General features: G+C 41.5%; 1 protein-coding gene across 3 annotated transcripts; it reads left to right on the top strand.

Annotated features, from left to right (window-relative positions):
• Positions 1-23,930: 23,930 nt before the first annotated feature.
• Positions 23,931-142,277, top strand: coro2ba (coronin, actin binding protein, 2Ba). Of its 3 annotated transcripts, none has more exons than XM_060911965.1 (12): positions 23,931-24,126; positions 88,477-88,677; positions 117,842-117,958; positions 119,398-119,547; positions 119,992-120,156; positions 123,192-123,308; positions 124,132-124,236; positions 124,452-124,548; positions 124,702-124,814; positions 131,231-131,321; positions 135,172-135,311; positions 138,613-142,277. In XM_060911965.1, exons 1-12 carry the CDS (start codon positions 24,112-24,114, stop codon positions 138,781-138,783), a joined length of 1,482 nt encoding a protein of 493 aa, XP_060767948.1. In that variant the 5' UTR covers positions 23,931-24,111; the 3' UTR covers positions 138,784-142,277. The 3 variants fall into 3 exon arrangements, with proteins under 3 accessions (XP_060767948.1, XP_060767947.1, XP_060767949.1); XM_060911964.1 differs by having other exon boundaries at positions 123,189-123,308; XM_060911966.1 differs by lacking the exon at positions 23,931-24,126 and adding an exon at positions 84,292-84,389 and having other exon boundaries at positions 123,189-123,308.
• The last annotated feature ends 1,902 nt before the right edge of the window (positions 142,278-144,179 follow it).

Here is a 144,179-nt window from a genome sequence, read left to right as displayed (position 1 = left end):
GTCTATCGTGCTTGTATGATAAAAACTCGCAAAGATATTTATCTAAATCCATGACCTACTCATTCTAAACCTGCCGAGCTTCACCGGCGAAGCTCTTGACCCCAGAGGGTTAAAATAGCTATGATGGAAAAAAAAAACACTTTATCAGGGTCCAAAACCTGTAGTAGTCTATTTTCTTTTAATGTTTGTGGGATACCTGCCCAACTGATAACAGCATCGTGTGGTGTCAGGCCAGAATACACTCCCACTCGCTGATGAGAGGCGACTTGTCATTCATTGAGAGCATCTGTGATCAGCCAATCACAGGCTGTTTTACAACATAATGAATTCGCCCAGTGTTCTGTGCAAGACACACATGACAGAAAGAGGTGGCGTATACTGACCAGGGATGGGTTTTCTAAAAGCATCGTAGCACAAAAAGCATCGTTAAATGGTAGTGCGAGCATCATAATGAACATTCTCTCTCCTAGTTAAGATGCTCTTAGTGTTAAGAGGCTTTTGGGAAACCCACCCAGAGTGGTTGACCCCTCATGAGAACCAACAGCCTGAAGGAGAGGATGTTGATGGGCAGCCATTGAGAGACTGTCTAACCCCTGTATCAAGGGGAAAATGACATTAAACGATGATGATGGTGATGTATTCGCCCAGTGTAACATTTGGAAGAAAATTAAAAGTAGTTTAGACCCATATCTTTACAATTTTGTCATGGGTCATCCAGTTTGATGCTTTTGAAATACACATGGACAAATGCAAAAATTATTGGTTAATGTCCGCCAGTCCAGCCTTATTTCCCACAGTTATTATGCTGATGCACGAAGTTCCTGCGCACTGTTAAAATCCAACAGGATTCACCCAGCTCGCTTTTCACTGCATTCATGTCACGAGTGAGAAAACCTAAGCTAGGACCTACTATTAAATATAAATTTATACCATAAACTCTTCAGCTCAGTCCCACATAACAATTTATCTCATCTCATTATCTCTAGCCGCTTTATCCTGTTCTACAGTGTTGCAGGCAAGCTGGAGCCTATCCCAGCTGACTACGGGCGAAAGGCAGGGTACACCCTGGACCAGGGCTTTGAACCGGTTCAAGGAACGAAAACGAAAACCGGGAACTTTTTCTATTTCACATGGAACAGAAACGAAACCAGAAAGTTTATTATTTTTTATGTTCCGGAACAGGAACGCTTATTAAAAATAATGGTAACCGGTTAATACCGGTTTTTATTTCGTTCCTCAAAGTTTCCGTAGCCTACAAATAAAAAAGTCATTCTTCTCCTGCGCAAGTTTCTATGACCCGCTGGGGTTCACTTCCTGTGTGACGTTCGCTGACTGAATGGAGAGAGCGGGAAGGTGGACTACTATCACGTCTCCACGTGATAATAAGTGAGTAAGTGCATTACTCAGTAAGTGCATTACTGAGTGTCTGAGCAAAGAAGAGCCTGAACGTTGCAACCTCCCTATTGGCTGTTTGTAAAAATGTATCAATTGTTGCCCTTCCCACGGGAATCATCGCGGGCTCGAGAGACGAGACCTGACGAGTTAGTTCGTTGGTAGCAGGACAAAATGTCTGGACACAAATCGGGTTTTCAGAAAAGGAAAGAAAATAAACGGAGGGTCAAAAATACAAAAAAGGAGGCAGAAAATGCAAAATGAGTTTTAAGGTAGGACAAATGGTTACTTTTCTGAGGCAGCCTGCCGTGGCTGCAGGCTTTCAGTTGTGTCATTGAATGGTTACTTTTCTGAGGCAGCCCGCCGTGGCTGCCTGCAGGCTTATTTATTATAGCCCATTTAGTTAAAATAGTTGATATAAAATGTTTATAGTTATACAGTAGTTATGTGATGGTTGTCCTGATTTAGACTGTTTTTTTTTTTTGGGGGGGGGGGGGGGGGGGGTTGCGCGATGTTGCACCTGGGTCCAGATTAGGGCAGAACTGGCCCTGGCTACATTTCAGGTGTAGTTTGTTTTATGTATGTATGTACTTGCATAGACGTGTACTTGGTCTTCCAATATGGCGCCTAACAAAATCTCGCGGCGCGGTGACGTCATGCGGTAGCCCTCTATAGGGCCTGACTAGCCTTTGGTAACACACTAAATGAATTATCTTTCATTTTTGGCACTTTTTCTGTTTGCGTAGATGGGAAGACATACTGAGAATCCAAATCGCCAACATTTGAAATAATAATTGTTTTGAATTATTTCTTGTCTTATTTAATGAAGGTTGTAATAGAATTAGTCTACATTTGGCTTAAGCTGGATGAGACAGAGACATAATTTTATAGCCATTTGTTAAACAGCTGACAGGGAACGTAATTAACCGTTCCGGGAACGAAATTTTTTTGTTCTAACCGGTTCGGGAACGTCTATTTAATGGTGGAACCCAAAACCGGAAACGTTAAAATTCCGTTTCTGTTCGGAACGAACCAATAGGAAAAAAATTCTGGTTCAAAGCCCTGCCCTGGACAAGTCGCCAGGTCATCACAGGGCTGACACATAGACACAGACAACCATTCACACTCACATTCACACCTACGGTCAATTTAGAGTCACCAGTTAACCTAACCTGCATGTCTTTGGACTGTGGGGAAAACCGGAGCACCCAGAGAAAACCCACACAGACACGGGGAGAACATGCAAACTCCGCACAGAAAGGCCTCGCTGGCCACGGGGCTCGAACCCGGACCTTCTTGCTGTGAGGCAACAGCGCTAACCACTACACCACCGTGCTGCCCTTTTTTAAACTTTATTAATTAAATTAAAAAACAGCGGGCATATCTCAGTATCTGCAATACTAAAACTTTTTTTGGGATGGGGAGGCGCTGGGTACGCTCCCCCTTAAATCCACGCCAGAGGAATACGATTCTTTCAAACTGCCAAACGCACACTTTGAGATGCACACTTTTACACTCGCATTCTTCTGTTTTCATGGATTTACAAGTGAAATCCACCTCATTCACTGTAATCTGTGGCTGGTTAATAGAAAGCTTTGTGTAAGCCTGGTTCAAAGCTTTCAAAACAGAGGCAGCAGCAGTGGACTTGCAGTCTGAACCCTGGCAAGCATCGAGCAGGCCACACACACTCTTCCTTAGAATACACTAATGTACTCTGTTATTTTTTGTGATGCAGGATAAACACAGATGAAAGGCCTGGTCACTGGGATAACCCTCGCAGCACAGAGATGGACTGATGGTTCAAAGCCAAGCAAGAATACAGTATATGTGATGCTTTTGGCTTTAAAGGGAAAATCTACACTGAATGACTTGCATATTAAACTTCATAATGAACATCTGACCTTCCGTGGTGTCCAAGATTCATTTTGTAATGAAATGCTAGGCTCACTTTTTTTTTAAACTTCTTTCATGGTTAATGGTTCCAAGATTACCCACAATACTGTTTGACTACAATAGGGATAGTGGCACCAGTGGGACAAATGCTCCATTCAACTTGAGGTAGTAACTCATAATTAATGACCTCTGATCAGGAAAAAACAAAGAAATCTTGTTCTCAGCTGGGAATTCAAACTCAGAAACTCCAAGTGCCTCCTCCAAACTGAGTTGCTCCGAGTTCAGCAACTGATGTCAGATAAGTTATAAAGTGTTGTATATACAAGTATTTACTTGAGATCAATCAACATACCGACATATTAGCTTGTTAAATCTATAACACTGACTCTACAGTTTGCTGTTTTGAGGAGGAAATTATACATCACTCATCACAGTTAGCTGGCTAGCTTGGTTATTATATTTCCCAGTTTGTAGCTTGAATGCATGGAGGTAAAAAAAAAAAACCTCTTTCCGAGCTGCAACTTCCCACTTTTGAGGTAAATCAGATGAAGCATTAGCTTTCACTTCATCTCCAAATAAAGAAAACAATGCAGCAGTGCTTTAGTCTTTTAGACTGTCCAGCTGTGTCACTTTTTGCTCAAACAGATCAGCTTCAGGTTCAAAACTTGATCTTTCCCGCTCATACTGCCACCATCATACTTGTCATCTTATAAACTACTAATACCACTTTTTGACCGACAGGGAACAGGTTCTTAAACCAGTTCCATTCGGTATTCTTCGAACCTTGGTGCCAGCTAACAAACCAGCCTGCGTTTTCACCAGTTTTGATCGGAAATCAAGGATGCGTCATGAACGGAGGGTGTTGCACAATTCACAATGGAAGTAAACAGTAGTAGCAACATGGTGGTGTGCATTGATTCCCTGCGAGTTTTCATTCTGTTATTGTAGATATTTGTTTTCTTTCCATTTTGTATGTACTTTTCCACTGCATTCTGCCTCCTGTCCAAACTAATGACACACCCACTAATGTCATCATGGTTTGTGCTGGAAAAACTAGCTATATTTTGGTTCCAGTTTGGTTGGGAACCAAATTTTAAAGTTCTGAACCATGTTATTTTTGGTCAAAATGCTGTGAACAGTTCAAAATTGGTGCATGAACCAGAAAGGAACCCATTCCCTGTTGGTAGAAAAGAGTTAAGCTAGTTATACCACAGTCGCTACATGCCCCAATACACAATCCTCCTTGGTCTTCTTTTCCTACAAGTTATGACATGGAAAAATCTCCATAGCTGGGGGTACCTGTGTTAGAAGTCATCCATCCACCCATCCATCATCTGTAACCGCTTATTCTGTACAGGGTCATGGGCAGGCGGGAGCCTATCCCAGCTGACTATGGGTGAGAGGCGGGGTACACCATGGACAAGTCGCCAGGCCATTGCAGGGCTGACACATAGAGACAACCATTCACACCTACAGTCAATTTAGACCCTCCAATTAGCCTAACCTGCATGTCTTTGGACTGTGGGGGAAACCCATGCACACATGGGGAGAACATGCAAATTCCACACAGACAGGCCCCCATCAGCCACTGGGCTCGAACCCAGAACCTTCTTGCTGTGAGGCAACAGTGCCAACCATTACAGCACCATGCCCTCCTGTTAGAAGTCATGTATTTCGTAAACTGCTAGCTACACGGCCAGTCTACCAACCTTATTTTGATCATGAATCAATAAAGATTACTTGGCCTGATGTTATTCAATTCAAGTCGATAATATTGATCCAAACTGTCTATTTTTTTTTTCAGAAAACTAAGAAGAAAACTTCAAGTCTATTCTGTTGGCGCTGCCATTTTGGAAATCACATGATGCATTGCTGCATGCTGATTGGTTGAAAGGTGAGTGATGTTGAATTTGTCTGCAAGAAACCACACACCGGTGGCATGGTGGCATAGTGGTTAGCGCTGTTGCCTCACAGCAAGAAGGTCCGGGTTCGAGCCCCATGGCCGGCGAGGGCCTTTCTCTGCGGAGTTTGCATGTTCTCCCCGTGTCTGAGTGGGTTTCCTCCGGGTGCTCCGGTTTCCCCCACAGTCCAAAGACATGCAGGTTAGGTTAACTGGTGACTCTAAATTGACTGTAGGTGTGAATGGTTGTCTGCGTCTATGTGTCGGCCCTGTGATGACCTGGCGACTTGTCCAGGGTGTACCCTGCCTTTTGCCCGTAGTCAGCTGGGATAGGCTCCAGCTTGCCTGCGACCCTGTAGAACAGGATAAAGCGGCTAGAGATAATGAGATGAGATGAGATGAGAAACCACACACCACTGTTTTGAATGTGAACTGTCAAAATGAGTAACAAAAACAGGACTGAAGGCTCACAGCAACACAGCGTGTCATGGTGTGTATGGAAGGGTTGGAAATTAAACAAGTAGTACACAAAGTCGATAGGTAAAACAGCACGGTGCGTAAGGTTCACGAACACTGTTCAAGCTTTGGCCAGTCAACACACAGGAATGCAATCACGTGATTTTCAATCATGGCGGCACCAGCAGAGTACATGAACTTTTTGGCTCGGTTCAGAAAATCGGCAGCAGGGGATACTAATATTGATTTGAAGTTGCTGATTTGAGAAACCTTTATTGTTTTGTGATCAACTGGAGACTAACAGATTGTATGTGGAGTGGACCGTTCATGAATTACAGCTTTGGGGATTTTTCCATGTCATAACTTCTTGGAAAAGAAGACCGAGGAGGATTTTGTATTGGTGCATGTAGTGAGTGTGGTATAACTAGCCATGACGGATGTCTGCTATACCTCAGTGCAACAGTGCTGTATAGCTGTATTGCATTCAGGAACTCTGAGTTCAACATTTTTTTTTAATCTCTGCTTATTTTGTAAAGGATTTTTCATTAATGACACTACAGTGGTGCTTGAAAATTTGTGAACCCTTTATAATTTTCTATATTTCTGCATAAATACGACCTAAAACATCATCAGATTTTCACACAAGTCCTAAAAGTAGATAAAGAGAACCCAGTTAAACAAATGAGACAAAAATATTATACTTGGTCATTTATTTATTGAGGAAAATGATCCAATATTACATATCTGTGAGTGGCAAAAGTATGTGAACCTCTAGGATTAGCAGTTAATTTGAAGATGACATTAGAGTCAGGTGTTTTCAATCAATGGGATGACAATCAGGTGTGAGTGGGCACCCTGTTTTATTTAAAGAACAGGGATCTATCAAAGTCTGATCTTCACAACACATGTTTGTGGAAGTGTATCATGGCACAAACAAAGGAGATTTCTGAGGACCTCAGAAAAAGCGCTGTTGATGCTCATCAGGCTGGAAAAGGTTACAAAACCATCTCTAAAGAGTTTGGACTCCACCAATCCACAGTCAGACAGATTGTGTACAAATGGAGGAAATTCAAGACCATTGTTACCCTCCCCAGGAGTGGTTGACCAACAAAGATCACTCCAAGAGCAAGATGTGTAATAGTCAGCGAGGTCACAAAGGACCCCAGGGTAACTTCTAAGCAACTGAAGGCCTCTCTCACATTGGCTAATGTTCATGAATCCACCATCAGGAGAACGCTGAACAACAATGGTGTGCATGGCAGAGTTGCAAGGAGAAAACCACTGCTCTCCAAAAAGAACATTGCTGCTCATCTGCAGTTTGCTAAAGATCATGTGGACAAGCCAGAAGTCTATTGGAAAAATGTTTTGTGGATGGATGAGACCAAAATAGAACTTTTTGGTTTAAATGAGAAGTGTTATGTTTGGAGAAAGGAAAACACTGCATTCCAGCATAAGAACCTTATCCCATCTGTGAAATATAGTGGTGGTAGTATCATGGTTTGGGCCTGTTTTGCTGCATCTGGGCCAAGACGGCTTGCCATCATTGATGGAACAATGGATTCTGAATTATACCAGCAAATTTTAAAGGAAAATGTCAGGACATCTGTCCATGAACTGAATCTCAAAAGAAGGTGGGTCATGCAGCAAGACAATGACCCTAAGCACACAAGTCGTTCTACCAAAGAATGGTTAAAGAAGAATAAAGTTAATGTTTTGGAATGGCCAAGTCAAAGTCCTGACCTTAATCCATGGAAATGTTGTGGAAGGACCTGAAGCGAGCAGTTCATGTGAGGAAACCCACCAACATCCCAGAGTTGAAGCTGTTCTATACCGAGGAACGGGCTAAAATTCCTCCAAGACGGTGTGCAGGACTGATCAACAGTTACCGGAAACGTTTAGTTGCAGTTATTGCTGCACAAGGGGGTCACACCAGATACTGAATGCAAAGGTTCACACACTTTTGCCACTCACAGATATGTAATATTGGATCATTTTCCTCAATAAATAAATGACCAAGTATAATATTTTTGTCTCATTTGTTGAACTGGGTTCTCTTTATCTACTTTTAGGACTTGTGTGAAAATCTGATGATGTTTTAGGTCATATTTATGCAGAAATATAGGAAATTCTAAAGGGTTCACAAATTTTCAAGCACCATTGTATATCCTATTGAACACTATTATGAAAGTGTTATCAATTTCATGAGAGTGACACACAACTGATAACATCTCATGCATCAACGAGCAAATTATCACCTAAGCATATCACAAATATTTCACTCTGCACATACAGTGGTGCTTGAAAGTTTGTGAACCCTTTAGAATTTTCTATATTTCTCCATAAATATGACATAAAACAACATCAGATTTTCACACAAGTACTAAAAGTAGATAAAGAGAACCCAGTTAAACAAATGAGACAAAAATATTATACTTGGTCATTTATTTATTGAGGAAAATGATCCAATATTACATATTTGTTAGTGGCAAAAGTATGTGAACCTTTGCTTTCAGTATCTGGTGTGACCCCCTTGTGGAGCAATAACTGCAACTAAACGTTTCCGGTAACTGTTGATCAGTCCTGCACACTGGCTTGGAGGAATTTTAGCCCATTCCTCTGTACAGAACAGCTTCAACTCTGGGATGTTGGTGGGTTTCCTCACATGAACTGCTCGCTTCAGGTCCTTCCACAACATTTCCATTGGATTAAGGTCAGGACTTTGATTTGGCCATTCCAGAACATTAACTTTATTCTTCTTTAACCATTCTTTGGTAGAACGACTTGTGTGCTTAGGGTCATTGTCTTGCTGCATGACCCACCTTCTCTTGAGATTCAGTTCATGGACAGATGTCCTGACATTTTCCTTTAGAATTCGCTGGTATAATTCAGAATTCATTGTTCCATCAATGATGGCAAGCCGTCCTGGCCCAGATGCAGCAAAACAGGCCCAAACCATGATACTACCATCACCATGTTTCACAGATGGGATAAGGTTCTTACGCTGGAATGCAGTGTTTTCCTTTCTCCAAATATAACACTTCTCATTTAAACCAAAAAGTTCTATTTTGGTTTGATCCATCAACAAAACATTTTTCCAATAGCCTTCTGGCTTGTCCATGTGATCTTTAAAAACTGCAGATGAGCAGCAATGTTCATTTTGGAGAGCAGTGGCTTTCTCCTTGCGACCCTGCCATGCACACCATTGTTGTTCAGTGTTCTCCTGATGGTGGACTCATGAACATTAACATTAGCCAATGTGAGAGAGGCCTTCAATTGCTTAGAAGTTACCCTGGGGTGCTTTGTGACCTCGCCAACTATTACACGGCTTGCTCTTGGAGTGACCTTTGTTAGTCAACCACTCCTGGGGAGGGTAACAATGGTCTTAAATTTCCTCCCTTTGTACACAATCTGTCTGACTGTGGATTGTTGGAGTCCAAAGTCTTTAGAGATGGTTTTGTAACTTTTCCAGCATGATGAGCTTCAACAACACTTTTTTGAGGCCCTCAGAAATCTCCTTTGTTCGTGCCATGATGCACTTCCACAAACGTGTTGTGAAGATCAGACTTTGATAGAACCCAGTTCTTTAAATAAAACAGGGTGCCCACTCTCACCTGATTGTCATCCCATTGATTGAAAACACCTGATTCTAAATTCACCTTCAAATTAACTGCTAATCCTAGAGGTTCACATACTTTTGCCACTAACAAATATGTAATATTGGATCATTTCTCTCAATAAATAAATGACCAAGTATAATATTTTTGTCTCATTTATTTAACTGGGTTGTCTTTATCTACTTTTAGGACTTGTGTGAAAATCTGATGATGTTTTAGGTCGTATTTATGCAGAAATATAGAAAATTCTAAAGGGTTCACAAACTTTCAAGCACCACTGTAGTTGATGTGTTTAGGGTGGAGTTAAAGCCTTCACGCCTGTTTAAATGGTGGACATGACCAACTTGCTCTTGTGATAGCTCAGTGAAAGCAGTCAGAATGGATTTTAACTGAATGTTTTGTTCTTCAATAATGCGTCATCCAGCTGTTATAATCTGTTATGTCATTTCCCCCCATTTTCCCCATGGGATGTTACATGAACTCCGTAAAACAGATGATTTAACCCCCTTCAGCCAAATATTTCAGAATTTATACTCAACAAATAATAGCAGCTTCCCCTCTATGGACTCAAACCACAACCAGGCATGGCTCATGTGTGATGTACTGTACAGACTATGAACAGTGGCATTACTCCATAAAAGGATTTCAATACATCAAAGCAGTGACATTTTATAGTACACAACTTTAATAATGTCCATAGGGACCTGGAGTGTTTAATTTAGCTTGATGTAACTGCTTACTGCGGTTAATGTAATAATTCAGCTAAAACGAGTCTTTCTAAGCTGTGTAATTAATATACACTAAATCCTTTTGACAAAAGGCTTTTGTCATTTTAAATATTGTATTATAAAAGCTCGTAACTGCTTCCACATGTGTATTTAAACAAACATTCATTTAATCTGAGAATTCCCTCACTGTACAAGCAACAGACAATATGCGCAATCAATTTTCATTTTTAAAATAATATATTTAGTCTCCTTTAAAAGTAGCACTGTGTTGATGTAACCAGCTCTTCCTGGCTCTCCTCCGTCATCTGGCTGTAACAACTCATCGGAACGTCCCATGCAGACGTGCTGGGGTTTAAAGGTTAATCATTTTCTTCCAGTAACAGTTTTATGTGAGGAATTCTACTTTCACGTCTTGCTCCGAAGAGAGCAAGAAGAGAAAATGAGCAGAAGAAGGTGTGATAAATACATATGGCTCTTTCCTACACATTCTGACATAAATCAGTCCAATTGCAGGTGTAATAATAAAACTGTAACAGAGTATGTCCCAGCAGAGGAAACCTGGAAACAAGAGCTACTTGTTGGGACTCGTACAGTCAAGTGCATAAGTTTGTACCCCTCATGGTTTTTGAATGGAAGAAAGGAAAGTGTACCTCTACATGATACAATTTACAACCCTGATTCCAAAAAAGTTGGGACAAAGTTCAAATTGTAAATAAAAACGGAATGCAATAATTTACAAAATCTCAAAAACTGATATTGTATTCACAGTAGAACGTAGACAACATATCAAATGTCGAAAGTAAGACATTTTGAAATTTCATGCCAAATATTGGCTCATTTGAAATTTCATGACAGCAACACATCTCAAAAAAGTTGGGACGGGGCAATAAGAGGCTGGAAAAGTTAAAGGTACAAAAAAGGAAAAGCTGGAGGACCAAATTGTAACTCATTAGGTCAGTTGGCAATAGGTCATTAACATGACTGGGTATAAAAAGAGCATCTTGGAGTGGCAGCAGCTCTCAGAAGTAAAGATGGGAAGAGGATCACCAATCCCCCTAATTCTGCGCCGACAAATAGTGGCGCAATATCAGAAAGGAGTTCGACAGTGTAAAATTGCAAAGAGTTTGAAGATATCATCATCTACAGTGCATAATATCATCAAAAGATTCAGAGAATCTGAAAGAATCTCTGTGCGTAAGGGTCAAGGCCGGAAAACCATACTGGGTGCCCGTGATCTTCAGGCCCTTAGACGGCACTGCATCACATACAGGCATGCTTCTGTATTGGAAATCACAAAATGGGCTCAGGAATATTTCCAGAGAACATTATCTGTGAACACAATTCACCGTGCCATCCGCCGTTGCCAGCTAAAACTCTATAGTTCAAAGAAGAAGCCGTATCTAAACATGATCCAGAAGCGCAGACATCTTCTCTGGGCCAAGGCTCATTTAAAATGGACTGTGGCAAAGTGGAAAACTGTTCTGTGGTCAGACGAATCAAAATTTGAAGTTCTTTATGGAAATCAGGGACGCTGTGTCATTCGGACTAAAGAAGAGAAGGACGACCCAAGTTGTTATCAGCGCTCAGTTCAGAAGCCTGCATCTCTGATGGTATGGGGTTTCATTAGTGCGTGTGGCATGGGCAGCTTAGACATCTGGAAAGACACCATCAATGCTGAAAGGTATATCCAGGTTCTAGAGCAACATATGCTCCCATCCAGACGACGTCTCTTTCAGGGAAGACCTTGCATTTTCCAACATGACAATGCCAAACCACATACTGCATCAATTACAGCATCATGGCTGCGTAGAAGAAGGGTCCGGGTACTGAACTGGCCAGCCTGCAGTCCAGATCTTTCACCCATAGAAAACATTTGGCGCATCATAAAACGGAAGATACGACAAAAAAGACCTACGACAGTTGAGCAACTAGAATCCTACATTAGACAAGAATGGGTTAACATTCCTATCCCTAAACTTGAGCAACTTGTCTCCTCAGTCCCCAGACGTTTACAGACTGTTGTAAAGAGAAAAGGGGATGTCTCACAGTGGGAAACATGGCCTTGTCCCAACTTTTTTGAGATGTGGTGTTGTCATGAAATTTAAAATCACCTAAATTTTCTCTTTAAATGATAGATTTTCTCAGTTTAAACATTTGATATGTCATCTATGTTCTATTCTGAATAAAATATGGAATTTTGAAACTTCCACATCATTGCATTCCGTTTTTATTTACAATTTGTACTTTGTCCCAACTTTTTTGGAATTGGGGTTGTACTCGTTAGGGCTTAAATACTCCATATCATCATTATTAATTGCAATCATGCAAATTTGGGTAGAAGCTATATGCACCCCAGGCAGACCTACCTTCCTGCCAAAAAGAATAAAAATCAGTGTAGAACTGAGAGAGAAAAAGCGATTTTCGTGAAATGTGGATGACGCCAGACGGACAATGGACAACACGTGATGGCATAAACTCATTGGCCCGTCGGCCGGATTAGATAATAATAATAATAATAATAATAATAATAATAATATGAAAACTAACTGAAAAAAGATTAGATATTTAGATCCCACATCCACTCTGAATGAATCATTCATTTTCGACTCCACGCTACCACTCTGTCTTTCTCTCCATCATACACCTCACCTCATCTATTCCTCTCTTCTATGCCAAACCCCCCAACAACTCCCTCTTTTCCCCCGGCTGCTGAAGGAAGTGGTTTGTGTGCAGACAGTGCTTGGCAGGGACAGTGTCTTGCACGCAGAAAACCAGAGAGCAGCACATTAAAAGTTCCACCAGAGTAACGCTTTCCGTGAAGAGGGATTTAGTGGTCGGATGGTGCATGAATAGGAGGATTGCAGTGTGTATTGATGGAAGATGCTGACGGAAAGAGGTACAGGGTACATACAATGTGTTCTAGTCCTAATCATGTTCCAACAGCCAGAGATTACGATACTGACCCCTATTGGTGGAGGTCTGTCAGTAGAGGTGCTACCTGGGCTGACCTTTAATGTTCCTTGACGCTTGTATCTGAATCTCCAAAATGACCTCAAGTAATTTTTGATACGCATTGCTAATGTGTTTTAAAGCTTTACCCAGACACGGCTGTTTAAATGAGACCTGGATAACTGAGCTGATAAAATGCCCAATGCAGAACGGATTACTATCTGTAATTATTTCTAAAAAAGCTTGAACACTGAAATAACTACACATAATTCATTGAAATAGTTCAAGTTCATATAAGATCAGGCAACAATTCTTCAAATGCTGTGTGCAGGAGGCAGTTAGGCACCAAAAATCAGAACAAGAATTCGTATCTTATAAATAATTTAATGATTCATCTCATCTCATTATCTCTAGCCGCTTATCCTGTTCTACAGGGTCGCAGGCAAGCTGGAGCCTATCCCAGCTGACTACGGGCAAAAGGCGGGGTACACCCTGGACAAGTCGCCAGGTCATCACAGGGCTGACACATAGACACAGGCAACCATTCACACTCACATTCACACCTACGGTCAATTTAGAGTCACCAGTTAACCTAACCTGCATGTCTTTGGACTGTGGGGGAAACCGGAGCACCCGGAGGAAACCCACTCAGACACGGGGAGAACATGCAAACTCCACACAGAAAGGCCCTCGTCAGCCATGGGGCTCAAACCCGGACCTTCTTGCTGTGAGGCGACAGCGCTAACCACTACGCCACCGTGCCGCCCTTAAAGGAACAGTCCACCGTACTTCCATCATGAAATATGCTCTTATCTGAATTGAGACGAGCTGCTCCGTACCTCTCCGAGCTTTGCGCGACCTCCCAGTCAGTCAGACGCAGTCAGATGCGCTGTCACTCCTGTTAGCAATGTAGCTAGGCTCAGTATGGCCAATGGTATTTTTTGGGGCTGTAGTTAGATGCGACCAAACTCTTCCATGTTTTTCCTGTTTACATAGGTTTATATGACCAGTGATATGAAACAAGTTCAGTTACACAAATTGAAACGTGGCGATTTTCTATGCTATGGAAAGTCCACACTATAATGACAGGCGTACTAACACCTTCTGCGCGCTTCGGCAGCGCATTGATACAGAGCTCAGATATCAATGCGCTGCCGAAGCGCGCAGAAGGTGTTAGTACGCCTGTCATTATAGTGTGGACTTTCCATAGCATAGAAAATCGCCACGTTTCAATTTGTGTAACTGAACTTGTTTCATATCACTGGTCATATAAACCTATGTAAACAGGAAAAACGTGGAAGAGTTTGGTCGCATCTAACTACAGTCCCAAAAAATACCATTGGCCATACTGAGCCTAGCTACATTGCTAACAGGAGTGACAGCGCGTCTGACTGCGTCTGACTGACTGGGAGGTCGCGCAAAGCTCGGAGAGGTACGGAGCAGCTCGTCTTAACTCAGATAAGAGCATATTTCATTATGGAAGTACGGTGGACTGTTCCTTTAATGATTCATAATATCTTAAATTACTTTTATTTTATACCCTGTTTCAAACTCTCAGTTCCACTTTCTGCCAGTCACACAGACCTGTAATGATTTCTAAGGTTTGGGTAACGTATTGATTGATAAATCTCATCTCATCTCATTATCTCTAGCCGCTTTATCCTTCTACAGGGTCGCAGGCAAGCTGGAGCCTATCCCAGCTGACTACGGGCGAAAGGCGGGGTACACCCTGGACAAGTCGCCAGGTTGATTGATAAATGATATTCATTATTCTATCCACATTCACTGGATATGAGCAATCGCGCGCTCTGATTGGCTACTCTACTACTAGGATATCAGCTTATATACCAAGAGTAGAATAAAACAAAATGGCGGCGCGTGTTGCTGAATCAACCGAGGATGAAATAAAAACCCTACTTGAAAACAAAACCCAACAAAAATACAAAAAAATCAACAAAATATGGAATAAAAGCATTTGATGGTAAGAACGTATCTTTTTTAAAAATTATTTTTCAAGAATTATTATTATCGCATTTTTCACAAATTGGTACTGTCATTTCGTTGATTTGTTTGCATTCTAAGCAGAAATTATTTTGTATAAAGTTTTTATTTATCAAATTTGCAAAAAATAAAAATAAAAATGCTCTGTTTCTCAAAATCTGCGCTACGCGCCTCATCAGCTATCAGCTCATGTATGACTCGATTTCGTGGGATAACTGTTAAATATCGTGACTCCAGATTTCTAAACATGAATGGTTGTGTGTGTGCAGTAGATCTTTTCTTATGGCTGATCCAATCACATGCATTTATTTCAGCAAACCAGCATGGCGGTTTGTGCACAAAGCACAAAGCGAGCTCCAGAAAACATGGTTTGACAAGGTTGGACTGGAAGACCTTGAGTGTCCTGCACAGAGTCCTGATCTCAACCCCACTGAAAACCATTGAGATGAACTGGAACATGCCAAAAAATCTAGTGGAAAGCCTTCAGAGAATCATGAAGATTATTATAACAGCAAAGGGGGACTAAATCTGGGATGGTTCAATAAGAGCATATGGGTGTGATGGTGTCCTCAGGTGTCCACAAAACTTTCACCATATAGTGTATGGATGTTATTGTCTCTATAGTACAGTACACAGATACTTGTATGAACAACGCTCCACGTAAATGGATTAAATATATGTATAATTGGAGGCGGCACAGTGGTGTAGTGGTTAGCACCGTCGCCTCACAGCAAGAAGGTCCTGGGTTCGAGCTCAGCGGCCGGTGAGGGCCTTTCTGTGTGGAGTTTGCATGTTCTCCTCATGTCTGCGTGGGTTTCCTCCACAGTCCAAAGACATGCAGGTTAGGTTAACTGTTGGCTCTAAATTGACTGTAGGTGTGAATGTGAGTGTGAATGGTTGTCTGTGTCTATGTCTCAGCCCTGCGATGACCTGGTGACTTGTCCAGGGTGTACCCCATCTCTAGCCCATAGTCAGCTGGGATAGGCTCCAGCTTGCCTGCGACCCTGTAGGACAGGATAAGCGGCTACAGATAATGGATGGATGGATGTGTAATTGGGGATAGAATTAAAATTTTCTGTCAGGAGACATTTAGCATTTTTGGAAGAAATCTCCAGTACCAGTGCTTCGTAACTCTCATAGGTAAATAAGTACGTTTTTAGTCACAGGACACATGACAAAACTCTGCCATTAATTAATTTTGTGACCTTGTTGTGTTTTATTTCTTCTAAAAATTATGAGATTATCATGTTTCAATACAAAAATATAGGCAGTATTACCCCTGGATGAAAGGGGTGGGCTGTGTGTAGGTTTGGGGGTATATCCAGTTTGGATATTTAATAACTCTGGTTTTTGTGATGAAAAAAAGTGTAGGCACTTCTGTTTCAAATCAAGCAATTTCTAATTCAACATAATAAACACAGCTTTTGAAATATATCTGCCTTTAAGCTTGCTTTATCGTAATTACTAAAGTACTAAAGATGATCACTAGAGGGCGATGTATACTCATGTATCTTTTCAGCACTACCATCAGCTGTCTGGCAACTCCATCCATCCATCCATTATCTGTAGCCACTTATCCTGTACAGGGTCGCAGGCAAGCTGGAGCCTATCCCAGCTGACTATGGGTGAGAGGCAGGGTACACCCTGGACAAGTCGCCAGGTCATCACAGGGCTGACACATAGAGACAAACAACTATTCACACTCACACTTACTGTCAATTTGGAGCCACCACTTAGCCTAACCTGCATGCCTTTGGACAGTGGGGGAAACCAGAGCACCCGAAGTAAACCCATGCAGACATGGGGAAACCACGCAAACTCCACACAGAAAGGCCCTTGCCAGCCGCTGGGCTCGAACCCAGGACCTTCTTGCTGTGTGGCGACAGTGCGAACCACTACACCACCATGCCGGTCTGGCAATTCACTATATGCAATAGAAAACAATCTACATAGCATAACTTATTGTATCCACATTCACTGGATATAAGCAATCGCGCACTGTGATTGGCTACTCTACTACTAGGATATCAGCTCATATACCATGAGTAGAGAAAAAAAATGGCAGAGCATTTTGCTGAACCAACCAAGGATGAAATAAAAACTCTTATTTGAAAACAAAATCCCCCAAAATGCAAAATAAGCAACAAAATATGGAATGAAAGTATTTGATGGTAAGAACATATCTTTTTCTTAATTATTTTTCAAGAATTATTATTATAGTATTTTTCACAAATTCTTACTGTCATTTCGAAGGTTTGTTTACATTCTAGGCGGAAATTATTTTGTCGGACGTTTTGTATAAAGTTTTTATTTATCAAATTTGCAAAAAACAAAAATAAAAATGCTCTATTTCTTAAAATCCAGTGAATGTGGCTAGAATAAAACAGTTATTCCACTCAATCTCGTCGTACATGGCTTATAGCCAACATGGAGCTACGCGCCTCATCGGCTATCAGCTCATGTACGACTAGATTTTGTGGAATAACTGTTAAATATATGGTAACATAAATATATTAAATATGGTCATGGGAAAAGTAATGTATTTGTGGCAATATAAAGATTGCAAAAGCTTCAAAACTCTCATTACTTTACAGTCTAAAGTCATCAAAAACTTATATGCTGGATACTCAACACAAACATTTAAAATGTGAACCATTATTAATATGATGCAATGTTTTCTGTGAGAAGAAGTTTATTTCACATTTATGGAGGGATCAGAAATGTTATGTTATATTTAACAGTTATTCCATGAAATCTTGTCATACATGGCTTATAGCCAAGTCGGTGCTACGCGTCTCATCGACTGTCAGCTCATGTACGACTCGATTTCATGGAATAATTATTAAATATAACATAACGTTCTTCTATCTTGAAGACGTTCCTTGGTCAGACTGTTACCAAGCACTGACACTGGAGACTCCTTCCATAAATGTGAAATAAACTTCTTCTCAGAGAAAACATTGCATCATATTAATGATGGTTCACATTTTAAATGTGTTTGCATTGAGTATCCAGCATATAAGTTTTTGTATAGGTTATTTCTGTTCTACAATGCAGTGTATTATATTATAATAAGAGAAATAATATCAACCTATGATTTGCAGCTGCTTGAATACTAGAGCTGCTGTTTGACAAAATTAACCAGTCCGGTGCAGTGGTATCAAAACAAAACAAAGATGGTTCCTTCAACATTTACTGCTCGCGTCTAGCTCATGTATCTCTGTGGAATTATGGTGAAATGCTCACTTGAGTCCAGCTGCCTGACCACTGCTCAATCTTGATTAAAAACCACATCTCAAGCAAGATATGATCTAAAGAGTACAGCTTGTTCACTTTTGGATGAAAATTGAAAGGCTGCAAAGCATTAGATTCGCTTGGTTGCATTGAGGGAATCTTTGGCATGGATTTCAAACACTCTGAACACCTTCAAGAAGCATTTTGTACTTTGTAGTTACTTCTGCTGCCTGCTAGGTGATTTGTGAGTGCGTTGAAAAGGTGGCTATGTTGAATAATTAATCAGAGCTCAATCGGAATAGAAAGTGTTCATGTCAACACTGATCGAGGCCAATCTGAATGAAATCTCTATCTGAATGAATGAATTACAGTACTGGGCAAAAGTCTTAGGCACATGTCAAGAAATGCTGTCAACCAAAAATGGCTTAAAAAAATAATAAAATGAAATGTTTCAGTCTTAAAAAAATACCATAAGCAGTCAGCAGTAAGCCATAATAAATGAAACAAAGTCAATTTGGTGTGAGATGACCCTTTGCTTTAAAAAAAAAATAGTAGTCTGAGGTACAGTGAGTTCAGTTTTATAAGGAAATGAGCTGTAGGTTTTACTGATCATCTTACAGAACCAGCTACGGTTCTTCTGGACACTTTGACTGTCAGATTTGCTTTTTAATTTTGCACCAAAACCCAGCAGCCTTCATTATGTTTTCGTTTTTAATCCGAAAAGTGCTCTCTTTTGTAATATGCTGCTCAGATACAAACACGATTTTCTGTAACATTTAATTTTGTGCTGGAAAACGAATGCTTGAACTCTAAAATGTTTCTGTACTGACTCGATAATGCAGAAGTCATAAAATAGAAATCAGTAACAAAGTTTGGATAAAAAACAAACAAACAAACAAACAAACAAACAAACAAACAAACAAACAAAGGGTGCCAAAGGGCCTCTGCATGCTCTTGAGACAAGGCTTTCGCAGATAGCTTTTCGCAGACAGTTGTAATTTATCGTTGAGCGGGGAGTAATAGGCGTGCATGATGTTATTCACCGCCACAACGCAAGGGGGCACGAAGCCGCGAAATCGATAGGAGTAGTTGGTGGGTGTGGTTAGTGGAGTGTTTATCCTCCGGTTACTTATAATGACTAGAACTGGAGTCGTATAGATGTACGTACTTCCTCACTTCCTCGATCAACCGCTCTTCGTGCTGCTCCATCTTCGCTCGTGTTTTTAAAAATGGCGGTCGTGAAACCAAACCAAACCGGGAAAGTAGGGGAGCGGAAGTGCATGTACAGCAGATGTAGAGTGGACCAATCAGAGCCCTCTTGTCTGCGACGCTGTCTGCGAGGCTTCTGCGGTGGTCACAATTTTTGGGAGGTGCACGCAGAGCGTCTGCGAAGGTGGGGGGGGGGGGCTACGCAGACGCTATCTGCGACGCCATCTGCGAGGACTGGGTTGTCAGCATAAATTGGCCTTAAGACAGTACTGTCGGTAATCCTTTTAACAATTCAAGAATAATAGCCATGTCAACGTTTGTGTCTGATTACTTTCACAACCAGAATGAGCATGTGTGTTCTGCACATGTATGTTTGAGTCAGGATATGCTCCTTGTGAAATAAAAGTCCTGTAAGAAAACACAGCTTTCCATGTATTTAAAAACGAGCCCGTCAGTGGTGGCGTAGCTCACTCTGGTCCTGTCTAGTCCAGAAGGAACGATCTAAAGTGGGCCACCTTGCGCAATAAATGTTGCAAGCTATAGACACTATATACAAACTATATATAGAAGCGATATCCACCCTAGGAATACCAACCTATTTGCCAGAAAGAATCCAAAATGGTGAGGAATTGACTGAGAAGAAGCGATTTTTGTTGAACTGCTCATTAAGGCTTAATTAGTCCATAACTTCATTAATAATTGTAATGAAGCAAATCTGGGTAGAAGTTATATGCACCCTAGGTACCCCTAACTTCATGCCAGAAAGAATCAAAATCGGTGAAGAATTGAGGGAGAAGAAGCAATGTGTGTGGAAACTGCTCGTCAGGGCTTAATTACTCCATATCTTCATTAATAATTGGGTAGAAGCTATCTGCACCCCAGGCAGACCTACCTTCCTGCCAAAAAGAATAAAAATCAGTGAAGACTTGAGAAAGAAGAAGTGATTTTCGTGAAATGTGGATGACGCCGGACGAATGATGGACAACACATGATGATGACAACACATGATGATGACCCTTTTGACCAGATGAGCTAATAACTGTTAGGTGAATGGACACCAAACTAAATGCTTTATCCAGATTGGCCTCTGTAAAGTTCAGTGTTTTGGTTTTGCCAGGAATATTCAACACAGACATGATAGATAGATAGATAGATAGATAGATAGATAGATAGATAGATAGATAGATAGATAGATAGATAGATAGATAGATAGATAGATAGATAGATAGATAGATAGATTGATTGCTTGTATTCTGATATCAAACAAGTGTTGCCAGGCAAAACAAACCTCGCCTAGCAGCACTTATTTTATACCTATATGTTGATAATGTTAATACTTCTCAATCATCAGCTGTCAGGTTATAGTCCTATGAAAATCCGTGACCTTGAGTTTGGCATTTCAAAGTCATTCAAGGTCAAAAGTCATGGTGCCAAATGAAAGTCCATATGGCATTTCCTATAAGTTGATAATGGTAAACATCTGCCTCTCATCAACTGTTTTCAAGTCGCAGCCCTCTGAAAATCCGTGACCTTGAGTTTGACCTTTCAAGGTCACTCAAAGTCAAAGCTCATGGTGCCAAATGAAAGGCCATATGGGAGTTCCTATATGCTCATAATAGTAAACGTTTGTCTATCGGCAACGTTTTTGAGTTATAATGGAAAATATGTTATTTTGACCAAAAGGTTGACCTTTCCGGTGACCTTGACTTTCAACTTGACCAGATTACCCCCAAAATTTAATCAGGTAATCTACAGACAATTGCCCACCTACCCTGAAAATTTGAAGTTAATTGGTGCAACTGTCTAGACTCTAGAATGTTAAAAGACAGACACAAACAAACAAACAAACAAACAAACAAACAAACAAACAAACAAACAAACCACACTGATTATAATACCTCACCCCGCTTACCATCGCAGGTGAGGTAAAGAAAGAAAGAAAGAAAGAAAGAAAGAAAGAAAGAAAGAAAGAAAGAAAGAAAGAAAGAAAGAAAGAAAGAAAGTGCAACTTTATTCATCACACACTTGTGAAATTCCTCTCTGCATTTAACCCATCACATGCGAGCAGTGAGCACACACACATACCCAGAGCAGTGGGTAGCCATACTAACAGCGCCCGGGGAGCAGTTGGGAGTTAGGTGCCTCGCTCAAGGGCACCTCAGCCCAAGGCCGTCCCATATTAACCTAACCGCATGTCTTTGGACTGTGGGGGAAACCGGAGCACCCGGAGGAAACCCACGCAGACAACATGCAAACTCCACACAGAAAGGCCCCCACCAGCTGCTGGTCGTGAACCCAGAACCTTCTTGCTGTGAGGCAACCATACTAACCACTTACACCATACATTTAAAGACATGATACCAGTAGATAAAGTGTGCTTTTTCATTTTCAATATGAAAGAGGATTGTCCAGACTGCCCAGTTAAGGATCCGTATAAACAGTTCATTCAGAATCTGCAATCAGACTGAAATCATGAAATTGATGAAAATATTTGCATGTATGCTACAGCCACTAATAAACTTTTAGCTCCTCCAAACCAACCCCACCTTCAGTATTGAAACTATTGCTGCATTTGAGTCAGCTCAGAAGTAGGAAGTTAGAACTTGGAATTACGTCATGAACTCTTCAGTGACACACACAAAAAAACCATGGATTCCTCATATTTTGTTATCATCAGTCTAACCAGTTAACTGTGATGAGTGATGGATATTTATCTCCTCGAAACAACTATTTGTGTCGTCCGTGTTAGAGATTTAACAAACTAATGTCTGTGTGTTGAATAATCCAAAGCAAATACTAGTAAAGTAAAGTAAAGTAAAGTAAAGAAGTGCTGCTTTGTTTATAGTTTATGCTGAGAAGCCATGTTGATCTGACATCACATGATGAACATGAGGCTGAGGAGACTGTCCCGTGTTTAGAAGAAAAAGCTTTTATTTGTCACATGTACGCTCAAGCACAGTGAAATTCCTCCTCTGCATTTAACACACAAGTGAGCAATAAGCACATACGCACATACCCAGAGCAGTGGGCAGCTATGCTACAGCACCCGGGGAGCAGTTGGGGGTTCGGTGCCTTGCTCAAGGGCACTTCAGCCATGATACAGAGGGAGGAGAAAGTGCTGTTCATTCACTCATCTCCCCTCACGTTTTTCCTACCGGTCTCAGGATTCAAACCAGCGACCCTCTGGGCCCAAGGCTGCTTCGATAACCTGAAGCCATGGCTGTTTCTGAGTTGAACAGGCCTTTAGTTTGAAGTCTGCAATTCTGAGTTACGAGTTTTATTTGGGGCGGCACGGTGGTGTAGTGGTTAGCGCTATCGCCTCACAGCAAGAAGGTCCGGGTTCGAGCCCCGTGGCCGGCGAGGGCCTTTCTGTGCAGAGTTTGCATGTTCTCCCCGTGTCCGCGTGGGTTTCCTCCGGGTGCTCCGGTTTCCCCCACAGTCCAAAGACATGCAGGTTAGGTTAACTGGTGACTCTAAATTGACCGTAGGTGTGAATGTGAGTGTGAATGGTTGTCTGTGTCTATGTGTCAGCCCTGTGATGACCTGGCGACTTGTCCAGGGTGTACCCCGCCTTTCACCCGTAGTCAGCTGGGATAGGCTCCAGCTTGCCTGTGACCCTGTAGAAGGATAAAACGGCTAGAGATAATGAGATGAGATGAGTTTTATTTGAATGCAGCATATTTCTGCCTCATGGAGGAAAACAGCTCTGTTCCACCTAAACCCAAGCTAATGCTGCATTCGACTAGAGGTCGTAACTCATAATTCCTGATGTCTGACCAGTAAAAAACAAAAAAAGTTTCCTGACCTCAGAATTCAGGATGGTCACCTTAACTCCTCCAAGTTCGTACGAGTTTAGCAAGTCATTCAAGTAATTCAACGTTGTAAAGACAAAGAAACTAAACAGAGCCTTTGCATGACAATGTTGAAGATATTCTTTAAATTATATTATTATTATAGGTGCTACATTACAATAATGGCATTGATCAGACGCTCTTATCCAGAGCAATGTACAACATACCCAGAGCAGCCTGGGGAGCAGTTGGGGGTTAGGTGCCATGCTCAAGGGCACTTCAGCTATTCTTGCTGGTCCAGGGAATCAACCCAGCGACCTTTTCCTTCCAAAGCTGCTTCTCTAACCATTAGGCTTCCCCTTTTGGCCTTGAGAGTAGGAAAACTGGGTATGTCTAGTCACTTTTGGTTAACATTAAACATACAGTAGATATAATTGACCTATTATTATTATTTGTGTGTGTGTGTGTGTGTGTGTGTGTGTGTGTGTGTGTGTGAGAGAGTGAGAGAGAGAGAGAGAGAGAGAGAGAGAGAGAGAGAGTCTGGGTTTATCTCTCAGCCATCGCCGACTCATCAGTAAGCTTTACTACAGAGCCTACTAATCAGGCGGTACTGTGCAGGGGTGAAGAGACAAGTCAGGAGAGAGAGAGAGAGAGAGAGAGCGCGGGTGAGAGAGTGAGAGACAGTGGGAGGAGGAGGAGGACAGGAGGAGGAGGATGTTTTTCAGTAGTAGGAAGCAGGAAGGCTGAACGTACTTCACTGCAGTGCCCTACAGAAGCAGCGGCACTGCTTCATCCTGCTCTCGCTGTCAGTCTGCTGCTGCTGTTCACTCGGCTGTAGAGTGCGCACACACACACACACACATACACACACACACACACACACACACACACACACACACTGGTCTTCCTGGGATAGACACCGGCTACTCTCACCCTCTCTCTGCATGACTGTCACAAAGGTAAGAGTGGTGCAGAGGGGCGGGGAGCATTTTCAGACTGTACTGCAGTGGGGTGATACTGTCAGTGCGCTAATCTCTCTGTCTGTCTGTGTGTGTGTGTGTGTGTGTGTGTGTGTGTGTGTGTGTGTGTGTGTGTTGGGATAGAAAGAGGCAGAGTGTAGAACTGTATTTTGTGCACCATTTGAGTTGTCATAGGTGGAGCTGCTGATACAGAGGTTGTGTGTCTGTGTATAGGAGCAGGTGTGTGTATTACTTGTGTGAATATCTTACCTGCAGTCTGGGGTAATGTTTGTACCATCAGTGTATAGTCGGATTGCCCATCTGTGATCTTAACACATGCTGATTATGACAGTAACACTTAATCCAATGTGTGTGTGTGTGTGTGTGTGTGTGTGTGTGCTCAAAATAAAGGAAAGGAATTGACAGGATGCGGGACACATCACTGTACATGTGGCACGTTCTGAGACCAGATGGAGAGTTTCCCTAGATCAAACTCAATTGTGCAGTAATGTGTGTGTGTAACTTATGTGATAAAGCTCACTTAATCCATGGATAAAATTAATCTAATAGTGCTGTGTGACCAGAACTAAAATAATCCTTATTAAAGTCACAGCAGTTTAGCCAATAAGATATTTTTATTGCAAGTAATGACTTTAACGTCTTAAATCAAAATAAAACCGTTGTTTCTGTCAGTTTATATTGTTAGTTCATATCCCTTCACATGTAGAGGTCCCATAATTAATTAATGTTAATCTTATAAATACAGAAGGCAAACATGATTAAAGTCCAAGTACACAGTTAAATCCATATTCCACTGTTCTCACAATATACGGTCAATATACAGTTAAACTCTAGGAGTTTGGGAGTTAATGTACGATATAACAAATATATAAAATATAAATTAGCTAGCTCATTAAACTATGCTCACCTGTATTACATGTACGTATGTTTAATTAATTAAGGCATAAATCATGATCATGATTAAAAGGTGATTAATTGTCTGGCTGGACTCATGTTTTCACCACTTCTCACTCTCTGATCCTTAACTTACACATCATAACACACACATCTCCATAAAACATCCTCATCATAACTTACGCATCATAACACACACATTATAACACACGCATCTCCATAAAACATCCTCATCATACCGTAACTTACGCATCATAACACACACATTATAACACACGCATCTCCATAAAATATCCTCATCATAACTTACGCATCATAACACACACATTATAACACACGCATCTCCATAAAACATCCTCATCATAACTTACACATCATAACACACACATTATAACACGCACATCTCTATAAAACATCCTCATCATAACTTACGCATCATAACACACACATTATAACACGCACATCTCCATAAAACATCCTCATCATAACTTACGCATCATAACACACACATTATAACACGCGCATCTCCATAAAACATCCTCATCATAACTTACGCATCATAACACACACATTATAACACACACATCTCCATAAAACATCCACATCATACCTTATGCATCATAGCACACACATCTGCACATAACATACACATCGTAACATGCACAGCTGCAAAAAACATACACATCATAACATACACATAATAACATATACATCTGCACATAACATACACATCACAATATAACATACTGTACACATCTGAACATAGCATATACATCATAACATACACATCTGCAAGAGACATCTACATCATTACATCCATATCATAACATACACATCTGCAAAAAACATCTACATCATAACATACACATAGTAACATACACATCTGCACATACACATCTGCATAAAACATCCACATCATAACATACACAGCTGCACATACACATCTGCAAAAAACATCCACATAATAACATACACATAATGACATACATATCTGCACATAACATACACATCTGCACATACACATCTGCATAAAACATCCACATCATAACATACACAGCTGCACATACACATCTGCAAAAAACATCCACACAATAACATACACATCTGCACATAACATACACATCTGCACATAGCATATACATCATAACATACACATCTGCAAAAAAACATCCACATCATAACATACACATCTGCAAAAAACATCCACAAGGTGCCCTTGAGCAAGGTACCGAACCCCTGACTGCTCCCCGGGCGCTCTAGTGTGGCTGCCCACTGCTCTGGGTGTGTGTGTGTATTCACTGCTTCAGATGGGTTAAATGCAGAGGATGAACTTCACTGTGCTTGAAGTGTGCATGTGACAAATAAAGGTTTCTTCTTTCATCTTCTTCTACACATCTGCATAAAACACCCACATTATAACATACACATCTGCACATTATATACACATCATAACGTACATATCTGCAAAAAAAAAACATACACATCATAATATACACATAATGACATACTGGTATATCTGCATAAAACATCCACATTATAACATACACATGTGCACATTAGATACACATCATAACGTACATATCTGCATAAAACATCCACATAATAACATCCACATCTGGACATAACATACACATCTGGACATAACATCCACATCATAACACACATCTGCACATAGCATACACATCATAACAAACATTTGCACATAGCATACACATCATAATATACATATCTGCATAAAACATTCACATAATAACATACACATCTGGGCATAACATGCACATCAGAACATACAAATCTGTACATACCATTCACATCATAAGATACACATCTGGACATAATATACATATCAGAACATGCACATCTGTACAAAATATACACGTTGTAACATACGCATCATGATATACACATCTACATATAACAAACATCATGACATACACATCTGCACATACCATACACATCTACTTGCATCTGTAATGAGTGGTACAATAAAGAATTAACTTTCCAGTTACCTTGTTTTATAACCAGGTAGGTGTGTGTGTGTGTGTGTGTGTGTGTGTGTGTGTGTGTGTGTGTGTGTGTGTGTGTGTGTGTGTGTGTGTACTCTTCTGCAGTGGATGTAGGGGACAGTATAATTGTGGGTGGTGCCACTAAATGAATGGGCACTGAGAAACACTATGACCTTGAAAAGTGTGTGTGTGTGTGTGTGTGTGTGTGTGTGTGTGTTGCTGGTTGCTGACAGGGTGGAAACGCAGTGGGAGGCAGACTGAGATTGCATAGTAATGAGCAATAACTGGCTTACTGTCTATCTGCAGACAGACAGACACACACACACACACACACACACACACACACACACACACACGTGCCAGAGTGCATTTCTATCCTGGTATATCCCAGTGCTTTTCTTGCTTGCTGTGGCAGACACACACAATAAATGATCCTTGGAAAATTTCTACCATTATTATTTCTGTTTATTGTTGTTAACAACTGTTCTATTTCCTGTGATGTTTTGCCAAAACTGTAACCATATACGGTCATGCTAATAAGGCTCATTAACTTGATTTGTATTGTACTGAATCGAATTGAATTGAACTGAACAGACAGGATATCCACTCTGACTCTGGGGCAGAAACAGTGTGTGGTCCAGATGGCTGTATGTGGCACAGGCTCCATCTCTCAGCCTCTCAGTATACAGTTTATAACTCTCCAGCTTCCTATCGCAGACAGCAAGGCTTGGGCCTACAGCCTCTTTAGCAGTTAAGTTAAAGGGACACTCCGGCCAAAATATAAAATTTAACCATCACTGTTACAGCTGTTGTAAACATGCCTATTTGTGTCTTACAGTGATGATGCAGTGTTCCCTGTAGTGAGATTTCCTTGTTTGAATAGGGAAGAAACCGCCTCCTGATTATGTATCTTGGAGTCAGATGAAAAATTTGAAAACCTATAATGGTTCTGGTGTATATTTGAGTGGAAGAGGTATGGACAGAGATGGGGAAATGAGGGCCAGTACTCACTAGATAGTGGTGGCTCAATGGTTAAGGCACTGTGTTACTGATCTGAAGGTCATGGGGTCAAGCCACAGCACTGATGAGCTGCCACTGTTGGGCCCTTGAGCAAGGCCCTTAACCCTGTCTGCTCCAAGAGCACTGTACCCTCTTGTTGTACATCGCTCTGGATGAGAGTGTCTGCTAAATGCCTGTATTATAATGCAAACAAGTGTTGCCAGGCAAAACAAACCTCCAGAATTTAATCAGGTAATCTACGGACCATTGCCCACCTACCCTGAAAAATTTAAGTCAATCGGTGCAACTGTCTAGACGCTAGATTGTTAACAGACAGACACACAAACAAACCGCACTGATTACAATATCTTGCCCCGCTTACTCCATCGCGGGTGAGGTAATAATGGTATGTTCAGCAAAATGAGATATCTAGCTGGCTCCTGCTAATAAGCAATTACTTTGCTTTGTAGGTAAATTATTGCGATGCAGCGAATGAATTCCTTAAGCAACATAGTTACTGTTACACAATGATATCTAACCATACATGCTCAAGCCAGAATATACAGAAGATGAACTGCACCAGTGAGAAAAGCAAAAGGAGGGAAGCAGAGAGTAACTGTATGTCTTTTAAAATGACAGCCAAATCATTGAAATTAACAACAACAACAATGCAAGTAGCTACCATACTGTTAGCTAGCAATGTTACATGACCTTTTTGTTAACAAACTTACTAGCCATCTTACTAGTTACATGAGTGAAGACAAGCATTAGCTAGCAGAGATTAGCCAGTTCTTCTACCTCACTTTGGCTTCTTTTGTTCTGGGCATGGAGCGTCTCTGCTCTCTTTTTTCTAATAGAATCACCATTTTCTTTTGCATCTTTTTCACGGGAAGACCCAGTGGGTCTGCTTTCAAATCTCTTTCATAGTCCACCAGTTTGAATCACCTCCTGCATGGCCGTGCAATGACTGGACATATGTACAAATCCCATAGAATCTCAGAGTATTTATACTAGAGAGAAATGAACAAAAGCTGCTTGATGCTTCCAACGTTGTTGTTTTGGAACATTACATTTTGTTTTATGATCACAACATCAGGGGCATTGTTTCACTGAAAACTGAAATATTGCCATACATTTGTTTGTAAGCTGAACAAATTTAGATAGCTAAATGTCCATTATTGAGGTATTTCACCTGACGTCACAGGGTCACGTGACGCCCCGGTGTCCGCCATTTTGGACGGCAAGCTAGCTAATGTCAACAACAGTAGCTGGTATGTTACTGTAGCAATGTTTATGTTCAGTCATTTGGATGACTGTTAAAACCTTTCAGTCTCAAGTTTTTCCTTTACTGGATTTACTAGTTTACTGAGATAGTGCGTGCTGGCAGGCCGGCTAGCGTGTGCTAGCTCCCGGCCGGCAGGCCGGCTAGCGCGCGTTAGCTCCCAGCCGGCAGGCTGGCTAGCGCGCGCTAGCTCCCGGCCGGCAGGCTGGCTAGCATGCGCTAGCTCCCGGCTTGCCCGAGCGCGCTAGCTCAGTAAACTAGTAAATCCAGTAAAGGAAAAACTTGAGACTGAAAGGTTTTAACAGTCATCCAAATGACTGAACGTAAACATTGCTACAGTAACATACCAGCTATGATGTTGTTGACATTAGCTAGTGCTAACAGCTAGTTGCTAATACACTGCTACAACTACACTGACCCTAATAATACAGTTCTTGGTCATTGCCTGGTAACAGCAAATTTATAACGGGCCATGTCTCAACAGACTAAGAAGTTATTTCACTGACATTTAATAACATTTTGTTTATCCTGAGGACCGAAAGTAAATGAAAATGTGAACAAACCTTAGCTGTAATAAGATGGCGACCACCGGCTCCAGAGACGACCCGCTGATGTAGGCATGTTACCCAGCCTGACACAAAATATTTGTAGGTATCCAAACTCGTATACGCTTTCAGATCAATACCTGTGTATGGCGATGGGTTTTTAATGACATAGGTATACAGATCATGTGGGCTGAAGTCAGGTAAAAACGAGGGCTTCGTGTACTTCCATACGTCAGTGAACAATCCTGGTGGAAGCAGGTAAACGTCGTTCTCTAAGCCTGCTAACCTCAATTTTTGCAAATACCTCTCCCTCTGCTCGCCCTGTAAATGCCCTACGTCGCTGGATAGTGAAGGTGTTTTCTGCATCTCGCTCCTTTTTCTTTTATGTTTTTCGTTTTTTGCCTTCCTCGCATTCAAACTGATTCGAGCCGTGACGTCCAAAATGGCAGCATCACATGACTTGGTCACGTGAGTGAAATACCTCAATAGGCAACTCTTCAGTATGAACATACATACAGTAGGTTTATTGAAGGAATTGATGCTAGGCAGTTAGTTAACTAGCAAGCTAAGACTGTTAAATTCTTAGTTCAAAGTCCTTCCCATGCCACAAGGCGCATTGGGCAGCGCTGATCTCCGTTTCTATAGCTCTCAACCTCTCGCCTATTACATAGCTAGAGTTACAGTGGAGGGCTAGTCCTCTGGCAACCACGAGAGTTTGACTCCCTACTCACATCTGTATTGCGGCGTGCCTTGCCAGATGGCAGTAGGTACCATTTTTATGATGGTCTTTAGTATGACCTGACCATGAACAGAACTCACAATCTCCCGGTCGAGAGGAGAATATGTTAACTACTAGGCCAACTTGCGGTTCAATTCTTAGTTAGCATGCCAGTTTTACTGATAGTTAGCTACTTATCTGAGATAAAATTGGCGCTACAAAGACAGAGCAGAATTATCCCTAGAAATTGCTCGTTAAAACAGCCATCTTTTGTTGGCTCAGAAAGGTGTCTGCTTCAATAGTATGCACAATGTGATATTTTAGAAAACAAAATTCTTGAAATTGTACAACCCCGATTCCAAAAAAGTTGGGACAAAGTACAAATTATAAATAAAAACGGAATGCAATGATGTGGAAGTTTCAAAATTCCATATTTTATTCAGAACAGAACATAGATGACATATCAAATGTTTAAACTGAGAAAATGTATCATTTAAAGAGAAAAATTAGGTGATTTTAAATTTCATGACAACAACACATCTCAAAAAAGTTGGGACAAGGCCATGTTTCCCACTGTGAGACATCCCCTTTTCTCTTTACAACAGTCTGTAAACGTCTGGGGACTGAGGAGACAAGTTGCTCAAGTTTAGGGAGAGGAATGTTAACCCATTCTTGTCTAATGTAGGATTCTAGTTGCTCAACTGTCTTAGGTCTTTTTTGTCGTATCTTCCGTTTTATGATGCGCCAAATGTTTTCTATGGGTGAAAGATCTTGACTGCAGGCTGGCCAGTTCAGTACCCGGACCCTTCTTCTACGCAGCCATGATGCTGTAATTGATGCAGTATGTGGTTTGGCATTGTCATGTTGGAAAATGCAAGGTCTTCCCTGAAAGAGACGTCGTCTGGATGGGAGCATATGTTGCTCTAGAACCTGGATATACCTTTCAGCATTGACGGTGTCTTTCCAGATGTGTAAGCTGCCCATGCCACACGTACTAATGCAACCCCATACCATCAGAGATGCAGGCTTCTGAACTGAGCGCCGATAACAACTCGGGTCGTCCTTCTCCTCTTTAGTCCGAATGACATGGCGTCCCTGATTTCCATAAAGAACTTCAAATTTTGATTCGTCTGACCACAGAACAGTTTTCCACTTTGCCACAGTCCATTTTAAATGAGCCTTGGCCCAGAGAAGACGTCTGCGCTCCTGGATCGTGTTTAGATACGGCTTCTTCTTTGAACTATAGAGTTTTAGCTGGCAACGGCGGATGGCACGGTGAATTGTGTTCACAGATAATGTTCTCTGGAAATATTCCTGAGCCCATTTTGTGATTTCCAATACAGAAGCATGCCTGTATGTGATGCAGTGCCGTCTAAGGGCCCGAAGATCACGGGCACCCAGTATGGTTTTCCGGCCTTGACCCTTACGCACAGAGATTCTTCCAGATTCTCTGAATCTTTTGATGATATTATGCACTGTAGATGATGATATGTTCAAACTCTTTGCAATTTTACACTGTCGAACTCCTTTCTGATATTGCTCCACTATTTGTCGGCGCAGAATTAGGGGGATTGGTGATCCTCTTCCCAGCTTTACTTCTGAGAGCCGCTGCCACTCCAAGATGCTCTTTTTATACCCAGTCATATTAATGACCTATTGCCAATTGACCTAATGAGTTGCAATTTGGTCCTCCAGCTGTTCCTTTTTTGTACCTTTAACTTTTCCAGCCTCTTATTGCCCCTGTCCCAACTTTTTTGAGATGTGTTGCTGTCATGAAATTTCAAATGAGCCAATATTTGGCATGAAATTTCAGAATGTCTCACTTTCGACATTTGATATGCCGTCTATGTTCTGTTGTGAATACAATATCAGTTTTTGAGATTTGTAAATTATTGCATTCCGTTTTTATTTACAATTTGTACTTTGTCCCAACTTTTTTGGAATCGGGGTTGTATGATACTCTTATGAAAATGAAAGAGAGAGAGAGAGAGAGATGTTTAAAGAGTACTTGTTTACCTTTGACACAAGGTCAACTTTTCCCCTTATGCTCCTATTAATAGATTGGGTCAATAAAATAAAATGGAAACACACACAATCATGACATGCAACTACAACTAGTCATGACATCATCATCATCATCCAAGCCATGTGACACATACATGAATGAGTGAAATAGGATGTGTTTTGTGTGCATGTTTATTGCACTGGATGTTGAGTTAAGCTTTGTTAAACTGATTCACACAATTCTACGGAAATAGAGAGGCTCTATGATCAAGGGTTATGCTTCAATCTGACCTCAATCTATCACATCTGTGCAGATGTGTATACGTGGTTACGATGAACAAGAATTGTGATGTACGGTAAAGTAATAAGAACAAAAAAATATATAAATAGAGTTAAATATGGCAGGTGTTGGGCCAGTAAACATTTCTGAGATACATAGATTTTTGTAGAAAGCTTTGATGAGTCAGTGGTATCTCTATAACTCTTAATCTGTATAACTCCTAGGGGTGTAAGAGTCTCCAAGTTAAGATCAATTGGGAGAAAGAATGCTCAGAGTGTTGCTCATGTGACCATTTAACTTATCTTGGTACTGCGATGTTTGTGGGAACCTCAACCTGAACGATTTGTTTTGATGAATTGATTTAAAAGGCAATGCTTGAAATGAATCAAGTCATAAATCTATTATTATCAATTATAACTTGATTGTTATTGAAAAAGGATAGATAAGTGGTGTGTAAAAAAAGTAATCATTTTAAAACTAATGTTACATAGGGGGCGGCACGGTGGTGTAGTGGTTAGAGCAAGCAAGAAGGTCCTGGGTTCAAGCCCCGGGGCCGGCAAGGGCCTTTCTGTGCGGAGTTTGCATGTTCTCCCCGTGTCCGCGTGGGTTTCCTCCGGGTGCTCCGGTTTCCCCCACAGTCCAAAGACATGCAGGTTAGGTTAACTGGTGACTCTAAATTGACCGTAGGTGTGAATGTGAGTGTGAATGGTTGTCTGTGTCTATGTGTCAGCCCTGGCGACTTGTCCAGGGTGTACCCCGCCTTTCGCCCGTAGTCAGCTGGGATAGGCTCCAGCTTGCCTGCGACCCTGTAGAAGGATAAAGCGGCTAGAGATAATGAGATGAGAATGAGATGTTACATAGGCTAATAAAGTGATTTGCCTTGAAGGAAATAGTCCTTCTCCAAGTCATCATTGTAACTTATTGGTGGTAGGCTTCCTCATATTCTGAACAAAGTGTTGACAATGCATTTATTGGAGGCTACTAAATCAAATAGTATTACATCAAAGAAGATTCAGTGATATCGTCAAATATTGAATCGTTACCTTATGAATCAAAATCGTATCATGTCATAGCTAATTCAGTGGTATCAAATATTAAATTGTTGCTTTATGAATTGAAATAGGATTGTGTCATAGCAGATACAGTACTATCATCAAATATAGCAAACCACAAATCTTTCAGGAAAGTGAAAATACTTTTTACTTTATTATACAGTATTTGAACTTTGGATAAAACTCCATTAAAAGATTTTTGGTACAAAGTTATCATTAAAGAGTAATGACCAGAGTTCTGGATGTTGTTAAACTTGATTAACAACTTGATTAAGGAGTTTGGAGGCAGATGCTAGAAAAGGCAGTTTTTGAAAAAGCATACACAAACGAAACAAACTACTGTAAATCAAAACAAGAATCATATGCAAGAGCTTGGAAACCATGGCATGAAACCCACAAAAATGCAAAATGGGCTTGCTTTGGGAAGCAGCTTCATTGGCCATGGGCTTGAGGTTGACTTTGGAGGCTGTCTTGTCAGCCTCTAGCATGAGTGTGGCTTGGGAGGCTGCCTAGTAGGCGTTGGGCATGGGCTTGGCTGGACAAGCCACTTTGTTGGACTAAAGCTTGAGCATAGCATTGGAAGCTGTCTCTTCTGCCTCTGGCTTGATCTTGACTGAAGAGACTGCCCCATGGCCGCTGGCAAGGGCTTTAGCCGAAGACTTTCATTTCCCCTTTATCTCCGGTTCTCCTGTCAGTGCAGCAGCCCATGTTAGTCCAGCTGGTTTTGGCTATACCCTTGATGACCCCTCCCCAAAAAAAAAAAAAAAAAAAGATTTTTAAAGGAGGATAAGGCCTGGGCAGTAGGAACACTTGTCTCAGGAGGATGGAGAACTCAGATCTGTTTACCAGGCTTGTGTGTCATAGGGCAGCTAGGTTTCAGCCCATCGACACCCTCTGCCTGTAAGCATAAACTTCACCCACTAACTCTCAACAGGCTTAGGGTCCAGCAGGCTTTTAGAAATAAAATTCACACTGCAGCATGAATCTGTCCAGGGAGAATTCATTGCCCTCATAGGGAGTTGGAATACAAATCTGCATTACTTGGGGACATTCCATAAAATCAAAAGCTGGCAATGTGAGAGGCAGAGAGCTCAGCTGACCAGACCCCTGTTCAGCGGCACAAGAGCTCCTTTGCGTTGTGCATGCTGAGTAGCTATGTCAATCTTAGGCAAATTCTTTACCACCATCAACTCCTGGTAAAATTTCAGGAAACCTGCTGCATCCATGTTTTGGTTAAGCTTTGTGTCAGATAAGGGGTTTGGAGGCAGATGGTTTATTAAAGCATTCAGAAATGAAACAGATTAAAGCAAAGCAAGAATCATAAGCAAGAGCTAGGAAACTGTGGCATGAAACACACTAAAATAGTACACAAGATAACAAGCTAAACATGACAAAAGCTTGACAAAGAAATACACAGCCAGAACCTGACTAGTGATACCATTTAGGGAAACACAAGACAGGTCAGGGTAATCAGTGAGGCAGGTCATGTGACCTGTGGGGCTGCTGGAATACATCGTATTCAGTCGTTTGACTTTTGCTTGCGAGTTTACTTCCGGTGAATGAAGTGGTGGTCAGGCAAACCGACTTGGCTGCCGTTATGCAAAGAGCTAGTGAACCCGTCTCTGACTACTTTTGCAGTTTAGAGGCCAATGCACAGTCAAGATACCTTCAGAAAATTGCTCTTTGCAATGGGATAGATCCTTACATGTTAGCAAAGAGGAATATTTCCTACAAGTTGAAAAATTATCCATCTGTTGAGTTCCCCGACATGTCAAACTACCTGGTGCTGCAGACATTGTAATCTACACGGACAAACAAATGAAAACCTGGAAGGGCATAGAGGCGTACAACTTTTTATATGGGGCTGGGTTAAAGATCTGGGGATCAAGACACTACAAACAAGATACCGTAAATCCCAGATCATTTTCCCCAGGTAAGTAGGAATTTTGGGGCTTTTTGTGCATGTCTTTGCAATGGTTGCTAGGATGATACAAGACTTAGCATCAGGTGTAAACAAACCACAGCTGCTTGAGTCTCAATCCTCCCTGCACTTCTCTTCCAAGTAAATCATTCACAAAGAGCCACAGAAACACCAAAACATCACAAAATAACAGAAAAAGGCAAGAGACGAAATAAATCAGAGGAATTTACAAACCTTTCACGAAGTGGTCACTGCAAACTTGAGTGTTCTTTGACTCCACTCCCTTCAGTCGCATCGAAAGTTTCAAGAGCCATCATTCTTGTCATCTTTTGGTAAAATCCTTTGCTCTTTCACCCTCTTTTATCACTTCATGGGGATCCCGGTAGAAATTTTTCAGTTTTGCGGTTTGTTTGATTCGAACAGCCCAAAACAACGCAAGCGTAGGGCATTTTAACGACTAGCAAGGCACCGCAGTGATATTAATGCTTTGTGAACAATGAGCTGAGCTGACCACCACTTCATGTCTTGCATATCTAATGTGGCGGATGTGATGTAACGTGCAGCCCAGCAATATTGGAGTCAGCCATTTTGTGGACAAAACCAGCGCTGACATGACAAAAGTGTAGAGTTAATACTTTTAAACATGCACTGGGAGAATCTCATCTCATCTCATTATCTCTAGCCGCTTTATCCTTCTACAGGGTCGCAGGCAAGCTGGAGCCTATCCCAGCTGACTACGGGCGAAAGGCGGGGTACACCCTGGACAAGTCGCCAGGTCATCACAGGGCTGACACATAGACACAGACAACCATTCACACTCACATTCACACCTACGGTCAATTTAGAGTCACCAGTTAACCTAACCTGCATGTCTTTGGACTGTGGGGGAAACCGGAGCACCCGGAGGAAACCCATGCGGACACGGGGAGAACATGCAAACTCCACACAGAAAGGCCCTCGCCGGCCACGGGGCTCGAACCTGGACCTTCTTGCTGTGAGGCGACAGCGCTAACCACTACACCACCGTGCCGCCCCACTGGGAGAATTTGTTTTATATTTTCATTATAAGTGAGTTTTGAAGAAGCAGATTTTCCAGATTTTCATTCTTTTCTCAGTACAAGGTTTAAACTTTATCTGTGGTAATCACACATACAGTACAGATGCAGTAGATAGGGATTAAGTTGAGAAACACTGGAGTATTCCTTTAACTGAGATCCTACTCTTATTGAGTTACTCTCTGTCTAAGAAAAACATGAGCTAGAGTGGATCAGAACTTCATTCTCATCAGGGTCTTGATGTGTGTGTGTGTGTGTGTGTGTACGCACTGACTCCTGATCTTGCCTCCAGCTTTCAGCTGCTCCCATCTAAACATCTTTGATGTTTAGTCAGGCAAGAGGTTAAAACTGTTTCTCCATAGCCAGGGAGATAATATCAGCTTTGTTTTATTGTGCCGGAGGCTGAATACCTCCTCCTGGTACAACACAACACGCAGAATAACACACAGATTGACAACACACTAAAATCATTTGCATCAGAACTGTAGACATTCAGGCTTCAGCGTTTGGTCTGATCCTAATCATACGTACATGTGCTGCTAACAACCACTGCCCACAAGTTACCTCAGATTATACTCACTCGATTCAGTTTAGAAAGAAAGAAAGAGAGAAAGACAGAAAACATAGTGAGAGCATGTAAGAAAAATCTCCACTATTTAACTGAGGTTGTTTTTGTTTGCCAGTGCTTTGCAAAAGTCAAAATCGCCAGCATTTAAAAAAAAAATCCAGTTATTGAAATGTCAGTCAAAGAGCTTAACTGTTATTCCTTGTCAAACTGTAACTCCTGAAAAATTGAATATTTTTGTGTACGCTCAGCTTCGAAAGGTTAAACCTCAAACGTTGATTAAAATCATATGAAAAGTACTTTGAGACTTTGGTCTCAAAATGAAAAGTACTTTATAAATAAAACTTATAATTATTATTTCCGGGGGCGGCACGGTGGTGTAGTGGTTAGCGCTGTCGCCTCACAGCAAGAAGGTCCGGGTTCGAGCCCCGTGGCCGGCGAAGGCCTTTCTGTGCGGAGTTTGCATGTTCTCCCCGTGTCCGCGTGGGTTTCCTCCGGGTGCTCCGGTTTCCCCCACAGTCCAAAGACATGCAGGTTAGGTTAACTGGTGACTCTAAATTGACTGTAGGTGTGAATATGAGTGTGAATGGTTGTCTGTGTCTATGTGTCAGCCCTGTGATGACCTGGCGACTTGTCCAGGGTGTACCCCGCCTTTCGCCCGTAGTCAGCTGGGATAGGCTCCAGCTTGCCTGTGACCCTGTAGAAGGATAAAGCGGCTAGAGATAATGAGATGAGATTAAATTATTATTTCCGGGTGGCACGGTGGTGTAGTGGTTAGCGCTGTCGCCTCACAGCAAGAAGGTCCGGGTTCGAGCCCCGTGGCCGGCGAAGGCCTTTCTGTGTGGAGTTTGCATGTTCTCCCCGTGTCCGCGTGGGTTTCCTCCGGGTGCTCCGGTTTCCCCCACAGTCCAAAGACATGCAGGTTAGGTTAACTGGTGACTCTAAATTGACCGTAGGTGTGAATGTGAGTGTGAATGGTTGTCTGTGTCTATGTGTCAGCCCTGTGATGACCTGGCGACTTGTCCAGGGTGTACCCCGCCTTTCGCCCGTAGTCAGCTGGGATAGGCTCCAGCTTGCCTGTGACCCTGTAGAAGGATAAAGCGGCTAGAGATAATGAGATGAGATTAAATTATTATTTCCGGGTGGCACGGTGGTGTAGTGGTTAGCGCTGTCGCCTCACAGCAAGAAGGTCCGGGTTCGAGCCCCGTGGCTGGCGAGGGCCTTTCTGTGCGGAGTTTGCATGTTCTCCCCGTGTCCGCGTGGGTTTCCTCCGGGTGCTCCGGTTTCCCCCACAGTCCAAAGACATGCAGGTTAGGTTAACTGGTGACTCTAAATTGACCGTAGGTGTGAATGTGAGTGTGAATGGTTGTCTGTGTCTATGTGTCAGCCCTGTGATGACCTGGTGACTTGTCCAGGGTGTACCCCGCCTTTCACCCGTAGTCAGCTGGGATAGGCTCCAGCTTGCCTGCAACCCTGTAGAACAGGATAAAGTGGCTAGAGATAATGAGATGAGATGAGATTATTATTTCCATTACAGACGATGGCTTTCCAAATTGTTCCTGAACCCATGCAGTGATTTCCACTACAGAATTGGTGTCTGTTTTTAACAGGGTTGCACCGAATCCAAGATTCGGTTTCGAATTCGGCCGAATCTTGGCCTTTTTAAAGGGGTTCGGTTTCGGCCGAACCCTAGAGCGCCGACCAAACCGAATCCTACGTGCGGCGCACGTGCATGCGATTACGTCGTCAATGTTTAGAAGATAGCCTCTATTGTGCTTGCAGTCGAAATCGAAAATGGAAGCAGTGAGCTGAAAGAGTGTTGTGTGGCAGTACTTTCAAGTGAAAGAGGGAGATTCAAGTCGCGCAACATGCACACTTTGCAGTACAGAGTTGTCTCGTGGTGGGAAAGATGCTAAACAGTACACAACATCTCCGCTGTTAAAACATCTTCGCTCAAAGCATCAGATGGAGTACGAGTTGTGCATGGCCGAATCTAACGTCAGTGAGGCTTCAGGTACCGCAACCACACAGTCACAGATAAAAAGTGGTACTCAGACCACCATTACCAACGCTAGCTATAGAACTAGGTTGTTAATAAAATAGCCTACGTGGAGACATGTTCGAGTTTTTTGTGCTATACTTTGTTTAATGTATCTAATTAAGCCTACAGTTGTAAGTGCTTGAAATTGAAGTGAAATAGCCTATAATTTATGTTCCATGAGTGTAAGCATTAAACATGAGCAAGATCCCCAGTAAGTTTTTTTTTTTCTGAGGAAAACAGATTCAGCATTAAATATCACCTTTTTGTTTGAAAATTAAGTAGGCTTACATGTATGCAAGAGTTAAAATGTAAATGTGCTATGTTTTGCTGCATTCTATCTGCAGAGATTCTTTTTTTTTTTACTTTTTTTTTTTGTTCAACAAAAAGCACTTTAGCAATGTCTCACTGTTACTGACAGGCCTTATTCTTTTAGCAATAATGTCACTTTTTGCTATTTTTCATTGTTCTTTATAATGGACAGTATACTAAAGCCTGTACACTGAATGACTTTAAGCTGAAAATTTCAGTGGTGTCCTCTAAGTGTGATTATTCAAATACAAAATAGTGGCAGAAGTTATTGCCTATGTTTTTACAGTTTAAAATAAAATAATAAAATATTCCTTCTGGATAAAGTATCTCTATCTTACTATTAAGAAAAGGAAATGTGCAATGTTTTTCACTTCATTATAATGTACTAGCTAATGTTCGGAGTAGGATTCGGTATTCGGTTTCGGATTCGGCTGAATCTTAAGCAGTGGATTCGGTATTCGGCAGAACCTTAAAAATCAGGATTCGGTAGATCCCTAGTTTTTAATGCAGTGTTGCCTGAGGGCCTGAAGATCACAGGCATCCAGTGTTGGTTTGCATCCTTGTCTCTTGCATACAGAGATTTCTCCAGATTCTCTGAATCTTTTAATGATATTATGTACCATAGATGATGTGATCCCCAAATTCCCTGCAATTTTTCATTGAGGAACATTATTCTTAAATTGTTGCACTGTTTGCCCACACAGTCTTTCACAGAGCAGTGAACCCCTCGCCATCTTTACTTCTGAGAGACTCCGCCTCTCTGAGATGCTCTTTTTATACCCAATCATCTGACTGACCTGTTGCCAATTAGCCTAATTAGGGTTGTTGTTTTTTTTAAAACATTACACAACTTTTCCAGTCTTTTGTTGCCCCATCCCAACATTTTTGAAAGATGTTGCAGGCACTAAATTTAAAATTAGCATATTTAAAAAAAAAAAAAACATTTCCCAGTTTCAAGATTTGATATGTTGTCTTTGTACTATTTTCAATGAAATATAGGGTTTCCATGATTTGCAAGTCATGGCATTCTGTTTTTATTTATGCTTTACACAGTGTCCCAACATTTTTGGAGTTGTATAGGAATCGGAGTAGTAATAGTATTGGCAGTAGTAGTAGTAGTAAAAGTGAAAACAGTGATAGTGATGGTGTGGTCTTTCCTTTGGAATGGAGATTGAAATGAGATAAAGAAAACACTGCAGCTTTATTCGTACTAAAAAGAAGACATTCAGTTTCCGTGAGCTCACAGCTTTGTGTGCTTGTGTGTGTGTGTGTGTGTGTGTGTGTGTGTGTGTGTACCGGTATAAGAAAGGGAGCAAGAGCATTTCCTACGTTGTATTCCAATCTACATGGATGTTTCTGAGGGATGGAACATAAAAAAGGAAAGGAGAGTGTGTCATTTATAAATATCCTCCTAATACGGATCAGAGAATCAGAATGTGAGGCTTTTATACCTAACCTCCTGTACAGGCTCTACAGGCATTTATTAAAGATATTGAGAGAAGTTATGACATTGAGGACAGTTCTAAAGAGATGAGAGACTGAGAGAGGAGAGGATGTGCTTCCTGTTGGTAAGGCTTGTGCTGGTGAATGAATACAGTGAGCTGTGAAACAATCAGCCTGTGTGTGTGTGTGTGTGTGTGTGTGTGTGTGTGTGTGTGTGTGTGTGTGTGTGTGTGTAGTAACACAAGGGTCAGCATACTGTATATCACGCTAATAGTGATACTTGTGTACACTTAACAAAAATTACATTTCTGCAATTGTAAGTCAATTTCACAGAACCACAACACATACAGTATTTAATATCCACATGTATGATTAAAAATCTTATTCATTGGTAAATTAAAATAAAAGTCAAAAGGAGCTGGATAGAATGCTTTACGTATCCAATAAAACTACCAATATGAGTAATGTGTCACAGCAGAGACCACCAAACAATTAAAAAAAAGAAAAAATCACTCAAGAACGTATGAAATAGTGACACACTCACAGCAGGGCCTCATTACCATATATTTTAGTGCAGTAGGACAACGTTAATAAAAACATAGCCTCAAGCAAAAATAAGTTGAGAGACTATAACACATAACTTACAGTGGTGCTTGAAAGTTTGTGAACCCTTTTGAATTTTCTACATTTCTGCATACAGTAAATATGACCTAAAACATCATCAGATTTTTACACAAGTCCTAAAAGTAGATAAAGAGAACCTAATTAAACAAATGAGACAAAAATATTATACTTGGTCATTTATTTATTGAGGAAAATGATCCAATATTACATATCTGTGAGTGGCAAAAGTATGTGAACCTCTAGGATTAGCAGTTAATTTGAAGGTGAAATTAGAGTCAGGTGTTTTCAATCAATGGGATGACAATCAGGTGTGAGTGGGCACCCTGTTTTATTTAAAGAACAGGGATCTATCAAAGTCTGATCTTCATAACACGTGTTTGTGGAAGTGTATCATGGCACGAACAAAGGAGATTTCTGAGGACCTCAGAAAAAGTGTTGTTGATGCTCATCAGGCTGGAAAAGGTTACAAAACCATCTCTAAAGAGTTTGGACTCCACCAATCCAAGTCAGACAGATTGTGTACAAATGGAGAAAATTCAAGACCATTGTTACCCTCCCCAGGAGTGGTCGACCAATAAAGATCACTCCAAGAGCAAGGCGTGTAATAGTCAGCGAGGTCACAAAGGACCCCAGGGTAACTTCTAAGTAACTGAAGGCCTCTCTCACATTGGCTAATGTTAATGTTCATGAGTCCACCATCAGGAGAACACTAAACAACAATGGTGTGCATGGCAGGGTTGCAAGAAGAAAGCCACTGCTCTCCAAAAAGAGCATTGCTGCTCGTCTGCAGTTTACTAAAGATCATGTGGACAAGCCAGAAGTCTATTGGAAAAATGTTTTGTGGACGGATGAGACCAAAATAGAACTTTTTGGTTTAAATGAGAAGTGTTATGTTTGGAGAAAGGAAAACACTGCATTCTAGCATAAGAACCTTATCCCATCTGTGAAACATGGTGGTGGTAGTATCATGGTTTGGGCCTGTTTTGCTGCATCTGGGCCAGGACGGCTTGCCATCATTGATAGAACAATGAATTCTGAATTATACCAGCGAATTCTAAAGGAAAATGTCAGGACATCTGTCCATGAACTGAATCTCAAGAGAAGGTGGGTAATGCAGCAAGACAACGACCCTAAGCACACAAGTCGTTCTACCAAAGAATGGTTAAAGAAGAATAAAGTTAATGTTTTGGAATGGCCAAGTCAAAGTCCTGACCTTTTAATCCAATGGAAATGTTGTGGAAGGACCTGAAGCGAGCAGTTCATGTGAGGAAACCCACCAATATCCCAGAGATGAAGCTGTTCTGTATGGAGGAATGGGCTAAAATTCCTCCAAGCCGGTGTGCAGGACTGATCAACAGTTCCTGGAAATGTTTAGTTGCAGTTATTGCTGCACAAGGGGGTCACACCAGATACTGAAAGCAAAGGTTCACATACTTTTGCCACTCACAGATATGTAATATTGGATCATTTTCCTCAGTAAATAAATGACCAAGTATAATATTTTTGTCTCATTTGTTTAACTGGGTTCTCTTCATTTACTTTTAGGACTTGAGTGAAAATCTGATGATGTTTTAGGTCATATTTATGCAGAAATATAGAAAATTATAAAGGGCTCACAAACTTTCAAGCACCACTGTATGCTATAGTCTATTATCTATTGAATTTTTAGAGTAACCCTATAATAGGACGTTGAAATTTCACAACAGAAAGTCAACCAAAATACAGTCTAGCAGCTTGTTTTGACCAGTTTTACAACCCTGATTCCAAAAAAGTTGGGACAAAGTACAAATTGTAAATAAAAACGGAATGCAATAATTTACAAATCTCAAAAACTGATATTGTATTCACAATAGAACATAGACAACTTATCAAATGTTGAAAGTGAGACATTTTGAAATTTCATGCCAAATATTGGCTCATTTGAAATTTCATGACAGCAACACATCTCAAAAAAGTTGGGACAGGGGCAATAAGAGGCTGGAAAAGTTAAAGGTACAAAAAAGGAACAGCTGGAGGACCAAATTGCACCTCATCTCATCTCATTATCTCTAGCCACTTTATCCTGTTCTCCAGGGTCGCAGGCAAGCTGGAGCCTATCCCAGCTGACTACGGGCGAAAGGCGGGGTACACCCTGGACAAGTCGCCAGGTCATCACAGGGCTGACACATAGACACAGACAACCATTCACACTCACATTCACACCTACGGTCAATTTAGAGTCACCAGTTAACCTAACCTGCATGTCTTTGGACTGTGGGGGAAACCGGAGCACCCGGAGGAAACCCACGTGGACACGGGGAGAACATGCAAACTCCGCACAGAAAGGCCCTCACAGGCCACGGGGCTCAAACCCGGACCTTCTTGCTGTGAGGCGACAGCACTAACCACTACACCACCGTGCCACCCCAAATTGCAACTCATTAGGTCAATTGGCAATAGGTCATTAACATTACTGGGTATAAAAAGAGCATCTTGGAGTGGCAGCGGCTCTCAGAAGTAAAGCTGGGAAGAGGATCACCAATCCCCCTAATTCTGCGCTGACAAATAGTGGAGCAATATCAGAAAGGAGTTCGACAGTGTAAAATTGCAAACAGTTTGAACATATTATCATCTACAGTGCATAATATCATCAAAAGATTCAGAGAATCTGGAAGAATCTCTGTGCGTAAGGGTCAAGGCCGGAAAACCATACTGGGTGCCCGTGATCTTTGGGCCCTTAGACGGCACTGCATCACATACAGGCATGCTTCTGTATTGGAAATCACAAAATGGGCTCAGGAATATTTCCAGAGAACATTATCTGTGAACGCAATTCACCGTGCCATCCGCCGTTGCCAGCTAAAACTCTATAGTTCAAAGAAGAAGCCGTATCTAAACATGATCCAGAAGCGCAGACGTCTTCTCTGGGCCAAGGCTCATTTAAAATGGACTGTGGCAAAGTGGAAAACTGTTCTGTGGTCAGACGAATCAAAATTTGAAGTTCTTTATGGAAATCAGGGACGCCGTGTCATTCGGACTAAAGAAGAGAAGGACGACCCAAGTTGTTATCAGCGCTCAGTTCAGAAGCCTGCATCTCTGATGGTATGGGGTTGCATTAGTGCGTGTGGCATGGGCAGCTTACACATCTGGAAAGACACCATCAATGCTGAAAGGTATATCCAGATTCTAGAGCAACATATGCTCCCATCCAGACGATGTCTCTTTCAGGGAAGACCTTGTGTTTTCCAACATGACAATGCCAAACCACATACTGCATCAGTTACAGTATCATGGCTGCATAGAAGAAGGGTCCGGGTACTAAACTGGCCAGCCTGCAGTCCAGATCTTTCACCCATAGAAAACATTTAGCGCATCATAAAACGGAAGATACGACAAAAAAGACCTAAGACAGTTGAGCAACTAGAATCCTACATTAGACAAGAATGGGTTAACATTCCTATCCCTAAACTTGAGCAACTTGTCTCCTCAGTCCCCAGACGTTTACAGACTGTTGTAAAGAGAAAAGGGGATGTCTCACAGTGGTAAACATGGCCTTGTCCCAACTTTTTTGAGATGTGTTGTCATGAAATTTAAAATCACCTAATTTTTTCTCTTTAAATGATGCATTTCCTCAGTTTAAACATTTGATATGTCTTCTAGGGCGGCACGGTGGTGTAGTGGTTAGCGCTGTCGCCTCACAGCAAGAAGGTCCTGGGTTCGAGCCCCGGGGCCGGCGAGGGCCTTTCTGTGTGGAGTTTGCATGTTCTCCCCGTGTCCGCGTGGGTTTCCTCCGGGTGCTCCGGTTTCCCCCACAGTCCAAAGACATGCAGGTTAGGTTAACTGGTGACTCTAAATTGACCGTAGGTGTGAATGTGAGTGTGAATGGTTGTCTGTGTCTATGTGTCAGCCCTGTGATGACCTGGCGACTTGTCCAGGGTGTACCCCGCCTTTCGCCCGTAGTCAGCTGGGATAGGCTCCAGCTTGCCTGCGACCCTGTAGAAGGATAAAGCGGCTAGAGATAATGAGATGAGATGATATGTCTTCTATGTTCTATTCTGAATAAAATATGGAATTTTGAAACATCGTTGCATTCCTTTTTTATTTACAATTTGTACTTTGTCCCAACTTTTTTGGAATCAGGGTTGTCGATGTTTGATCAGGTTTCAGCAAAAATTCCAGCCAAACTACATCTTAATCCACATAAAAGACTTGAAACCAGCCCAAGAAAAAAATCAGCTGTTGGAGAATTCTCTTTTTTTTCTTTCTTTCTTTTGATGACTAAAAGAGGGCTGTCTGTCTCTCTGCCTGTTCACGTATGCAAATCGACATGGCTGGATACACATACTTCTTACTTTGCACATGGACTGGTGACACCCCAGACGGCCCCAAGACAACATTTTGGATTTTCCAAAACATGGGATGAGTGCTAATCCTACACACTTTTAATTTCCCATAGGCTACATGCTCACGCTAACACACTGCGTGCAGCCTCGGCTTACAGGGTGCTACATGTAAATTGCTACATGGTATTAAGATACATCATCCAGTTGAAAGCAGTCTATTATGTTACCTCCTTAATTGTTTATAAATGTGCTAATATGGCAGCAGAAAGTTGATGATAAATCCATCATATAAACTCCCCTCCCTGCACATAAAGCTTCAGTTACTATTAGGTAAACTGTCTCTGTGAATCAATTGTTTACACTCAGATGTGCAAACGTAATAGTAATGGCTAATGTTACATTTGACCCCTAACTCCTCGGGTAGACTGCCCAATTCCAAGCAGCTGTATGACCAAACCAACTGTATGACCAACACAGCCCCCGTGAAGAGCACCATTCTGAGATAATCAGGTTCATGGGCAATAACTACTAGTAATAACTATTTGAAAGCGAAGGAAGGCAAGCGAATCAACACAACACTGGTTTCTAGCTGACAAATTGAGTTGTGTATGAAGACTATAAATATTAACATTTGTTGAACAATGTATATGCTGCCATTAACTGGTCCTGATTAAACACTATCGTGCATATTAATAACAGGGTTCAAACAATTGATTTACTTTGTAACGTATGATGCCATCATTGGGATCCATCCATTATCTATAGCACTTACCCATCAGGGTCATGGGGGGAAACTGAAGCCAATCCCAGCTGATTTCAGATGAGAGGTGGATTACACCCTGGGTAGGTCACCAATCTATCACAGAGACAGATAACCATTCATACTCACGTACTGTGGGAGGAAACCAGAGCACATGCAAACTCCACACAGAAAGGCCCCAGTCGACTACCAGGTTTGAACCCAGAACCTTCTTGCGCTGAGACAACAGTGCTAATCACTGCACCACCATGCTACTGCTGATTTAGTCAGATTAAAATTTTTTTGTGTATCATCGAATTAACTGAAGGACTTGACTTCTGCATACTGTAATATAATAGTGTTAATAATAATAATAATTTTTATTGCTTATATAGCAGATTTTACATGCATACAGTACATGATCAAATGTGCTTAAAATATTGTACATAAATAAATTAAAAGAATACAAATATAAATTAAATATTTTCCTAAAGGGGCGGCACGGTGGTGTAGTGGTTAGCACTGTCGCCTCACAGCAAGAAGGTCCGGGTTTGAGCCCCGTGGCTGGCGAGGGCCTTTCTGTGCGAAGTTTGCATGTTCTCCCCGTGTCCGCGTGGGTTTCCTCCGGGTGCTCCAGTTTCCCCCACAGTCCAAAGACATGCAGGTTAGGTTAACTGGTGACTCTAAATTGACCGTAGATGTGAATGTGAGTGTGAATGGTTGTCTGTGTCTATGTGTCAGCCCTGTGATGACCTGGCGACTTGTCCAGGGTGTACCCCGCCTTTCGCCCGTAGTCAGCTGGGATAGGCTCCAGCTTTCCTGCGACCCTGTAGAACAGGATAAAGCGGCTACAGATAATGAGATGAAATGAGATTTTCCTAAAGGGGCGGCACGGTGGTGTAGTGGTTAGCACTGTCACCTCACAGCAAGAAGGTCCTGTGTTCGAGCCCAGTGGCTGGCAAAGGCCTTTCTGTGTGGAGTTTGCATGTTCTCCCCGTGTCCGCGTGGGTTTCCTCCGGGTGCTCCGGTTTCCCCCACAGTCCAAAGACATGCAGGTTAGGTTAACTGGTGACTCTAAATTGACCGTAGGTGTGAATGTGAGTATGAATGGTTGTTTGTCTCTATGTGTCAGCCCTGCGATAACCTGGCGGCTTGTCCAGGGTGTACCCCGCCTCTCACCCGTAGTCAGCTGGGATAGGCTCCAGCTTACCTGTGACCCTGTAGAACAGGATAAAGCGGCTACAGATAATGGATGGATGGATAATTTCCTAAAGATAATATAAAAACCATATCTGCTGTTACTATAGGATTTTTGTTGTTGTTGTTGTTGTTGTTGTTTTTAGGTTTGATGTTATGATTCTTTGTAAGTTTTATTTCAGATATCTTAGTTAGTTGTTATATATTTTAGTCTCAGTTTTGGTTTTAGCAAGTTTATCTGGGGGACTGTTTTTGTGTCTCAGCTTTAGACACATAAATATTGCACATTGTGTAACATCCTAATGGATTAAACATATTTAAGCTATCATTGATGGCTTGATAAAAAAAAAAAACATTAAGCACTTCAGCACAGAATATTTAAGGAGGTTCTTGAGGTTTTTTTAATACAGTATATTAAAATCAGAAATGAGTTCAAATTTGCTAACATTGTTAAATTCAGAGATAACGTCTCTGTAGTGTCTTAGTTGTCGATTTTCATTTAATTGTTGAATATTATTATATAACTTTAACTCTTTACCCCTTAAAGCAGTTGCTACAACCACCATATGTATATACTGTTCACCCTTAGAACATATTTACAAGAAAAAAAGTCTAGCTTTGTTCATATCAGTTAAGAAGAAACCTTTATTTGTCACATGCACACTTCAAGCACAGTGAAATTCATCCTCTGCATTTAACCCATCTGAAGCAGTGAACACACGCCCAGAGCAGCAGGCAGCCACACTAGAGCGCCCAGGGGGCAGTCAGGGGTTAGGTACCTTGCTCAAGGGCACTTCAGCCCAAGGCCGCCCCACGTTAACCTAACTGCATGTCTTTGGACTGTGGGGGAAACCAGAGCACCCAGAGGAAACCCACATGGACACAGGGAGAACATGCAAACTCCACACAGAAAGGCCCTCGCCGGCCACTGGGTTCAAACCCAGAACCTTCTTGCTGTTAGGCAACAGTGCTAACCACTACACCACCAGGTTTCTCCTTCATTATGTTGAAACAATCATGACATATCATACATTTTTGAAAAGACGGCATGATACAGAATACAAAAATCACTCATAAAGTTATGTTTCAACATTCACCAACTCACAGTTAGTGTCTGAAAGGTGAGTAATACCAACCAATCTTCACATTTTACATGAAGAATTCATGTCAAATGGTGTACAATAAATGATTGCTGCAACTTTACAAAGATGCTTTATATAACGTTGTTCAATTATCTTTTCAAAATTCATAAATTTTATCATAAATATTCACCTGGGATGCCTGTAAAGGGTAAAATACGTATATAGACGCAAATTCAGAGTCGTCAAATGTCGTCATTATGGTGCATACACGCTGGCGTCATATGTCGTCATTATGGGATATACACGGGGTCATCATACTGTACTGTATGTCGTCATTAAGGGGTAAAGAGTTAACTAACCCTGTAATACCTCTCACAGGCAGACGCAATTCCTTATACAGCTTTCTGTACAGCAAAATAAATCACACTTTACCTTCTTTAGCCATGGATACAGCACACTCACACAAAGCAAACCTCATTTCTACTTTTCTGAATCTGCCAATTGCTGACTAGCACTGGAAAAATCGTCAGAACTTTAACTGAGCTCTGTAGAGATTATCTTCTATCTTAAGGCAACTGTGAACCTGACTCACTTTTCTCTGTGTGGAATTTGATATGAGCCTGTTGGGACTTTACCAGTTCTGGGGTCACGATGGATTTCTCAAGGTGCAGATCATCGCAGTCCTTGATGTGGCTCAATGGAAAAATAGAGTTGTCATATTCTGTGAAGCAGCCAGAACAGGAAAGAGGGAGGAACATCCAGAGGCACGCTTAATGAGAGAGAGGAGATGAAATGCACAGAAGAGATCTGAGATTTAAGCATGAAAAAGATGTGGAGAGATGGAGAACACAGTCATTGATAAGCAGGAAAAAATGGGTTTCTATGTCTGCTTGATATGTTAAAGTCATTAAAGTCTGTATTTATAGATAACAGTGGATCTGTTAGATGCTGGATGCACATGTAGGTCATTGCTCCAGTACAGGACAACAGGGGTTGGAAAGGATTTTGAAAAGAATTATGGTGTGTGACGCTGACAGGAAAGAAAAGCTTATTTTACAGGATTATAGGTCTACAGTGTTTGTGTGTTGTTCATAGTGGCATACATCATCAGGAGAGGAAGCATTTCCACCTACACTGCACTTCACAGAGACAGAGAGGAGAACGAGGAAATGTGGGAGAGTGATAACCGAGTCACTCGTTACAGTATGTAGAGAGTTTTTACTCTCTACAGAAAATATCTAACGCCCAGTGTCTGGCTTAAAAGAATGTGACAGATGATTTTGACGTACTTTTGCCAATTATTATTTGCACATAAAAAAAAAATTGGCACAGATTTACAGTCAGGGTTGGACAGCATACTCAGAGGAAGCCATGGCCTACTGGTTAGAGAAGCAGCTTTGGTACCAAAAGGTTGCCGGTTCATTTCCCTGGACCAGCAGGAATAGCTGAAGTGCCCTTGAGCAAGGCACCTAACCCCCAACTGCTCTCCAGGCTGCTCTAGGTATGTTGTATGTTGCTGTGGATAAGAGCATTTGCTAAATGCCTCTAAAGAAATGGAAAGTATTAATATAAAATGTTGTTCAACCTAAAAAGACACAGGGAGAAACAATGGTGATTACAGTTTTACTATCAACACTGTTCCTTTCTTAATAAATATAATTATTACTCTATAGATGACTTGCAACCACGTGATCAAAATGTGCTACATCATGAGCGTCCGCCATGATGGTAGATATACAAGCAACTAGGATGGCAGCTGCTGAAAGCGTGTCTGTAAACAGTGCTGAATTTTCCCAGTATTACCACAATTTGAACAGTCGAGCGAAGATTTGATACAAAGAGAAGATAGATATGTGAGGTTTTTATTTTTTTTTAAGATTTTTTTGGGCTTTTTTCACCTTTATTGGATAGGACAGTGTAGAGACAGGACAGGAAATGAGTGGGAGAGAGAGACGGGGAGGGATCAGGAAATGACCCCGGATCGGAATCGAACCCGGGTCCCCGGATTTATGGTATGTCGCCTTAGCCACCTGAGCTGCAATGCCCCCAGATATGTGAGGTTTTAACCCATATTATTGAAAAAAGTCAGACTTTTCTGAAGATAAGACACTTCTACCGACCATCGAGTACCCAGATATCGCGTTCTATCTGGTTTAATTGCCGAAAAATCAAGTCCGACCTTGGACGAAACATAGCCCATTTTCTGACTGGGTACCCAGTCTGGATTGTTTCTATCATATAATTTTGCAGGCGCTCCTAGAAGCGAAATGGTAATACACGTGTTAAAATTATAACAACGACTGAGTGAACCACAACAAGAGAAAGCTCATTTTATAGCAAGATTCTAGCAACATGAAATAAAATTCTTCCATGATATCATCAAGAAAGCTTTAGAATCTCACCTGAGATAAAATGATTACTACAAACACGAGCTGTTTTTGGTTTTAGCCTCTGTTAGATCAGCCCTGCCGATGTTGTTCAGCCGTGCTCGTCTCCTCTCCGCACTAAGCCTCAGAGTTTCCTCGCCCTCTTTCCGAATCACGGACGGAATTCTAAAAAATCGAAATGTGCCACAGTCACGAGTACTGTTGTGACCACAACCATATACAGCACAAAGGTATGGCAGAGCTAAAAGAATGCTTAAAGCAGTGGAAAAACAAAGAGAGTTGCGCACACGTGGCTATGTTTTGTATGAAATGTCGCTTGACCTCGCATGTGTATATCCACCAACATGGCCAACATCCGGGTTTCTATTTTGCTTTGACGTCACTTACAAGTCAAGGATTTGGGATTATTCAGGAAAGTTGGCCTACTAGCCTGTCAGCTTTTTCCCCACTTCTATGTTGGCTTGATGTGAATAGTTTGAGCTGTGTATATTCTCAACAGCGGTAACTTGGCCGTGCTGGGGCTCAACCCTCCGATCAGTAAAACAGAGCTTTAACCCACTTAACATCTACTGCCCCTTGAGTGCAGACATTCACTGATAAGACATTATCGAACACTCATGGCAGTGACCTGATGTTAACCTGAACTAACCAAGTGCAACTTTACTCACTTCCACAAAAATTAAGCTCTTAATATCTCATAATTACACTCACCGGCCACTTTAATAGGAACTTGTTCTTGATTCTGAGATTCCTGTTCTTGGCTGCAGGAGTGGAACCCAATGTGTTCTTCTGCTGTTACATGCTGAGACGCTTTTCTGCTCACCACGGTTGTAAAGAGTTGCTATATCCTTCCTGGCCATTTTCCTCTGACCTCTCTTTTCAACAAGACGTTTATTTCCACCCACAGAACTGTTGCTCATTCAATGCTTTTTTGTTTTTCGTACCATTCTGTGTAAACTCTAGAGACTGCTATGTGTGTGAAAACCCCAGGAGATCAGCAGTTTCTGAAATACTTAAACCAGTCCATCTGGCTCAAACCAACACCCATGCCACAGTGAAAGTCACACTCTGGGATCACAATTTTTCCCATTCTGATATTTGAAATGAAGATTAACTGAAGATCTTGATTTCTATCTGCATGATTTTATGCATTGTGCTGCTGTCAAGGGATCGGCTGATTAGAGAACTGCTTAAAACAGCAGGTGGATGGGTGTTCCTAAAGTGGCCAGTGAGTGTATGTCCCAGCATTAGAGAACAGAATTGATTACTTTCACATACTCATAATGCTTTGCGCCTTGGGGGTTACCAGGTGCTATATTCATTTACAAAGTCAGACAACCACAGTCATTTCTTCAAATTCACATAGGAATAAATTACTTTTCCTGGTTTCAAGTTTTATATAATACCTAAAGAGGCCACACGTCGAAAAGTGTGGTTAGACAGAATTTGCCGTCAAAATTTTACACCGACAGACAACACGTGATTGTTAGATTGTTAGATTAAACACGTGGTTTAATAAGTAAGGAATAAAACACTTGAGGGTTTGCTGTTACATGAAAATAATCAATTCTCTACTTTCACATACCCATAATGCTTTGCGCCTTGGGGGGTACCCAGGCGCCATATTTGTTTACTAAGTCAGATAACCTCAGTCATTTCTTCAGCTCCACATGGAGATAATGACTTTTGCTGTGCACCAACTTGCTCAAATAACCGTAAAAGGAATTCTGATTTAAAATTTGATAGAATGCCTAAAGAGGCTTAGCGTCGAAAAGCGCGGTTAGACAGAAATCACCGTCAAAATTTTGCACTGACAGACAACTGTGTTCTGCACACATCAGTGGTGGAGTAAAGTCTGATGATCCAAGTCATGAAGCCTACAACCCCTCTGTCTTTGTGTTTAGTGATAAAAAGTGTGAAAACCGAAAAACAAGGACAAGTCAAAGAACTGAAAAGGACAATTTTATTGAAGGACCAACTCGCAAAACAGAGCGCAAATGATGCAGTGTAAATAAGCTTGCATGTCCTTCCCCTTTCACTGTTTCTGTAGGTAGATCGAATGCAGTATTTGACCCTGTAGTCCGAACAGCTTCCTCTAACAGCCCAAAAATTGTTGTAATCTGTTTGCATATGAGCTCGAGGAAAATCAGAGTGAAGGAAATCAAAATCAACTTAAACTTAAAAAAGAAATATGACAGTTCTACTGTGTTTACAGGACTTACTTGACTGAACTCCTTGCTTGTGTTCCCATGCACGAAGCGTTTTGTATTTTCTGACGGCTTTCTCGTCGTAACCAGCACCCAGCAAAAACGATTTCACTGTGGATTCTTCTATGATCAGTGTCGAGCTTTCTCAGCTCTTCTGCCAATCTTTTACCTTCTGCAGGTCAGTAATTGTTGGAACACCCGTGTTGACAGATGAAGAAGGCTGCTGACTCACTGTCACCTGAAGTCGAGATGTTCAAATCGTTTGATATGATATTTACAAGCGTTTTTTTTTTTCTGATTGACTTCTCGAAGTCCACAGAAAAGCCTTTGCAGATTTCTTTAAGCTTTGGCTTAGTTATTTTGACACGTCTTTGAAGGTTTTAGGGAGATTTAATTTCGAAAGATTACTGTCAGGGCGGCACGGTGGTGTAGTGGTTAGCGCTGTCGCCTCACAGCAAGAAGGTCCTGGGTTCGAGCCCCGGGGCCGGCGAGGGCCTTTCTGTGTGGAGTTTGCATGTTCTCCCCGTGTCCGCGTGGGTTTCCTCCGGGTGCTCCGGTTTCCCCCACAGTCCAAAGACATGCAGGTTAGGTTAACTGGTGACTCTAAATTGACCGTAGGTGTGAATGGTTGTCTGTGTCTATGTGTCAGCCCTGTGATGACCTGGCGACTTGTCCAGGGTGTACCCCGCCTTTCGCCCATAGTCAGCTGGGATAGGCTCCAGCTTGCCTGCGACCCTGTAGAAGGATAAAGCGGCTAGAGATAATGAGATGAGATTACTGTCAGTGTGTGACGCTGTGTTGTTTTAGTTTGTTTATATTTTGGCTCCCCCCCAAGCCACAAAGCATTCTGGTTAATGTGAAAGTAGTCAGTAGGGTTAGATTTATTAACCTTGACTCAGTTAGCATTTAGCTCCTTAACTGGAATGTCAGCAAGGTTGTGTAACTGAGTTAAGTTCAAACCTAACCAAGTGATTTACTTCACGGTATTTCATTCAGCTGGCGGTTGAATCCTTCAGTGCAGAATGTTTTCCCATTTCTAGATTGATCATTAGAAAAACACATGCAACCATGGATACACACTCAGTGCATTTCAGCTGTAACTGAAATAAAAACCACTGAAAGCTGATGAGTTTACTTCCTCACAAAAAGTTGGTATAAGTAAGTTTAAATAAACCTCGCCAAACTGAGTTAACTGCATTCGTTATTCAGTGGCATTGAGCTGGAGGTGAAAACAAAGACAAATCACAGCATAACAGAATTCATTATTTTAACAGAATTGAACTTGCTTGACTATAATGTAGAAGAAAATGGTAATTAGAGTACATTACAGGCATTTAGCAGATGCTCTTATCCAGAGCGACGTACAACAAGCACACACATAGGGCCTGGGGAGCAGTTGGGGGTTTGGTGCCTTGCTCATGGGCACTTCAGTCATGGATTTTCCTCCTGGTCCAGGGAATTGAACCAGCAACCCTTTGGCCCCAAAGCTGCTTCGCTAAACTTTAAGCCATGGCTGCTCCCACTTGTCAATTCCACTAGCCACTGGATTTCACAAATGGGCCCCATTATCTATCAATATCACGCACTAGTCCTAGGTATGATTTTGAACTGCAACTGGTGGTGAGTCTCAGGTCCAGGAGGACTTGAGTATCGGGGAAAGTGGAGTTACCCCTTAATCACCATTGCTCCCAGGTCCACTCTGACCCGGAGTGGTAGCACCTGCCTGGGTTCCAGCTATGGGTTAAATAGTACATCACCAATAAGGCGCTGGCAGCAGGGTGTTTTTTGGTGCAATGCGTCAGAAGAACCCAACTAGGTCAATGGCACACCACCTGATTGCAGTGCAGAAGAGCCAATCAAATGGCCAACATATGGCAGCACTCAGCAAGTCAGTTGTCACTACGAGGCAACTTCCATACCCATCAGGTCTGTGGCACTTTTGTGGACCACTTGGCATAAGGTCTGGAGGTCCAGAGAGACAACATGATGGGGGCACAACATCATTTGTCTTACCTTACTGTGCAAGACACTTCATTAGGAAAGGAGAATAAGTCTGGTGCGGGTCTTGCGGCCCATCTGCATTTCTGTGCATCCTAATGAAGCCGTCATCATTGCTAGCGATGGACAGCCACCGCCGATCACTCACTGTTTCCTCATCTTAACCACAGTAAAACAGAGCTGATCTGGTTGTCATTACCATGAGCATTATCATTATCTATCTCGTTATGATCAGCGAAGCACATAAACAGACAACCTGGTCACATGACTAGAATGAAATATTGTAGATTACCAAGGCGCTTCTACAGCACAACTCATGATTATAATTCAGTTCTCGATTTTGAATGTGCCAGGGACAGCCACGGCTGATGAACCAACAATGAGGCCATGTGGAAGTACTGCAGTGCAGCCAGACTCGTTTTGTTGTGCCACTTATGTGAGCACCATCCTCACTGTCATCACTGTAAAGCTTTTGTTTCACTTGGTTCATGGTTCAGTTCCTCTATTCGCATTGAGATCCATCTATTGAGTCATTTGAGTGTCTTCTGTTGAATTTGGTCATCAGGATTCCCTTCATAGTTCCTATGGAAACCCAGTGGGGATGTTGGTTAGCCTAAAAATAATTAAAAAAATCCAGCAACCCTCAGACACAAAGAGCTCTGTATTTAACTGAAGATCTTTCCAAAAGAAAGTTCATTAGAATGCACTGCACTGATGGCTACGTGAAGTGACCGGCTTTGTCCATGCGTGTTATACTGTATATGTGGTGTACATACTGTATTCTCAAATCAATTACAAATGTCAGATGACTGTCCAATGACATGGTGATTACAGGAATGACAGGAAATTATTATAGAAATAAATGATTATTTAGGGGCGGCACAGTGGTGTAGTGGTTAGCACTGCCGCCTCACAGCAAGAAGGTCTGGGTTCGAGCCCCGTGGCCGGCGAGGGCCTTTCTGTGCGGAGTTTGCATGTTCTCCCCGTGTCCGTGTGGGTTTCCTCCGGGTGCTCCGGTTTCCCCCACAGTCCAAAGACATGCAGGTTAGGTTAACTGGTGACTCTAAATTGACTGTGAGTGTGAATGGTTGTCTGTGTCTGTGTCAGCCCTGTGATGACCTGGCGACTTGTCCAGGGTGTACCCTGCCTTTCGCCCGTAGTCAGCTGGGACAGGCTCCAGCGACCCTGTAGAACAGGATAAAGTGGCTAAAGATAATGAGATGATTATTTAATTTTCTTGACTCTAGAATATTTTTTCTTTCCTCATAATGCTGAAATAAATAATAAATACAATATCTGACCCGGGGCGGCACGGTGGTGTAGTGGTTAGCACTGTCGCCTCACAGCAAGAAGGTCTGGGTTCGAGCCCCGTGGCTGGCGAGGGCCTTTCTGTGCGGAGTTTGCATGTTCTCCCCGTGTCCGTGTGGGTTTCCTCCGGGTGCTCCGGTTTCCCCCACAGTCCAAAGACATGCAGGTTAGGTTAACTGGTGACTCTAAATTGACTGTAGGTGTGAGTGTGAATGGTTGTCTGTGTCTATGTGTCAGCCCTGTGATGACCTGGCGACTTGTCCAGGGTGTACCCCGCCTTTTGCCCGTAGTCAGCTGGGATAGGCTCCAGCTTGCCTGCGACCCTGTAGAACAGGATAAAGAGGCTACAGATAATGAGATGAATATCTGAAGCAAACAAATGCTGACCTTTTTCATTCGTCACAGTGAAATCAGTATGTTTTTTTAATTACAGTTTCGATCAGGAGGTCAAACAAAGGAGAGTTATCAAATTAATCAATTGGCAGTTCAATGTCTTGTGAAAATGAAGCTTTTTAAGATATCAGGGAGTAAAAGTGTGGTCTTTCAGCTCGTCCTTGGAGGTATGTTGTGCTTTCCTGGCTGTGGTGTATAGTCACATGGGTGGTACAGGAGAGCACCTTAATTCCCTCATCATCTCTGAATTGAAATCACATTTTTAAGAGAAATTCATGTGGTTATAACGAAACATATCTGCCTCATGCTGATATACCCTCACCAGCCACTTTAACAAGATTCCTGTTCTTGGCTGGCAGGAGTGGGACCTAATGTGCTCTTCTGCTGTTGCATGCTGAGATGCTTTTCTGCTCACCATGGTTGTAAAGACTGGCTATGAGTTATTATATCCTTCCTGGCAGCTCGAACCAGTCTGGCCATTTTCCTCTGACCTCTCTTATCAACAAGACGTTTGTTTCCATTCACAGAACTGTAGCTCACTCAGTGTTTTTTGTTTTTCGCACCTCAAGAAACTGTTGTGTGTGAAAACCCCAGGAGATCAGCAGTTTCTGAAATACTCAAACCAGTCCATCTGGCTCAAACCAGCACCCATGCTACAGTGAAAGAAAGTCACGCTTTGAGATCACAATTTTTCCCATTCTGATGTTTGAAGTGGGGCAGCACGATGGTGTAGTGGTTAGGACTGTCGCCTCACAGCAAGAAGGTCCTGGGTTCGAGCCCAGCAGCCGGCAAGGGCCTTTCTGTGTGGAGTTTGCATGTTCTCCTTGTGCTCTGCAGTCCAAAGACATGTAGGTTAATTGGTGGCTCTAAATTGACCGTAGGTGTGAATGGTTGTTTGTCTCTGTACGTCAGCCCTGCAATTACCTGGCGACTTGTCCAGGGTGTACCCCGCCTCTCGCCCATTATCAGCTGGGATAGGCTCCAGCTTGCCCGTGACCCTGTAGAACAGGATAAGCGGCTACAGATAATGGATGGATGGATGTTTGAAGTGAACATTAACTGAAGCTCTTGATTTGTATCTGCATGATTTGATGCTGTCAAGGGATCGGCTGATTAGATCAAAAAAGTCAAAGTCCTTCCCACGCCTTACAGTACCTGGTATTCCTAGGCAGTCTCCCACTCAAGTACTAACCAGGCCCAACCTGTATGTGGCGCATCGGGCGGCGCTGATCTCCGTTTCCATAGCCCTCGGGCTCTCGCCTATTACATAGCTAGGGTTACAGTGGGGTCTAGTCCTCTGGTAACCACGAGAGTTTAACTCCCCATGCACATCTGTATTGCAGCGTGCCTTGCCAGATGGCGGTAGGTACCATTTTTATGATGGTCTTTGGTATGACCCGACCGTGAATAGAACTCATGATCTCCCGATTGAGAGGCGGACACGCTACCACTAGGCCACTAGTCGGTCCCGGCTGATTAGATACCTGCACAAAACAGCAGGTGTATGGGTGTTCCTAATAAAGTGGCCGGTGAGTGTAAATGATCATAAGAGAATGGGTTCTCTTCTGGGTCCTCACAAGTTTTCTTCCAAAGAATGGTTTGCTCAGTAGGGACCTACTTTTGCATCTGGCTTTCTGTAAAACTGCTTTATAAATTACTTCAGTATTTGAAACTAGAGCAACGATGAAACCAATACGATAATGTAATTATGTGTGCATTGTATTTTTGCAAGGAGCAAATCAGATACTCTGAACATAGAGAATGCAGAATCCAGTGCTGTCACCCATTAGTGCGTTCTTGCCCTTCCTTCTCACCCCATGCCGCTGTTCCACTGTAGGTGGTATTTGCAGTGATTTACTGGTTTAAGGCCAGGCATGCAGGACGATTATTCATAATAAATCTAAATAAATCAATCAAACTCATTAGCGTTTCTGTAAATTAGACATGAGATCATGTTGGCATCATATGTATTCTGTGTGTGTGTGTGTGTGTGTGTGTGTGTGTGTGTGTGTGTGTGTGTAAGAGTGGACGAGTAAAAAGAAAGCAATAAGAGTTTAAGAGTTCACATTCCTCTCTAACATTCTCTGGCTCTCAGTGCTGTTTTTGAAGCATCCTGCACCTCGTCCCTGCGCCAAGCTGTTTCTTTTCTCAGAGAATGCATTGGTGAGAAAGACAGGGAAAAGCAAGAAGTGTGTGTTTGTGAGTGTGTGAAAAAAGTGCAAAAAGGAAAGCAATGTTAGAAAGTCTACAGAGCTTTCAATGTGAGAAAAAACACATTCCTACATTCTTCACATTCAACAGAGTTGGGGTTTCATAGACTACTTATACACTCACAGCCTCTGCTGTGTATAGCACATTATTTTTCTCATCTCATCTTATTATCTCTAGCCGCTTTATCCTGTTCTACAGGGTCGCAGGCAAGCTGGAGCCTATCCCAGCTGACTACGAGCGAAAGGCGGGGTATACCCTGGACAAGTCGCCAGGTCATCACAGGGCTGACACATAGACACAGACAACCATTCACACTCACATTCACACCTACGGTCAATTTAGAGTCACCAGTTAACCTAACCTGCATGTCTTTGGACTGTGGGGGAAACCAGAGCACCCGGAGGAAACCCACACAGACACGAGGAGAACATGCAAACTCCGCACAGAAAGGCCCTCGCCAGCCACGGGGCTCGAAACCGGACCTTCTTGCTGTGAGGCGACAGCGCTAACCACTACACCACCGTGCCGCCCCACATTATTTTTATCTACTTTATTTTGCTTTTATAGAACATTGACACTTTATGTATGAATTGTAAATTCATGAATTGTGTGTGTGTGTGTGTGTGTGTGTGTGTGTGTGTGTGTGTGTGTGTGTGTGTGTGTGTGAGAGAACTGTGTTTAATTCACCTCCTGTCCTAGCCTGGCTAACGCTACTTCAAAGCTCTCCGAGCATTTGGTCTGGCCAAGATATTAAGCCCAACCGTTTCCCAGAGCGCGTGGTTAACCCGCCTCCCTGAAATGCCTCAGTTTGCTACTGGTCGAAGCCAGAAAAGGCTGTGACGAAGCTTAAGCCAATCACATCACTCTTTCCTCTGACGTATGTGACGCGACGGGGCTAACTGGTAGATTAAACTCTTACTGAAGCCGGTCAGGAGCAAGGCGAAAACATCCTTCCTTTCAATAAATACCTCCAGGGCTGCTCTTTGCTCCATTTTCAATGAGAACTTCCCGTTGAATGCTTTCAATACAGCATCTACCGCTGTGTTAAAGGCTTGCCGCTGCTCCATGTTCATGATGTGAATGAAGCGCTTCCGGCATAGATTCTGTAAACAATCTATGGCTTCCAGTCGCAGTTCTACTACGTCACTGCCTTGAACACACCTCTATCCAGGGCCGTTGGAGATGCTCAAAGTTGATTGGTTCCCGATTTTTCGGGAGCTTGGAAATGCTGTAGATAGCCTGCCTGGCCAGACTAAGCTCGGAACAGGCCCTCGTGTTGCGTCACGATTAGGATGGGCGGGCCCAGGCTACTCCTGTCCACTCCTGAAGGAATTCCTGCTTCAGCTATTTTCATAGTATGTTAAAGCTAAATAAACTTAAAATAATAACCTTATGCTGTTTCATAGTAAATTGTGTATGAAAGAGTGCATTCAGCACCAGGAGTTCACATCACTATCCAAGCCCACGCATGGTATCTGACAGATGATCCAGACTCGTTTACTAGGAGTCAAAAACCTCTGAGCCACAGCAGCAGGCACAACGTCCTCGATCCAAAGAAGGCCGCTCTCTGAGCTATAATGAGGGCTCTGCTGATGGGCATGAGCTTCAATGATGCACATTCTCAGTTTCAGAGTCTACAATTTATCTACATGAGTGCATTTTAAGAATGCGTACATCCTTAAATAATGTATGATATATGATGCAGACTTATCATTACGCAATTTTATTGCACAGATTTACTTCTTTATTTATTTTCTTCTGCAAAATAAATAACGGACCCTAAAAAGCAAGGAAACTGCTTGTTTCTTTTGAATTGCTGGTTGAGCTTTACTGTAGACAAAATGCAACAAGACCGTCAATGACGGCGTAGCTCACTCTGGTCCCGTCTAGTCCAGAAGGAACGATCTAAAGTGGGTCACCTTGCACAATAAACGTTGCAAGCTATATACACTATACAAGCTATACAGTGCCTTGAAAAAGTATTCATACCCCTTGAACTTTTTCACATTTTTCCACCTTACAACCATGAACTTAAAAGTTTTTTATTGAGATTTTATGTGATAGACCAGGGGTCACCAAACTTTTTTCTCTGGGGGCCACATTGTCGTTCCTGACTGTGATGGGGGCCGGGGTCGGGTCAGCTATATCACATAGAATTGTATGACCCAGACAAATATGACCACCAGCAGGCCTCATTGTGTAGTAGAGATTACTAGCCTGGCACGGCCATCCCCACTACTATATCCCCACTACTATATCAACACTTGATTCCTGGCACATATTTGTTTAAATTTACTAGTGGTTTGCAAAAGTAGTAATCAAGTCTTCACACTTTGTTTTAATTTGAAATACCACAGATATTCCATTTATTTATTTTCTAATAAAAATAATATCAAAGCTGTCAAGGTAAGAAACATCTGCCTATTTGAGGTGATTGACACTGGCAAAGGTGAGTGGAAAATTATAAATTGTAGGTAGGCCTGTTGATATTAATAATATAAATAATAATTGTATGCAGCACTTAATAAAGGTCAAATAAATAGGCCTATAAAATAAATACATTTTAAAAAACAGTGAAATTATAATAATATGAGCAAGAGATCAATAGATCACAGCAGTTGTGCTGTGTCCTGCACGTCATTGCTCTCATCCATGGCCAAAGCAAAAAACTCGAATTCTGACGCTTTCTCATTCAGCTGGTTGTACACGTTGTCCCCCAAATCTTCGGTTCGCCTGGTCATAGTAGGTGCGGAGAGACTCACCGCGTTGAGCGCATCCTTCTTGTCGGGACACACCTGCTCGGCCACAGCAAGCATGCATACTTTAACAAAGTCTCCATCAGTAAATGGCTTTCCATGGGTAGCTAGTAGGTGAGCTACCTTATAGCTAGCTCAGACAGCAGCCTGGTTGATCTGGGTTTGGCGAAGGAATGCATTCTGTTGTGCAGCCAGTCGCATTTCATCCTCCGAATCCTGTCTTCTCTTGTTTGCCCTCGCAAACTAGCATACTCTTTGTGGCGGGTTTCATAGTGACGACGCAGATTATATTCTTTGAAAACCGGCACACTTTCTTTACATACAAGATAAACTGCACGGTCCTTACACTGAACGAAAAAATAATCGGTGGTCCACTGTTCTTTAAAAACTCTGCACTCTCTGTCAGCTTTTCGCTGACCGCTAGCCATTTTGCTGTCCTGAACACTGACAGTTCTCTGCGCATGCGCTGCCTGTCACTGCTTGATCGCGAGCATATGACGAAAATTCGGAAAATATGAATAGTTCATTTTATAACTAAATATCAATTTTAATTGATAAATTCAACAAAATACAAGATGCAGACATGTTATTATTTGCCAAAAAGCAATTTAAAAAAATAGGCCATGACCACTTTTGGGGATTGCCTCATAGGGCCGGTTCAAGTGATGGGGGGCAGAGGGGCTGGGGGGCCGGTCAAAGGGGGGTGGCGGGCCGGATCTGGCCCGCGGGCCGTAGTTTGGTGACCCCTGTGATAGACCAACACAGAGTAGCACATAATTGTGAAGTGAAACAAAAATGATAAATGGTCTTCAAAATTTTAAACAAATAAAAATCTGAAAAATGTGGTGTGCATTAGTATTCAGTCAGACGAGCGGGGCTTAGTAGCCATACAAAACCATGCTACAATAGAGCCCAGGCGAGAGAGAGACGGCAGCTTATCCAGGGTGAGATCCGGGCAGAGGTGGAGGAGGAACGCCGTAGCAGAGCAGTGACCATGCGCCAGCAAGGAGCTTGGACCAACTGGGACCATGCATCAACTCGGAAGATCACCTGGTCAGAAGTTTGGAAGTCAGAACCAGCAAGACTCAAGTTTCTGATTCAGTCTGTGTATGATGTCCTCCCAAGTCCATCAAACTTGCATTGCTGGGGGCTGGCAGAAACACCATCATGTCCACTGTGCCCTGCAAGAGGATCTCTGGAGCACATCTTAAGCTGCTGCCCGAAAGCCCTGCACTGGAATCCAGAAGAGTAGATACCAGCCCCCAGTAAGGCTGAACATCACAATCATCAGGGCTGGAGAAAAGCCTCAGTTGCAGCGAAAGGTCCCAACTGGGCTGTTATCCTCAGTGCGTTACTGGCAGCTGAAGGTGGACCTTGGGAGGCAATTGAAGTTCCCTGAGCACATCACCAGCACAACACTCAGGCCAGATATGGTCCTAACTTCTGAGAGCTCAAAGCAAGTGGTGCTGGTGGAACTAACAGTCCCCTGGGAAGACCGGATTGAGGTGGCCTATGAGCGGAAGAAGGCAAAGTACCTGGAGCTGGTAGAGGCCTGCAGGCTGAATGGTTGGAGGGCCCACTGTGAGCCAATAGAGGTCGGTTGTAGGGGATTTCCAGGGCAGAGCCTGCACCGGACACTCAGGCTTCTTGGCATCAGGGGGTTACAGGAGAGGAAAGCCACCAAGAACATCAGTGAGGCAGCAGAGAAAGCCTCAAGGTGGCTGTGGATTAAGAGGGGCAATACATGGTGTAGTGCGCTGCTTGGGCACAAGTTGGGGACTGATCAACCCTGGCTGGGTCGCCCAGGCGAGGGTGTCTGATGATCCAAGACCCGAAACACCCCGTGACCCTGGGTTTATCACTGAGGATGTGTCCAAGCTGCACCATTCAAGGTGTTTCTAATAACCTAATTGCATGTCTTTGGACTGTGGGGGAAAACGGAGCACCCGGAGGAAACCCATGCAGACACGGGGAGAACATGCAAACTCCACACAGAAAGGCCCTTGCCAGCCACTGGTTTGAACCCAGAACCTTCTTGCTGTGAGGCGACTGTGCTAACCACTACACCACTGTGCCGCCCAGACCCAAGAACTAACTATTAAAGTGCCCAGTGAGTGTACAGTATATATCAAACAGGTGAATACAAAAAAGACATGCCTAAAGGGTTCAGGAAGCAGAGAGGTTTATGAGGAAAGAGTTTGCTCGAAACAAGCAAGGTTTCTACTTCCCTGAACACAGACCTGGCTGGTGGAGCTGAAACCAAATGTTAGTGAGCCTGTAGTATCTTTTTCAGTATCGGGTTTACCCTTGCAAAACAGCCATCAGGGAAATTCAAGAAAACACAAGGAAAAATATTTAAACCTTAAATTGTTTTGTGTATATCCACTGGCCATTTTTATATCCTCCTTCTCTCGTTTACTGTCTCATTGCCTTCCAGCTTGTTTTCCGACACTGAATTAACATTATTCTGTCTGTCAGCCCATGGATCTGGACTGAATACAGGAGGTAAGAACAAAGGAATAATTCTGTACACGATAGAAATGCTGAGCCCACAGGCATCTTGATCATTCATATGATAAATCAGTTTCGTTTTTGTGCTCGCGGGGGAAAACAAACTGTCAGTTTATACGCATCTAGACTTTAATAATTATATAAAAGTATAGTTCTTGCTTTGGCACAAGACAATCCTGACTGAGTAATAGCAGTTTTTAAATTAATAACCAATAGCCTTGGGATATTCAAAGCCATGGATACAAAATGAATATTAAAATAAGAAAAAAGAAAAAAGCTAAGATATGGTGGTGTAGCAACTTAACTATTACAGCAAGGAATGACATAACTGAATGACACAATCTCTGAATAGCTTAATGCTTTCAATAATACAAATCTAAGAACGAGAAACAGCCAAGGTGTGCTAATACTAATCCAGTGGCCAGAGGCAAGACATAGAATTGTTTTGAACCCTGAGTATCGATGACATTTTAGTCAAAAGAAAAGTCAAATGTCTAAATGACGTCTCAGCATGACAGTGAAAGCTGCAAGGTTAGTTAATGTGCTGTTTAAAGTCTACACGATGTAATGAGATGATGATGATGAGGAGGAGGAGGAGGAGGAGGGATGTGAGCAGCACCAGCCATAGCTTACAAACTGACAGAACACAACACAGTTTTTGCATTATTTATCCGACATGGATAATTAGCATTTCACATTAAGGCCTAATGTTGTTGTTTTTTATGCTTGTTTTTGTTGCTGCTGTTTTTTCCTAGGAATCGCATTATTTCCAGAATCGCCTGTGGTTATGGCATCACCAACTTAGAATGAAACTACAGGGTTACTAGAAATACAGAAAGTAGGACTGGGTCACATGACCCTGGCGCACACATGCATTCTGTAAAAGAAAAAAACAAGATCAGTTCCAGGAAATTTCACTCAGGTGAAATATTGTGAGTCAAAACGAGTGCCACACATTGACATGGAAAATGTATCACGTTTTCAAACTAGAGGATATGATTGAAATGTTGAAATGTTATTTTTCACCCAGAGCAGTCAACTACACAGTGCACTAACTTATAAGACTGGTCTGAGAATATTCATCTCATCTCATCTCATTATCTCTAGCCGCTTTATCCTTCTACAGGGTCGCAGGCAAGCTGGAGCCTATCCCAGCTGACTACGGGCGAAAGGCAGGGTACACCCTGGACAAGTCGCCAGGTCATCACAGGGCTGACACATAGACACAGACAACCATTCACACTCACATTCACACCTACGGTCAATTTAGAGTCACCAGTTAACCTAACCTGCATGTCTTTGGACTGTGGGGGAAACCGGAGCACCCGGAGGAAACCCACGCGGACACGGGGAGAACATGCAAACTCCGCACAGAAAGGCCCTCGCCGGCCCCGGGGCTCGAACCCAGGACCTTCTTGCTGTGAGGCGACAGCGCTAACCACTACACCACCGTGCCGCCAGGTCTGAGAATATTTATTTCATATATTAAAATGATGCACAGTCACCACATGATGCACATCTGTGCCCTTGTCTTTATAAAGGCAGGAAGTCCTTCTGTACAGTTTAGAATCTGGTAAAAGTGCAGAGCTGCACTATAGTGACACGGTGTAATCAGGTCATCAGCACGCTCATCCCACTGGGGTAGGTAGGCCCTGCGGTTTCACAGTTACAGAGGCATCAGCAAATCCTTGACAGTGAAGAGAAATCAATTATCTCCTCTCCTCCTCTTCCAGCACCAAGTAAACACAACCATATGGGGCTCAAAGACTGTTTAGAAATCCGGCAGCTGATGGTGATAAATGAGACTGGTTAAAAGGCAAATCTATTCTTGATAGTAAAGTGTATACTGGCTATAAACAAAGATATACTATGTAAAATTAATCCAGGGTTTATACCTAAAAATTTAAGCCTGGCTTTCTTGATAACAATGCTTAGTATAAACCAAACAAACATTCTTAAAGGTCCCATGGCATGGTGGTTTGTTGATGCTTTAAACGGGCTCGTGGAGGCTTCCGGATGTTATATCCGCAGCCTTTCTCGAAATGAACCCTCGGTACGTAGATATAGCCTCCTGGGAGAAAGCTCCATTTCAGCGCTTTTCCCAGTGGGTCGTTTTGCTAATGAGAAGCAGGAGGCGGGGAAGGGTAGACAGTGGGGGCGTGCCATGGGGGGAGGGGGAGGGGCTGCCGTCTGCCTCCCAAGCCGGCCGAGAGCGCTCCTTGTCGGGCACGGCCAGGCGGGCGAATGCCCTGGTCCGTCCGCCCTGTCTAAAAAAATGGTACAACTCGAGCCCATGGTAAAACTGGGACTTTGTCATTTTTTCCCGCCTGAGGCCCATGGTAAAACTGAGCAGTGGGACTTTTGTCATTTTTTTCCGCATGAGGCCCATGGTAAAACTGCACTTCCAGGAGGGGCTGCCATCTGCCTCCCAAGCTGGCCGAGAGCGCTCCTCGTCGGGCACGGCCAGGCGGGCGAATGCCCTGGTCCGTCCACCCTGTCTAAAAAAATGGTACAACTCGAGCCCATGTACCTGGCTAACTGCAGGAATCAGTTAGCTGCACAGCTAATGTAGCCATTGCTAGGCTAACGCACCGATTTTAAAACACGGCAAAACGACCAGTTATACACTTACTTGTTCGGTGTTTGTTGCTGATGCAGCAGGGATGCTTGGTACGGACCCAGGCTTCAGTGACAGTTGATGTGCAAAACCTGCCCTATTTTCCCAAGTTGTGGAAACATTCATCAGGAAAATGCTTCTGACAAACATACACCGTCTTAGGTAGACTTGACGGTGTATTATTGAAGTAAATAAAATTAAGCCACTGCGTCTTCAGGGGCTCTCCCGTCGGCAGTAAAAACAGACTCCTTTCTGTGTTGTCACATCCATGTACAGCGCAATTTCCATGTTGTGTCTTCTATGGGCTCCTCACTACAAAATGTAGTCATGTGTTCTGCGCATGCGCAGTAGGCTTCGCGCATGCGCAGTAGGCTTGGTAGGACAAACAGCAACTTTTGAGTTGGGCGGGCAATCCATACAGTGGGTGGGAATCCAGAGGGGGGGGCGTGGGGATCATCTCCCTTGCTGACGTAGGCAAGGGAAGAGTTTATCAACGCGCCGTTTTGACACGCCATTCTCAAATGTTGGGCATAGTTTGGTTTACACATTATGAAATTTCTAGCCACTGGAGTGACTTAAGAAGGTCAGAGGAACTCATTTTAACGTTAAAAAAACCTCAGAAAGTGAAAATTTCATGCCATGGGACCTTTAACCGGTGGCACGGTGGTGTAGTGGCTAGCACTGTCACCTCACAGCAAGAAGGTCCGGGTTCGAGCCCCATGGCCGACGAGGGCCTTTCTATGTGGAGTTTGCATGTTCTCCCCGTGTCCGCATGGGTTTCCTCCGGGTGCTCCGGTTTCCCCCACAGTCCAAAGACATGCAAGTTAGGTTAATTGGTGGCTCTAAATTGACTGTAGGTGTGAATGTGAATGGTTGTTTGTCTCTATGTGTCAGCCCTGCGATGACCTGGCTACTTGTCCAAGGTGTGCCCCGCCTCTCACCCATAGTCAGCTGGGATAGGCTCCAGCTTGCCCGCGATCCTGCACAGGATAAGCGGTTACACAACATTCTTAACCTTGTGTCATCTAAGTTCACTGGGTTTCCTCATCCTCCAAAAGACAAGCCAGTTGTGGATTGGCTCAGATAATTTGACTTTCGGTCTGAATGATTGTAGTGCATTGTGCCTTGTGCTAGACCAGGGTCCCATTCAGGGTCAAACCCCACTTCACATGAGTATTCCTGGGATAAGCTTTGGATGTACTGTGATCCTTACTGGGATAATGTGGTTACTGAAACTGAGTAATAATGAATGTATGGTATATAATACAAATGAAAAACTACAGTTGTTAAAGTGACAGAATGTTGACCCAAAACAGTTCTTAAATCAATAGTGCATAGAATTTTCTCATTATAAATTCATTATAAAGGTGCCATAGGCAATAGAAAGCCATGGCCTAATGGTTAGAGAAGCAGCTTTGGGCCCAAGAGGTCACTGGTTTGATTCCCTGGACCAGTAGGAATGGCTGAAGTGCCCTTGAGCAAGGCACCTAACCCCCAACTGCTTCCCAGGCTGCTCTGGGTATGTTGCTGTGGATAAGAGCATCTGCTAAATGTCTGGGGGAAAGAAAAAAAAAACTTGCATCAATTTATTACACCTGAACAAAATACAGCCAAATATCCCAGTCCAACTGTTTTTTTTTTCTTCATATACAGGAAAACGTGCAAGTTTTTATTAGTGGTTATCACCCATACACTACAGAGATGTGGTAAATAAAGATTAGATTTGCAAATACTGGAATATTCCTTTAGTAGATTTTATCAATGTTGTCAAATCCCCTTAATAAAGTAAGATGTGAATTTCCTTATGATCCATTATTAGGCCTCTCAAGGATCTAAACCTTATGATATATGTAATATTATATGCTTCATCAAAAACTTCCCATGCAGGGATTGGTCAAGGATGGCTCATGTTTCATAAAATAGTTCCACCATTGATTCAGCAATGTATCTCATGATGCCAAAAAAATAATGGATATGGTGTGAGTCAGTCATGGTATATCCTGGATATACCGTGAACTGATGTCACAATTTCAATCTATACAGCTGACTCGAGTCACAGCTGTGGCTCTGTGGACATTTGTGTGTGTGTGTAGATCTACGTATCATGATCATGCCTAGTGAGGCAGGCGATAGTGTGGCACAGTGCACATACGCAGGTCGAAGGTCACTCTGACGTAAACAACAAACATGGCTGCCTCCAGTGAGTTTATGCCGAGATTCAATCTCATAGATGAAAGTTAAACGTTAACACTTTTATTTTGGAATTTATTGATGAGAGATATAAATTAAATATGCCATGCACTGAGAGGCACTGGCCATTATGGATTTTCTTTGGGGACTGGCATAGTACTGTTTTCTTTGGGGCTGCACCACTCACAAAATAGTACTATGCCAGTCACCTCGGAATCCATAATTTCAACCGGAGCCTTTCAGTGCATGGTATATTTGATTATTGAACAATAGCTTGTGCTTTGCTGTAGGTGCACCGGGGTGCAGTATATTGTGCTGGCAGTAATACTGAAATGAAACCCTGACAGCCTTGAGAAATAGTCAAGCAGGAAGACAGTATGACATTGAGGAAGGTGCTGTCACTGTGCTTATTCATGTCTGGCTCAAGATTTCACAGTTACCTTCATGGCTCACTGGCTGACTTTTAGCTGCGATTTGCTTTTTGTAATTCTTGCAACAATTCCTGCAAAAAATCATGAAAGCCCCCTGAGATCATTTACATGATCACCAGTTCAAGATGCTAACCAACTTTCAATCCTACTTTTCGCTGTACCCATTTCATTCCAGGGATGCACCACTGCAACCTTGAACAATAGAAAAAGGGAATAGATGTGGTGTTTGGCTTGATGTCCCAGCGCAGATGGTGTGTATCAGGGCTAGTCGAAGCCTTGAAGAGATCTTTCCTCACTCCAGCATGAAGAACCAGCCTGTTCTTATATACTGAGAGCCAGAAACAGCAGGCACAGAACTCACAAAAGTGGGCCTTAATCTGTCTTTCTCCAAAATGGAACAAAAGAGAGAATGGTTGAGTTACACTGGCTTTGAAAAATCATTTTTCAACATATATCAACTTATAAAATAGTTGATTTATAAAGCACACTGTTTTATGTGAGTAATTGCAAAAGATTAGCAGTCATTGAATAAAAATGTCTGTCTATCTTTATGCAGCTTCCCTCAGCAATGCCTAAGATAAAAAAAAAATAGATTGGTAGGAGCATTGGTAGAAGATACAAGACAGAGATAGAAGTAGCTTTGCACAATGCATCTACATTTTCTGGTGCTTCCAGGCTGATGAAGAGAGACAAAAAGAATTTGCGATAGACTGAGTCAATGTGCATACTAGTAAAAAAATTAAATCTCAACATTTTCAGGTTTCAAGGACAGGAAATCAGAGATAACACATCTAAGAATAGTTCTGGTCATATAACAGCCCATTTCTTCAAGGTGCTGTGTGTGTGTGTGTGTGTGCTTTCAGGCAAATTGCCATGTCTGAGCTTTCCTTTTGAGCTGTCGCCCAGATGGTCCTCATTCCGAGTGGTGCTCGGCTTTTGTTGCTTGTGGTGCACCGTTGGCAGCTCAAACTGTGCTAAGCTGTCAAGATTTAATAACTAATAAAAACAGCAGTGGACTTCCGATTTATACCTGATCATAGCAAATGTGCTGCTATGAAATGTGTTCATGCACATGCATAATTAAATAATATATTTTCTGGAGCTTTGCATGCAATTGTTTCATTAATACATATACAATGAGAGTTAAATACGTATCAGACACTTGGAGAATGATAACAGATTAGTGACTACAGTACAGTGGGGCAAAAAAGTATTTAGTCAGCCACCAATTGTGCAAGTTCTCCCACTTTAAAAGATGAGAGAGGCCTGTAATTTTCATCATAGGTACACTTCAACTATGAGAGACAGAATGGGGGGAAAGAATCCAGGAAATCACATTGTAGGATTTTTAATGAATTAATTGGTAAATTCCTCGGTAAAATAAGTATTTGGTCACCTACAAACAAGCAAGATTTCTGGCTCTCACAGACCTGTAACTTCTTTAAGAGGCTCCTCTGTCCTCCACTTGTTACCTGTATTAATGGCACCTGTTTGAACTCGTTATCAGTATAAAAGACACCTGTCCACAACCTCAAACAGTCACACTCCAAACTCCACTATGGCCAAGACCAAAGAGCTGTCAAAGGACACCAGAAACAAAATTGTAGACCTGCACCAGGCTGGGAAGACTGAATCTGCAATAGGTAAGCAGCTTGGTGTGAAGAAATCAACTGTGGGAGCAATTATTAGAAAATGGAAGACATACAAGACCACTGATAATCTCCCTCGATCTGGGGCTCCACACAAGATCTCACCCTGTGGGGTCAAAATGATCACAAGAACGGTGAGCAAAAATCCCAGAACCACACAGGGGGACCTAGTGAATGACCTGCAGAGAGCTGGGACCAAAGTAACAAAGGCTACCATCAGTAACACACTACGCCGCCAGGGACTCAAATCCTGCAGTGCCAGACGTGTCCCCCTGCTTAAGCCAGTACATGTCCAGGCCCATCTGAAGTTTGCAAGAGAGCATTTGGATGATCCAGAAGAGGATTGGGAGAATGTCATATGGTCAGATGAAACCAAAATAGAACTTTTTGGTAAAAACTCAACTTGTCGTGTTTGGAGGAGAAAGAATGCTGAGTTGCATCCAAAGAACACCATACCTACTGTGAAGCATGGGGGTGGAAACATCATGCTTTGGGGCTGTTTTTCTGCAAAGGGACCAGGATGACTGATCCGTGTAAAGGAAAGAATGAATGGGGCCATGTATCGTGAGATTTTGAGTGAAAACCTCCTTCCATCAGCAAGGGCATTGAAGATGAAACGTGGCTGGGTCTTTCAGCATGACAATGATCCCAAACACACCGCGGGGCAACGAAGGAGTGGCTTCGTAAGAAGCATTTCAAGGTCCTGGAGTGGCCTAGCCAGTCTCCAGATCTCAACCCCATAGAAAATCTTTGGAGGGAGTTGAAAGTCCGTGTTGCCCAGCGACAGCCCCAAAACATCACTGCTCTAGAGGAGATCTGCATGGAGGAATGGGCCAAAATACCAGCAACAGTGTGTGAAAACCTTGTGAAGACTTACAGAAAACGTTTGACCTCTGTCATTGCCAACAAAGGGTATATAACAAAGTATTGAGATGAACTTTTGTTATTGACCAAATACTTATTTTCCACCATAATTTGCAAATAAATTCTTTAAAAATCAGACAATGTGATTTTCTGGATTTTTTTTCTCATTTTGTCTCTCATAGTTGAAGTGTACCTATGATGAAAATTACAGGCCTCTCTCATCTTTTAAGTGGGAGAACTTGCACAATTGGTGACTGACTAAATACTTTTTTGCCTCACTGTATGTGTTATTCTATCCACATTCACTGGATATGAGCAATCACGCGTTCTGATTGGCTACCCTATTACTAGGATATCAGCTCATATACCGTGAGTAGAGAAAAACAAAATGGCAGAGCGTGTTGCTGAACCAACCGAGGATGAAATAAAAACTCTACTCGAAAACAAAATACAAAAAAGCAACAAAATATGGAATAAAAGTATTTGATGATAAGAACGCATCTTTTTATTTTTCAAGAATTATTATAATAGCATTTTTCACAAATTGCTACTGTCATTTCGCCGGTTTGTTTACATTCTAAGCAGAAATGATTTTATCGGATGTTTTGTATCAAGTTTTTATTTATTGAATTTGCAAAAAATAAAAATAAAAATGCTCTGTTTCTCAAAATCCAGTGAATGTGGATAGAATAAGACTACGTTCAGACTGCACCCTGAAATGACCCATATCCGATTTTTTTGCCCATATGTGACCTGTATCCGATTTGTTATTGACAATCTGAATGACACAGATCCGATTTTTTTCACATGCGACCCAGGCCGCTTGGATATGTGGTCCTAATTCCGATGCATATCCGTTATTTTCACATGCGACTGCAGTCTGACCGGACAGGTCGCATTCATGCGACCTACACGTCATCAACAAGAGACAAACATCACTATTCTGCATTGGCTAATCCTGCCTCTTTGGTGGAAAACAACAACATTTGTACAGTTTTCAGAATTTAAATAGACTTTTATAGAATTGATCAAGCTAATGGTGGATTTGGTAGGGACCTGGATGTTGATCTGTTAGCCTGATTAAATAAAACAGTTTCTATAACTGATTTATAACTTAAACCATCCTGTATTACAAGATTATAAGATTGTTCTGGAAATTTCCAGTAATTTGACACCTTCGGTCTCATTAGTCTGCTGCCCACATTAATCAGATTATTGTGTGAGTTCCGCCGCCGCCACAAAAACCACATCGCCAGGTCTCGCCTCATCTCCATGCTTTACTTGCAAACTTGAAGAGTGCACTTTTTTTTTGTTTACGTATTACGTAGATGTGCCTATTACGTGTCAATTTGCGCATGCGGGACACTTTTGGGTCGTTTTCCGTTCATATTGGAGATCGCATACAAGTCTCATATAATTGGTAATGTGAACGGCCTAACAAAAAAATCGGATTTCACAACAAATCGGATATGGGTCGTTTCAGGTTGCAGTCTGAACGTAGTGTAAAACAATTATTCCATTCAATCTCGTCATACATGGCTTATAGTCGACTCAGCGCTACACGCCTTGTCAGCTATCAGGTCATGTACAACTTGATTTTGTGGAAAAACTGTTAAATATGGCTGTAATAACTTTAAACTCTATAAGACTGATTGATTGATTGATTGATTGATTGATTGATTGATTGATTGATTGATTGATTGATAGGTGAGTCTCAGCATGAAGCTGTCTGTCTGTCACTCTGATGGTCATGAAGTTCTTCCACAACCCCCCCACACTCGTGTCTATTACCACCAACTACTTCTACTTCCTCTCTCACGTCACATCTTTGTCCCTTTATCTCTGTCCCTCATCCACAACACACTCACACAGACAGTAATCCCCATTAGTCCATCTGTTACCCAGCTCATTACACACACCCTTCTCACTAAAGCTCACTAATACTGTATTATACACAGACATACAAAAATATATACATACGTGAAAATGAAATAAAAATGATTTCTTATATAAGGTGTCATTTTATCTATAGAATTATACATTTTTAAATGATACCGAGATTATACATTCAATTGCATTACACCCACCATCTTTCACTTTTGGCTAATGTGAGCATCAATCATAGCTCTGGTACTATAATATGGTGGAAATGCAAATTATTTCTTGGAAAATGTTTGTGAGATTCATTTAACGATTTGATTTGCAGTCAATCGCAATGACAGACAACCACTGCATGTGCTATTTGTCCAAATCTCTTTTCAATCCTGCTTCATAGTATTTTATTTCAAAGCATTTTGTCACATAAAAAGATAACTTGCTAGTTTACTCTGTATGGCATAGCTTAAAGTGATCACCACCCTGTTTGTGAACTAAATCAATCATGTCTTTATACTATTTCATGTGAATTTGTATCATCATGATACTGATTACTTACACTTAACAGACACTCTTATCCAGAGCAATGTACAACATACCCAGAGCAACCCGGGGAGCAGTTGGTTTTACGTAGGTGCTTTACTCAAGAGCACTTCAGCCATTTCTGTTGGTCCACGGAATCAAACCAGCAGCCTTTTGGTCCCAAAGCTGCTTCTCTAACCATTAAGCCATGGCTTCCTTGCTGGCCAAAAGGCTGCTGCTAAATGTATCTTTTATCAGATAGAAATCAAATCACAAGAATTGTGATGTCTCCTTGAAGCCAAAACTGACAAATGATGAATGCTCAGCCAAACTATTGTCATTTGTGAAATTCAGCTTTAGGACAGAAGCAGATATTGAAAATGTGTTTGAATTTTGGCATCACATTCCCATGATGCCACGTTTACACACTCCATGGTTAAATTGAACTGAAGCTTACTCTTCCCACATTTTCAGCCCCAGTGACTGAAACAAACTTAAATCCTAAATCCCAATTTAATGCCTGATTATGTGTCACATGCTGTGCTCATTTGTTCCATTATTTTCCAACTGTAAGGATAATAAAAGCTAATTAAGCAACCGTATTAAGTGAGAAAACCCCATTAGCGTATGCAGATGTTATACTGTAGGTGCAGATGATTGATGGGCTGGAGGGAAGCTAATGAGCACGAAGGAGGATGTGTTTCAGTTTCAATAGGGAGGATGTCCTCGTTCAAGGGCATGTCCTTGACCATCTGCTACACACCACAATCTACAACATTCTGCATGTTTGTTCTTCATTACTTATCTCCCAGGCTCGTGATAACTCAAGGACGCCTGAATTTTCTCCTTTGTCTGTTTGTAGAGTCACAAATTGCCGTGTGAATCACTGAATGCTTTGCAGGTTCACATGAGATGATTTCAGGATTGCTCTCTCTCTCTCTCTCTCTCTCTCTCTCTCTCTGTCACTGTATTAACAGGAATAATTTCAGCTTGCTGTGCTTGTTTCTCAAAATACATATTTTCTAGTAATTTCCTGTAGTTTCAACGCAATTCCTCTCCCCCATTAATTTGCACCTGCTCACTAATCCTAGCCTAATACCCAACTATCAATCAATCTAAGAGGGAAAAAGCTAGCATGTGGTTCATCCTTGCGACTGGATTTTCGACACTGGGGTGCAGCTGACTTGAAAGATTAAGTGCTAATGGTTTTATTGTGTATACAGGGATTATATCGTGAATGATAGGGAGGCGGATAATGCCAGCCTTCTCACCTCGGTAACACAGCCAGTTATTCAATCTTGGACTCCAAGCCTGAGTGTCTGTGTCATCATTAGGATTTGAATTTTCTATTTCCCAGAGACGGATTGTTTGCTTCGACTTGTCAGGGAACCAGGTTTGTTTTTTTTTTCAACATGTAAAATGAATTTACTTGTGATAAGTTTAACAGTTTTTCAGTTTTCAGTCATGCAAAATTGAAGGTTGAGTAATGATGGATTGTACAAATCATGTTTTAGCTATATCTAATTAATTAATTAATTAATCTCATCTCATTATCTCTAGCCGCTTTATCCTTCTACAGGGTCGCAGGCAAGCTGGAGCCTATCCCAGCTGACTACGGGCGAAAGGCGGGGTACACCCTGGACAAATCGCCAGGTCATCACAGGGCTGACACATAGACACAGACAACCATTCACACTCACATTCACACCTACGGCCAATCCAGAGTCACCAGTTAACCTAACCTGCATGTCTTTGGACTGTGGGGGAAACCGGAGCACCCGGAGGAAACCCACGCGGACACGGGGAGAACATGCAAACTCCACACAGAAAGGCCCTCGCCGGCCCCGGGGCTCGAACCCAGGACCTTCTTGCTGTGAGGCGACAGCGCTAACCACTACACCACCGTGCCGCCTAATTAATTAATTAATCTTAAGTAACTGCAGTATCCTGGATCTGTGGCTCTGTAGTCTATCCTGTGAACACTAGTTGTGAGGGACACCGGTCTGCTGTGTGGCATAATAATAAATGTAGAATAATAAATTGCTTCATTTATTTTTAATGCCCCAGAAACTCCTAAAATGGCCAAGGAATATCTCTACACATTTCCCCTCATTGAACATTCCAGGATTTGTGAATATTTAACAGTTATTCCACGAAATCGAGTTGTACATGAGCTGATAGCCGACAAGGCTCGTAGCACCGAGTTGGCTATAAGTCATGTACGATGAGATTGAGTGGAATAACTGTTTTATTCTATCCGCATTCACTGGAATTTGAGAAACAGAGCATTTTTTTTTATTTCTTGCAAATTTGATAAATAAAAACTTTGTACAAAACGTCCGACAAAATAATTTCTGCTTAGAATGTAAACAAACCAGCGGTAGCAATTTGCGAAAAATGCTATAATAATAAGTCTTGAAAAATAAAAAAGATATGTTCTTAACATCAAATACTTTTATTCCATATTTTGTTGCTTTTTTTGTATTTTGGGGGGTTTTGTTTCCGAGGAGAGTTTTTATTTCGTCCTCGGTTGGTTCTGCAACATGCTCCGCCATCTTCTTCTTCTTCTTTAGAGTTTTTTGGCGGTTGGCAAACCAACTTAAAAGTGCATTACCGCCACCAACTGGGCTGGAGTGTGGAACAGGAGCTGGGGGGGAGGGGACTATATTCTTTTAGCTATTTCTGTTTCTTTTTAATACTTGATAACAAAGTGATATATCTGACTTGATGCGCTCTGCTATTTTGTTTTTCTGTACTCACGGTATATGAGCTGATATCCTAGTAGTAGAGTAGCCAATCAGAGCGCATATTCTTACAGAATATGAACAAGTGAGTTTTAGGTATGTATCTTAATTTTTTACAAAAAAAATGTATTCATCCTTGACATTAGCTAAATTAGCTAAATACCTTAGCATGCAAGTTCTGTGGCTTAAAGTTCCTAGGAACTACATCATCCTCTAATCTCAGACGTGACATGTTTAAAGGTTTTAATACTAGTACTGAGAAAGTATATTAACACTGTGTTAACAACGTTGATCCAAATATTCTATACAAACTGAATTATCCTTTGAATAGGAGTACGAGGAAAATGAACCATAATTTCCCTCTCATCTGCTTCATCACAGGCGGCACGGTGGTGTAGTGGTTAGCGCTGCCGCCTCACAGCAAGAAGGTCTGGGTTCGAGCCCCGTGGCTGGCGAGGGCCTTTCTGTGCGGAGTTTGCATGTTCTCCCCGTGTCCGCGTGGGTTTTCTCCGGGTGCTCCGGTTTCCCCCACAGTCCAAAGACATGCAGGTTAGGTTAACTGGTGACTCTAAATTGACCGTAGGTGTGAATGTGAGTGTGAATGATTGTCTGTGTCTATGTGTCAGCCCTGTGATGACCTGGCGACTTGTCCAGGGTGTACCCCGCCTTTCGCCCGTAGTCAGCTGGGATAGGCTCCAGCTTGCCTGCGACCCTGTAGGACAGGATAAAGTGGCTAGAGATAATGAGATGAGATGAGATCTGCTTCATCTCTATTTGAAACAGTCATTTCAAAACAATTTTAATTTATATGCCATTTTGGCATATGCTAATTGATAATGTCCTTGATTATAGGTCATACTTTTTGCTAGAAGACAAAGCTGCTATGGTCTTGTAGATATGTTAAACTCTTGCCAATGCATAGAACTTAGAGTACTCGTCAAAAGTTTGGACACCCCGACTCATTCATCGGTTCTTCTATATTTTGACTATTTTCTATGTTATAGAACAATACTGAAGACATCAAAAAAAAAAAAACACCATCCATGAACTTGCTTTTTTCCACCTGCAGCCATGTTCCATAACTATCTGAGTCTCTCAGTGGAAGAAAATTGGGGAGGGGGGGCTGGTTTCTGATTGGATCGTACATTGTGTGTGTGTGTGCCATCAGTGGTGAACACAATCCCCAAAGTGTCAGTGGGCAGTGTGTTATTTGGCTCACTCCCAGCTGTATCTGAGGACCACAGCTGGATCAAAAGATGCCAAAACAGCCAGAACTCTGGATCTATGTTAGTTATGACATGCTGAGAGGGAACACCATCTCCGGAGCCTCTCCTTCCATGAGGGGCAAAGAGGGTCCGCAGCTGAGACTCTAAGATCTTTACAAAAGCCCTGAACAGTGGCATTGCAAGGGGCCGATTGCAGGATTGCAGCCTAATGTAGGCTTTTCAATCACTTTTAGTTTTCCGTTCCAAACACCCAAGACACATGCTTCCTCTCTTGAATTTGAATGGCACTCTATAAAAGAGATTTAACTTGAATGCTTTAAGAAATCCAGTCATTTTTAGGACATGTTTATAAATGATTACTGGGTCTGGCAGCCAGCCTGGGCAAGAGTAAATTAGCCCTGTGTTTCAAGGATCCATTCTGTTGATTGCCAACAGAAAGAGAGATTTTTGGGACGCTCATATTGCAACCGAGTGCAGTAGATATTTTCACAATGTTAAGAAAGATCTGTTTGTTTATGCTTCAGTGATCAGGCAGGACTTTGGGGTGACGTTTAGTTTTGAAAGTGGTTGGAGTTTTGCATGGAAGGTTTGTATAATGATGGAACCTGAGATATTAATAACACACGTGGAGATTTGGTATTCTGAGAGCACTTCTTGTGAAAATGAAACCTTTGGCTGCTTTGTTTAGCATCATTACACTGTCCAGCTGAGAGAAAGAGAGAGAGAGAGAAGAGAAAACAGCATAGGAGCACTGACTGCAGGCGAAATGTGGAAAAATCAATAAACCAAGCGAATTCTCTGGAATGCTTTGGCCCTCAGCTAGCACACATGTGGAGTCAAATATTTTTCTCATCCTTGAAGATGGTGCTTGTGCTATGCACAATAATGTACACACCTGTGCATACACACCTGCTTAATCACACTGTATATATATGCGATACGTGTGTATATACATACATCTGCACTGATCAGCATAATCTATTCTAATGCACCCTGCATACAGAATGGTAGCATATATTATTCCAGCTCTCTGATGTGAATACTTAATCAATACTGCAGAGAAGTTTGTCTCGAGGCCTGAAGGAACCCGGTGGAGCAGAAATGGTCAATGAGTTCCCTCTTATGCGGAAAACTGAGGCATCACAAGCCTGCAGGAAGAAATGATCACTAACAAGTACTAGCAAATCAAATCGATGAAAATCTAGGGCTAGCAAATCAAACACATGCTACTTGTGACCACATTGTTACATCGCTGTAGTTATTTTTGTAAATGATCACATGACAAAAGCAAATTCAAGTCAGCATCTGGGGAAGCCGTGACTTAATGGTTGGAGAAGCAACTTTGGGACCAAGAGGTTCCAGGTTTGATTCTCTGGACCAGCAGGTATGGCTGAATGGAATGGCCCCTAAATGCTCCGCACTCTGCTCTGGGTATGTTGTACGTTGCTCTGGATAAGAGTGTTTGCTAAATGCCATTAAAGTAACTAATGTAATAATAATAACATATAACTGAATCTTATTTGGGGCGGCACGGTGGTGTAGTGGTGAGCACTGTCGCCTTACAGCAAGAAGGTCCTGGGTTCGAGCCCAGTGGCTGGCGAGGGCCTTTCTGTGTGGAGTTTGTATGTTCTCCCCATGTCTGCATGGGTTTCCTCCAGGTGCTTCGGTTTCCCCCACAGTCCAAAGACATGCAGATTAGGTTAACTGGTGACTCTAAATTGACTGTAGATATGAATGGTTGTTTGTGTCAGCCCTGTGATGACCTGGCGACTTGTCCAGGGTGTACCCCGCCTCTCACCCATAGTCAGCTGGGATAGGCTCCAGCTTGCCTGCGACCTTGTAGAACAGGATAAGCGGCTACAGATGATGGATGGATGGATGAATCTTATTTGTGCCTTGTGTTGGAAAAGGACATTTAAAATGTTTCTTCAAAAGCATTATACAGTGATTGGCTGTTTGTTGGTTATGTGACAGGAGATCACTACACTGAATTGAGGAATTGGCTTTTTTGTGGGTTTGTGATGTGGCAAACAGGAAGATCTAGAAGAGGTTACAGAGATAATCGAGATTAATCTAGGAATATTCTGGATCTCTCTATTAATGGCTTGTTCTTAGAACAGCATTGTTACAACGCTGTGGGCGGCACGGTGGTGTAGTGGTTAGCACTGTCATCTCACAGCAAGAAGGTTCTGGGTTTGAGCCCAGCAGCTGACAGGGGCCTTGCTATGTGGAGTTTGCATGTTCTCTCCATGTCTGTGTGGGTTTCCTCCAGGTGCTCCGGTTTCCCTCACAGTCCAGAGGCATGCGGTTAGGTTAACATGGAGCTGCCTTAAGGCCAATTTATGCTGACAACCCAGTCCTCGCAGATGGCGTCGCAGACAGCATCTGCGTAGCCCCCCCCCACCTTCGCAGACGCTCTGTGCGCACCTCCCAAAAATTGTGACCACCGCAGAAGCCTCGCAGACAGCGTCGCAGACAAGAGGGCTCTGATTGGTCCACTTTACATCCGCTGTACACGCACTTCCGCTTCCCTACTTTCCCGGTTTGGTTTGTTTTCACGACCGCCATTTTTAAAAACACGAGCGAAGATGGAGCAGCATGAAGAGCGGTTGATCGAGGAAGTGAGGAAGTACGTACATCTATACGACTCCAGTTCTAGTCATTATAAGTAACCGGAGGATAAACACTCCACTAACCACACCCACCAACTACTCCTAGCGATTTCGCGACTTCGCGCCCCCTTGCGTTGTGGCAGTGAATAACATCGCGCACGCCTATTACTCCCCGCTCAACGATAAATTACAACTGTCTGTGAAAAGCTATCTGCGAAAGCCTTGTCGCAAGAGCATGCAGAGGCCTTTAGGCTGAAGTGCCCTTGAGCGAGGCACCTAACCCCCAACTGTTCCCCAAGCACTGTAACATGGCTGCCCACTGCTCTGGGTATGTGTGTGTGCTCGTTGCTTCCATGTGTGTGTTCACTGCTTCGGATGCGTTAAATGCAGAGAGGAATTTCACTGTGCTTGTGTACGTGTGATGAATAAAGTTGTTGTTGTTCTTCTTCTTCTACAACTGACAAGTAGGAAGAAGATCCATTATGTTTATACCCCCCTGCAATATAATCAGAAATATATATGAGATTCGAAAAGCCTCTGGGGAATAGAATATTACATGAATATAAAGGAGGAAATAAATGTTTTATGGAAACAATACTCAGCTTCTGGCAACAAGCAAAAAGGTAAATTAATAAAACAGGATTTCAGTTTGTTTTGGTCAAGAGCCAAGTTACACTTTAACCTCTTGAACTTGTCTTATTATTCAGTGATCCATCTTAAAGCACATTATTTTGTGACGTTTATGAATTATTCAGTAAGTACAGTACAAATAAGAGGGAAAACGTCTGCATTTGGAGGGTGTGGAAGTCTGGAGTTGACAGTTTCTGAGAGTTTAAGTGGTTATGCTGAATTTTCCCTTAAGTATTCCGTAAAATTAAATTTGGTGCACGAGAAAAGCACATGTGGGTTTGCGAAGTGAAATTGTCATACCTTCATTACACACCTAAGTATTGAATTTCCCTTTCCTTTAAAAAAAAAAATGTGCTGCATAAAGTGATTTAACTGCCTTAATATCCCACAGGATGAAGCAGGAAAATTTTACCTTAACATTATTGGGCAGGTTGAAAAGCTGAAAATATTGCCAACTTGTATTTCTTTATGACGTCTTGTACTGTCCTTTTGAGAGCAATAGGTTTTCTGTTATATCCTCCTTTTTTTTACTTTTATTTCTACAGAATGAGTTTTCTTTTGTTGTGCTGTTTCCAACAGAATGTGTTGTTCTTCCTTGGCCTGGGTCTTATTTAAATGTTTTCCATGTTATCACTTTCTGACTTAGCCCATGTTTACATTAGACCGTATCAGCGGATCATCAGATTAACGTTTTTAAAACGATTAGTGTGCACACAGCAACACCAATACACGATTTGCGTGCACACAGCAACACCAATACACGGATACGCTCGGCTCCGCAGGCATCCTGCGCTCCAAATCACTCCGCCCTGAACAGCGAGTGCCCTCTGGAGGGTGCGCACTCCGGCCTTGCGCAGCTCACAGAGCGCGCGAGTGAAGTGCACAAGCCACGATTCGGGACTGAGCCGCTGTGTGTGTGATCCCAGCGCATATCACTTACCACTTGCAAGTGGAAGGATGGCAAGCCTAAAGACAATCATAACTACACAATGGGCAGTATTTGCATCAGTATTTGCAGTATTTTCATACTTTTATACTCTTTAATGAAAGGTGATACAAGGCGGAAGTCCGCGCCGTTTTTCAGCAGTCGCGTCACATGACCAACGCCAGCGAATCAGGAAGGTGGATGTCACAGTGACGTTGTCCAATGATGATGCCAGCTAGAGCTCAGCACAGCGTATCCGTGTATCCTCAATGTTTACACAGCACCGGAGCTGACACGATCTGGATTGAATACGTGGACCCTGGCGGATTCCCGTTTCCCGGCGTTTCCAGGCGGTTTAATGTAAACGGACAGTGCATCCGCGAAGAAAACGAGACAGATACGGTCTAATGTAAATTTGGCCTTAATATTTCTAAACTCGTTAAACGCTTAAGAATAACTTAACATCTAGTCTTAGGAATGATAATAACTTTAGTTTATGAGAAAATCCTATTAACGTTTAACCTGGAATTGAACTCCAACAGAATCTCAGTCACTTTGTTAAAACGCTGAACATCACAGAAAGGTTTGAGCCGACATCTTGGCTTAGTGAAAATCATACCGTAAGTTTGACTCTTTAAAAAGAAACATTAAGATTATTTCTTAATATCAAGGACTCTGGAAATGCTTAATATGAAATATTAAAGAAATCACATCAGATAAAAGCAGATGAGACAAGAATGTCCAACTGAGCCTCTTACTGAAATCCAGACTTAGTGAAAATGATGGCGCGGCGAGTGCTTGCCTGTAGAGCAGAGCAATATTCAATAAAGTGTAAAGATGGAGATTCTGCAATATTTATCCAGTACGGTAGTACTGCAGCTGGAGCTAGGGCTGTGACAAAGGGAGGGAGGAAAAGAGAGAGGATGGGAGGGATAAAGGGTGGGTGCAGGAGGAGAAGCCTGGGAGGAAAGAGGAAGACGGAAACCAGTGAGAAGCAATAGGCAGACTAACTGGATGTTGGTGAAGAGCTGGAGGGGAGACAGGATAGCTTTCCTTCTGTGAGGCATAGCTTAAAGACTGTACACAAGCAAATTAAAGCAGCTGAAAGGTAAGACACTGGCACAATGATACATTTAGCAATCAGGAAATGTTTACTGTATACTTATGCACTAGATTATTTATTGTGAATGGGGTTACAGGGAAGGAACTGATCATGAACAGGATATGTGACTGCCGAGTCGTGTGTGTGTGAGTGTGAGTGTGAATGTCAGTGATAATACATGAATGGATATCTTTGTGAGCAAGATGCTTCTCTATAGCTCAAGGCCTTTCTTGGATGTTGATCATTTACTAATAAACAGGATGACATTATACTGTATCTTTTGGTCAGTTCATATGGACACACACACACACACACACACACACACACACACACACACACACACACACTCTAACTATCCTTGTGAGGACCTTCCATTGACATAATTATTATTGCAGTTAATTAATGCTGTGCCTGCACCTACATCTAACCCAAACCTTAACCTAAGTAATGAAAAGGAAACTTTTTGGCTCTTTTATTTTTTATTATTATTTTTGCTTAAACACAACAGCAATTTCCTTGTGGAGACCATCCAAATGTCCTCACAAGGTTGAAATTGTCAGATTTTACGATCCTTGTGGGGACATTTGGTCCTCAGTAGTATATAAACACACACACACACACACACACACACACACACACACACACACACACACACACATACATTTGTCTTACTATCCTTGTGAAAAGCTTGCATTGCCATAATTACTGCAGCTACTTCAGTAACCAAAATGAAACCAAAAGGGTTTTTTTTGTTGTTGTTGTTTTAATTTTATTTATTTATTTATTTATTTATTTATTATTAACAAGTGCAGTTATTTTAAGCAATTGTTCCCATGGAGTCCAGAAAAAATGCCTTCACAACTGTTGGGTATTCAATCAATGTGGTCCCCACCAACACACACACACACGTTTGTCTTACTATCCTTGTGAAAAGCTTCCATTGCCATAATTATTACTGCAGCTACTTCAGTAGCCAAAATGAAACCAAAAGGTTTTGTTGTTGTTGTTTTAATTGACAAGTGCAGTTTTTTTTTAAGCAATTTTTCTCATGGGGTCCAGAAAACTAATTCTTCACAACTGTTTGATATTCAATCTATGTGGTCCCCACTAATACACACACACACACACACACACACACACACACACACACACAGTGAGAGAAAGCGAGAAGGACAGCCTAAATGTCTTGTTCTTTGAAGATTAATGTGTCTGCCTCTTCTGTCTCTTCTGCAGAGAAGAAAATAATTAGCCGCACCTTCTTTAGCATGCTAACTCACATGTTCCTGCCAGATTAATAGCAGGGCTCGAGCGTGTGTGGCCCACACGCACATGCACACGCGCGCGCACACACACACACACACATACCATTTCTACCTGTAATCATGAGTGATTTCATCCTTGTGAAGGCAAACAGGGACAAACTGAGATGATAAATCACTGAGTTTCCACTTCCTCTTGTTCTCTTCTTGGGTCTGGGCCAATTCTATGTGGTTTCAAGCAGCACAGTCTCAGTCCCCCTCGTTACTGCAGGAATCCCGCTTACACATCCGTTTGTGGCACTGGATATGTTTTGGGAGCCTTTATAAGTGTCCTCTATGAGAGGCAGTGTGGCTTTACCGGCTTTTTAGTATCACCAGCTGGAAAATGGATCCAAATCACCAGCTTGAGACTTATATGGAATTAATATAACACTTTGTGCATGAAATTGGCTGATTTGTCTGATCCTAGGATGCCATGCCACACTTATCTTACAGCAATGGTTTAGCTCGTATTATGTTGTTAAATATTCTAATAGTAGGTGTTCAAGTATTTAAAAAATAGCATTTACACTTTACACCTCAATGAATAGGATTATACAGTAGTAGTAGTAGTAGTAGTAGTAGTGTTTATTGCCTCCAAAAGGACAGAACATAAAATGAAATACATAAAATCAAAACAATATACATGCATCAACAATTAGAAATAATAATCATGTTAAAATTTTTTAAATGCCATGAACATCATATTAAGAACATTTCTGTCATATAGAGCATGACTTAGCAATAACTGGCGAACACTATCAACGAGGCCATCATCTCTGGTAAAACATTTCAGGGTACTTTGGCAATATCATGCATAATTATCATCAAAAATATACTTAATAAGAGATATTCCATGGTTAAGACATGTTTGACTAGCTCATGCAACTAGGTTGTCTTGATTAGATGATTTATCACGTGATTTGTGGCCAAGTAAAAATATATCAAAAGATCTGGCCCTAGAATCAGTTATTAAAACATTTCATAACAATTGTAAACGAGACCATCAACGATGGTGTCACTCATTCTGGCCCAAATCTGGGTATTAGTTCTATGCACCCTAGGTACCCCTACCTTCATGCCAGAAAGAATCAAAATCGGTGAAAAATTGAGGGAGAAGAAGCAATTTGTGTGGAAACTGCTTGTTAGGGCTTAATTACTCCATATCTTCATTATTAATTGCAATTATGCAAATTTGGGTAGAAGCTATCTGCACCCCAGGCAGATCTACCTTCCTGCCAAAAAGAATAAAAATCAGTGAAGAACTGAGAGAGAAGAAGTGATTTTCGTGAAATGTGGATGCCGCCGGATGGACGCCAGATGACAGATGGATAGACAACGGACAGCACATGATAGTATAAACTCATCACCTGTCGGCCGGATGAGCTAATAACCAATGCCCAGTGTAGTCTCAAGCCTATGTACTCCTATAGCATTCAACAACGGGCCATTTTGACAAAACTTATGAACACCGATTGCAGCCTTGATCAACTTCACTTGGATTTGCTCTAAGTTAGCCAACAAGGATAATGTATATGTATTTGATAAATATGCAGCACTCCTTCAAGCAGTTTTGGGAGGATCAATCTATCCATCCATTGTCCATAACCGCTTATCCTGTGCAGGATCGCAGGCAAGCTGGAGCCTATCCCAGTTGACTGTGGGTGAGAGGTGTGGTACACCCTGGACAAGTTGCCAGATCATCACTGGGCTGAGGCATAGAGACAAGCAACCATTCACACTCACATTCACACCGACAGTCAATTTAGAGCCACCAATTAGCCTAACCTGCATGTCTTTGGACTGTGGGGGAAACCGGAGCACCCAGGAAACCCACACAGACACTGGGAGAACATGCAAACTCCACACAGAAAGGCCCCCACTGGCTGCTGGGCTCGAACCCAGGACCTTCTTGCTGTGAGGCAACAGTGCTAACCACTACACCATCATACCGCCCTAGTTTTGGGAGGATTTTGTATTTAAATACTGCCACAGGTTTAGTTTAAACAGCAGTGTAATGGAAGTTCCACATTTTTTCACTTAAAAGCTTGTTAATAATGCAAGCTAATGGTTTGTATTGACTTTATTTTTAGGCATGCTGGTTAAACATTTAGAAACTGTATACGAATCACTAAAAGTCTTATGTCTTACACTTTTCTCACACACACACACACACACACACACACACACACACACACACACACACACACACACACAAAGCATTGCTGAAATGTTCCTATATATTAATATCTTTTTTAGTTTTTTTCTAATTCTGATATTTCTGAATGCACCCATATATTAAACGACATATATACTTGCACTACTGAACACTACATCTTTTGTCTACTCATTTCTTAAAAACATCATTCAACACCGCTGTTTATGCATGTGCATCTATGTGTCTTGATTGACTCCATGCACTGCATAGTTTTGGTTTTCCCTGCTCTAGTGCACTTGGCTCTGCTTTTAAAGTGTTTCATGATTACTTGGTTTAATAAGCTAAATAATAAAAATTAAGCTCTTTATAATGCAAACCAAATGTGTGAGAGATTTACATATGCAGTATGTTCTATTGCTAGGACTTGACTATTAAATTAAACTGATTTTATATCATTTTTATAAAATACTACTTTTTGATTTATGAAAAAAAAATTGCACAGTTCCAGAGCTGTGAGTTTCCAATCAACAGTAACCAGGCAAGCTATTAAAAAAAAAGCCTAAAACTGAAATGAGGGAGCATTTACGAGCATTCTAACCCCTTTCTAATCTCCTTCTTTCCGGTTTGTGTTCTGTAGATGTCATGGCGCCCGACCTACCGAAGCTCCAAGTTTCGAAACGTCTATGGCAAAGTTGCCAACAGGGAGCACTGCTTCGAAGGCATCCCCATCACCAAGAACGTCCATGACAACCACTTTTGCACCGTCAACAGCAAGTTCCTGGCCATAGTGACAGAGAGCGCTGGAGGAGGGGCTTTCATCATTATCCCAGTCACTCAGGTAACCTCAGACACCAACATCTAACACTGAGCTGGCATCAGACCTCTACGTGAGCATTTGTCTTCTGGTCAGGAGTGAATGAAAATCAGTACAATGGGAGACTTAAATCACACCATAGAAGCATGCTGAATTGGTGGCACACTTAAGTGTAAAAGCTACAGCACTAGAAGTTTTATAGCTCCAGGCACAATTGTGTGGGTTGTACAGTATTTGTGTCCGCACTCCAAATAACAGCCAAGTGTCTGTAGAACTGAAACACATGAGGGTGTGTGTGTGTGTGTGTGTGTGTGTGTGTGTGTGTGTGTGTGTGTGTGTGTGTGTGTGTGTGAAACATACAGTAAATGGGTTCCTAACTCTGTCAGATCCAGGATTTAGTTCAGTGCCATATTCAACTCTACGGAAAACGTCCTGTATACACTATACAGTACAACCCCAATTCCAAAAAGTTGGGACAAAGTACAAACTGTAAATAAAAACGGAATGCAATGATGTGCAAGTTTCAAAATTCCATATTTTATTCAGTATAGAATATAGATGACATATCAAATGTTTAAACTGAGAAAATGTATCATTTAAAGAGAAAAATTAGGTGATTTTAAATTTCATGACAACAACACATCTCAAAAAAGTTGGGACAAGGCCATGTTTACCACTGTGAGACATCCCCTTTTCTCTTTACAACAGTCTGTAAACGTCTGGGGACTGAGGAGACAAGTTGCTCAAGTTTAAGGATAGGAATGTTAACCCATTCTTGTCTAATGTAGGATTCTAGTTGCTCAACTGTCTTAGGTCTTTTTTGTCGTATCTTCTGTTTTATGATGCGCCAAATGTTTTCTATGGGTGAAAGATCTGGACTGCAGGTTGGCCAGTTCAGTACCCGGACCCTTCTTCTACGCAGCCATGATGCTGTAATTGATGCAGTATGTGGTTTGGCATTGTCATGTTGGAAAATGCAAGGTCTTCCCTGAAAGAGATATCGTCTGGATGGGAGCATATGTTGCTCTAGAACCTGGATATACCTTTCAGCATTGATGGTGTCTTTCCAGATGTGTAAGCTGCCCATGCCACACGCACTAATGCAACCCCATACCATCAGAGATGCAGGCTTCTGAACTGAGCGCTGATAACAACCTGGGTCGTCCTTCTCCTCTTTAGTCCGAATGACACGGCGTCCCTGATTTCCATAAAGAACTTCAAATTTTGATTCGTCTGACCACAGAACAGTTTTCCACTTTGCCACAGTCCATTTTAAATGAGCCTTGGCCCAGAGAAGACGTCTGCGCTTCTGGATCATGTTTAGATACGGCTTCTTCTTTGAACTATAGAGTTTTAGCTGGCAACGGCGGATGGCACGGTCAATTGTGTTCACAGATAATGTTCTCTGGAAATATTCCTGAGCCCATTTTGTGATTTCCAATACAGAAGCATGCCTGTATGTGATGCAGTGCCGTCTAAGGGCCTGAAGATCACGGGCACCCAGTATGGTTTTCCGGCCTTGACCCTTACGCACAGAGATTCTTTCAGATTCTCTGAATCTTTTGATGATATTATGCACTGTAGATGATGATATGTTCAAACTCTTTGCAATTTTACACTGTCGAACTCCTTTCTGATATTGCTCCACTATTTGTCGGCGCAGAATTAGGGGGATTGGTGATCCTCTTCCCATCTTTACTTTTGAGAGCCGCTGCCACTCCAAGATGCTCTTTTTATACCCAGTCATGTTAATGACCTATTGCCAATTGACCTAATGAGTTGCAATTTGGTCCTCCAGCTGTTCCTTTTTTGTACCTTTAACTTTTCCAGCCTCTTATTGCCCCTGTCCCAACTTTTTTGAGATGTGTTGCTGTCATGAAATTTCAAATGAACCAATATTTGGCATGAAATTTCAAAATGTCTCACTTTTGACATTTGATATGTTGTCTATGTTCTAATGTGAATACAATATCAGTTTTTGAGATTTGTAAATTATTGCATTCCGTTCTTATTTACAATTTGTACTTTGTCCCAACTTTTTTGGAATTGGGGTTGTATATTCTATGGATGGTTAAGAGTTATTAGCTTCCTAACGGGATTTTGTTCAGAACCCTCCCTGTTAAAGAAACCCTCTGCAATCGGGTTCTACTTAGACCCTTTAAGAAAAGGTTCTCTGGAATGATGCTGTAGAAGAACCAGACTGTGGTTTCCTAAAGAACCATTTGATTAATGGATTTTTAGCAATTTTATTTTGTACCACAGAGATGAATTTGGCAATAGTCACTACATACTTCGAGAAGAAAGAGCAGCACAGGGTGATGTTTAAGAGTGGAGGAAGATCTACACAGGTGGACTACATACTCTGCAGAAGGGGTAACCTGAAGGAGATTGGAGACTGTAAAGTGATGGCATGGGAGAGTGTAGCTAGACAACATCAAGTGGTCGTGTGCAGGATGAGCTTGAAAGTGAAAAAGAGGAAGCATGAAATAGTGGAGCCGAAGATTAAGTGGTGGAAACTAGAAGAGGTTGAACATCAGAAGGAGTTTAGGGAAGAAATGAGACGAGCATTGAATGGTCATGGGAGTCTGCCAGAAGACTGGAATACTACTGCTGTACTAGTAAGAGAGGCAGCAAGGAAGGTGCTAGGGTGGTCATCGGGAAGGAGGAAGGAAGACAAGGAGACATTGTGGTGGAACAAAGAAGTGCAGGAAATTATAAAAGAGAAGAGGCTAGCAAAGAAGAATTGGGATGATCAGAGAGACGAGAAAAGCAGGCGGTTATACAGAGAGACGAGACAGAAGGCAAAAAGAGCGGTAGCAAAGGCGAAAGCAGATGCATACCAGGAGTTGTACGAAAGACTGGAGACCAAAGAAGGAGAGAAAGACCTGTACAGACTAGCTAGGCAGAGAAACAGGGAAGCGAGGGATGTACAGCAGGTAAGAGTGATGAAAGATGTAAATGGAAATGTGCTGACAAACAAAGAGAGTGTATTAAGAAGGTGGAAAGAGTACTTTGAGGATTTATTAAATGAGGAAAATCCAAGAGAGAAAAGGTCAGATTCATTGGAGACAGCAAATCAGGAAGCAGAGTTGGTTAGTAAGGATGAGGTGAGGGCAGCCATGAAAAGAATGACTGGGAAAGCAGTCGGACCAGATGGTATCCCGATTGAGGCTTGGAGATGTTTGGGTGAGATGGCTGTGGAGTTCCTAACGAGATTGTTTAATAAGATCCTAGAGAATGAGAAAATGCCAAATGAATGGAGAAGGAGTGTGCTAGTCCCAATATACAAGAATAAGGGAGATGTACAGAGCTGCAGTAATTACGGAGGAATAAAATTGATGAGCCACACCATGAAGCTATGGGAAAGGGTATTGGAGGCGAGATTGAGAAGAGAGGTAGCAATCTGTGAACAGCAGTACGGGTTTATGCCAAGGAAGAGCACGTCAGATGCAATTTTTGCTTTAAGAATGTTAATGGAGAAGCACAGGGAAGGCCAGAGAAAGCTACAGTGTGTGTTTGTAGACCTGGAGAAGGCATACGATAGAATGCCGAGAGATGAGTTATGGTATTGTATGAGAAAGAGTGGAGTGAATGAGAAGTATATTAGAGTGGTGCAAGACATGTATGAGAACAGTGAAACAGCAGTGAGGTGTGCAGTTGGAACAACTGAATGGTTCAAGGTGAAGGTGGGACTTCATCAAGGATCTGCTTTGAGTCCTTTCTTGTTTGCCATAGTGATGGATAGCTTGACGGACGAAATGAGGCAAGAGTCACCATGGAACATGATGTTTGCGGATGATATTGTGATATGTGGTGAAAGTAGAAAGGAGGTTGAGTTGGGTTTGGAGAGATGGAGGTATGCATTGGAATGAAGAGGAATGAAGGTGAGCAGTAGCAAAACAGAATACATGTGCATCAATGAGAATGGGGATGAGAGTGTAGTGAAGATGCAAGGAGTAGACGTAAAGAAAGTTAGTGAATTCAAGTACCTGGGGTCAACTGTGCAGGAAAATGGGGGCTGCGATAGTGAGGTGAGAAAGAGAGTGCAGGCAGGGTGAAGCAGTTGGAGAAGGGTTTCAGGAGTCATTTGTGATCGGAAAGTCCCAGCAAAAGTGAAAGGTAAGATGTATAAGACAGTAGTGAGACCAGCTGTGATGTATGGATTGGAGACCGTACCCTTAACGAAGAGACAGGAGGCAAAGTTGGAGGTGGCGGAGTTGAGGATGTTAAGGTTTACGATGGGAGTGACAAGGTTGGACAGGATAAGGAACGAGCACATCAGAGGGACAGCACATGTGGAGAGCTTGGGAATTAAGCTAAGAGAGATGAGACTGAGATGGTATGGGCACATCCTGAGAAGAGATGCAGAGCATGTTGGAAGGAGAATGTTGAGGATGGAGCTGCCAGGCAAACAAAAACAAGGAAGGCCAAAGAGGAGATACATGGATGTGGTGAGGGAGGACATGAAAGTGGCAGGTGTGGTAGAGAAGGATGCTGAAGATAGGGAGCAATGGAGACGAAAGATCCACTGTGGTGACCCCTAATCGGGAGCAGCCAAAAGAAGAAGAAGAAGAAGATTTTGTACCACAGAGAACTAAGCAAATCTTGCCATAAATGTTACCATCATTGTGGAAGGAGTTTTGTGGTGGAAAATGAGTCAACAACCAAAACATTTAAAGAGTCAACAAAAAGTTCTCTAGGAAATTTGGCTGGTCCAAAAAAGACAGAGTGTGAACCTAAAAAAAAAAAAAAAAAAACTGCACTGGCAACTTTATTGTGCACAGAGGTTTGGAAATTTCTGATCATTTATAAAGACTTATATACACTCATACACTCACTGGCCACTTTATTAGGAACACCCATCCACTTGCTGTTTTAAGCAGTTCTCTAATCAGCCAATCCCTTGACATCAACACAATGCATCAAATCATGCAGATAGAAATCAAGTACTTCAGTTAATGTTCACTTCAAACATCAGAATGGGAAAAATTGTGATCTCAAAGTATGACTTTCACTGTGGCATGGGTGTTGGTTTGAGCCAGATGGACTGGTTTGAGTTAGTCTGGCTAACGCGACTGCAAAGCTCTCCGAGCTATTGGTCTGGCCAAGATATTAAGCCCAACCGTTTCCCAGAGCCCGTGGTCGACCCGCCTCCCTGAAATGCCTCAGTTTGCTACTGGTCGAAGCCAGAAAAGGCTGTGACGAAGCTTAAACCAATCACATCACTCTTTCCTCTGACGTATGCGACGCGACGGGGCTAACTGGTAGATTAAACTCTTACCGAAGCCGGTCGGGAGCAAGGCGAAAACGTCCTTCCTTTCAATAAATACCTCCAGGGCTGCTCTTTGCTCCGTTTTCAATGAGAACTTCCCGTTGAATGCTTTCAATACAGCATTCGTGAATGAAGCGCTTCCGGCATAGATTCTGTAAACAATCTATGGCTTCCGGTCGCAGTTCTACTACGTCAGTGCCTTGAACACGCTTCTACCCAGGGCCGTTGGAGATGCTTAAAGTTGATTGGTTCCCGATTTTTCGGGAGCTTGGAAGAGCTGTAGATAGCTTGCCTGGCCAGACTAAGCTCACAACAGGCCCTCATGTTGCGTCACGCTTAGGATGGGCGGGCCCAGGCTAGTTTGAGTATTTCAGAAACTGCTGATCTCCTGGGGTTTTCACACACACAACAGTCTCTAGAGTTTAGACAGAATGATGCGAAAAAGAAAAATAATTGAGTGAGCGACAGTTCTGTGGGTGGAAATAAACGCCTTGTTGATAAGAGAGGTCAGAGGAAAATGGCCAGATTGGTTTGAGCTGCCAGGAAGGATATAGTAACTCATAGCAACTCTCTATAACCGTGGTGAGCAGAAAAGCATCTCAGCGTGCAACAGCAGAAGACCACATTGGGTTCCACTCCTGCAGCCAAGAACAGGAATCTCAGAATCAAAAACAAGTTCCTATTAAAGTGGCCAGTGAGTTCCTGTTCCTCATTGGGTTTGAGGCATTTTTAGGAGGTGGGAGGAAACCAGAGAACTCAAAGAAGAACCCATACACTTAGAAATATAAGGGTGCCAGAAATGTTTCTTTTGAATGATGCCATAGAAAAGCAGTGTTATCGATCTTTTGGGTGCCAGAGAGAACTATTAAGTGGAAGGATATTTGAGGTAGAAAAAAGACTATTCAGTTTATTACTCAGGCAAACACCTTTAAAGGCTCATGGGGGGAAAAATACTTTTCTTGGGAACATAAAATGTTTCAAATGATGCTTTCTCTATAGAACCTGTCCTGACACCTTTATTGTATTGGGACTTTTAGGAATTTTTGACCTTTAATAAAAAGTCCTGGGCGGCACGGTGGTGTAGTGGTTAGCGCTGTCGCCTCACAGCAAGAAGGTCTGGGTTCGAGCCCCGCAGCCGGCGAGGGCCTTTCTGTGCGGAGTTTGCATGTTCTCCCCGTGTCTGCGTGGGTTTCCTCCAGGTGCTCCGGTTTCCCCCACAGTCCAAAGACATGCAGGTTAGGTTAACTGGTGACTCTAAATTGAGCGTAGGTGTGAATGTGAGTGTGAATGGTTGTCTGTGTCTATGTGTCAGCCCTGTGATGACCTGGCGACTTGTCCAGGGTGTACCCTGCCTTTCGCCCATAGTCGGCTGGGATGGGCTCCGGCTTGCCTGCGACCCTGTAGAGCAGGATAAAGCGGCTAGAGATAATGAGATGAGATAAAAAGTCCTATATACACACTTTTAAAAGGGTCTATAGATAGTAAATGGCTCTCATCTTTCTAAGGGGATTCTAACTGACATCCTCTATAAAAGGGAACATCCTGTTCTATGCAGAATCTTTAACAAGCTTCATTAACGGTTCTATATTTAACCTTAAGGAAAAAAAAAACAATGTACTGATCTGTTATCTGATTATCAGTATTAGACCCAACACTGGCCTGAAATGCTGTATTGGTATTAACTGATGTATTTTATACCGAGAATATTTGTGATGTTGACTAACACAACGCAGAACTTGCAAGTGAATACAAAACACCGCATGTGTCAAACTACCCAGGGATCATGGCTCTCGGATTTCACATAATTAGAAGACAAAGAGTGTTGTGGATAGTCAGCACGGTTACTGCGAGGATGTGACAGACCAGGATGGCTCTGATGTCTGTTTCATACTGAAAATGAGGATGGTGCACTTCTAAATGCAAATGTCCCTTCAGTACTACAACAATAGTGTTTTATGGTGGGGGTTTTTTTTATAACTAAAAGTACAAAAGTTCTCCCTTTGACAGTACCATCACAGTGGTAAAAATGTGAAACAGCAGGTAGCTTTGGTGCCTTACATCTCCAAGGTTCCTATTTTGATCCTGAACTTGTGTTACAGTCAATGTGGAGGTTCATGTGTTCTCACTGTGTTTTGTATGGGTTTCCTTTGGGTTCTCTGGTTTCCTCCCACCTCCTAAAAACATGAATGAATTTGAATGAGTGTGCATGGTGCCCTGTGATGGACTGTTAACGGTGTATTTCATCCTCATGACCAGTGTTACCAGGGCGGACTCCAGATCCACTACAATCCTGACCAAGATAACAAGCTTAGTGAAGATGAAGTTATCAATATCTTTCATGAGAAAATTCAGACCCAGTCTGATGGTACATGCTCTGTCCAGATCCAGGACTGAAATCGTTTGCAGCAAATCCCTCAGTCTGCGAATCCAATACAAATTCTGTCTAAAGAAAGACGGAGACTGTCTAGTACAGTAATCTCTGGCTTTGTAATGGGGCAAATTAGACCAGTGCTGAGTCCTCCATAACCTTTTGGCCTTGTCTTTGTGACAGCATGAACTCGAACCGAGCACAGAGAATATGGACAGAATGAGCTGTGTAATTAAGTCGAAGAGAACACAATGCTCTTTTTAAAGAACTTCAGAAAGCTTTGAGATACAGCATTTATTTTAGACATGCTGCTTAGATTTTCAGACTAATTGTATAGCTGTCATGGGGACAAAAGAGAAACAGCACAGTTGAGTACTATTTTTATATCCAGAGCCTTGTGTTGAAAATAGAATACATCACCATGATCAGCCAACGTGATCAGAGAGCGTAAACTGAGCATATAAATCCATGTCTTCAAAGAGACAAAGATCAATGACAGAGACGACTACAGGCCATTTACAGATGACAGTATGATCTTGATTGTGGTCTCTCTCCATCCATCTTGCACTGTTTTCTCCACAGTCCTGTATCCGGTCACGCTACGCTGGCCATTGGGTCATGCTCTCAAGCCAAGCTATCAATGGCACTTTTGTGATGAGCGTTCAAAGTCACATAGCTGATGTGTGGTGCAGCGGGACGGCTCTTCTGAGGCTTTGTCCTGTCAATGAGCTCATTCTGCAGGGCGTCGACCTCCGGCTGGGTTCCCAGGCCTTTAGCTGGAGGATGGCATGGTGAGAGAAGTATTGCTGTCTGATTTCCGTTTAGGTTTTATTGGGGGGCTCCACAGGAGTTGTGACTGATCTCTCGCTCACTTTTTTAAATCCAGTCTCTGATTCTTCTTTTCTCTTTCCATTATTTCATATATTTTGTCCTTTCAGTTAACACCCCCCCCCTTTAACACTGGAGGCTTTTCTGCAGAGTTTACGCAACCTGAATACTGAGTAGAACTAGGATTCAACTAGAATAACTAGAACTGGAATAGATTTTTTTTTGGACTGCTACCATTAGTTAATGATTTGTCCAGTGTCAGAGTGAAAAGATTGCCCTTAATGCAAGTTGTGTTAGTACTAATGTTGGGCATTTTAACAAACACCTCAAACCCTAAAATTCCTACAGTCCAGTGGAACAGAATATTATTAATTCAATCATCCATCTTCAGTAACTGCTTTACCTTGGTCAGAGCTGCTGTGGATCTGCAGCATATTCCGGGAGTACTGGGTATGAGGCGGGAATACACCTGGGATGGGACACCAGTCCATTATAGAAGACCATATACTCACAAAATCACACACAACTAGGGGCAATTTAGTGTAGCCAATCCATCTACTGACAAGTTTTTGGGAGGTAGGAGGAAACCAAAGACCCCCAATGAAACCCATGTTGAAACATAGCATTCTTGTCAGATTGTGTAGTTCTTTAGTTCTGTAGTTTGTTTCAGCTGTCTCTTGTGGTTTTGTCCAAACTGTATGTATACTTGTCCTGGATATTGGTTGTCACAAAGTCTTGATTGTGTCAAAATAGTTGTATTTCTTTATTTTTCAGTGCCTTGAATTGAATAGCTCTGTTAAACCTGACTACAAGTATGTCACTGCCTTCAGATGTGGGAGTTTTTATGTCACTAACATTATTTTTGCCTTGTGAATGTTATTGATAATTTATTTATCCAGCCCAGATTAATATACAGTACTGTGCAAAAGTCTTAGGCACATGTAAAGAAATGCTGAAGACCAAAAATGGCTTAAAAGTAATGAAATAAAATGTTTCAACATCTCATCTCATCTCATTATTTCTAGCCGCTTTATCCTTCTACAGGGTTGCAGGCAAGCTGGAGCCTATCCCAGCTGACTACGGGCGAAAGGCGGGGTACACCCTGGACAAGTCGCCAGGTCATCACAGGGCTGACACATAGACACAGACAACCATTCACACTCACACCTACGGTCAATTTTTGGCCCTTTTCCACTACCCTTTTTCAGCTCACTTCAGCTCGCTTCAGCTCACTTCAGCCCGACACGGCTTGCGTTTCGACTATCTAAGAACAGCACGACTCAGCTCGCTTCAGCCCTGCTCAGCCCCCAAAACTCGCACGGTTTTGGAGTAGGGCTGAAGCAAGCCAAACCGAGCCGAGTGGGGCTAGGGGCGTGAGGAGACACTCCCCTGTGCACTGATTGGTGAGGAGGAGTGTCCTCACATGCCCACACACGCCCCGCGAGCACGCTGGGATCTGTAAACACCGTAAACCCGGAAGAAGAATAATTACGAATTACGAGAATTTCTGAAGCCTTATGTGCCTCGCCTCATCTATACGCTCTTGCCAGTATCTGTTGGCGTTGTCGGTGACAACAAGCCACAGCACCAAGACCAGCAACACTAACAACTCCATGTCCTCCATGTTTGTTTACTATCCGGGTTGTGAGACTACTGCTTAAAAGGTCACTGATGTCACTGTTTGCGCCGCCTAACGACATCACGTAACGTCCACCCACTTTCGCTAACTCCACCCAATATGTCCACCCACTTCCAGCCAGCACAGTTCAATGCGGTTGTAGTCGAAATGCAACTCCAACAGCCCCACTCAGCTCAGCCCAACTCAGCACGGCACAGCTCAGCCGCGTTGGTAATGGAAAAGCGGCATTAGAGTCACCAGTTAACCTAACCTGCATGTCTTTGGACTGTGGGGGAAACCAGAGCACCCGGAGGAAACCCACGCGGACACGGGGAGAACATGCAAACTCCGCACAGAAAGGCCCTCGCCGGCCACGGGGCTCGAACCCGGACCTTCTTGCTGTGAGGCGACAGCACTAACCACTACACCACCGTGCTGCCCTATGTTTCAACATTTAAAAAAAAATACTATAAACAGAAGTAAGCCATAATAAATTAAACAAAGTCAATATTTGGTGTGAGACGACCCTTTGGTTTAAAAAAAATAGCAGTCTCAGGTACAATGAGTGCAGTTTTATAAGGAAACCAGCAGGTTACCCAGTGTTGCCCAGGTTTTGCAAAATTCTGGGTTGCCCCCAAACTTCCATGTCAAATTTGGTGAAGATCCATCAAGAACTGGTGATATTAACACAAGACAAACAAAAATCCAAACACCCACCACCCAGGGGCACACCAGGGACCCCCTGGGGCCCGTACATGAATTGTGCTTATATCTGCAAAATTCTGGGTCATCCCCGGACCTACTTGCCAAATTTGGTGAAAATCTGTTGAGAAATGGCGACGTTAGCTCAAGGCAAACAAACAAAGAAACAAACTTTTCCGCTTTTTGATGAGCTGTAGGTTTTACTGAGCATCTTGCAGAACCAGCCACAGTTCTTCTGGACACTCTGACTGTCACACTTGCTTCTTAATTTTGCACCAAAACCCAGCAGCCTTCATTATGTTTTCGTTTTTAATCTGAAAAGTTTTCTCTTCTGTAATATGCTGCTCAGATATAAACATGTTTTTCTGTAACATTTAATTTTGTGTTGGAAAATTAACGCTTGGAACTCTAAAATGTTTTTGTACTGAATCGATAATGTAGAAGTCATAAAATAGAAATCTATAACAAAGTTTGTATGAAAAAATAGGGTGCCTAAGGCTTTTGCACAGTACTGTATGTCTAGTAAGTTTCTCTTTTCTCAAAAACAAAAGCAATCCCTGCTGCCTAGTGGTTCCCATGAAACAAATTTTCCTTCAGGATCTAGTGGTTTACAAGACTCCACTTCTTTCTGATTCACTTACAAAGCCAGGAATAAACACTTAATGGAGTTATTAATGGTTACAACTTAATGGAATATGCCAGTAGCCTTAACATAACCATGTTATTATGTTTTGGTGATGCTTTATTTCCTCAATGGCATAAATGTCCCAATAGTTCATTAGGTCCGTTATATTGCCGTTACAACATGGATTATTACCACAAGGTCACAATCAGAGACCATTAAACTCCTGGCGGACAGTTATAAATCCGAGGAAATACATATGTCTAGAATCACTCAGATTTCACCCAATATCAGTTTCTGGAAAACTCGAAATATCATCATTAATGATTTTTTTTTTTAAACAGAAGGAACGAACAGAAATACGGAATGGTTTCTTTGTTGTTGTTGTTGTTTTTAATCATAGATCCATCCATACAGCAATTATTCGTAACCACTTATCCTGTGCAGGGTCGCGGGCAAGCTGGAGCCTATCCCTGCTGATTATGGGTGAGAGGTGGGGTACACCCTGGACAAGTCGCCAGATCATTGCAGGGCTGATACATAGAGACAAACAACCATTCATGCTCACATTCACACCTACGGTCAATTTAGAGCCACCAGTTAACCTAACCTGCATGTCTTTGGACTGTGGGGGAAACCGGAGCACCTGGAGGAAACCCACGCAGACACGGGGAGAACATGCAAACTCCACACAAAAAGGCCCTTGTTGGCCACTGGGCTCAAACCCAGGACCTTCTTGCTGTGAGGCGACAGTGCTAATCACTATACCACCGTGTTGCCTCAATCATATATCATCACCAACATTTTGACTAGTTATTTACAAAGAGTAAGCTTTCAAGATTCAGATTCTTCGCAACTTATTAAAAAAACTGTATATAAATTAGTAAATCAGGCTCATACATTTGTGATTCCACGAGCTCTGTTGGATCACATGTTAATTGCATCTAAAAACCAACACTGCATTCACAAAATTCAAAACAAAGTCATTATTTCAACCATTGGTTATCAAACCATTAAATTCCTGGCATTTCTAGAATGCCAGAACTTATTTTCAACTCTCTGGCTGAGTATTTATGACTGAATAGTTTCCTAGAGAATTATCAGATGGCAAATAGCTCTGAAGCTAATCCTGAATTAGTGAACCAGACACATTGGATTTAGTGTGGCTTATGAACAGACAAGTACTGACCAGGGTCCTGTGTGTGACAGGAATAGATCTCAGATTATGGAATGGAAAGTACATGCCATGACTGTCATCATACAGCCAAAAGAAGGGAAAGGGAAGGGAAAAATACCTAAAAATGGACATGTGGCTTGTATGATGATGTCATTCAAAATGGTTTAACCATCAGTAATTTAGTAATAGGCATACACTGAGACAACAATCATAGAAATAATTAACACTGAACATTTGCAATTAAACTGTAATTAAAGTTGTAAATTAAACTGAAATAAAACCCTTGCTATGTGGCATAGTAAATGAAGGTTAAACTCCTGAGCCATTATCAGATTCTACTGTAGACGTAGCAACCTTCATCCAAGGAAGGCCGCTCATTGAGCTAGAAGGAGGGTCCTTGTTGATGGACACAAGCTTCCTTGCTACATGCTTTCAGTTCCAGAATCAAGTAGTTGAGCTGAGCCATCAGGTCATCCACACAAGTATCCATCCATTATCTATACTGCATATCGTTCAGGGTCAGAGGGGTAGCTGGAGCCAATCCCTTGCTGACTTCAGGCATGAGGCAGGGTATATACCTTGGGCAGTTTGCCAGTCTATCACAGAGACAAACAAGTGTTGCCAGGCAAAACAAACCTTACCTGGTAGCAATTATGATGAATATGAAGGAAGATATTGCAAAAAAAAAAAAAGTACCTATGGGTACATGTGGCTACTGCTTATAAATAAAAAATTTTCTGATACCATGTCCACACAGTATATATATATATATATATATATATATATATATATATATATATATATATATATATATATATATATGAACAATAACAGAAGTAAAATATACCGTGTCTGCACTTTATATTATTCTACTCTTACCTCTTACAGTTTTCGAAACCGAGGCTGACATACACACACTGTCACCATGACCCAAACTCTTATTTCCCGGAAATGGCCCGGCGCTAGAGCTCAGTGGGACTCACTTTCCCTCTGTAATAAGCATAAACATGTCTGAAAGTGATTTCTTTAGTCTAGTCCATTTATTTCGAATGGTGAACCAAATTGTATACACTAACCGGCCATTTTAATCAGAACACTTGTATGTGCATGCACAGTGCACGATTGTTACACTCTTACATTCTTACAGTACGATGACATAATGGCTAGCGCCTCTATACGAGGCAGTAGCCACAACAAAAACGATTTTGACCTTTTTGGTGACCTTGACCGGATGACCCTCAAAATGTTGGAGATTCTATATGAGACCAATGCCCATCTATCTATCCTGAAAGTTTCATGAAGATTGGTCCAGCCGTTTTCCCATAATATCATTAAAAAAAACCACCACAAACAATACCTTGCCCCCTGGTGGACTCCGTCCCAGGCAAGGTAACAACTGTTCACACTCACCCCTATGGACAATTTAGAGTAGCCAGTTGACCTAATCTATATATCTTTGGACTATGAGAGGAAACTGGAGCACTCAGAGAAAAACCACAGGGAGAACATGCAAACGTCACACAGGCAGAGCCCCAGTTGGCCGCAAGGTTCAAACCCAGACCCTTCCTGCTATAACATCACAGTGCTAACCACTGTGCCACCTGCCACACAAGTGCATTTTAAGATTTGGTACATCTCTAAATAGTGAAAATGATACAAAGATGTATTGTTTTACACATTGCTGCAGCTGATTTGTTGTTACCATTGTAGCATAGAAAAGCACTCGAACTAGAAATGTAATTTGTACAGGTAGCTTTTGTATGGATGTTGGTTTAGAAAAATCACTAGCTAGATCACTTATTAGCTCATCCGGACGACAAGCGATGAGCTTAGGCCATCATGTGTTGTCCATCATCTGTCAGCCGGCGTCCGGCGTCCATCCGGCGTCATCCACATTTCACGAAAATCGCTTCTTCTCCCTCAATTCTTCACCAATTTTTATTCTTTTTGGCAGGAAGGTAGGTCTGCCTGGGGTGCATATAGCTTCTACCCACATTTGCATAATTGCAATTAATAATGAAGATATGGAGTAATTAAGCCCTAACGAGCAGTTTCCACACAAATCGCTTCTTCCCCCTCAATTCTTCACCGATTTTGATTCTTTCTGGCATGAAGGTAGGGGTACCTAGGGTGCATAGAACAAATACCCAGATTTGCTTAATTACAATTATTAATGAAGTTATTGATTAATTAAGCCTTAGTGAGCAGTTCAACAAAAATCGCTTCTTCTCGGTCAATTCCTCGCCATTTTGGATTCTTTCTGGCAAATATTTGAGCTGGGCTGGTTGAGAGTAGAACTGCACAAGGTGGCCCACTTTAGATCATTCCTTCTGGACTAGACGGGGCCGGAGTGAGCTACGCTGTCATTGATGGTCTCGTTATATAAATCCCAGAAGGAAATACAAAAGTTTGACAGTTCTGGTTTGATGCATTCTTTGCTGTTGCTTATCAGCATTTAACTGCACTAATAACATACCCTAGAAATAGCAATGCCTCAAACAAGTTTTTACTTTAACTATGGAAAAGACGACTGGTCAAATAATCGAATACTTTTTAAAATTACCGGTCAAATAGTAAAAATCAATAGTCATGCAATGCCCAGTGTGAATTCTAATAGGAAAGTTGTTGTTATTGCTTAATTTATTATTGTGTCCTATTGACTGATTATGAGTGTCTTCAATCAAGTTAAACAGTAATGTGATGATGCCTTTGGCTTTATGGGATTTTTTCAGATGCTAACGATGGTCCGTCATGTTGTATTTTTGCATCCTGTTAAATTCAGTTTTAATTTGGATCTCATTCACTTTTGGAGAGTTTTTGATACGCACAAAATTAAAGTAAATGAAATTCCCAAGTAAATACTTGATGAAAAATCATGTTAATTGCACTGTAAAAGCCATGCACATTTATGACACATATGTGCATACACATTCTCTATGTGAAATCCTGACAATAAGTCCAGACCACAGAGAAATGCCAAAGCATAATCAACCTCAACATATTCCACCATGCCGCAGTCCATTTGAGTCAAAGCTTTCCTTCCAAACTTTGGTCTCTTCACTTGCAGTGGATATATGGAGCCAGACTTAAGCCATTTCATCACGCATGTTGACGTTCACCATGATGTGCTACTGCGAGGCACACACCGTCTGTCCACCTGGGAGGAATGAAGCAGAGTGTTAATTAGCAGAATGTGTGACACACACTTTCCAGCCTCCTGCTTGCTTCCTTTTTGCAGCGCTCCTCTGCTTTGGTTACAAGAAGGCATTATGTTATGGTGATGCCAGTGTAATTGTGTGTTTTGTGTGTGTGGAGATTTTTAGCACTTATTATAAGCTCAATCTCAAAGTCAAATACACCAAAAGATATTATTGTGTTCATTCCAAATTGTTGACGATTAATTCTTGTAGACAAGGAGACCTGTAATGTCACAAGATGTATACATACATATATAAGAAATCACAGCAAATTTAAATCCAAACAAAGCTTAAGCCAGTATCTCACTGGCCTGCGACAGCTTGCGACAAATTGCGAATGTCATTCGCGAGAGAGTTTCAAAAGTGTCTTGAAACATTCGTGGGGCTTCTCAATTTCCTCGCATGAGTCGCAAAGTGTCGCTCCTTCGTTGCTGAAATTTTGAACATGTTCAACAAATTCGTATGACAAAATCTCTCAAAATAGCCGCAAATGCATCGCTGGTGTCACAAAGCCGTCACGAACCCTTCTCAAGTCAGTTTCCGTGAGACAGGAAGTGCGAGTGTATCTCACTGGGCTGCGACAGCCTGTGACTAGTTGGAGACACAACAATTGCGATAAAATATGCGAATATCAATTCAGTGTGAGTCCAAGTGAAAATTGTCGCTAATTCTAGAAGAAGAAGAAACCTTTATTCGTCACATGCACACTTCAAGCACAGTGAAATTCATCCTCTGCATTTAACCCATCTGAAGCAGTGAACACACGCACACACTCAGAGCAGTGGGCAGCCACACACAGTGCCCAGGGAGCAGTCAGGGGTCAGGTACCTTGCTCAAGGGCACCTCAGCCCAAGGCTGCCCCACGTCAACCTAACTGCATGTCTTTAGATTGTGGGGGAAACCGGAGCACCCGAAGGAAACCCACGCAGACAACATGCAAACTCCACACAGAAAGGCCCTCGCCGGCCGCTGGGTTCAAACCCAGAACCTTCTTGCTGTGAGGCGACAGTGCTAACCACTACACCATCGTGCTGCCCAATTTGCATATTTTATCGCAATTGTTGTCTCCAACTAGTCACAGGCTGTCACAGCCCAGTGAGATACTACCCTTAGTAAAGCAAAGTTATGACACTGTTACAATTTAACTTTAATACAAATCAGGTATCGTCAGTCACATACAGTGAACTTCATCCTTTTCCTTTAGTGATCCCTCAAAAGCCGCACCCTCACACCCCCTGAATTCTAGTGGATGGCATGGAGTTTCCCACATTGACAGTGTATGTGATTTATACACCATACAGTTAGGTCCATAAATATTTTAACAGAGACAACATTTTTCTAATTTTGGTTCTGTACATTACCACAATGAATTTTGAACAAAACAATTCAGATGCAGTTGAAGTTCAGACTTTCAGCTTTAATTCAGTGGGTTGAACAAAATGTTTGTATAAAAATGTGAGGAACTAAAGCATTTTTTAAACACAATCCCTTCATTTCAGGGGCTCAAAAGTAATTGGACAAATTAAATAATTGTAAATAAAATGTTCATTTCTAATACTTGGTTGAAAACCCTTTGTTGGCAATGACTGCCTGAAGTCTTGAACTCACGGACATCACCAGACGCTGTGTTTCCTCCTTTTTAATGCCCTGCCAGGCCTTTACTGCAGCGGTTTTCAGTTGCTGTTTGTTTGTGGGCCTTTCTGTCTGAAGTTTAGTCTTTAACAAGTGAAATGCATGCTCAATTGGGTTGAGATCAGGTGACTGACTTGGCCATTCAAGAATATTCCACTTCTTTGCTTTAATAAACTCCTGGGTTGCTTTGGCTTCATGTTTTGGGTCATTGTCCATCTGTATTATGAAACGCCAACCAATCAGTTTGGCTGCATTTGGCTGGATTTGAGCACACAGTATGTCTCTGAATACCTCAGAATTCATCCGGCTGCTTCTGTCCTGTGTCACATCATCAATAAACACTAGTGACCCAGTGCCACTGGCAGCCATGCATGCCCAAGCCATCACACTGCCTCCACCGTGTTTTACAGATGATGTGGTATGCTTTGGATCATGAGCTGTACCACGCCTTTGCCATACTTTTTTCTTTCCATCATTCTGGTAGAGGTTGATCTTGGTTTCATCTGTCCAAAGAATGTTCTTCCAGAACTGTGCTGGCTTTTTTAGATGTTTTTTAGCAAAGTCCAATCTAGCCTTTTTATTCTTGAGGCTTATGAGTGGCTTGCACTGTGCAGTGAACCCTCTGTATTTACTTTCATGCAGTCTTCTCTTTATGGTAGATTTGGATATTGATACACCTACTTCCTGGAGAGTGTTGTTCACTTGGTTGGCTGTTGTGAAGGGGTTTCTCTTCACCATGGAAATTATTCTGCGATCATCCACCACTGTTGTCTTTTGTGGGCGTCCAGGTCTTTTTGCATTGATGAGTTCACCAGTGCTTTCTTTCTTTCTCAGGATGTACCAAAATGTAGATTTTGCCACTCCTAATATTGTAGCAATTTCTCAGATGGGTTTTTTCTGTTTTCGCAGCTTAAGGATGGCTTGTTTCACCTGCATGGAGAGCTCCTTTGACCGCATGTTTTCTTCACAGCAAAATCTTCCAAATGCAAGCACCACACCTCAAATCAACGCCAGGCCTTTTATCTGCTTAATTGAGAATGACATAACGAAGGAATTTCCCACACCTGCCAATGAAATAGCCTTTGAGTCAACTGTCCAATTACTTTTGGTCCCTTTAAAAACAGGGTGGCACATGTTAAGGAGCTGAAACTCCTAAACCCTTCATCCAATTTTAATGTGGATACACTCAAATGAAAGCTGAAAGTCTGGACTTTATGTCCATGTCCATTATATAACTATAACTTGAATATGTTTCAGTAAACAGGTAAAAAAAGAAAATTTGTGTCAGTGTCCAAATATATATGGACCTAACTGTATTGTCCTGATTGGTTCAAAGTTAATAGTTCACACCATATTTTTTTTTTTAGTTTCCAGAACCTGGGGCACCACACAGACCAGTTTCAGTTCTGAGCAGATTATTTTATTGACAACTGCTGGAATGTGAAGACAGCTTGTGAGTAGAAAAAAGGTGTTCTTTCTAATAAATAAACAAACAAATAAACAAATAAATAAATAAGCAGTGACGCTATCTTTAATGAGGCAGCCAAATGAGAAGGCAAGGAAAATCTCTTAACAAATAAAACATTATTTACATTCATTAAACTGTTTTACAAGTGAGACTGAGTATAATCTATGCTATATGAGACAACGGCCGCTGGGCTCGAACCCAGGACCTTCTTGCTGTGAGGTAAGAGTGCTAACCACTACACCACCGATAAGAAACTAATTAGTGAGAAAATTGTGACACTTCATGCTAGCTTCATTGGTACATTAGCAAAGCAAGCTAATTGTACTAGCTAACTGTAACTAACTAGCTATCTACTCATCAAAGGCACCAAAGATCTCTGCGACTGTTACTTCCTTCTGAGTTTTATTTTGCTTTGTAATGTCTTTATACACGTTTTATAAGCATTCATATCGGAGAGGCCATGGCCTAATGGTTAGAAAAGCAGCTTTAGGACCAAAATGTTGCCAGTTTGATTCCCTGGTCCAGCAGGAATAGCTGAAGTGCCCTTGAGCAAGGCACCTAACCCCCAACTGCTTCCCAGGCAGCTCTGGGTATGTTGTATGTCACTCTGGATAAGAGTGTCTACTAAATGCCATTAATGTAATGAGAGGAAACTATGGTTATATGTTTTTCTTCCATTTTTGCACATCAAGCAGTAAATGGAAACTAACTGCAGGTAAAGTTAATTCGTGAATGGGAAAGTGAAGAAAAGTCAGACCATGTGACCAGTAAGATTCAAGCCAGTTGTTTGGATTTGCCTCAGGAAAGTAATTTCAATAACCAGGAGAAACACAGGTCATCATCACATCGTATGTAACCAGATGGCTAAAGAGAAAAAAAGAATGTCAAATAATTTAACATGAAAAACTGAGACTGTTTCTGAATTGTAAATACCCTCAAAAGAATCATAATTTTGCAGTCATGCTATACAGCATCCTTACTGAAAAATCCAGCTTGGTCTGATGAGCTACCAGCCAAAACACAGACCTGAGTTGGACAAACTGGTAGGCCAACACTGCCAACTCTTCAGTTATTTCCCAGCTTCTAATCACTTCGTTAAGAATAACTCATCTATGATGTAGTATTATTATCAGTAATTCAAAAAACATTTCTGTTCTACCAGCACTTACTGCAACAGCTTACTTATACTACGTACCAGCTAGCAATGATGGTCTACTAGTTTGTCCAGTCAGCCTGTGTTTTTCTAGCGAGCATGTAGTCACACCAAGCTGGATTTTTCATCAGTGTTTGCTATTTTGAGCAGTGGATAGTTAAAACACAATGGGCATTCACAATCTAGCCTGCTCAGTCAATATGAATCAGCCCAGTTTATAGGTACCCTGTTCTTTACTGTAGTCTAGATCTCAGTAAAAGTGTTATATAGTCTTGGATAAAGTTTGTGCTTTATTTATCACAGATGTTCTAAAGTGGAGAAACATTTCTTCAGGCTTTATGGTCTTTATATACCGTATCAAGAGCTTTCCACAGAAAATGATGGAAATACTACATTTGGGGCATGTACTGAAGTAATTGATTATCGAAATGCTTATTATATTAATGTAGAGGGTGGCTTTTTTAACATCGCATAATACAGCTGTGTGCTTCAGAAAACTAAAGTATGACAGTAGATTTTGGTACTTATTAAATGTAATGTTTGCAGTCTAGTGACTACCGTAGATAGCTAGCAAGATATGCTAACAATATGCTAGCAATGAAATTTTGAGGAAAGGTGAGCCATGGGCCAAGGAACAATTGATTAGATTTTGATACAAATCCGAGTATGGAGCTTGGTGGAGGTATACACTCTTCCGAGTGCTCTTCTAATTAATGTTGCCCTTGGTTAAGACAGATGCAAGCTTTTTTTTTTTCTCTCATCAGTTGTTTGTGCACATGTGCACTTGTATAAAGGTGAAAAATATCTGATTGTTGGTGAATATCAGATTAATGTTGTGCATCTGCTGAATAACCAGAATTTTGGAGAAAATCCAGGTGTACATCGAATTTCTTGAAATCTGATAACAGGTTTAACTAGAAGAGCACTCAGTAGAGTGCGTACCTCTGCCAAGTTACATGTTATCAACATCAAAATCAAATAATTTGAACCTTGGATAATACTGAAGCTGTACACCAAATTTCTGGATCCTGGATCCACATACATATCCAGATTTGCATCAAAATCTAATCAACTGCTCCTTGACTCATGGCTCATGTTTTCTCAAAATTTCATAAAAATCCATTCACTATTTTTTGAGTACCATGAGCTGGCCTAGTGGTTAGTGTGTCTGCCTCTTGACTGGGAGATGAGTTCTACTTGTAGTTGGGTCATACCAAAGACCATCATAAAAATGGTACCTTCTGCCATCTGGCGAGGCATGCTACAATACAGATGTGAGTAGGGAGTCAAACTCTCGTGTTTACCAGAGGACTAGCCCCCCACTGTAACCTTAGCTATATAATAGATGAAAGGCTGAGGGCTATAGAATCGGAGGTTAGCGCTGCCTGATGTGCCTTAAAGGCCTGGTTCGTACTTGGATAGGAGACTGCCTGGGAAGACCAGGCACTGGCACAGGAAGGACTTTGACTTTTTCGAGTTATGTTGGGAACAGACAAAAAGATCCTGGATCCGCATACATATCTGCATTTGCATCAAACTCTAATCGATTGTTCCTTGGCCCATAACCCAACTTTCCTCAAAATTTCATCCAAATCTGTTCACTACTTTTTGAGTAATGTTGGAAACAGTCAAACAAACAAATAAACAAATAGAGGCAAAAACATAACCTCCTCCAACAAAGTTGGTGGACGTAATTATATGATTAAGATCATAGAATACTGTTCACACGACCACTTGGTGGCACGGTGGTGTAGTGGTTAGCACTGTCACCTCACAGCAAGAAGGTTCTGGGTTCGAGCCCAGTGGTTGACAGGGGCTTTTCTGTGTGGAGTTTGCATGTTCTCCCCGTGTCTGCATGGGTTTCCTCTGGGTGCTCTGGTTTCCCCCACAGTCCAAAGACATGCGATTAGGTTAACATGGGGGCAGCCATGGCCTGAGGTTGGGCTGAAGTGTGTTTGACTTGAACTGCTCCCTGGGCACTGTAGCATAGCTGCCCACTGCTCTGGGTATGTGTGTGTGCTCATTGCTCACTTCAGATGGGTTAAATGCAGAGGAGGAACTTCACTGTGTGCTGAAGTCTGTGCTTGAGTGTACGCGTGACAAATAAAGGCTTCTTCTTCTTCACTTGAGCATTTAATCAGATTACTAGTATGCATGTAAACATACTCACTAACTGATGAGTGAGCAATTTATATATGCAGATACAAGTATTGTCAGAACTTACTGTACAAAGCATAACATTTATTGTATCTAATTGTGTTAGAGTGCTTTAAATCAGAGAAAACTCTTTGTCTAGTAAAATCAGCAGCAGCTTTGTTGTTGGCAAAGCTCATGAACTAGAAGTCTAGACTCATTGTACTCCTGTAATTACAGTAATCATGCAGATTTTCCTTGTAATCTTTAGTATGGCTCTTAGTAAGGGGTGTTGACTGAATTCATTAGCATCCAATTCCATGTGTGTGACTACAATTCCCAGACAGCCGTGAGGGTAAAGTGTGTGAGGAGGAAAAGCTGGTCTCCAGCCAACACATCTGTGAATCTGTCTCAGTCACTGTGTGTGTTTTTTCTGTGTGTCTTTTTTTTTTCCTCTCTTTTCAATCCACAATGAATAAACTTGGGGGCAAATCGAGACAAAGAAAGAAAAGGAGAGATGTTAGGGATGGAATGCATTCACTGCAAAACAAAATCTTAGCAAGTGAAAATATCTTGAAAATAGTTGAAACTATCTAGCATTTCCTATTAGAAGAACACAAGACACCAATTCTGAGATTATTAAACCTAGTTCTAGATTGCAACCAACTTAGTCTAAGATGTCTTATCAAGTAAAGATATCTGTCCATGCAGCAAGATAATTTCACTCCAAATAAGTAATTTTCTCCTCAAATTCAGTTTTAAATTTTTTTGCAGTGTTCCATTTGTGATATGGGTGATGAGAAAGAAAGAAAGCCAACTTGTCCATCATTCTGAACAGCATTTCTTGAACATTATTCTAAGAATAACTTGAATTGTCTTTTGTTTTGTTAATGTGTATAAAATACCTAGCAAATACATCTGTATAATCATTAACGTAATTGAATAATAAGAAAATGGCCGTTCTTTAGTACTCCTGATATTTAAGGCACAAAAGGGAATACTGAAAACAACATAGACACATTTAGGATGTTGGTGCTCTCACTCTCCCAGGCCCTTTGTCTTCACCCTGTAACTGGGTGTCTCACAGGAAATCCCAGCATCCTCTTAGACAGGCCCATCCTGCCTGTCCCCCTCATCCGACCTGCTAACTTCCATCCCCCATATCAGCTCAGTGGGCCCCCTGATGTGCTGTGTGCTCTGTGAGCCTTGAGTAAACTGGTAAATCTGGTAAAAAGAAAGGATCGATAAGTATGGAATAACATACTGTACAGTGGCACATGCTGGTATAGGAGAATAATCCATACCCGGGTGTATTATATCACAGTGATTTGCTAGTGATTACTGTTTTTGACTATTCGTGAATAAAATGTTGTACTTTTTAACAGTTTATAGCTACATTTAATGTTATGGAACATCCAAGAAAGAAGTTATCACTTACACTATAGCAGCTGTGAACAGTCATTCCATCACCAGCCTCTTTTTTCATCTCTCTTGAATTCAATAAACAAAAAAGCACAGCTTGCCATGTTACTTAGGAACCAGAAAGCGAAGATTCTCCCGTGCTGACTATTACAGCTCTGACACTGGAATCTCCTTCCTTAAATGTTGCATAAACATGTCCTAACAGAAAGATTTACCATGATACACTTTTCTTTATTGAAAAAAAGATAAATCCATTTTTATTATCAATAGATTTTGTGGAATGTCTTGATATGAATGAACTGTTACTATATGTAGAAATGGTAATGTATTACTGTAGAACGAGTGAATTAATATAAACCTTGAATCATTTATGTTACAACCCGGATTCCAAAAAAGTTGGAACAAAGTACAAATTGTAAATAAAAATGGAATGCAATGATGTGGAAGTTTCAAAATTCCATATTTTATTCAGAATAGAACATAGATGACATATCAAATGTTTAAACTGAGAAAATGTATCATTTAAAGAGAAAAATTAGGTGATTTTAAATTTCATGCAACACCACATCTCAAAAAAGTTGGGACAAGGCCATGTTTACCACTGTGAGACATCCCCTTTTCTCTTTACAACAGTCTGTAAACGTCTGGGGACTGAGGAGACAAGTTGCTCAAGTTTAGGGATAGGAATGTTAACCCATTCTTGTCTAATGTAGGATTCTAGTTGCTCAACTGTCTTAGGTCTTTTTTGTCGTATCTTCCGTTTTATGATGCGCCAAATGTTTTCTATGGGTGAAAGATCTGGACTGCAGGCTGGCCAGTTCAGTACCCGGACCCTTCTTCTACGCAGCCATGATGCTGTAATTGATGCAGTATGTGGTTTGGCATTGTCATGTTGGAAAATGCAAGGTCTTCCCTGAAAGAGACGTCGTCTGGATGGGAGCGTATGTTGCTCTAGAACCTGGATATACCTTTCAGCATTGATGGTGTCTTTCCAGATGTGTAAGCTGCCCATGCCACATGCACTAATGCAACCCCATACCATCAGAGATGCAGGCTTCTGAACTGAGCGCCGATAACAACCTGGGTCGTCCTTCTCCTCTTTAGTCCGAATGACACGGCGTCCCTGATTTCCATAAAGAACTTCAAATTTTGATTCGTCTGACCACAGAACAGTTTTCCACTTTGCCACAGTCCATTTTAAATGAGCCTTGGCCCAGAGAAGACGTCTGCGCTTCTGGATCATGTTTAGATACGGCTTCTTCTTTGAACTATAGAGTTTTAGCTGGCAACGGCGGATGGCACGGTGAATTGTGTTCACAGATAATGTTCTCTGGAAATATTCCTGAGCCCATTTTGTGATTTCCAATACAGAAGCATGCCTGTATGTGATGCAGTGCCGTCTAAGGGCCCGAAGATCACGGGCACCCAGTATGGTTTTCCAGCCTTGACCCTTATGCACAGAGATTCTTCCAGATTCTCTGAATCTTTTGATGATATTATGCACTGTAGATGATGATATGTTCAAACTCTTTGCAATTTTACACTGTTGAACTCCTTTCTGATATTGCTCCACTATTTGTCGGCGCAGAATTAGGGGGATTGGTGATCCTCTTCCCATCTTTACTTCTGAGAGCCGCTGCCACTCCAAGATGCTCTTTTTATACCCAGTCATGTTAATGACCTATTGCCAATTGACCTAATGAGTTGCAATTTGGTCCTCCAGCTGTTCCTTTTTTGTACCTTTAACTTTTCCAGCCTCTTATTGCCCCTGTCCCACCTTTTTTGAGATGTGTTGCTGTCATGAAATTTCAAATGAGCCAATATTTGGCATGAAATTTCAAAATGTCTCACTTTCGACATTTGATATGTTGTCTATGTTCTATTGTGAATACAATAGCAGTTTTTGAGATTTGTAAATTATTGCATTCCATTTTTATTTACAATTTGTACTTTGTCCCAACTTTTTTGGAATCGGGGTTGTAGAACTAGTACTTTTTTTCAGAGGTTTGCAGTTGTAGAAAATTTATCAACACCTTCTGATTTAAGAATTTAACAGAGCTGTGGTATAAAGCATCAAAAATCAATCTATTGTATTCAAATCAATCTATCTGTCTGTTTTATAAAACTAGTCCAAGCCCTGATTGTAATATATATCAAGTAGTGACTCTTAGGTTCTGTTTGGTGTCTGCATTCACAATCACTGGACATTTTAAGTAAATTAAATATAAAATGCAATATAGTCTACCTTGGTGTACCCAATTACTACAGCATTTCATTTAAAATAATAGCATTTACCTATACTATACTATACTATACTATACTATACTATACTATACTATACTATACTATACTATACTATACTATATCTCTCATCAAAAAAATCCCTGTACAGGGATTGGCCAAGGATGGCTCACGTGACATAAAATAATTCCACCATTGATTCAGCGATGTATCTTGTGACGTCAAAAATAAAAAAAATGGATATGGTGTGAGTCAGTCATGGTACAGTATATCCTGATTATACCATGAACAGACGTCACAATTTCAAGCTATACGGCCAATTCGAGTCACAGCTGTGGCTACGTATCATGATCATGCCTAGCGAGGTAGGCAATCCCTTACAAAAAATGTATATATTCAAGTGTGCTTCTAGTATACTTCTTTTAAACTAAAAATAAGAGAGTATGCTTTCAGTTTACTTTTTATTTACTTATCAGAGATATACTTAATAAAGTTATACATAAGTATACTTGGCTTATACTGAAAAGTATAGAGAAAAGTCTAAGTATATTAAGGTTATACTTAAACTTTTGATCAAGATATACTTAACAAAAGTATAATAAAGTATTAAAATATTTGTGCCTTATGTTTAAGTGTATTTGCCCTGTAGTTGTGATTCAGCATTGTTGACTCTTCGGTATGTCAGTTGTTCCATATAAGGTTTTTGTTTTAATTTCTCCTGAGTAAGATAATTACATTTATTTATTTATTTATTTATTTATTTAGAGCTTGGTTGTCAATTTCAGTCATCATTGCCATGTTTTAGCATTTAGTACAATGTTGCTTTAAAATTTTATTTTTAAAGAAAATGAATATGTTCTTAATCCTGAGTATCTGTTGTTGTTTTGTGAATTCTTACCTTTATAACTTCATTGTAACTTAAGATACAAAACACTTAAGTTGTCTACTGGTAGTGTGCATGAGGTAAGGGTTAGGGCTAGAAAACTAATAGTATACCTAGAAGGGTAACTGCAGTAAACTTCAAAACTAAAAAGTGGACTCAATGTGTATAACCAGTAACTAATAATATATTTCCAATATGCTATAAAGTATACTTTTATAAACTAAAAAGTGGACTAGAAGTGTGTAACAAGTAAACCAATAGTATATTTCCAGTATACTACAAAGTATACTTTAGTAAACTAAAAAGTGGACTAGACATATAAAATGAGTAAACTCATAGTATATTTCCAGTACACTATGAAGTATGCTTTTGTAAACTAAAGAGTGGACTGCAAGTATAGAACTAGTAAACTATTAGTATATAAGTTTACTTGTAGTATACTTGCAGTACAAAATAAAAAATACTAGTTGTATACTCAAAGTTTACTTTAACTTTACTTAAGTATACTTAATAAAATGAACTTGAAGTATACTTCTTTTTGATAAGGGATAGTATGGTACACTGCACATGCACAGGTCGAAGGTCATGCCGATGTAAACAACAAATATGGCTGCCTCCAGTGAGTTTATGTCGAGTTTGGTTTTGAATTTTTTGATCAGGGATATAAATCAAATATACTATGCACTGAGAGGCACCAGGAATTATAGATTCTCTTTGGTGATTGGCATAGTACTATCTTCTTTGGGGCTGTGCCCCTCACAAAATAGTTCGATGCCAGTCACCTCAGAGAATCCAGAATTTCAACCGGAGCCTCTCAGTGCATGGTATATTTGACTACTATACTATACTATACTATACTATACTATACTATACTATACTATACTATACTATACTATACATTATATTACAACCAACAGAGTGATAAAATCATATTTTCAGATGACATTTTCACATTTCAGACAGCTGTTGTGTTCTGACTAGTTTCATCTCAGCAGGGGCTCATTTCCTCTGGGGCTCCATTGTTGTTGGTGCGAGATGACATCATTAACTATGTATAAGAGTCTATTGTCTTACAGCTATTAACAGAAAATCGAAGCAATAAGCCATGGTAGAGAACACTTTGTGTCGTGGATGGCCTTTTTTTCCCCAATTCAATTTCAATTCGGTTTTGAAACTTTTATATTAGAGAACAGAAAAGCTGCCAAATGTGTAATCTACTGTATAATAATATATTAAAAGGGAGCATTTTTAGTACAAATCCAGACAATTTTTGACCTTTTTTTAATCTATTATTCTGGCAATTATTCTTTTTTGTATCATTTATCTGTCTCATTTGGGATCTGGGGCCCTGCGGGAAATCAGTGAAAATCTTAAAGTTATTACTCAGTGAATATCTCTCAAATGAAAGTGCCCTTGAGCAGTGCTTGTGCTAATTTTATATGGTAACGAAGAGAGAAAAAATTTCTGACATTTTGTGTCTTGCGAATACGACAACATGGCGTGATCTGAGAATTAGAAGAATAGTAAGAGGTTGCTTTTTGTGAGCTTGTGCTTTTAGTTTAACAAAAACATAATCAGACACGTTTCAGTTCCTACAGGTCTATACAGAAGTTATCGGTTTAAGACACAAGGATCATATACATGAATCTTAATGTAGACATCCATTATGGCTCCTTTCACCAACTCCTAGTTTCTCTGTTGGTTAGACCTGGTTCTAATCAGCCCTGTGATACACACCTTAGTGTGTACAACCTGAGATCCAAATCCTCCAAGGCCTCAGAAGGAGGTCACTGAACTGAAGCGCCATTAAACATTCATGACGTTGTAATCATGGTGAGCTCAGAGTGTTGTGAAGCAGCTCCACTCCATGGACGTCAGTGCACACTGCAGAAGAAAAATGAACTATAATATACAAAAATATACAACAATAGTGTGTTATAATATAAAGCAATATGTAGACGTGTTATTAAAGACTGGAAATGTAAGGAAGTATATTGATGGATGTGATTAAAAACGTGAATTTCATGACACTAAAGCTAACAAGCATTAGATTGGAAAAGTAAAACATCTTATTGAAAATTCAACCAAATGAAAACTCATATTTTTTGGAACAAATTACAAAATAGGCTTGGTAAGAGGCACACAGCAATTCTTATGGGGGGAGGGGGGACATTGTTCAATATGCCAATGAAAGAGGGTGTGTGGCATACTCCTTAATCTGACCACACCTATGAGCTTCATATCAGCCCTCGCCATATGGACATATGGACAGAGTTCAATTATACCATGCTGCTGCTTTGCCTCTCCTTCTTCCTTCCCTTGCTGTTTATTATTATTATTATTATTATTATTCTTCACAATACTGCTTTTGATACAGTGCTGCATTAATGTTATGTCGACCTGAACTGTGACTTGAATGCAGAACAAACGCTAACCTGCGAGTGTGTGTGTTTTTGTGTTTCTCTTGCACAGTCCGGCCGTATCGACCCTCACCACCCAAAGGTCTGCGGTCACCAAGGCAACGTGCTAGATATCAAGTGGAACCCTTTCCATGAGAACATCATTGCTTCCTGTTCAGAAGACTCTTCTGTGAGTGAAAGTATAGCAAACTTGAGCACAAACCCATTCACTGAGCACCACTGATCAAATTCAAGGTCCACTTCTATGAATTTAAAGAATCGTTTCCATCCATTATCCAAAAAAAAAGAATGGTAATAAAAATACATTTGTAACATCAGTGCATAGAAGAAACTTCATGTTCCATTAGAATTAAATGAACAATTATTAAATTATTAAAACATACCATGAAACAGGTCAAATTAATACACCGACACACACCATAGACAACCAGCATGTTATTCAACTTTCCTACAAGCCAAAATTGTTGTCACAAAGCCTCAGTGCACGTATTAGTCAGTCATTTAGGGTCAGTAGCTCTAATAAAAGAAAATCTCTCCATAATAACACTAATCCTTTCAAATCCCAGTACATCAGCCAGCAGGAGATTATTTGATATTTTCCTGTGGCATTCATGAAATAGCAGCTCTGAACCACAACAGTGTCGAGTAAACTACGGTCTTAGAAAAAAGGTTTGTCAAGTTTTCTGTGGAAATTCATTCGATATAGAACCTTAAAGGAGAGACAACCTGAAAAAACTTAGAGGTTTTGCGAAAAACTCTGTTTTTCTAAGAGTGTACAGAGTCAGTAGCGACTGAAATTTTAGCTTTACTTGTTTGGGACAGCAAATAATTGCTGATTTTATGACTCATTTGCTGGATAAATTCTAAAATAATACTTCACTGCAAATTATTTTGACAGATTTTTCCCTGAAATATGTTTAATTTTATTCTACCCACATTCACTGGATATGAGCAATCGCGCGCTCTGATTGGCTACTCTACTACTAGGATATCAGCTCATATACCGTAAGTAGAGAAAAACAAAATGACAGAACGTGTTGCTGAACCAACCAAGGACGAAATAAAGTCTCTACTTGAAAACAAAAATACAAAAAAAGCAACAAAATATGGAATGAAAGTATTTGATGGTAAGAATGTATCTTTTTTTATTTTTCAAGAATTATTATTATCGCATTTATCACAAATTGCTCTGTTATTTCGCTGGTTTGTTTACATTCTAAGTGGAAATTATTTTGTCGGATGTTTTGTATAAAGTTTTTATTTATCGAATGTGCAAAAAATAAAAATAAAAATGCTCTGTTTTTCAAAATCCAGTGAATGTGGATAGAATAAAACAGTTATTCCACTCAATCTCATAGCCGGCTATCAGCTCATGTACGACTCAACTTTGTGGAATAAGTGTTAAATATTTAATGATCAAAGGAATAAGCCACTTTAAAGCCTAAATTCATAGAAAAAAATGTCTGGAAATATGCTATTTGTTATAATAATCTCATAATGAAATTTTATTAATGGAAATTATTTGCCTGCATTCAAGATATGATCTAAGTGATGTTGCCGTCCTCTTACTATATTTTGTGTGTATGTGTGTGGGGTGATGGTGGTTAGGTGCGGATATGGGAGATTCCAGATGGTGGCCTGAGGAGAAACATGACTGAAGCCATATTGGAGTTGTATGGTCACAGCAGACGAGTGGGTCTTATAGAGTGGCACCCAACCAGCAGCGGCATCCTGTTTAGCGCAGGATATGACTACAAGGTGTGCTGAGACACTATGCAATACATATGGGTCCCATTGGAAACAAGCACAAATTCAAGTGAGGTTGTCTGAAGAGGTGTGCATCTGATTTATTAAATTGTCCTGTGATATCAAAACAAGTGTTGATTTGAGCAGAACTGATGAATCGACTTCAGCTGAGTGGAAACAAACTCCATCGTACTAGTCCTTTATTCATTAATTCTTAATTATTCAAATTAAATAGTTCAGCCTAAAATAAAACAGAAGAAGCGAACCTATCTTGGCTGATTTGTTATGTTCACGATTAGAGGAACATTGTGTAAAAAAAGGTAGCTGAAGTATTTCTTTAACCATTCATATAAAATGCGACACGGAAACACTTTAAAATTTTGTAAGAGTAAAATTATATCAAATACATAAGCTATTTATTAAATCTGAAACTCAGCCTTGACCTTTCACTTATAGATCCTGATCTGGAACCTAGAGATTGGAGAGCCGGTGAAGATGATCGACTGCCACACAGATGTGATCCTCTGCATGTCCTTCAATACTGATGGAAGCTTGTTAACCACCAGCTGCAAGGACAAGAAGCTACGTGTCATCGAACCCCGCTCAGGCCAGGTGCTACAGGTGAGTCCCTTAATAACCACTAAGATATTTAATAGCACACTCACACAGACTCCAGAAGATGAGGAAGCTTGATACCTTAACTTACTGACTAAAGATCTCATCTTAATGGAGGTTATAATTAGTATCACTCAAAATATGGCAGTATTTACGCAGGGAAATTCACAAGTATTCAGAGTCATGTTATGTACCTGCTTCGCTCTCCATTCAAATAATGCAAATTATCTGCATGTAGTACCTTTAAACAAAAGCACTTGCCTTTAAACCCAGGATAGAAAATGTGAACTGATGAAGGAAGCAGCATTTTTTCCCCTCTGTCAAATGTCATGAAATGCAAGTTAAAAGCATGAGACAAGTTAAAAATAAAACAAAGTAATATATGATGGAGACATTGACAGGCTTTGAAATTAATGTCTAATAGAAGTCCAGGAAAATTGCCAATATCTGTACAACCCCAATTCCAAAAAAGTTGGGATGCTGTGTAAACTGTAAATAAAAACAGAATGCAATAATTTGCAAATCATGGAAAGTCTATATTTGATTGAAAATACTATGGAGATAACATATTAAATGTTGAAACTCCATTTCCATCCATCCATTATCTGTAAACTGCTTATCCTGTGCAGTGTCGCGAGCAAGCTGGAACCTATCCCAGGTGACTATGGGCAAGAGGCGAGGCACACCCCGGACAAGTCGCCAAATCATCGCAGGGCTGACACATTTCATATACATATATATATATATATATATATATATATATATATATATATATATATATATATATATATATATATATATATATATATCATTGAAAATAGTACAAAGACAAAATATCACATGTTGAAACTGAGAAATGTTATAGTTTTTTGAAAAATATCTGCTCATTTTGAATTTGATGTCAGCAACATGTTTCAGAAAAGTTGGGACAGGGGCAACAAAAAACTGGAAAAGTTGTGTAATGCTGAAAATAATAATTAAGTTAATTGGCAGCAGGTCAGTAAGATAATTGGGTATAAAATGCATATCCCAGAGAAGCAGAGTCTCTTAGAAGTAAAGATGGGGAGGAGTTCACCGCTCTGTGAAAGACTGCGTGGGCAAACAGTGCAACAATTTAAGAATAACGTTTCTCAATGTAAAATTACAAAGAATTTAGGCTCACATCATCTATGGACCATAATATCATTAAAAGATTCAGGGAATCTGGAGAAATCTCTGTATGCAAGAGACAAGACTGAAAACTGACACTGGATGCCTGTGATCTTCAGGCCCTCAGGAGACACTGTATTAAAAGCAGACACGTGTTTGTAGTGGAAATCACTGTATGGGCTCAGGAGCACTTTAGAAAACCATGGTCTGTGAAAACAGTTCATTACTGCATCCACAAATGCAAGTTAAAACCAGATATAAAAAATATCCAGAAACACCGCCACCTTCTCTGGGCCCGAGCTCTTTTATGATGGACTGAGGCGAAGAGGAAAACTGTCCTGAGGTCTGACGAATCAAAAGTAGAAATTATTTTTAGAAATCATGGACACCACATCCTCCAGGCTAAAGAGAAGCGGGACCATCCGGCTTGTTATCAGCGCACAGTTTAAAAGCCAGCATCTGTGATGGTATGAGGGTGCATTAGTGCATATGACATGGGTAGCTTGTACATCTGGGAAGGCATCATTAATGCTGAATGATATATACACGTTTCAGTGCAATATACTGACATCCAGACAAAATCTTTTTCAGGGAAGGCCTTCCTTCTTTCAGCAAGACAATGCCAAACCACTTTCTGCACAGATTAAAACTGCATGGCTCCGTAGTAAAAGAGTCCGGGTGCTAAACTGGCCTGCCTGCGGTCCAGACCTGTCTCCCATTTAAAACATTTGGTGCATTATGAAGTGCAAAATATGGCAAAGGAGACCCTAAACTGTTGAGAAACTGAAATTGTACATCAGGCAAGAATGGGACAACATTTCTCTTTCAAAACTACAGCAGCTGGTCTCCTCAGTTCCCAAACATTTACAGAGTGTTGTTAAAAGTAGAGGTGATGTGACACAGTAGTAAACATGCCCCTGTTCAAACTTTTTTGAAACGTGTTGCTGACATCAAATTAAAAATGAGCATATATTTTTCAGAAAACAAGAAAATTTCTCAGTTTCAACATTTGATATGCTGTCTTTGTAGTATTTCTAATGAAATATAGGCTTTCCATGATTTGCAAATTATCGCGTTCTGTTTTTATTTACAGTTTACACAGCATCCCAACTTTTTTGGAATTGGGGTTGTATATTGTTGCATGAATGCTCCAAGTTGTAATTATTGCATTCATTGAGCCAAATTTAACAATATGGCTTCTTTATTATTCTAAAGTCCTTCCCACGCCATGGGCACATTGGGCAGCGCCAATCTCCGTTTCTGTAGCCCTCGGCCTCTCACATAGCTAGGTTTACAGTGTGTGTGTGGGGGCTAGTCCTCTGGTCACCGAAAGAATTTGACTCCCCACTCACATCTGTATTGCAACATGCCTTGCCAGATCGCAGTACATACCATATATATGATGGTCTTTGGTATGACCCGACCACGAGTAGAATTCATGATCTCTCAGTCGAGAGGCGGACACACTAACCACTAGGCCAATTAGTGGTTTCTTTATTATTCAGCAGCTTATAAAATAGCACTTGTTCCATCCTATCCTATTATTTTGCGTTTTATTATTTTTATATTGTACACAGAAGTTAATTTTCCTGTAACATACATACAAATCTAAAATCGTCCTCATGTGTCTCATGACTCATGACAAATGGTCTCTTATTTGAAATAATATTGAAGAATCCTTAAATCCTTTGGTAGTATTACCTTTAGTATCATCCATGTTGAATAATGCTATTTATTCTCTGTACTTGCTTGAACAGAAGTCTGATTTCCTGTGTTTATACATGGTGATGATTCAGGACATAAGCAGCATTGAGAGGACCAGGATCTATACGCTTTCATTATATTGTTCCTTTTAATTATTTAAAGTGTGTGTGTGTGTGTTCTTGGAGCAGGAGGCGAGCTGCAAGAATCACAAAGTCAACCGTGTTGTGTTCCTGGGCAACATGAAACGGCTCCTAACAACGGGGGTGTCCCGCTGGAACACACGACAGATTGCACTCTGGGATCAGGTGAAGAGACCATCTACTGTCAGTAGAGAGTGTGTTTGTAGATAAGTGTGTGTGTGTGTGTGTGTGTGTGTGTGTGTGTGTGTGTGTGTGTGTGTGTGTGTGTGTGTGTGTGTTGGGGGGTTTCAAAGCACAAAACCAGACCTTCTATAAATATACTCCCTGGTGTCTATATGACCCTCTGAAGCTCTCACAGCAGTGGAAATCATTATGGCTTCAACTTAAAGGTTTAATGTGATCACATGGTGCAAGTTGGATAATAAATAAAAGATTACATGACTAATAATGATTTTGTTTTTCTTACTAGAGTGTTTATAGTGCACATCTCATTCTCATTATCTCTAGCCGCTTTATCCTTCTGCAGGGTCGCAGGCAAGCTGGAGCCTATCCCAGCTGACTACGGGTGAAAGGCGGGGTACACCCTGGACAAGTCGCCAGGTCATCACAGGGCTGACACATAGACACAGACAACCATTCACACTCACATTCACACCTACGGTCAATTTAGAGTCACCAGTTAACCTAACCTGCATGTCTTTGGACTGTGGGGGAAAACGGAGCACCCGGAGGAAACCCACGCGGACACGGGGAGAACATGCAAACTCCACACAGAAAGGCCCTCGCCGGCCCCGGGGCTTGAACCCAGGACCTTCTTGCTGTGAGGCGACAGCGCTAACCACTACACCACCGTGCCGCCGCCATTCAGCATATTTATAGTGCACATGTATCAATTATATTCATTCAATACTCATTATTTCATTCCAGCCCTCTTTGTTTTGCATGATATTTTTTCATCCAGTGAACGCATTGTATCTCTGACCCTCAGGAGGATCTGTCCATGCCAATAATCGAGGAGGAGATAGACGGCCTCTCAGGGTTGCTCTTCCCTTTCTATGATGCAGACACACATATGCTGTATCTGGCAGGCAAGGTAAGGAGATTATCACTACTGAGGTGCCATGTTTCTAATTCTTCACTGTTGTGCAATGCCAGGCTTGTGCACTGTTTAGACCTGGTGTGAAGGTAAGGCAGTTGGTATAGACATTTACATCTGATCTGAATGGTGAATGGATGTTTTCAGTTTAGATTTGCATACTTTCATTTTATGTTAAGTCTCAAATAAATGACATTGGCGGGTTATTTCAGGGTGACGGTAACATTCGCTACTATGAAGTGATTACAGAGAAGCCTTACCTGCAGTACCTCATGGAGTTCAGGTCCCCTGCTCCTCAGAAAGGACTCGGTAAGTTGAGGTTTTGTGGATGTGAAAAAGAAAAATCACTTCTGTATATGCTGATATTTAGTTTTCTACTTTACTATTCTTCCTATCATTCTGCTGTAAGCAAGATTAATAACGTCTTATCTTATCTTATAAGTGTCCACTGTTGTCTGTTAGGTGTAATGCCTAAACATGGCTTGGATGTGGCATCCTGTGAAGTCTTTAGGTTCTACAAGCTGGTGACACTGAAGGGACTGATCGAGCCTATCTCCATGATTGTACCGAGAAGGGTGAGCAAAAACAAGACAACTGTTGGGGGGGCAAAGGTTTGCTATATATAGAAGAGAATTTAGCTATATGTGCTGGACAAAATGTTTGTGTTGTGACATTTTAGTTGAGTGGTTAATCCAAAGCATGGCCATCTTTGCAACAAAGTTAATGACATCTGCTTAAGCCCTTTAGTCATTAACACGACAAACATAAAGTCTTAAAGGTAAGGTGGGTAATTTTTTTGTCGTTGTCGTCACTGCCGAACCCAGTCCCGTCTTTAGGTGAACCATGTTTGGCCAGACTTGGCCAGAATTGCAGCAATAGAGTGGCCGGTTCCTTTCTCTGCAATCACACATGGGCAATTTAGAGTAGCCAGTTAACCTAACCTGCATGTCTTTGGACTGTGGGGAAACTAGAGAACCCAGAAGAAACCCACGCAGACACGGGGAGAACATGCAAACTCCACAGAGAAAGGCCCCCGTCAATCGCTGTGTTCAAACCCAGAACCTTCTTGCTGTGAGGCGACAGTGCTAACCACTACACCACTGTGCCACCTGGGTAACTTTTTAGGAGTAATTTTTATTATATTCCTTGAAATTCCCTTGGCTGCAATGAATAAATCAAATGCTCTGATAATAAAAAGAAAAAAAAAATCCATCATCTATGACATTTACAGGGCTGTAAAATGCCCGTCCAATCATTTCATTCGGTCCGAATAGCATACCTGCCTGTCTACCTAAATACCTGCCTACCTGCTCGCACTCTGTCCATGCACTCCAAGGCTAGACAGACATATTGCTAAAGCTAACAAGCTAGTCGACAGCTGTAAGCACTAACAATAGCCATGTTCATCGTTTGCATTCATTGTGATAATTTTAGGTGTTTTCTTACATATGAATGACACATAAGGTAGTTGGAGATGACAGCTATGTGCTACACTGCTCTCCCCAGCTCTCTCGTGCTCTCTCTCTCTCTCTCTCTCTCTCATGGACTCGTCCTCCAGCAGTAATCAGGCAGTGCGTGTTCATGTGTTTTGGAGGAGTGCCTTTGGAGGAAGGGCTAAAAGGAGGGGCTGGATTGTTCAGTTGGATACTTTCAAAATCTAGCTTCCTTTTGCTGGTTTCTCCAGAATGACCCACCCTTGCTTTAATTTAATGTCCACCAGCTGTCGTAAAGACTCGCTTGGCTCTTACTTTTGTTTGTTTTTCCAATGAGCATCATGTAACGATCACGTAAATATCATCACCTTTATGTGACTTTGACATCCCAAAATGACACAAGTGAGCTACAAAGCCAGTTGTCATAAGGGTTTCAGACAAATGAGCCTAGAAAGTGTTATAACACATGGTTTAAAAAATGCACGTCAACAGAACCATCCTCAGAGACAAATGACATCTGTTGGAATAAGCCTGTGTATAGGTTTCCAGTATGTCAGCTGTTATGAAGGGCTTATGTAAGGGTTAAGTAGGCCTATAAATACTGCCCTTAGGTTGTTTAATAAAAAAAAAGTGAAGCCTGATACATGCGTCCTCTGATGGATGTTGTTGTACGTTACTGATCTACAGACCATTTGCATAAATCAGCCACATGGCTTATTTTGTGAAAGTGTAAAAGGTTTCTAGACATAACCTATAGATGACAGGGATTCAAACCCAAATATGAAATCTCAGCATTAAGCATGAAGTCCACAGTTCCAGACAGCACATTTCTCAGCTGAAGGATATTTAATTTTTCCATATATCTTTATTCTACAATAAATCAACAGTCACCCTGCTTCTCTGAAAATAAGGGTATAATTATCTAACATCATGGGGTAACAGGCAGTGGATTGGGCGGGTCTCATTGTGAAGACTACAGTGTCTGTCTGCATGTTTATCAGTGCAGTGAACAAACCGCGAACATGTAATTAGACTGACTCACTGAGCCTGTCGCACTTTCTGATCATTACACATGCAGTGATGTTAATGTTAGGGTAAAGCTCATCTCTCTCTCTCTCTCACACACACACAAAAAACAAAAAAAAAACCACATTGATAGTCATCAGGGAGTGGTAAACCAAAAGTCTCAATACGCAAAAGTTTTGAAAAGTGGATTGGAGTATATATGTAATTATTCTATCCACATTCACTAGATACAAGCAATCTCGCACTCTGGTTAACTACTCTACTACTAGGATATCAGCACATATACCGTGAGTAGAGAAAAACAAAATGGCGGAGCATGTTACTGAACTAACCGTGAACGGAATAAAAACTCTACTTGAAAACAAAACCCCCCAAATTATTATCATTTATTTAAAAGAAACAGAAATAGTTAAAAGAATATATTTTTGTTTGTTTTTGTTCCCCCTGCCCCAAAATCTCCTGTTCCACATTCCAGCCCAGTCAGTGGTGGTAATGCACCTTTAAGTTGGTTTGCCAATCGCTAAAAAAACCCTAAAGAAGAAAAAGAAGAACCATCCTCCCTACCCCCTAAATACAAAAAAAAGCAATAAAATATGGAAAGAAAGTATTTGATGATAAGAACCTCCATCCATCCATCCATCCATCCATAATCTGTAGCCGCTTATCCTGTTCTACAGGGTCGCAGGCAAGCTGGAGCCTATCCCAGCTGACTATGGGTGAGAGGCGGGGTACACCCTGGACAAGTCGCCAGGTCATCACAGGGCTGACACAGAGACAAACAACCATTCATACTCACGTTCACACCTACGGTCAATTTAGAGCCACCAATTAGCCTAACCTGCATGTCTTTGGACTGTGAGGGAAACCGGACCACCCGGAGGAAACCCACTCAGACACGGGGAGAACACGCAAACTCCACACAGAAAGGCCCTCGCCAGCTGCAAACCCAGGACCTTCTTGCTGTGAGGCAACAGTGCTAACCACTACATCACCATGCCGCCCTATGATAAGAACCTATCTTTTTTTTTATTTTCAAGTATTGTTATTATCGCATTTTTCACAATATCATTACCCCAGTTTGTTTACATTCTAAGCGGAAATGATTGTGTCGGACATTTTGTATTTAGTTTTTATGCAATTTACAAAAAAATAAAAATGCTCTGTTTCTCAAAATCCAGTGAATGTGGATAGAATAAAACAGTTATTCCATTCAGTCTCATCGTACATGGCTTATAGCCAACTCGGAGCTACACGCCTCGTCGGCTGTCAGGTTATGTACGACTCGATTTCATGGAATAACTGATAAATATATCCTCCCAACTGTGCTAAAATGTCCTCTAAGCTCACTACTCTGTAAAATCACCAGTATTGTATCCAACATAAGGCATTTTCCGATATAGCAGTGTGTAATTTCACCTTATTAAACAGACTCTTGAATCCTTGAATCCTTGAACCTGATGGGTCAGCGAGTCTTGATTAATTTTCTATAATAGCGGATATGAGAACAGTGCCAGCTATAATACAAATGATAGGTTTGTATGATATTAAAAAGTGTAATCATTAGCAATTTGCTGTGGTATAGGAGAACAAAAATATTTGATTATATGCTGTTATAGGAAAATAATCAGCTTTGAGGTGATAGCATTAATTGTGCTTTTTGTTGGGTCACTTCACACTACCTCAGTGTTGATTATTTTCCTAAAACTGGAAAATGATCCAATATTACATATCTGTGAGTGGCAAAAGTATGTGAACCTTTGCTTTCAGTATCTGGTGTGACCCCCTTGTGCAGCAATAACTGCAACTAAACATTTCCAGTAACTGTTGCTCAGTCCTGCACACCGGCTTGGAGGAATTTTAGCCCGTTCCTCCATACAGAACAGCTTCAACTCTGGGATGTTGGTGGGTTTCCTCACATGAACTGCTCGCTTCAGGTCCTTCCACAACGTTTCCATTGGATTAAGGTCAGGACTTTGACTTGGCCATTCCAAAACATTAACTTCATTCTTCTTTAACCATTCTTTGGTAGAACGACTTGTGTGCTTAGGGTCGTTGTCTTGCTGCATGACCCGCCTTCTCTTGAGATTCAGTTCATGGACAGATGTCCTGACATTTCCTTTAGAATTCGCTGGTGTAATTCAGAATTCATTGTTCCATCAATGATGGCAAGCCGTCTTGGCCCAGATGCAGCAAAACAGGCCCAAACCATGATACTACCACCACCATGTTTCACAGATGGGATAAGGTTCTTATGCTGGAATGCAGTGTTTTCCTTTCTCCAAACATAACACTTCTTATTTAAACCAAAAAGTCCTATTTTGGTCTCATCCGTCCACAAAACATTTTTCCAGTAGCCTTCTGTGGCTTTTCCATGTGATCTTTAGCAAACTGCAGATGAGCAGCAATGTTCTTTTTGGAGAGCAGTGGCTTTCTCCTTCCAACCCTGCCATGCACACCATTGTTGTTCAGTGTTCTCCTGATGGTGGACTCATGAACATTAACATTAGCCAATGTGAGAGAGGCCTTCAGTTGCTTAGAAGTTACCCTGGGCTCCTTTGTGACCTCGCCGACTATTACACGCCTTGCTCTTGGAGTGATCTTTGTTGGTCGACCACTCCTGAGGAGGGTAACAATGGTCTTGAATTTCCTCCATTTGTACACAATCTGTCTGACTGTGGATTGGTGGAGTCCAAACTCTTTAGAGATGGTTTTGTAACCTTTTCCAGCCTGATGAGCATCAACAGCGCTTTTTCTGAGGTCCTCAGAAATCTCCTTTGTTCGTGCCATGATACACTTCCACAAACATGTGTTGTGAAGATCAGACTTTGATAGATCCCTGTTCTTTAAATAAAACAGGGTGCCCACTCACACCTGATTGTCATCCCATTGATTGAAAACACCTGACTCTAATTTCACCTTCAAATTAACTGCTAATCCTAGAGGTTCACATACTTTTGCCACTCACAGATATGTAACATTGGATCATTTTCCTCAATAAATAAATGACCAAGTATAATATTTTTGTCTCATTTGTTTAACTGGGTTCTCTTTATCTACTTTTAGGACTTGTGTGAAAATCTGATGATGTTTTAGGTCATATTTATGCAGAAATATAGAAAATTCTAAAGGGTTCACAAACTTTCAAGCACCACTGTACATACATTTAACAGGTATTCCATGAAATTGAGTCGTACATGAGCTGATAGCTGACTAAAAGTCATGTACTATGAGAATGAGTGGAATAACCATTTTATTCTATCCACAGTCACTGGATTTTGAGAAACAGAGCTTTTTTTTTTTGCAAATTTGATAAATAAAAACTTTATTCAAAATGTCCGACAAAATAATTTCCACTTAGAATGTAAACAAACCGGCGAAATGACAGTCGCAATTTGTGAAAAATGCTATAATAATAATTCTTGAAAAAAATAAACATTCTTACCATCAAATAATTTTATTCCATATTTTGTTGCTTTTTTCGGAGAGGGGGGTTCTACTTCTTCTTCTTTAGGGTTTTTCAGTGGTTGGCAAACCAACTTAAAGGTGCATTACCACCACCGACTGGGCTGGAGTGTGGAACAGACGATCTGGGGGGGCGTATATTCTCATCTCATCTCATTATCTCTAGCCGCTTTATCCATCTACAGGGTCGCAGGTAAGCTGGAGCCTATCCCAGCCGACTACGGGCGAAAGGCGGGGTACACCCTGGACAAGTCGCCAGGTCATCACAGGGCTGACACATAGACAACCATTCACACTCACATTCACACCTACGGTCAATTTAGAGTCACCAGTTAACCTAACCTGCATGTCTTTGGACTGTGGGGGAAACCGGAGCACCCGGAGGAAACCCACGCGGACACGGGGAGAACATGCAAACTCCACACAGAAAGGTCCTCGCCGGCCCCAGGGCTCGAACCCGGACCTTCTTGCTGTGAGGCGACAGCGCTAACCACTACACCACTGTGCCGCTGGGGCGTATATTATTTTAACAATTTCTTTTTAATACTTGATCATTTTTGGGGCTTTTATTTCATCCTAGATTGGTTCTGCAACATGCGCTGCCATTTTGTTTTTCTCTACTCGCGGTATATGAACTGATATCCTAGTAGTAGATTAGCCAATCAGAACGCGTGATTGCTCATATCCAGTGAATGTGGATAGAATAATACCTATTATACACTGTAGTGACTAAATAATATGCTTAAAATTGTATATTAATCATGGAGTGTGTGATTTTTTTTTCTGGTAAGTTTGGTAAAGTATCTTAATGTCTGTGAAACCCCAATCTGAACAAGGAAGCCTCTCAAGGAGGCTTGTCAATTCAGAAATCTCTGCCTACTTTACTCTATCAGCTGACTGCATCTTTAATCCATCAGCTGACTGCACCTTTAATCCATCAGCTGACTGCACCTTTAATCCATCAGTTCCACCAAACACCCTGTGTGAAAGCCTTTGAAATTACACTAAGTAATAGTTAATTCACAGTATGCATGATCAGTGTGTTTGAAGTGAGTGTGTGCTTTTTGCAGTCAGAGACGTACCAGGAGGACATCTACCCCATGACTCCGGGAACAGAACCTGCTCTCTCCGCCGAAGAGTGGCTCAGTGGTGTTAATCGAGGTAAAGTTCTCACTAGCATTTGCAACTGCAAATATGTCTTAGTGCTTGCTGTGTTACTCTGCACAGCTTCTGCTTAGTGATTGAGAACGACGTAAAGCTGGAAAAGTGAGTCAAACAATTTCGATTGATTCTCACTGTGTTTAACCTTTTTTCAAAAATGTGATTCTTTGCTTGCTGTGTATTTCGAAATAGATCTGTTTATCTAAAATGGCTAGTTCAGCTCTCTTCATTGGATCAGCACATTTTAAACTTTTATTGAAAGTGAAACTAAAGTAGATTTTTTTTTCTCCAATATAAAACATTCTATGCTTGGGTCAATGTGCCTAATAAGAAAAAAAAGATATACTGTATTACAGATATTATTTTCAATTCACTTTGATTTTGTTATTTATATACAAAGCTGAGTGCAAAAGTTTGCACCCCCTATGGTTTCTGGGTGAATAATATGTGCAAGCAAAACAAGTATATGCACTTGTTGAACATCCCATGACACATTTATCCCCCCTTTACTGTTATAATAACCTCCACTCTTCTAGAAAAGCTTTAAGCTAGATTTTGGAGTGTGGCTGTGGGGATTTGTGATCATTCAACCACAAAGGCATTAGTGAAACCAGACACCGATATCAGGCGAGGAGGCCTGGGGTGCAGTCAGTGTTGTAGTTCATCCCAAAAGTGTTCTGTGGGGTTGAGGTCAGGGTTCTGTGCTCGGGTTCTTCTACTCCAATCTTAGTAAACCATGTCTCCATGGACCTGGCTTTGTGCACAGGGGCATTGTCATGCTGGAACATGTTTGGGCCTCTTAGTTCCAGTGAAGGGAAATTGTAATGCTACAGAACACAAAACCATCCTATACAAGTGTGTGCTAACAACATGGTCAGGTGTCTACATACTTTTGACCTTATAGTGTATGTTAGAAACAAACAAAAGTTATGAAGGATATTGGAAGTGTGGGTGCAATTAGTAATTAAGTGATTAATCTCATTAAATCAGTCTCATTAAATAATACCTTTAATTTTGATGCTTAATAATAAATTATCAAACAGCTAAATTATGGTATATTCCAAATTATTATGATCACTTACCACATTACACAACCTGTATGCACCTTGGAATCCTTTGAGATTGAGTAACTTCAAAAATATCGGAACAACAAATAAACACACACAGTTTCAATAATTAATTGAATTTATTATAACAAAGATAAAATGAATAATGGCAGTTGAAATCTTCAAATAGTCAGCAGCAAACAGTGAGTGTGTGTGTGTGTGTGTGTGTGTGTGTGTGTGTGTGTGTGTGTGTGTGTGTGTGTGTGTGTGAGCGTGTGTGTGTGATAAAAAATTAAATATTAGCAATTGAAATACATTCAAATGGTCATCCGTGATATATGTGGATTTGAATGTGGGCACGGGGGAATGCGCTATAAAGGTTGAATTGAATCAGGGCTTGGAATATTAGCTAAAGTTGAGACAAAGGACCTCGTGATAAAGAATGGAGGGGGGAAGGGTCACCACATGTTTCTTTATAGAACAAAAGAGTTAGCTTCAGTTTGCTAGCTAAGGTGTGGTGTGAGGCCTATGGCCTAACCAAAGGGCTAGCGTGGGATGCTAACTGAGGTGTGCTTTTTGTGTGTTTGACCATGTGGTGAGGCCTTATAGTCCCTGGAGACAATACAATTAGCCCTGGATGCTAATGAGACAGAAGAATTAGCCGTAGCAGCTAACCCACTAACTTTATAACATTACCAAATTCACTGAAATCTTGATGAGGTCAAAATGTGTAAATAATGAAATTTAAGTGTTAGAAAGGAAAAGGGGGCATGCAAAACCTATCTATTAAACAATTGAGAGAACATAGAGCAATCATGGACCACAAAATCAGTGTGCACACTTAAACAGTTCCTGAGTTTAAATTCACACTACTTCTTAAGCTAATTCTTAAGACTAGTCTTTTTGCCCAAAAATTGCCAGTCTTACTTCAGTATCTTGCTTATAGCAAGAATTTCTTGGTCCGACGCGTGGTCGCTCGTGATGAAAAGAAAGTCTCTGATCAGACAATGTGCACAGCGCTTTAAAATTAGAAGGATCCGGTCGCTTCTAACTTTTTAAATTAACTGCTTGGCGGCAGTTCGTAAGTACTTATAAGGAACAAATGAAAAAACGGTTGTAACTTGACTGAGTTAAAAATCGCGCGATTCTGGAGTCTACCGTGGCCAAGGGTAAACAAAAAACGTGCTGAATTCTTACTTGCAAAGCAGACGTCTGTATCTTGGATGCTCTGGTGAGCGGGCCACTTTATCTCTGCAGAACGCGCCGGTCACAACGAGTTTCACAGCACCAAAGAGAAAGAGAGTAGCGTGCCTTAGTCTCTTAAGGAATCATGGAGGAAGTGACGTAGGTGATCCCGCCCACGCGTGACGTAGGTCAACGCGGAAGTTGGTGATGGGAGTTGTAGTTTCTTAAAGGGACTGTGTTGTAGTTCTTAGACGGACTGTGTTACCTACAGAAGCATTTATAAAGGCTAAAAGTATGCTTATATGTTATTAGAAAATGTCTATATCACTTTTAGAAAAGGAAATGCAAACAGTTTGATTAATATCATTTTGTCTTGTCAATTCAAAATATTTAAATAATATTGGCTGGCGTTGAGTGGTATATGAGATATATTCCATTTGGCTAGCATGATATTGAATGAGTCGAAGACGAGTTCAATATCATACTAGCTGAATGGAATATATCTGATATAGCATTCAACGCCAGCCAATATTATTATTATTATTATTATTATTATTATTATTATTATTATTATACATACACACTCTCTTCATATCAGCATTCTCGAAGGCCAACACTATCTTACTCACGACTCGGTGTTGTTAGCGCGGTAGTGAAGTCACCTTCCAGCCGGTGTAGTGTTCATTGCTCGTGTTAGCGAAAGCCAATGCTAGCTTACCTGTGACTCTGCGCTGTTAGTGTGGCAGTCCAGTTATCTTCCAGCCAGTGCAGCATTCATCAATAGTGTTAGCAAAGGCTAACACTAGCGCAGTCAAGCCAGTGCTATCGAGAGCTACTAGCACAGGCTAACAACCGAGAAACTGCGATTTCTGTCTCCAGACTCTTCTTCCATGCACACTCGCCACAGTATTTTTCACTCATGCTTAAATATTCATTTCCTTGTGTAATTTACTTAGTTACTTTTAAAATCAACATCGACAGATACACACAACAGAGTTACCTGGCAGCCAGAATTCTCTGAAAAACTTCCATTTTTAATGAAACAAACCTAATGGCCATGTTTGTTTTCAAATTGTCACAGTCGCTCGCTAGCGCGGAAGTTTTACGTCTCCGACATATAACGTCATGTTGTCTGGACAACCATGCAATATCATAAACCATATTCAACGCTCATTCTCCATTGGGTAGAGTGATGTAGTACACGTAGGATAAGCGATATGGTAACAATATTGCATGCTATCAAACCAAATGAATGAAACCTGCTAGAAGGGAATAGAACACCTGTTTTTATTCCATTGAAAAAGTGTCCTGTATGGATAATAACATAGCATATTGTTCATCATTTGTCCGCTTGGGAACATGTGTGAAAATGTCTTGTTTATTTTGTCCTGAGGGGCTGCAAACCTGTCTTTATCATGATCATCAGGTATGAGAAAGAGTTCTGAGTTTCTGTCCGTTTCCACAAATAACTGTTATTAAATCAGTAGAGATAGCCTGGGTTTATGAGACATCTATTGATATGTAGAGAATGGAACACAAAGGTTAAATATGAAGAAAGTGTGTGTGTGTGTGTGTGTGTGTGTGTGTGTGTGTGTGTGTGTGTGTGTGTGACACTGCAGGGCCAGTGTTAATATCTCTCAAGGAGGGCTACAGCAGACCCAGTAAGCTGGTGTTCAAGGCCCCGGTGAAGGAGAAGAAGAGTGTTGTGGTGAACGGGATTGACCTGCTGGAAAATGTGCCTCCCCGCACAGAGAATGAGGTGCCTGTGCTCTCCATGCATGAAATAATAAAAAAGAGCAATTTAATGCACTAAATCCCAGCATGTAAATACACACTGTTATGTAGACAAGCTTAAGTTATGCAGCTTCTGCAGATGTTCATTGTCCATCCATCATCTGTAGCCGCTTATCCTGTACAGGGTCGCAGGCAAGCTGGAGCCTATCCCAGCTGACTATGGGCGAGAGGCGGGGTACGCCCTGGACAAGTCACCAGGTCATCACAGGGCTGACACATAGACACAAACAACCATTCACACCTACGGTCAATTTAGAGCCACCAATTAGCCTAACCTGCATGTCTTTGGACTGTAGGGGAAACCGGAGCACCCGGAGGAAACCCACGCAGACAGGGGGAGAACATGCAAACTCCACACAGAAAGGCCCTTGTCAGCCGCTGGGCTCGAACCCAGAACCTCCTTGCTGTGAGGTGACAGTTCTAACCACTACACCACCGTGCCACCCTGTTCATTATCCTATCTACTTTATTGTATTTAGTGTAATGGAATATCAAGCCTTCAGAACCATGGTATAAACACTATACCTTAAGTAGACTAACACATGCAGCGCAGTATAATAAATACACAAAGCAGGGTGGCTTAAAGTCTCAGGCAGATGTAAGGTTTGATCCTGAGCTCTAGTTGTTTTCAAATGTTCTCCCATTGTCCACTTGGGTTTTTTCCTGATATTCCTGATTCCTCTTGGAATATGGATGATGGATTACAATCATCATTCCTGAGCTCATCACTGTTGTGTTACCTGTAAACATAAGTCATTTGTATCTTTAGCGTACATCTTTCCACTGGGAAAATAAATGGAGTGCACATTTACATTTAAGGCACAAAGTTAAACCTTAAAGGCCACTGTATTCACAATTTCATATTTATGTTTCGGCGGAGATCACACTGAGCAGCAGTACTAATGGCAGATGCTGCAGATTTTCTATTGTTTGCTATGGTTGGGCAGTGGAACAGTTGATACTGCTAGCATTGCGCTAGTGACATAGGAGCAGAGCTTTGGTTCAAGTTGAACTTGATTCAACTTTCTAAGCATAATGCAGTGCTTATCAATGTCATCCATCCATCCATCCATCCATTATCTGTAACCACTTATCCTGTACAGGGTCGCAGGCAAGCTGGAGTCTATCCCAGCTGACTATGGGCGAGAGGCGGGGTACACCCTGGACAAGTCGCCAGGTCATCGCAGGGCTCTTATCAATGTCAATTTAGTGTATTTTAGGAATGTTTCAGACGTTTTGACCAATCAAAGCGGTAAGACTCTTATAAGGGTGGGACGTCTGAAATAACAAGAAGAGTTTTTTCGTGGAAGCAGTGTCTCCTGGACCCAAACTGACTGAGCTTTTCTCTCTCTCAAAGCTACTAAGAGCAAAACTATGACTGGTTCCAAGTGTTTTTTTTGTTGTTGTATTGAATATTAGAGTTTCGCATCACTGAGGAATGAGACAGAACTTTGTTTGAGTTATAGAATCATTATGGTCTGAGTCTTGCATTATGCTGCTGCTTCATTTTTTTTTTATGTGATCCACACCCATCCATCCATCCATTATCTATACCGCTTATCCGTCAGGGTCACAGGGGAAGCTGGAGCCCGTTGGCTTCAGGCGAGAGGCGGGTTACACCCTGGGCAGGTCACTAATCTCTCACAGGGCCAACACAGTGATGAACACCCATTCACACTCACATTTACACCTATGGACAGTTTAGAGTAGCCAGTTGATCTAATTCAATGTCTTTGGACTGTGTGAGGAAACCAGAGCACCCGGAGACATGGGGAGAACATGCAAACTCCACAAAGACCTCTTTTCCACCAACGACTGTTTACTTGCATTGTGCAACACCTTCCATTCATGACTCCTCATTGATTACAATGGTGTCACTCAACACTGGTGAAAACATGAACATGGGCTGATTCACTCACTCGCTGGCACCAAGGTTCAAAGAATCCTGAACAAAACTGGTTCAAGAACCCGTTTCCCATTGGTTGAAAAGGCGCAACAGAAGCACCTCAGTCAGTCGTGAGGTTTGAACCTAGAGCCTTCTTGTTGTGAGGAGACAGTGCTAACCACTACATCGTGAATGAAACCGCCCCTCCCTTGTATTCTGTATTTGTATTTTACCTGTATGGAGGAAATATGAAAAACAATGATACCAAGTACAGAGGGATACCATTCCAGAGACAAGCAAGGAATGCGACCACTTTTTTCTGAGTTTATATTTGTGAATGTATTTTTAAATTCAGTAAATGAAGGCACATTTACTGCTGTTCTTTTATGTGGTGTTATTTTTAATGGGATCCGTAATGACAGCAACAGGCGCAGCTCAAAATGAGGATGTGCACATGCAGAGAGCCAGTTCAAACATGATCATTTACACAGTTATACAAGCAAAATTCAGCATTGCCATTAGGAAAACAGTGTGCAGTTGTGGTAGTTTTAATCATGAAGATTTTTTATTATTATTATTTTCAAGCATAAACATGCATGTAGGTGGATTAGCTATCCTGAGTTGCCCCTCATTGAAAGAAAGTGTATGCAATCGATTTGGTGTATCTTCTTATGCCTGTTGTATCTGGGATAGACTCTGGATAAACCAGAACTTTGAATTGGATCAGCAGTTCTTGACAATTAACAAAGGATGCCATACCCCACCAAGCACCACTCCCCCCCCCCCCCCCCCCCCAAAAAAAAAAAAAAAACACCAAACAATAGACCCCCCCACCCCATTCTGGGATTTTAACTCACAAACTTCCAGTCATTGAGATGTTCATCTCAGAGCTACCTGTCAGAATATAAGCCAATCACGCTACGCCTGTTTCAGTATTGGGTCATTATTTTGGCATTTGTGTACTCATCATGGGCGTCACGGTGGTGTAGTGGTTAGCACTGTCGCCTCACAGCAAGGAGGTCCGGGTTCGAGCCCCGTGGCCGGTGAGGGCCTTTCTGTGCGGAGTTTGCATGTTCTCCCCGTGTCCGCGTGGGTTTCCTCCGGGTGCTCCGGTTTCCCCCACAGTCCAAAGACATGCAGGTTATGTTAACTGGTGACTCTAAATTGACCATAGGTGTGAATGTGAGTGTGAATGGTTGTCTGTGTCTATGTGTCAGCCCTGTGATGACCTGGCGACTTGTCCAGGGTGTACCCCGCCTTTCGTCCGTAGTCAGCTGGGATAGGCTCCAGCTTGCCTGCGACCCTGTAGAACAGGATAAGCGTCTAGAGATAATGAGATGAGATGAGATGTACTCATCATCATATATCTTCCTATCTTCAGCTCTTGCGGATGTTCTTCAGGCAGCAGGACGAGTTGCGGCGGCTGAAAGACGAGCTAGCGCAGAAGGACATTAAAATACGACAACTGGAGCTGGAGCTGAACAACCTGAGAAACAGTCCAAACATCAACAACCGCAACAACAATAACAATAGCAGTGACAACAGCATGTGACCAGGGTCAAGCCCTTGTAAAATAACTCCCAGTACTGCTGAACAACTTCCTGGATACCCCTGTCTTATATACCACAAGGCCAAGTGTTTGTCCCCACCAAGCAGTGTCTCACTCTGATCCTAACTGTTGATGCCTTTAATGCTGTCAGACTCTACTGGGGCGTACTTTATCACTAAAACCTCTCACACCTTATGGCCTGTATGACCTAATGCTACTTTTCCAGCAGTATCAGTATACTTAAGGCTTACATTCGCAGGCAAACACAAAGATTTGCAGAGGAAAAGTAGTTCAAAGGGACAGAATATTCTTTAAGGTTTCTTTCTTGCTATTTAACTCTATTAATTGTATTTTACTCACTTTTACACATTCTCTCTCTCTCTGTCTTTCACTTGTATCCATATCTCTCCTCTCTTGTGGGCATGTGGGCTGCTAAATTTGCAGTGTTGGATTGGAATGGCTTAGACAGGTCATTTGATACAAGCCATTAACTGTATAATGTTTTTGTGTGTTTTCTTTATAATTATTTATTTTGTTATATATGTTTTCCCCCCAATTACGCATTGTTTTTAAATAATTAAGCTCATCTCATCTTTAATCATGGATGTAGAGACAGAGATCATTAGCTGGTCAACCAAATATGTCTTCTAGAAGTCATTTCACTTGTCTTGTCTTTTTTTGTCTTACAATCTTAAAGATGCAATAAGTATTATTTACATGGGAAAGGGTTTTGAATTAAAGATGCAGTTTGTAATGTTTATCCATCCATTATCCGTAACCGCTTATCATATGCAGGGTTGCAGGCAAGCTGGAGCCTATCTCAGCTGATTATGGGCAAAAGGCAGGGTACACCCTGGACAAGCTGCCAGATCATCGCAGGGCTGGCACATAGAGACAAACAAGAATTCACACTCACGGTCAATTTAGAGCCACCAATGAGCCTAACCTGCATGTCTATGGACTGTGGGGGAAACCCACGCAGACACGGGGAGAACATGCAAACTCCACACAGAAAGGCCCCTGTCAGCCACTGGGCTCGAACCCAGAACCTTCTTGCTGTGAGGCAACAGTGCTAACCACTACACCACCATGCTGCCGTTTGTAATGTTTAATTTAATTATATCTTTGCCATACAAATGGCCTTGCGAGTTTCTTCACTTCAAACCTGTTTTTCTGGCCCAGAAATAGGCTCTACCCCCAAACAGAACAGAGTTCCTCAGCTTTGCAACTTTCCTTAACGGTATTCTCAGGGAAAGTTGCAGGTAGTAGAGGAATCTAAAAATTACAAACTGCTCCTTTAATATACAAAGATCGATTGCTGATGCATTGGCTGAGAAAATCTCTCTTCTATAGTGTTCAAGCTTCCATTATGAGGTTGCATCAAGCCAAAGCAGTTTTTAATTGCATTCTAGTGAAACACAAAACAGTACTTATTGTATCTTTAATGTAATTGGATTATTCAGAGGTTCGGCTCTGATTGTATGCATAATGCCAGGTTGAATGGATGTAAAAAGCATTCACAACACAGTACAGCATAACTAACACCATATACACCTAGAATTTAACTTAACATGAGTGTGTTGTCACTAATATAACCTTCAAGAATGTGTTCATGTTCTACTGCAGGTGAAAAGTAAAAGGGTGCTAAATTGTGCCTTTCCTTGTCACTGGGGCGAGGGAGTGTTGTAGTCAAAACCACCTAAACTGAGACTAAGTCATGACCAAGACCAAAGTGTACTGAGATCAAGACAAGACCAAGACTTTGAGGGATTGCGATCAAGTCAAGACCGAGACCAAGTCAACACTGAGACCGAAACAAGCCCAGGACCAGACCATTGTGTGTGAAGGGGGGTGAGGGAGGATGACAGCCATTAACAGGAAGAAGATCTTCAATTTATCAATAAAGTCATATTGGTTGCATTTGAAGCAGGAGATTTTACATCCAATCACAGTAATGATTTTAACAAATAAATCCGACAATACATAAGCAATTTAGTGAAATCCCCACAGTTCATCTCACCTCATTATGTCTAGCCGCTTTATCCTGTTCTACAGGGTCGCAGGCAAGCTGGAGCCTATCCCAGCTGACTACAGGCGAAAGGCAGGGTACACCCTGGACAAGTCGCCAGGTCATCACAGGGCTGACACATAGACAACCATTCACACTCACAGTCAATTTAGAGCCACCAGTTAACCTAACCTGCATGTCTTTGGACTGTGGGGGAAACCGGAGCACCCGGAGGAAACCCACACGGATACGGGGAGAACATGCAAACTCCACAAAGAAAGGCCCTCGCCGGCCACAGGGCTCGAACCCAGGACCTTCTTGCTGTGAGGCGACAGCGCTAACCACTACACCACCGTGCCATCCATCCCCACAGTTGTGGTCTTGAAATAAAATCCAGAGTCCTCTACGTCCGAGATAAAGAGAAGACCGAGTAAAAAATGTGGTCGATTCCCGAGATGAGACGGAGACCTTCAAAAAGTAGTCTTCACACCAGTCTCAAGTATTACAATACTCATCAAGAGCACACCTTTTGTAAGTTTTAGTATTTATCTTTTCTCAAGTAAAGTGCATCTAATGTACCTCTAAAGCTCTACTAAAAGCTAAAAACTAATTTCACCCCAATTATGTACCTTAAAGATACACTATATCCATGTTTTCAGATGAAATGTAGCCTACTAAAAATGGAGGTATTAAATGAACTAAATATGTGCCCTTGAAACTATCACCACAATGACAAGGAAAGATACAGTTTAGTACTGATTTTCAGAGAGTGTAACAAAACATAATGATGATAGAGAAGCAGTACATGTATTTAGGCACTGTTTGTAGCAAAGAAAGGTGAAAATAGTGAGTTATTAGTAAGTAAGAATGGCCAAATTCTTATAGTAGAGGCAACTGTAAGTGGAAGTGCATGTCAGACTTTTATGATTGATGTTAGGGCATACAGCATACCAGATGGAGGTGAGTTTTGTGCATAGGTGATTAACAATTGTATATTTTAACCAATCTTATTCCTCATTCCTTGGGAAGCCCCAGGAATGTGGGTCTTTCTTTCCTGACCTTCTCATAACTGAATGATTAACTGCAGTAACATGTAAATGACCCAGGAATATAAACAGTATGTATACTCATTTCTACTGTCATATTCAAAAAGGTGAACGAATGTGTTATTGTAAAATTGGGGTATACTGTTATAAGGAGAGCGCAGGAATCCTATCAGACTGATTCCAGATTCATGCAATCCTCTCCTTTTTCAGATTTGAACTCACTGATAGAAGTACAAACATATTTCCTGATGATATAGGCTACAGTATAATGTGATTTGTATATGATTGAAATGAGGCCTTACTTCATTGATAATCAGAGCCACACCTGCAGCTTTAAACCCCTGGACTGGTCAGAGACAGAAGGCTGTGTGATGTTTGAATACGGACCGTGTAGGAAACATTTTTGCTCATAAATTAACATCTCATAAAAATAATCAAACCTCCTTTAAAGTCTTGGCTTCTTCCTGGTTCATGCATAGTAAACAGAAGACATCCCCATCCTGTTTGAGTATCTCGGCTCCAGACCCGGAGGCCCACGGTTTTACAGATTTGTCTCTGTTCTAAACACACCTGATCCAGTGGGCCACCTCTTATGCTGACCAACCCGAGGCCTGTACAGTATGATTATTGTTTACACCAACGTGCTGTTGAATTCTCAAATCAGATTGGTCAGAAAGGTGTTGATTAATTTTCTGTAACAGCAGCTCGAACAGCTGTGCCAGCTGCAAGGCAAATCATCGGTTTATATTAACGTGCACAATCTAATACTGTTGTTCCTATAGTAACAGCTAATTCAAGGGGAAGCTCCATATAATCTAAACCAAATAATATGCAGATTAAAAAAAAAACTTTTATAACAAAGAATAATGTACAATCCTTGGTATGCTGAAGCTTTCTAAAAGATGTTTATTTAACATTTATGGAAGGAGTCTCCAGCATCAGAAGTTTTTCTGTCGTCAGGATGGGGTACTTTTGCACTTTCTGGTTTCCTAAAAACCTGACAAGATGCTTTTTTTCTTCTCCCAATGCCTCATTAACAAGTGAAAGCAAAAGGAGAGACTGGTGAGGGAGCTTTTTATATCTGCTCAAACATAACATGAGCTAACTTGTCTCGTGGATGTTCCACGATGCTAAAAGGTATAAAATAATGGAGAAACAGATCAAACATACCACATCATTCATTACTAATTTTTTTAAAGTATATACAGAGATAAATTATTCAAACTTTTGTGTGGTACAATTTTATACCAAAGGTAGTGTTTGAGGATCTTCCAGCCCACAGTAAGATAAATAGCTAGTGTTAGGTGTGTCTCTTACCCAATAGCTTTGCTGTATTTTCTAGATGAAAACATTTGTTTCCATCAATAGCCACATGTAGAATCCCTGTATTACTTTCAAAGGGGCGAACAGAAATGCCATGGCCTAAGAAGCAGCTTTGGGACCAAAAGGTTGTTGGTTCAAGTCCCTGGACCAGCAGGAGTGGCTGAAGTGCCCTTGAGCAAGGCACCAACCCCCAACTGCTCTGGGTACCTTGTACTTCGCTCTGGCTATGAGTGTCTGCTAAATACCTGTAATGTAATGTAGAAAAAGGAGATTGGGGATAGGACTTAAACTATATTAAACCCTCACTAATTCGAGTTTTATAACAAGTGTTGTAGTTAAGTTATATTTTACCTAGTACCAGACAGTTTTCATTATGTTGCTGGATAATTTTTGTCACATATAATGCTTTTCGGGCCCCATCTACTCAGGGCCCTTAGAGTCGTCCCTGTGCAATACCCATTTCCTCCACTGGGTGACATGAGCCAGGCCAAAGTCACACGGAGTCCATATGTCCCACACAGCAGACAAAATTACACAGGGAAGAGGATATTGACCTTCTGAGCTTTGATACGTTATCCTTCAAGTTGTGTGAAGCCTCACATTTGACTACTTTAAAAAAAAAAAAAGAGAAATGGCATTGTGGAAGATCAGTGTGACTGAACCTGAACAGTAACAATGAATTTTCCCCCCCAACACCATCTTCATCAACATCTCCAATTCACTCCTTATCAACAAGAATACTGACTTCTTTCTCAAATCATGTCTAAACTTTTTTTTTTCCTTTTCTCATTTTAATAATAAAAACAAAAAAGGTATAATTTAGAGCCACTAAATACAGGTCAGAATGCCTTTGCTTTAAATAACTTCAATATCATCTCTGAATATTTACAAAATATCCAGACTGAGGGGAAGAAAAGAAAAAAAAAAAAAAAAAAACACAAAAATGTAGAATTTCGAACCATCCAACAGCTCAGAATTCCTTCACTTTAAAATAACCCAAAAGTATCTCTGAATATTCACAC

Source organism: Neoarius graeffei, chromosome 27, assembly GCF_027579695.1.
Source record: "Neoarius graeffei isolate fNeoGra1 chromosome 27, fNeoGra1.pri, whole genome shotgun sequence".
In the NCBI taxonomy this organism is placed as follows: domain Eukaryota; kingdom Metazoa; phylum Chordata; class Actinopteri; order Siluriformes; family Ariidae; genus Neoarius; species Neoarius graeffei.
This window is presented reverse-complemented; position numbering and strand designations above follow the sequence as displayed.

What these genes read in the sequence shown, in the direction of transcription:
- coro2ba (XM_060911964.1), top strand. An exon ending in GCGCAGGATATGACTACAAG is followed by an intron (nt 119,548 to 119,991) that starts GTGTGCTGAGAC and finishes TTTCACTTATAG; the next exon opens with ATCCTGATCTGGAACCTAGA. An exon ending in CCATGATTGTACCGAGAAGG is followed by an intron (nt 124,815 to 131,230) that starts GTGAGCAAAAAC and finishes TGCTTTTTGCAG; the next exon opens with TCAGAGACGTACCAGGAGGA.